The 144,179-nt window shown below is 40.5% G+C and overlaps 2 protein-coding genes and 1 long non-coding RNA gene across 6 annotated transcripts; 1 reads left to right on the forward strand and 2 right to left on the reverse strand.

Annotated features, from left to right (window-relative positions):
• Nucleotides 1–16,214: 16,214 nt before the first annotated feature.
• On the reverse strand, nt 16,215–25,278 carry PLEKHO1 (pleckstrin homology domain containing O1). Of its 2 annotated transcripts, none has more exons than XM_082685987.1 (6): nt 25,144–25,278; nt 23,941–24,087; nt 19,374–19,514; nt 18,601–18,705; nt 18,127–18,228; nt 16,215–17,036 (listed from the first exon to the last, which is right to left on the reverse strand). In XM_082685987.1, the coding sequence occupies exons 5-6, from the start codon at nt 18,133–18,135 to the stop codon at nt 16,335–16,337; spliced, it is 711 nt and encodes a 236-aa protein (XP_082542113.1). In that variant the 5' UTR covers nt 18,136–18,228; nt 18,601–18,705; nt 19,374–19,514; nt 23,941–24,087; nt 25,144–25,278; the 3' UTR covers nt 16,215–16,334. The 2 variants fall into 2 exon arrangements, with proteins under 2 accessions (XP_082542113.1, XP_082542112.1); XM_082685986.1 differs by lacking the exon at nt 25,144–25,278 and adding an exon at nt 24,661–24,783.
• Nucleotides 25,279–25,489: 211 nt separating this feature from the next.
• On the forward strand, nt 25,490–41,386 carry LOC309842116. Its single transcript, XR_014299498.1, has 3 exons — nt 25,490–25,605; nt 27,629–27,765; nt 33,852–41,386. It is a non-coding gene; the product is annotated as an uncharacterized lncRNA (long non-coding RNA).
• Nucleotides 30,970–102,690, reverse strand: VPS45 (vacuolar protein sorting 45 homolog). 3 transcript variants are annotated; one of them, XM_082685956.1, is made up of 15 exons: nt 101,212–102,690; nt 100,438–100,572; nt 97,290–97,350; nt 93,421–93,500; nt 92,258–92,326; nt 91,999–92,136; nt 90,582–90,692; nt 87,153–87,287; nt 86,590–86,703; nt 86,018–86,185; nt 76,824–76,982; nt 76,326–76,433; nt 75,414–75,535; nt 62,279–62,410; nt 30,970–31,627 (listed from the first exon to the last, which is right to left on the reverse strand). In XM_082685956.1, the coding sequence occupies exons 1-15, from the start codon at nt 101,302–101,304 to the stop codon at nt 31,510–31,512; spliced, it is 1,743 nt and encodes a 580-aa protein (XP_082542082.1). In that variant the 5' UTR covers nt 101,305–102,690; the 3' UTR covers nt 30,970–31,509. The 3 variants fall into 3 exon arrangements, with proteins under 3 accessions (XP_082542082.1, XP_082542080.1, XP_082542081.1); XM_082685954.1 differs by having other exon boundaries at nt 30,970–31,605; nt 101,212–102,689; XM_082685955.1 differs by lacking the exon at nt 76,326–76,433 and having other exon boundaries at nt 30,970–31,605.
• Between the last annotated feature and the right edge of the window lie 41,489 nt (nt 102,691–144,179).

Here is a 144,179-nt window from a genome sequence, read left to right on the forward strand (position 1 = left end):
ATAAGAGCAGACACCTGAATTAATGAAGGAAGAATTCTAGGTAGTGAAAAGGGGTTTACACGTGAACAGGGAACCCTAGCATTTTTGTGACCGAGGAATGTTCTTGACTTGCCTAAGCCTGAAGGTGACATATTTACGAAGGCAGAGGTGGGAGTGCAGTGGGTGTTTCTACAGACCTTTGGGCCCATGTGTAGAATCAGAATGTGACATAAGAGCTGGGCATTTCTAACAGACAGTACCCACTCCATCAGCAATTAGAGCTCTTTTCAGGGGAGGATGTGTGAACACTGACCACCTTCCCCTCCTGTAGGAATGTCTTCTTGCCCCTCCAAAGCTGTCACCCTATTGCATCTAAATCTGCTTGCTATCATAGTTGTTCCTCTGGGCACCCTCGCCGGAGTGAGAAACATGAAGGATTTGAAAAAGACAGAAGATAGGTTTAATGGCTTGAATAGAAAGTTATATCAGGGAAGAATGAGAAATGGACCATCTGTGTGAGGCCACGTCTTTTTTTTTTGTCTTTTTTTTTTTTTTGAGAATCCACAATTTTATTTTTATTTTTTTTAATTTAAATTTTTTATTTTTTATAAACATATATTTTTATCCCCAGGGGTACAGGTCTGTGAATCACCAGGTTTACACACTTCACAGCACTCACCAAAGCACATACCCTCCCCAATGTCCATAATCCCACCCCCTTCGTCTTTTATCTAACCATCTAACCACCTGTGTCTTCTCCCATTGCTGTTGGAAGAGTTCATCCTAGATGTACCCATTTACCAGTTGCATGATTCTGGAAAAATCTCCAGCCTCAGTTCCCCTCTCAGTAAAATGGGCATAATAAGTCTTGGTTGGCACAAGTACTGGGAAGGTTGAATAAGCCAATGGATGTGAAAGGACCTATTTTACTTTTCTAAGGGCTTCACAGAATGGAATTTGTATAAGGCAATGTGTGATCCAGTCCAAGACAGTGAAGCCTAGTCTGTTTTTTCCTGGGTTGTGCTGGCCAGTGGCCAGAGTAAGCCTCTCATACCCTCAGCCTGTGCACTTTATTTAAACGATTCCTGAAAGTTCATCACCTTTAGGAAAATATTACCAAATTTCTTACCTATTACCTTTAGGAAAATGCTACCAAATTGTATATCACTCTGTGGCTGGCAAAGAGACCTTAGCAACAGGGATCTCATATAAGCCTCCCAGCAAACCATCCAGGGTGAGAAGGCCTATTTTATTTCTAGGTAGTGGATGGTGTAACAGGCTCAGAGAGATTGATATAAAGCAACCAAGACTCAGAGAATACACAGGAATAATAAATAGCAGAGAGCAGGAATAGGTCTCCTCTAGACTACTTACAGAATTGATGAGGTGTGAGAGAACTGCCCAGCTCTTAGTCTGCCTCGACTTGCAATTCTTGAGTCTGTTTTCCCCAATAATAACTTGCATCCTAGTGAAATGCACGTCACTTTTTAAAAATTTTTATTTTTTTAATTTTTATTTTATTTTATTTTTTTAAAGATTTTATTTATTTATCAGAGAGAGAGGGGGAGAGAGCAAGCACAGGCAGACAGAATGGCAGGCAGAGGCAGAGGGAGAAGCAGGCTCCCTGCTGAGCAAGGAGCCCGATGTGGGACTCGATCCCAGGACGCTGGGATCATGACCCGAGCCGAAGGCAGCTGCTTAACCAACTGAGCCACCCAGGCGTCCCATAAAAATTTTTATTTTTTTAAAGATTTTATTTATTTGTTTGATAGAGATCACAAGTAGTCAGAGAAGCAGGCAGAGAGAGGAGAAAGCAGGCTCCCCGCTGAGCAGAGAGCCTGATGCATGGCTCGATCCCAGGACCCTGGGATCATGACCTGAGCCGAAGGCAGAGGCTTTAACCCACTGAGCCATCCAGGTGCCCCCCTTATTTTTATTTCTTAAAAAGATTTTATTCATTTATTTGACAGAGATAGAGAGCACAAGCAGGCAGAGCAGCAGCCAGAGGGAGAGGGAGAAGCAGGCTCTCTGCTGAACAGGGAGCTGGATGCAGGGCTTGATCCCAGGACCTTGGGATCAAGACCTGAGCCGAAGGCAGATGCTTAACTGACTGAGCCACCCAGGCGCCCCTAAAAAACATTTTTTTTAAAGATTTTATTTATTTGTCAGAGAGAAAGCATGAGCAGAAAGGGGCAGGAGGAAAGTGAGAAGCAGGCTCCCAACTGAATAAGGAGCCTGATGCAAGGCTTAATCCTAGGACCCTGGGATTGTGACCTGAGCTGAAGGCAGATACTTAAGTGACTGAGCCACCCAGGAACCCCTAAAACAACTTTTCATTGAAAAAAATAAATACCATTGGCAAGATATTTTACAGTTTGCAAAACACGTTATAATCCATTGGCTCATTTGATTCTTATGCTAACCCTCTGAGGTTAGCAGAGCAAATGGGAGAAATTCCACTTTGCAGATGAGGAAATAGATTTAGGAATTGAGTCCCACCCAAGGTTAAATACTCAGTAAGGGGCAGAGCCAGAATGGGGAACCTGGCTCTTTGGTTAACAACTTCAATGCCTTTTTTATACTTTCATTATTGTTATTAGGCTTTTGTTCTTTTATTGTGCATTTGTAACTATCTTTTTCTAAAATTCAAATTAGATAACCCTGTGTAGACATTCATTACGAAATGTTTATTGAGTACCTTTGTAAGCTGGCCAGCATCTAGTTGAAAGAAAAGTGAATAAACAGTTACAATCAAAGATTAAAACATACTTTGCCATTTGAAGATTTAACAAATTGTTTTTATTGACAGCTTGGTGACAACTTTTACTCAAAAGGTAATAATCACAATTGCCTTTTGTAAAAAGCGGGAGAAAGAAGCCACATACACACATACCCATATGTGTAATGCATACCCCCCCATCAATGAAAATCCTCGGAACTGGCATTTTCTTGGCGCATTGATCTGGAGGGGATTACAGGCCAGCAGACAAGGCCAAGTGGATTGGTTCTGTTACTTTGATGTCACTGCCCGGCATTGTTTTGGTCTTTTCCTTGCTAATGGAAACCACAACATCATGTGAAAAAGAATTTGTAATAGTTTCCTTCGTAAACAGCGTATTTCTTGCTTGATAATGAAGACTTTGCTTACAGAAGTCCTCTTGCTATCTTGGGGCCATAATTTGTTGTTGGTCTGCTCATCCTTCTTAGTTCTTCAGGGCAAATGTGACCCGGAGCAGATTCTAAGAGAGGAGGGATGGGGCAACGTCTCAGAGATCAAAGATTAGACAGAAGAGTGTTTTCAGAGCTCTAGATTTGGAATTTTAAAAAACAAAACAAAACAGAAAAACACCAAAAAACAGCAGAACCCCTCTACTAGTGAAGAATTAACTTTACCCAAAGTAAAGGGAGGAATTAAAGCAGAACTATGGCTTTTGCCCTCTGCTCCCGGGAGGGGATTGCTAGGCATCTAGAAAGTCCTCCTTCATAAGGGTGTCTTTGCTCTGGGGGTGGGGTTGGCCACTGGACAGTGTGACAGGGTGATTTGTGACGGCTTTGGAACAAGCTGTATCTGTTCCAACCTCCAGAGGAGCTGAGGACTCTGGGTCAGCAGTGTGGGTGGTGTGTGATTAAGCCCCAGTAAAAGCTCTGGATACCAAAGACTTGGAGAAGTGTGCCTGCTTGGCAACACTCAAGGGTTGTCACACATCGTTGCCAGGAGGAGGACGCCATGGGAGATGACCAGAAGCTTTGTGTTTGGGCCCCTCCCAGATTTCATCCCATTAGTCTATTCTGTTGGCTGGTTTTGATTTGTAGCCTTTTGTTATAACATAACTTTAACTGTGGGGCACCTGGGTGGCTCAGTCTGGTAAGTGTCTCACTTTGGCTCAGGTCAGGATCTCAGGGTCCTGGGATCGAGCCCCTCATCGGGCTCCCCGCTCAGTGGGGCTCCACTGCTGCTGCTTCTCCTTCTCCCTCTGACCTTCCTCCCACTCATGCTCTCTCAAATAAATAAATACATAAAATCTTTTTTAAAAAAAGCAAACAACCCTTTACTTGTTAAGTACAGTGCTTCCCTGGGTTCTGTGAGTGGTTCTAGAAAATTATTTTGAGGAGGTAGTGGGACCCTTGAATTTGTGACTGGTGACTGAAGTGAGGGCAACCTTGTGAGGACTGTGCCTTTAACCTGTGAACTTTGGTCTACCTGCGGTCACTGGGGTCAGACATCATTGCATTTCCCAAAACCTGATTTTAGATTTAGATTTTGGCGCTTTCTAGCTTGGTTATTTCTGTCAGCTTCAGGGTTTTTTGGTTTTGTTTTGTTTTGTTTTTTTTACTTAATTTGGGGGTCATCCCTGTTCTATTTTCCACACAGGGCTAGTTCTTACTGTGTGTAAAAGAATGTGCTATTTTAAAACTGTGATGGGGCCATCAAGATATATCAATATTACCACAATGGAAGTAAATGGTAGGATCAATGTAGCAGAGGTATGGGTGGGATGGGTAAGACTTTATTTCATCATTGATTCTGCAAATAATTCTCGTGTTCTATATTGTGTGCAAAGTGCTAGGGGTATAACAGTGAACGAGTCCTGCCCCTGTAGGGCCCATATTATACTCAAGGAGAGAGAGAATGAAAAGGCCAAAGTGGCAAATGATTAGGCTGTGGTCATTGTTGGAAGGAACTGAAGGAAGCAAATAGTGAAATGGCAGGGAGCAATTCCACTGGAAAGAGTGCTTCCATTGGAAGAGATGAGCGACTAGTAAAGAGCTCTCAGAAGAGCTGACATTTGAATAAAGATTTTAAGGAAGAGAACTAGGGGGTTTTTTAGGCAGAGGAATAGCAAGGGCAAAGGGCCTGAGTTGGGAAGGAGGTTGGTGTGTTTGAAGAATAGAAAGTAGGTCTGTGTGGCTGGATTGGGATAACATAATGTGGGAGATGTGCATGGGTCAGATAATAAAAGGTTTTATTTTCCAGGAAAAGGAATTTGGATTTTTATTGTAAGAGTGATATGAAACTTAGATGATTTTAAGTAGGCAAATTACATGAATTGCTTTAAGAAGACATTCCAGATGCTGAGTGGGGAAGAGTTGAAGCAAAGAGAGAGAGAGAGAGAAGCCATGCTGTTATTCACGTGAGGGCCTGGCAGAGGACAGATAGAGAAATGGTCAGATACCAGCTATGCTTTTAAGGTAGAGCCAAACACCTTGCAGTTGAATTAGCCAGTGGCACTGGGGAGGGCAAGAGGAAGGAAGGTGTGTTGGTTGCATCCTCTGGGAAGTAGATGCTGTGGAGTGGGGAGTGTAAGAGGTATCAGAGGTGGTGTATGTCTAGGAAAGAAAAGGGGAAAGGAAGCAGGATTGGTCAGGGAGAGCCTCAGTCTGAAATGCAGATAATATCTTGGGCAACCATTGGGGAACTCCAGGGCCAAGGTGTCTTGTGAGAGGGGGTCCCACTGGGCAGAAATGTCTGGGCCTTCGTGACCCCTCACGTTGCTCTTAGTCACTGGTGGGGGGCTGCCTGGGAGGAGTGTGCCCTGGCTTGAAAACCGAGACAGATCCTGAACTTTCTACCAGCCAGAGGCTGACAGCTGAGCGCTCTTGTCCTGAAGACAGATCTAAGCAGGGCTTCCCCATGGCTATGACAGTCCTTCCCTTGTACCGTGTGGGTCTGTTCTCTGGACACGTGCAGGGGGTGGGGGTGGCCTTTCTGGGGTCCTAGTGAGCTCTCTTCCTAAAGGGACCTAGAAAAGGATGGTCTGTGGGTTAACCACAGGCTATTGCCATAGCTGATCTTGGGGCTGTGACTGATAACTCCCTGCTCCATTATCCACTCCAAATTCCCCTCTCATCTCTGCTGGTCTTGATGGCTTGCCTTATTCTCCAGGCAGTCTGAGCCCCCGATGACCTCACCCTTCACTGGCTGAGCTGCGCTTGCCGTTCCTAACACAGTTAGGCAACAGAGTGCCAAGAGGTGCCCACGGAGATAACCGGAGTTCCACACATATGCCTGCTCCATGTGTTTAGCAGCATTCCACCCCCGTTTGCTGGGCAGGCTCAGTATCCCTGTCTCAGTCCCCACTCAAAGCCCCCACCTTGCATATCACCCAGGATAGGGGCTAGAGCCGTGTTTCTAGGTAGTGAACATAGTGTCTCCAGAACAAAGAGGTCCACGAAGTGTTGTTTCCTAGTGGATGTGACATGCAGCCCAATTTGTCTTTTCTTTAAGGAGATGTCCTAGCATGCCTCTGACTCCTGGATCCCCCAAACTACTGCCAGGGGAGGTCCCTACAATCTTCACAGAGTTTATACAGCATTCTCTTGCATGACTGTGTCTTACCAAGCCTTCCAGGGGCTAGCCCCCTCTTGCTCATGCTCTCCCATCAGCATAATATCATTGATGTGGTGGATCAGTGTGGCGTTCTCTGGGATGTCCACATGGTCTAGAGCTTTTCTGAATATACCATGACATAGATTGGGAGAGTTGGTATATCCTGGGGACAAAGCTAAATGAATGTTGTTCAGTCCCTGTGAATGCTGTTTCTGGTCCTTTTCCTGATTGGGTTACAGAAGAATGCATATGTCACATTCATGCCACATGTCATGTACCTGAAGCCGTATTTGTCTGCTTTAGCAAGGAGACCACGTCCAGTGTGGCAGCTGCAATCAGGGCTTGAGCTGAGCTGGCTGTAGTCATGGTCATTCTCCAGGACGCATCTGTTTTCTGCATGAACCAGACTGGCGAATTAAACAGGTATAATAGAGACTGTTGTCCCTTGCAATCCTTAAGGGTGGCGCTGATTTCTGTCTTCTCTCCAAAATGGGAGATAAGTAAATTTTATATATATAATTAATAATAACGCATGATTATATAATATATAATATAATAATATATAATAATCATTAATAATATATAATATATAATTATAATATATATTACTTATATAAAATTTACTTATCTCCCATACTTATATATAAGTAATATATATATATAATTTATTTATCTCCCATTATATATATATAATATGTATATATAATATATATTTTAAAATTAATTTTCCCCCTTTTAAAAATAGATTATTTATTGATTTGTCAGACAGAGAAAACACAAGTAGGGGGAGCAGCAGAGGGAGATCGAGAAGCCGGTTTCATGTGGGGCAGGGAACCTGACATGGGGCTTGATCCCAACCCTGAGATCATGACCTGAGCCAAAGGCAGGAGCTTAACTGACTGAGCCACCCAGGCATCCCAATTATTTTCCCCTTTCAATTCCTTTAATTTCAACAGTCTGTCAAAAAGAATCAATAAACAAACATTGAATTACATTTTGTTGGTTTTTTTCAAATGTACAAACATTTGTGCAACTCTCACCCTGACCGCCCCGCCACTTTTCTGTATGCCACACGCCACCTGTGGACACAAAGCCCCAGGGCAAAGCCGGCATGGTCTACTTGGAGCCAGTAGACAGGAGAGTGATGAGGCCTGATGAAACTCTTATGGACAAAACAGAGTTCACATGGGGTTGAGGTTCATCAATATAAAGAAGGAAGCAATGATGACCAAGAGTAGGAATAGGGTGTTGTTACAGAAGATGGAAAATGTTGTAGCTTCATAATCAGCACCTTCATTCTTCCACGAGATTCTTTCATCTTTTTCCTTTCGGGACATCTTTCTGATACAAGCTTCAGAATGTTTCAAGTCAGTTCTCTGGAAACAGTAGCCTCCCTCTTCTGTGCTACTAGATGGGGATGGTGGACACAATGAAGGCTTTCCTGAGGAAAAACATGGAGGGCTTGGCTGAGAGCCAAAATCCTGGAGGAGCAGATTCTCCTCAGACTGCTGCTTGGAGCCACCTTTGGGAGCTAGGGTGGAGCCCATATTTATTTATTTAAAAAAGATTTTATTTAGGGCGCCTGGGTGGCTCAGTGGGTTAAAGCCTCTGCTTTCGGCTCAGGTCATGATCCCAGGGTTCTGGGATCGAGCCCCACATCGGGCTCTCTGCTCATCAGGGAGCCTGCTTCCCTTCCTCTCTCTCTGCCTGCCTCTCTGCCTACTTATGATCTCTGTCTGTAAAATAAATAAATAAAATCTTAAAAAATAATTCTATTTATTTGAGAGAGAGAGAGAGAAAGCATGAGAGGGGAGAGGGTCAGAGGGAGAAGCAGACTCCCCGCAGAGCTAGGAGTTAGTGGGACTCAATCCCAGGACTCCAGGATTATGACCTGAGCCAAAGGCAGCCGCCTAACCAACTGAGCCACCCAGGCGCCCATATTTTAAACTGAAGTAGCATTGACACAATGTTACATGAGTTTCAATATACCACAATGTGATTCCACAACTCTTGATGTCTGCTATGCTCACCACAAGCGTAGCTACCGTCTGTCACCATACACCACCACTATTACAGTACCACTGACTGTATTCTCTATGCTGTCCCTTTCATCCCCATGACTTATTCTGTAATTGGAAGCCTAGACCATCCCCTGCCCGTCACCCTTCTTGCCCTCCCTCCAACTATCCTCCTCTCTGCCATCCACCAGTTTGTCCTGTGGTATTGTTTTTTATTTACCATCTTGCCTTAGAGGTGTGAGAGTGGGGAGAGAGGCGCAACTTCCGAAGCTTCCCCACTGTGATAGCTCTTACCACACAAAGACAACAGACCCAATGTAGGGGCTTTCCGAATAGCCAAAATCAGTTCCAGTTACACCTTCAGGAATGGGGCCACGACCACCAGGTGGGGCCATGGACCCGTGGAGCTTCTTAGGATGGACTCCAGCCAGGACTCCATTTTGATGGCCCAGGAGCCCATCAGTCCAGTCCACAAAGTAGTCCATGTCCACAGTGACATTTCAGGTCTCTGAATATCAGGCTTATTTCAGACTTTATGTCCTGCTGGATACTCCCCCTCCCCTAGTTCCAGTTGCCCTAGTAAATGGCTGTTAAAGCCCTTTGGGAGAAAGGCTGGTGGAATTATTACAACATGTACTTGCCGTAGGGTCCTTCCTCCTAGGGACTCATCCACATTTTCATTCAACAGATTTCAGGTCTGCAAACAATTTTAGGTGTAGGAACTGGGCAGGGGATCATGATATTTTTTTTTTTTTTTAAGATTTTATTTATTTATTTGACAGAGATCACAAGTAGGCAGAGAGCCAGGCAGAGAGGGGGGGGGGGAAGCAGGCTCCCCGCCGAGCAGAGAGCCTGATGCGGGGCTCTATCCCAGGATCCTGAGACCATGACCTGAGCTGAAGGCAGAGGCCTAACCCTCTGTGCCACCCAGGCGCCCCTCATCTCATCCATTTTGAAATGTGCAATTCAGTAATATTAAGCATATCCACAAAGTTGTGCAGCCCAGCTCTGGAGCTTTCTCGTCTTGCCATACAGAAACTTCGTACCCATTAAACAACAACTCCCCATTTCCCTCTTCCCCCAGTCCTTGGGAACTGATGAGGGAGCAGGAGGCTGGCTGAGGACAAAGCAAAAGCTGGTGCCTTGCACCCCCCCTTCATCCGCTCCCCTCCATATGTGTAGCATTCCTCAGGCACCCCTGACTGCCTTAAAATGATAAATAGTTAACTTGCTGAGATCCTTCACCCCACCGAACCTGACAGGTTCTGGGACTTCATCAGGAACCACCATTCTACTTTCTGTTTCTGTGAGTCTGACTACTTTAGATACCTCATATAAGTGGAATCATATAGTATTTGTTTTTTTGTGTCTGGCTTGGTTGACTTAGCATAATGTCTTCAAGTTTCCTGTGTTGGGCTCCACACCAGGTGTAATGCCTACTTAGAAAAAAAAAAAACAAAATAAAAAATAAAATATCCTCAAGGTTCATTCATGTTGTAGTATATGACAGATTTCCTTCCTTTTAAAGGCTGAATACTGTTTCATTATATGTATATAGCACATTTGGTTTATTCATTCATCCTTTGATGGACACTTGAGTTACTTCCATCTCTGGCCTATTGTGAACAATCCTGCTGTAGACATGGGTGATCTCTTCAAGGTCTTGCTTTCAATTCTTTTGGGTCTATGCAAGGAGTGGGGTTGCTGGATCATGTGGTCATTCTCTTTTTATTTTTTGGAGGAACTACCGTATTGTTTTCCATAGTGGTTGCATGATTTTACATTCTCATCAACAGTGCCCAGAGATTTCAGTTTCTCCAGTTTCTTCTGGTTGGAAACAGTTCTCTTTATTATTTCTCCCTCCATTTTTGCTTGCAAACTGATTCCTTTTTTAGTTCCTTTCTCTTTCAATACCTTATCATTTACAGTGAAGAAAAACATACTGGTATTGTTAGCATTCTTCTTGGAAACCCTCTTAGCCACCTCCAACAAGTTTATTGGGTTCATTTTCTATTTTCCAAGTACCACAGGTGAGTTTCATAAATGATTCCACTGCTATCTCTCACGGATGACCCTTCCTTTAAGCATCCAATAACAATTTTCTCCCTGCCTATCAAGACTAATAGTCTTCTTGCTGCCTGCCCTGCTCGCCTCTGTCTGCTCCCTGGGCCCAGTGCTAATGCCACGTGTTTTAGTTATGTTTAATTATGGTAGTATCCGACTTCCGAGTACCAATTTCTGTTTCAGTATCTACTGCTGAATGACAAACTTAGTGGCTTAACACAACACAACAATTTTTTCATTTCTCACAATCCCATGGGTTGACGAGACAGTGGATCTTGGGGTCTTGCTTGGTGTGCTACATTTAACCAGTGCGTGTGTGGAGGCTTGGAGGTTGGGATGATTCCATGTGGTTTCAGGGCCCCTTTGCCCAGGTGGCCTCACATCCTCAAGAATGCTCGCTCAAGCTCCACATATGCAACTGAATTTTAAGAAGCCCAGGCTTCTTCCATGCAGTGAGGGGGCTGCAAGCCTTTTAGGGTCCAAACTCTGGGACCTACACAATGGCACCTTCTGTTGGCCAAAGCAAGTTACAAGGCAAACCCAGATTCAAATGGTGGTTGGAGAAACAACAATGCCTCTCCAGCAGAGGAACAGTAAACTCACACTCCAAGAGAGCACGGAAGGAGGGTGATTCAGCAAGGACCATTACGTAAGGATTTCCCACATTTATTTAAGTTAGAGCCGTCTGTTAGACACTGAAGTAGAGACCTCAGATGGGCACGTGGCTGTAAGTGCCTTGATCTCAGAGGCGGGTTGGGGTCTGGAAAGTGAATTTGGGAGGCGTCTACAGAGACATGAGGAATTGTCCTGCCCACCTGGTTCTTGGTCACCATGTCCCCATGTCCATTTGGACTGTGGATTGGGGCAGGGTGGGAGTAGAGTGCCGCCCACCACAGCCTGAGCTGGGGGAAGGTTGGGGGAAGGGAAACCTTCTGTTCCCGAGGTAGGTGGCTCCAAGTCCCTCTCCCCACTTGGGCAAAGAGCACTTCGCTTGCCTTCTCCTTCCTTTCCCACCCCAACACAGCCACCACACAGCGCTAGGGATGACGTTAGGACAGCTGGTCTATTGCCTTGGTTTGCCACCCTCAGAAAGGAACCCAGCAAATGGAGGACCACACTGCCCTGCTCTATCGTCTTGCCCTTGTGTCTCTCAGTCCTGCCAGGTGGGAAAACTGCACAAGCCACCTGATTCTACCACTACTGACTGTTCCTTCTCAGCCTTCATCTCAGGGACAGTAATTGGGCGTCATTGGAGTACCTCGTTAACCCAGCCTGTTCACCGTTATGTTACACTTTTCTGTGTGTCTCTGGAAGAAAGGGCTCTTCGCTCTCATTGTTTTAATATCTGGAAGAAGGAAAAGCAAGGGCGAGGCTGAATCTAGCATTTCTGAAAGAAGGAGGTGATTTCAGAGTTATTCCAAATCAGCAGGAAAGACAGGGGAGACCACTCCAACTTGTCCAAAGCGGGAAGCAAAGAAGAAGAGGGATTAAGAGTTGGAGATGGGGGTGCAGATCAAGATTCCAGTGCTACCCTCTCTTCTAGGAGTTACTCTTCTCCAAATTGTCCTTGAGAAAAAGAAAACTGGGGGCACCTGTGTGGCTCAGTGGATTAAGCTGCTGCCTTCGGCTCAGGTCGACCTCAGGGTCCTGGGATAGAGCCCTGCATCCCCTGCATTGGGCTCTGTGCTCAGCAGGGAGCCTACTTCCCCCTCTCTCTCTGCCTGACTCTCTGGCTACTTGTGATCTCTCTCTCTGTCAAATAAATAAAATCTTAAAAAAAAAAAAAAAAGGGGCACCTGGGTGGCTCAGTGGGTTAAGTCGCTGCCTTCGGCTCAGGTCATGATCTCAGGGTCCTGGGATCGAGCCCCGCATCGGGCTGTCTGCTCAGCAGGGAGCCTGCTTCCTCCTCTCTCTCTGCCTGCCTCTCCATCTACTTGTGATTTCTCTCTGTCAAATAAATAAATAAATAAAATCTTAAAAAAAAAAAAAGAAAAAGTGATGACTCTACCCTCCTGATGACTTCGGAGGAACTGGGAATCTGTATTCTTTCCAACCTTAACGCAGTTTTCCGCACATTTGTTAACTCTCCAAGATCCTATTTTTAAACTGGTTCTGCTTATTTTTGCGTTCTCGCCCAGCCTGCTTCCAAGGCCGGGGTTGGGCTGGGGCTGGGGTGAGGCACTGGCTCTATCTCTCATTTCCTGAGCTGAGCTGGGTTGTACTAATTGACCTCAAGGGTCTCAGCTGTGCTAAGTTGGGTGTTTGTTAGATCTCGTTAGGCTTGTAATTAGTGCAGAAAATCTAGGTCAGAGGCAACTGGTTGGAGTGATGGTCTCAGGGGGGCGTGAATAAAGACGGGGAATAGCAAACAGGTTCCTGGTTCTGTGGGTGGGGTGAGCCAGGGACAGGGACCTGTGAGACGAGTGTCATACCCACAGACAGGCAGACACAGGGTCACGTGCAGAAAGGCGCTTAAACTCTTGGGTGGGTGAGTGTGCTGGCGTGTGTGTGTGTGTGTGTGTGTGTGTGTGTGTGTTGTGTTTGCTCCCGCCTTTACCCGGGTTTCTTTCCAACCTCTCCTTATATGGTGTGGCTCCAGAGCAGGCTGGGGATTGGCTGCTGTAGCTGGGAGATTGGGTGCTTGGAAGAAAGGAAGAAGAGAAACGAACAAGCAGGGGCTGGGAGTGAGAAGGGGAGGGGGCTGGAGCCGAGCTTCGAGGGAGGTGGAATAGGGCTGGGTCGGCATGCCTATGAGGTGTAGAAAAGGGAGAGATTCGGCGGGGACTGGTTTTGGGGAGAATAAGGTAGAATATACTGTTGACAGAAGGGCTGGGAGCAGGGGTCAGCGTTCCAGGCTCAGCACCGCATGCTTTCCAAAGGTGGGAGCAGGAGTTCGTGAAACTTGTGGGGTTCTCGCCTTTTCTTCTCACCCTAAACAGCCTACAGCTCTGTGAGACAGCATGCACAGGAACGCATCAGTTCTTCAGGTCAGCACCTGAGACATTATCATCCTGTTCCCCAAACCCCTACTTCACAAGTGAGTGCGGAAGAACAGACCAAGTGGAGGAAAAGGTCCCTGAACTAGGAAATGGCACTGAGTTCTTCACCTGTCTCCACTCCCTACCCTGCTTCAACTCTGTGTCCTGGATTTCCTCATCTCCCCATCCTAGAGCCTCCCAAAAGATTCTCCTTTTTCCAGTTCCTTTGTGTAAGAAAAGAATATAGCACAATTGATGGAAGAGGGCAGGGGAGGAAGGAAAACTACACATCCTGAAGCAGGTCTCCCCGTAACTGTGTGATAAGCAAGTTGGCTCACAGCCCCCTGCTCGATCTACCGTTTACTCCAGAACCCTGCAACTGGGAGGGAGTGGAGGCAATATAGGAGGTGAAGGATGGGGCTGATAGAATGCGGAGAGAGAGGTCTGGGAGAGGGGAAGCTGGGCTCCCGGTGCTCTTGTCCTTCCTTGTCCTCCCGTCGGCCCAACTTCAGGGTCCCAATGGGAAGGCTGGCTTGGTGCTCATCTCCCAGCTCTGGAAGACAGGAGAGTTGGGGCTCCCCCTCTCTATCTCCAACCTTAGAACTGTGCCTGGTCCTGTCTCTCCTTGAAGAAGGGGCATGGCTGCTGCCTGGAGGGTGGACTCAGCTGGCTCCCAGACTAGGACAAAGTGGCAGTGATCAACCCCAGGCCCTAGGTCTCCTAGTCCTTGCTGTCCCCAGCCTACCGCGTCGTTTCCCTGAGCACAGCTACCACGGGGGCCGCTGGGCATGTGGCCCATGTGGCCCGTGTTTAGTGTTAGCGGTTACTTACCGGCCAGATGGCCGGCACTTTCCTATGTCCTCTTTGCTTGCTGGTCAAGAACTCTCCATTTTGCAGATGAGAAAACTGACACTCAGACAGCTGGTGCCTTGCCTGGGACCTTATGGCAAAAAAAGCCAGACTCTGAACCCAAATCTGCTTGGTTCCAAAGCTGGGCTCGTTTTGGTCCCCTGTGACTTGGTTCTGGTGCCTGGATCTTAGTCTCTGGGAGGCCTGATCTTTCTTTTCTGCTCCCCGCACCTGTCATTCTCCTCCCTGCGCCTCCCTGTGTCCTCTACCTCCTCTGGCAGCCACAGGGAATTGACTCATGGGGCTGCACATGTCCTTCTCACTTTGGTCTTTTTCATTATGTGGGAGCAACCAGGAAGAAAAAGAAGAGGGAGGGTGCTGGTAAAATACAATTTATACAAAGATAGGGACTTCTCCAAGGAAATATTTTAACCTTGATTTTCATGATTTGTCGACGGGTGGGTCTCCTGACCGTGTGAGTATAGGAGAGAGAGGCCTGTCTGGAGGATGGCAAATCTGCAGACCCAGACTTCCTGCAACCTCAGGAGACCCTGGGGATGACATTTAGGTGGCTTTCACTCAAATTGGATACATATTCATTGGGGAAGAGGAATATGTCTAAATTTGTTTAAAGAGCCACAGCTAGATCTAGGGAAAAATCTTCAGGATTGCATGGTGCAAGAATCTCTCTTCCATAGAGACCGTTGAACTTGGGAGACCTCTCTCATCTTGCTTACTTGGGATGTGGAAGCAACATTAGAGCAGAAGAATGGGAATTGAAGGGTCTGCACTTCACCCAGAGGATTTTCCTTTTCTCCCTCCTACTGTGTCTTCCTGAACATCACATCAGGGCCGTCTCAGTGCCAGTGCCAACAGGCAGTCTGTCCCAAAGTTGTCCCCTACGTCCCCTCTTACCACAGGAGAAGAGCTAGGTCCTGGCTCTTGGAGGCAAGAGAAGATCTAGGGGAGAGGGCCAGGAGCTAGCAAGGGCTGCGTACACTTCCAAGTGGTTTCTAACCCCTTCTGCTGATTCGTGAGCCTGTTCCCTTCTTGTCAAACCCCACTCAGCTCTTGCCTTCACAACTCTTCTCTGGCCCCTGTCACTGCTGTTAACCTGATCTAAGGAACTGCAGAGGGAAGCAGCAAACTAAACAGAATGAGCGTGTGGACAAGAATGCAAGGGAGCCTGGCCAGGAGGGTGGTGGCGTGAGTGCAGAGCTGTTTTGCTGAAGTCGGGGCCTGATGAGTGTTGGGAAAGAGGTTTGAGGAAGGAGAGGGAGAGGCTACAGGAAACCCTAGCTTGGCCAAAAGAGGAACCTGGGCACACGTTTGGTTTTCCCCTCAATCCTGCCCAGCTTGCATTGCAAATCAGTTTCGTTCTTAGTGCCGTTCTTCTGTGGGGTCAGTTGCCCCTAGTTCCCCTGCACTGGGCACCCCCTCATGGAAGGACCACACCATTCCAACTGTCCAACACTGGATCTTTGAGTTGGTGTTGGGAAATGACGACACCAGGCAGACAAGATATCCAGGCTGCTTGGTCTCAGATGATATGAACAAGAAGCTGGTGTGTCTGGTGGGGGGTGGGGTGGGGTCCCACAAATCCTACTCAGGGGCTGGGACAGGTGTCACTTCTGTGTGTGCAGTTGGCAATGGCTTCCACATCCCCAGGGCTAGAGCTGGACAGCTGAAATTTCACCCTCGGATTGACAACCTGGAATGAGACACAAGAGAAAAAGCCTCCCCTGCCGAACTCAGCTTATACATGTCCTTGGGAGCAGCAGAACGTTCCCTGCTGTGTCTCAGAGGGGTGGTGTGTGTAAATGGCCAGACTATGCCTTTATTCCACCCCCTCCCTCTTCATCCAGGTAAAAGCTTCTTAATACTAATGCAGGGGTCACCTCCTCAAATCTGAGGCAACTGAGGTGTCAGAGAAAACAGCCGTGGGTAAGGAAGGAAAGGAGGGTGGCGGGAAGGTTGGGCAGCAGCAAGAGCAACGAGTTTTGTGTGTTTTTTTCCCTTTTTTTGACTGAGGTAAATAAAAAAGTTTTATCCTGCCACACTTGGAGATAAGAGTCTGTGTACCCCACGCCCCCAAGTCCTAGCCACTGACCCCTTCCTTCACATCAGGCTCTTCCGGTACTGACTGTGCTGAGGGGCGGGTCTGAGGTGGGAGTCGGGGGTCTGCAGGTCCATCTGTCTGTACAGGTCCCTCAGCTCCCTGACTTCCTGTAGCACCCGCTTCGCCTGGCTCCAGTTCGACGATGCCTCTCCCAGCAGCCGCTCTGTCTCCAGCAGCAGCTGCTCCGACTCGGAATCCGAAGACCGAGGGGGGTCCTTGGCCTTTCGCTTCCCGTCGCCCAGTCCCTGAACCTCTGCCAGCAGCTCCTGAGTCTTCTCCAGTTTCCTTGCTACCAGGTCCTGGATCCGGGACAGCTGGCCCGGGTGTGGGGGAAGGAGAGATGGGGGGTCTTCGGGCCGCAACTGGAGAGTGCGGGCTGGGGCAGGGTCCCGCTGGGACAGGATCTCCTCCAGGGAGGCACAGCGGCCTTTCTCTGTGGTGGTCAACTTCTTTGGGGCCTGTGGGGTGTATGTGGCCCCTTTGTCTGGCTTTTCCCAAGATCGGGGAAGGCCGCTGGCTCGGTCCGAGGAAGGCTGGATACGGTCTGAGTCTGCTCTCCGCCGGCCGCCTGCCAGCTGGGCCACGGACTTGTCCAGGTCCACCCGGAAGCTCTCGGCACAAGAGTTTGGCTCCTCAGGAGAGGGGTCTTCCTCCTGGATCAGGTCCAAGGTCAGCATCCCGTCTGAGGTAGAGGTGGAAGCCTAGAGAGAGAGGGAGAAGGGAGGCATGAAGGGGGTGGGACAGCCATCAGGAGGCAGTTCAGGAGGGACTGTCTGAAAGACAGAGGCAAACTGGTCCTTTTCCTCCTCAAGGTGCCTTCCCTAAATGAGAAGCACCCCATCCTGATGGAGCCCTTGGACTTTCTTACTGTTTCTTATTCCTTTGATAGTGATCGGAACTTCTCATTTTCCTGTGATTTACAGGAACTTCTGCCTGTTTCCCATATTCTTCGTTTTACTATAAACTTCCCAGAGAGCACCTTTTCCCCTCTGTCTTGCGGACTCTACAGATCAAACTGGGTTAGACACACAAAGGAGGGTCCACACACATACACTGTCCTTTTCCATCTGTGTCCTCGAACCGCCTCTGCCCTTTAAAGCTCAGCACCCCCTGCCTTCAAGTCCAACTTGTTCTAGTTCCAGAATACTATAGTAAAAAATAATGCAGGCATTATTCAGCACCTCATGTATACTGATATATGTGTTGTTTTAATCATTCATTCCTCCTAGCAGCCCCTCGGGGTAGGCACAGTGACTGCCCCCCTATCCTGCTGAAGACTGGTGGCTTCAGGGAATCACACAGAGAGAGTAAATCACAAACCTAGGTTCCCACCTGGTTCTTTCTAGTACCCCCGACTGCCTCTCTCCCTAGAGACTGAGAGCTAGGATAGTGACAGGAAGCAGCACTCTGCAAGTTCCAGGCATTCACGGTGAGCCTCGAGGTGACTACATGACCCAGTGCCGCTCCCTGTCAGGCAGGCTGCCACGGTCTCATAGCTTCTCCTCCATGGTACAGCGTTCACCTCTTCTGTGTTCACTTTCCTTGAGGTAGATCCCATTTTCCACAAAGAACGATCAGTTTATTGAGGGCAAGGGCTTTAGAACTCATAGTAGGTGCTAACTAAGTATTTTTGATTTGGAGGAATCAGGCAGGGGGACGGGGTGAAGGGACTCCCCTGGTCTTTGACCTTGGTACCATGGATGCCTCCGGTGGGCTGACAGTCTTGTCTGAGACGGACCGACACGGAGTCGGCCCTTCAACAAGTTTTTATTTTCTTACAGTCTTACGTACCACGGCCATCAGGTGTCCCCGAGTCGGGGGGCGGCGGGAATGTTGGATTTTTGCCCTGTCTCGAGTGGGGTGGGCGAGATAGCTGTCCTCCTCAACGGTGACCTGAGGAAATGCATTGTGAGTCATGGGTGCTCTTCAGAGACTGTCCTACCCCTGCAGCCCCTGTGGCCTGAACATGCCTGGACCAGGAAATGAACCCACCCCATTAACTGCTTCTGAGAAAATCCAAGGGCAAGGTCTCTACTGTATGTGTGGGGGCTCCAGGGCTGGCCCCTGGCCTCAAAAAGCACAGAAAGAGGAGTTGGCAGAGAGACTCAGAAGGTGGGAGAATGGGGTTTGCAGAGGGAGCTAAAGAAGTCTAGCCCTGGGGGCTAGCAAATTAAGAGTGGTCCACCCCAAAAGCAGACCCTTTAAGTGAGTCACGGTCATTGCCTCTGCCCTGGTGTTCCTCCCCTCCAGATGAGGCCCCCTGACCTCATCCAAGATGCGGTTCTTGGCTCGTGTGATGGCTGAGTTGAGGGCACTGATCCAGGATTCCTTCTCTTCTGGACTCACGGCCAGGAAGATCAGGTTGGGAGCCTGTGAGGAGAAGATTCTTGGTTCAGCCAGCGTTTTAGGGTTGGTGCCTCACTATGACAGTGAAGAAATCAGGAAATAGATCCAGTTCCTAGGAGAGAGATTCTGCTTCCGTTGTCATTCCTAACCTAAGGAAACCAGCCTCTATTCCTAAAATAAGCCACAGCTTAGAGGTTGTTTTAGAAATGACCAAGGAAGAGCTAGGAAGGATAATGGATATTAACATGTCATTAGAGATAATTATAAGACGTTTGATAAATAATAAAGGACAATCCTTTACTAAACTAAAGATCTTTAAATGCTTGAGTAAATAGAAAGTTACAGGAACTTCCGTGAGTCCCCTCAGACAGAGAAAGTCGATTCAGAACTTCATCTATCAGGGTACAGGGAAAACTGATTTTCTTCCAAGGGATGTCTGATGTTCATGTGCGTGTTGTGTGTGAGAGAGAGACAGAGAGACAAAGAGAGAGAGAGAGATGATTTCTTTGGTTGGACAATTCAAAGGCTGGCTTGCCTGGAGAATGTGAAACGGCCATGATATTGTCGGGTTAAGTAACAAAATCTGGCAGGAGGGCAAGCCCAGGGCCTCTGAGCCGAGAGTGGCGGGAGAGAACCTGAAGGGCTGAGGTGTTCTGCGTTCCCTCAGGGCCCAGGAGGCAGGTGCGACATACCGTGTTGCCGGGCTGTTTGGAGTGGGCAAGAGTAAACTTGCTATGGTTTTTCTTGCTCCTGCTCTTGGATTTCCGGAGCTCTTCACACTTCTCGTAGTCGCTCAGATCAAACACCTCTTGAATATTTTTCTCATCTTTTACCTGGGGGAGAGTCAGAGGGGAGGTGCTGAGGATAAAACGACCTCATGCCTTTCCTCGGACTGTTCATTTAGACCAGTCCTGGGAAGCAGGATAACCTAATTGGGGGGGGGGGCGGGGCAGGGTAGGAGAGCTGTCTGACCCAAGGCCTACACAGGTCCAACAGTGGTCACGGTCCTGGCGGAGCCCTCAAGCCCTGACTCTTCAGGTGGGTTTCCATGCAAACCCCTTAGCTCCACTTTCTTCAGCTAAGCTGTTTCCAGAGCCCCAGGATGTCTCTCTTCACTCTGTCTCCCATTATGTCCTTCAAAAGACATGGCTTACGTAGAGGCTGACAGGTTAATCCTACCATCCTGAAGAAACCAAGACCAGGATGGCTGTTGATCACTCCAAGGGAGAAGATAAAAGCAGGGTCAGCATCACGGGGTGTCTCGAGGCAAAGGCTACATCTGGTCTCCCCCATCTTATTAAACGTTTACATTGTTGCTTTTTTTTTTTTTTAAGATTTTATTATTTTTTAAAGTAATCTCTATACCCAACCTGGGGCTCAAACTCAGAACCCCAAGATCATAAGGCGCACACTCCCCTGACTGAGTCAGCCAGGTTTTATTCCCTGACCTGACTCCTTCCTCAAATACATACTATTCTAAAGAGTCATCAACCTCCTTCATTTCAGAAGCTTCAGAGCCATAGAAACAACAGACCCCTGTGTTATTTGTTCATACAAGCCAAAAAATACACCTGCAGTTTGCCCTCTGAGCTACTGAGAAAACTTGCAGGCATCAAGAGCCGTTTAAGTCATCCACCTCTCTCTGGACAAAGATGCACTCAGGTTGTCCCCGGAGGAGGAAATTTCAGACTTGTATTCTGCTCCTTCTTTCCATGGTTCCAGTTTGAGAGCCTAAGCATCTTCCTGCCAGGAAGTTCTCTGTGTCTACACGGAGCCCTCCCTGCTTATGGCGCCTCTCTGGCACCCTTCCCACCTTTAGCCAGCATTTGGCCCTTTACTCTCTCGCCCAATGTCTTCAACAGAGACCACACTTCTCTCTACATCCTCTGACCCCACCAGCCTCTGCGGAGAACCACAAAGCAAATGCCAGTAATCTTTCCGTCAACGTCTGTCTGAAATCTCTCTGTCGTTTCTCCTCTCTGCTAAGGTGTTCCCCGAAGTCCTATGTCTCTGAAGCTGTGGCTTATGGACTATTCTGGCTTGCAAGAGGAGAGGGACTTAGTCACCGTCTCAGACCAGCAGACTGGGATTGGAAAGCGCTTTCGCCCTCTGCCTTTTGAGCCTGGGAATGAGCTGTTTTTGATTTCCTGGGATGAGAGATGAAAAGCACCAGTGCTTGTCCCGCTAAGCAAACTGGGGCACCTGGGTGGCTCACTGGGTTAAGCCTTTGCCTCTGGCTCAGGTCATGATCTCAGGGTCCTGGGATCGAGCCCTGCATAGGGCTCTCTGCTCAGCAGGGAGCCTGCTCCCCCCTCTCTCTCTGCCTGCCTCTCTGCCTACTTGTGATCTCTGTCAAATAAATAAACAAAATCCTTAAAAAAAAAAAAAAGACTAAACAAACAGATAAAAGCAGTTTCATACCTCTCCTGGAAGAGACCTACCGCCCCCCACCAGCTGCGCGCAGGCAGAGGAATTTCATCTACTCTCCTAGTTCTCAGCAGCCTTGAAAGGGGGGGGAGTGATTCTCTCTTCCACTCCCCAGCCAGTCTCTGGTCTTGCCCCTGCCTGTCCTTGGGACTTGGACTTGCCATTGGGGCCAGGGGGCTGACACAGAGGAGGAGGGCTCATCCTATAGCCTCTTTGGGGTCAATGGCAGCTATACCTCGGCCTGGCGAGCTTCCTCCACGGCTTTCCCCTTTCCAGGGCTCCCCAGCTTTGGGCTGGTAAATGCCCCAGAGGCCCAGGAGGATTGTGGATGGCAGTGGAGAAGATGTCAACAAGGGGTGCCTGAGAACAATTCCCAGAAACGTGGGGCAGGGAGGGAGGATGATGCCTCAGACGTGAGATTATCAGCAGCAGCCAGAACTCTTAGAGAGGAAAGTGCTGGGTGTGTGTATGGAGCCACGGGACAGAGTTACTTGTTTTGTTTTCCTTACAGGAAGGGAAGGGAGAAGGGAAGGGAAATATTCTGCCCTGGACACAGCTGACGAGGAACCCCAGGAAGGAGACAGTGACAGAGTTAGGCCCTGATAGGGCAGCAGTAGGAGAAGGGACAAGACAAACAGCAGGACAAGGAGATTACTGTTCCCACCGAAGACGGACAACTCTGAGACCCTTGTCCTTTCCTCTACCAAACTCCCTAAGTCTCATTTACTGATCTTCCAAAGTTAACCCTTCCTTTCCCCTGGGCCCACAGAAAGGGATTTTCCCTTGCCAAAAAAGATACCCTGAACCCAGTTTCCTCTAGCAGGAGATCTCCCCAAGATCTAGTTTCTGTTCCTATACATCAACCCCATGATCATAAGATGCCCTTTGACTGAGGAAAGTGATTCATAACAACCATACAGAAGGATTTCTTTGATGGGGGTGGTAGTGGGAGACCCTGCCTTTATGAGAAGTAACAAATAAGACTGTTGAAATTTCGAGGGGACAGAGTTAGGAATATTCTTGTGTTAACACCTAAATTACAATCATTACACTTCGCATTTAAAAAGAAATCTTGAATCTTAATAGATTCTGCTCTGGAGCTTGTGGGAAGTGGACAGAATAGAGCCTAGAGTCCTCTGTCTGCTTCACCCTAAGTCCAGGCCCACCGTGTTATGGAAATGGGCTCCAAAGAAGAGGAGTAATGGTAGGCGTGTTCCCACTTCTTCTTCTTCCTCGGCAGGGGGCAATGGGCCCCATGATGGATCAGATGTTCCTGACTCACAGGACACCAAGCCTCGGAGGCTGAGGTCATTCCATCCTTCCCCTGTCTCTGTACTCCTTCCTCCACAAACAGGGAGCAAGCATGCTCTTTTGCTTCCAGACTCTGTTCTTCAGACAAACACAAACAAGAAAAGAGGTCTTGTTCCTTCTCCCCTTTCACTGTTCTCATGGTTCCCCTTTGACGTGTGGGAAGTTCTCCCTGATTGCTCACCAGAGTTTCCTGCCATTATGAAGTTCGGGGAAGACAGGAGATACACTTTGACACTTGCTCGTTATTATTTTTTAAACTGGAAAGCCAGCAAATTGTGGAAAGACCTTCTATAGGATTTGGGATGGGGTGGAAGTGGCCATTAAAAAGAAATCCTACTATCAAAGCCTTCTCTCACCGCCCTCCATCAGCAAGTTCCCAGCCTAGCCTAAACTGTCAGGTCGAAACACCCAGAAGAGGGATCGCTTGGGCCTGGGCACAGCTCAGCTTTCCCCTACTCGGCTAGGTACACGTTGTGTTCAGATGAATACTTTTTCTCTAGGAGTGCGCATGTGTCTGTTTCAATACCATAAAAGGACTTATTTACCTAAATATAGTCTACTGCAGAAAGCAGAAGAGGTTAGAAATCAGGGTGGACTTCCCAGTAAGGCCCAGGGCCGGGTGGAGTGGGTTGGGTGGGACACAGGATTGGGGGAGGAAGGGCCACCCAACCAGGGGAGCACAGCACAGTCTCCTAGTCTAATGCAGGCAGTCTCAGAAGTAGGGATGGGAATGACTTCCAACTCCTGGAGGGCAATGTCAGTTTCTCAGGTGTTACTGATCTCAAGAAATAGAGATAAAGACATGAGTGTGGATTCAGTGATCTGGGCTCAGGTTCTGAATGTGGACTATGGTTTTCATTTAAACTACCCAGGGACAGACAGGGGTTCCTGACTCCATTTGTCTGCTTTCTGATACAAATGGGAGGAACTTAGGAAGAGAGTGGAGAATGAGTTTCCTGCTGCTTTTTTTTTTTTTTAATGGAGTGGGAAGCACACTGGTTAGGAATGTTGGCTTCAACAGAAATAACTACCCCTCACAGATACTCTGCCTGAGGTCATATGAGACTGACCCAGGATTGCGCACGTGTTCTCTGTGACTGGGGCAGCTGCCCTTGTGATGTGACCTGCATATGCCTTTTCAGCAGCCAGGGCAAAGGAAAAAAAAAAAATCCCACCTTCAGCTAGCTGCTAGGAAAGGGTAGGGGGCAGCAGGGGACACTTAGAACTTTTGGGACACCTTGGGAGGGAGGTTATCGTCCTTGTCCGAAAGGTGTTTGCAAAGCAAAATCATTAAGTTAAGATGCACGCTCAACTTTCAAATTCTTACTCAGGGCTTCTGGAGAAGGGGTAACCTTTTTATGCAGATCTGACAGGGGTAGAGACCAACCGAACTGCTGAACTTGTTTCTGGAACAAAATAGGGGGCGACGCAAGGAGGAGACAGAGGTAGGGGAGTCCCCTGTCGGGGGACAAAACGGGGGAATATGAGGAAACGGGGACAGAGGAGGCAAAGGGCACCTACCTCCTTGTCAGAGACGTACAGCTGGTCCCCCTTCAGCACCACATAACGGTTTTTCCAGATCTCCCTGAAAATCCCTTTCCCGCAGAATTTCCGGACCCAGCCGACCTTCTCAGGCGGTGCGGACGGATGGTTGCCATCCTGAAGCCCCTGGCCCAGGGCAAGAGCAGAACCTTCCGGTTAGGTGGCTGTCGCCTTCTCCCCGTCTCACTCTGGCCCTCACGACACCCCTCGCTCCCCTGTCCCCGGCTTTCCCGTGACCGTCCCCCCAAACCCCCTGAGGCTGGACTCAGGGCGCCCCGCGTTCGCTCCCCACTTCTCGGAAGGTTTTCACTCTGGGCAACTCTCCCTCCCCCCCAACACGCCCCGCCGCCCTCCCGCTTCCCCCACATAAACAACTCCAAGTGCGAGAGGAGGGGGCGCCGGGGCCCGGCCTGGGCGGAGGGTGGCCTCCGGCTGGCCGCCAGGTCCCCCGCCCCCTCCCGCAGCCTCGGTCCCCGCGGCGCCGGGAAGAACGGCATTTTATTTTATTTCTCATTGTCTCGGGGCCGCAGCCGCGCGTACGCAGGCAGCGGCCGGGCCCAGGGAAGGGGGTGCGGGGGGCGGGCGCAAAGTGAGCCAAGTCCAAGCCCCCGACCCAAGTCCGCACACAAAAGCCCCCCGGCGCGGCGCCGGAGCCGCGGGGCCGGGGTCCTGGGAGCGGCGGTCGGCGGGCGCACTCACCCTCTTGGCGGAATTGTTCTTCTTCATCATTCCGGGTGGGCGCGGGCGCCGGGGGAAGGGGCCGGCTGGCGGAGCTGCCCCCCGCCGCCGCCGCCGCTGCCGCTCCTCCCTCCCTCTCCCGGACTCTCCCCTTCTTTGTAGCTCCGGTTACACTAAAGGCCGGCCTCCCTCGCACTCGCACACACGCACGCCCGCTCCCCGCCCCTCGGCGCCCTCCATCCCGGCGCCCACGCGGCCCGGGCCCCCGCGCGCCCCCGCCGCCAGCTCCCCGGCCCGCGCCCCGCGGTTCCATCCGCGGGCCCGCTGACGTTGCGAGTTCAGAATAAAGGGCGAATCGCGGAGCCGGAGATGGTGCGCTCCCCCACCCCCCTCCTTTGTTTCTGACTCGCCCAGGGTGAAGAAGACAGACCTAAACCCAGCCGAAGAGAGCGGCTCCCGGGGCGGGGATGGGGGGTGGGGAGGGCGCGGGACCCACGCTCGCACCTGCGGCCGGAGCCCGGGGTGGAGCCCGAGACAGCTACCCGCCCGACCTGCCCGGACGGCCCGCGGAGGCGGCGGGAACGGATAATGGAGAGAGATCTAGCAAAACCGAGAGAACCTAGATCGAGAAGGTCTCCCTCCCAAACAAAAACAAGAGCGGGAGGTGGGAGGGCGCTCGACTGAGGGAGAACCGGCATCTGGAATTCACACTCCCTGGGTGGTGGAGATAGTGGCCTGGGTAGGTCAGGTGTTGGGGAAAAGTTTTCTGTGCCCCGAGGAGGGGGGTATGGATGGGTAGGGGCGCGCGGGGGGAGTGGAGTTCGTATTAATCCACATTGCTACCAGTTTGCAAAGCCTCAGGCCTTCTTTGAGCCTCCTAAGTACGAAGTGGACATACGTGTGATCTCCATTGCACATGGAGAAGAGTGAGACTCGGGATGGCCCAGGGATACGCAGACACACACGGTAAGTACTGGCGGGAGTACATTTCTCCGTCTCCAAAGCCATTGTCTAGAGTACCATGTGGCTTTAAATATAAGCTCCAGGTGAGGCTAAAACTTCCTCGCTATCTCTTCCTGCTGCCCTCACCTGGAAGCACCCCATCCTAGTCCAGTGGAGGAAAGGGCTCTGTGCCCAGAGGATGCCCTGACTGGAGAGACCTCTGCTGATGCCTCCTACACCAGATCTGCCTCGGAGCTGACAGACCAACACCTTAGCTTCATTTTTTTCCAGTACATATTTAAGGGCAGGTGGGGAGTCAGGAAACCCAGGTTTGGGTACCAGTTTCATCTTCACTACTTTGTGGCCTTTGGTCAAGTCACTGAATATTTTTTTTTAATTTAAATTTTAAATTTTATTTATTTGAGAAAGAGAGAGAGAGAGGAGCAGAGGAGAGGGACAAGCAGACTACACACTGAACGCAGGGCCCCATGCGGGGCGCCATCATGCACCCCGAGATCATGACCCGAGCCGAAACCCAGAGTCAGGCATTTAACCCACTGAGCCACCCAGGCACCCCAAGTCACTGAATTTCGTCAGGACTCTCTTCCTCAACATATTAAATGGTGAGGGATGAACTGCCAATTCTATCAACAAGGAAAGTTAGTGGAATATAGGAGATGACCTGTGGAAGTCCTGTGAAAATCTGCAAGTATTGCCCTCTAGGGCTAATTATTGAATGATAATAAGCTAACAGAAACATTGCCTGGCATATGGTAGACATGCAATAACCACAAAATGAATACAAATCCCTGGCACACAAGAGCAGGGAAAATGAAGAACTTTTTCTTCTGGAGGCGTCTCAAGATAAAAGAAAATATTGACCAATTTTGTGGTTTCAGGAATGGGGCGGTCTTGCCTTTTTCTGGCATCTGTCAAATGAAGGAGGGGCTTTTCTCTTTCCCGGCACCCCCTTTCCTCCTAATCCCAATGATATTCCTCTTAACCTCTTTTCATTTACCAGAGTAATTAATTCCTCTATTTTAGACTGATACAGACATTTAGCCTTTCAAAATGCTCTTATATATCATTTCTTTAAATCTTTAGTGCCACCTTGTGAGGTATACAGAATAAATATTATTCCCACTTGGAAAATGAGGAATTGGCATGGCAGATCAATCCACTGCCCAAGTTTACGCAGCAAGTTACTAGCTAAATGGATTAGAATCCAGGTGTTCTGACTCCAGTCCACTGTTTAGGCTTTGTATACACACACACACACACACACACACACACACACACACTCCTCTCCCCTTTCACCATCTCTGTTTCTCGCTCCCTGTTGAAAAAGTGCTTTAAAGGGAATCAGAAAATCCAGGGTATCTTCATAAATGAGGAAGCAAAATGTCCCAGTGTACTGGGGAGGAAAAAGTAGGAGGCATGCTCTTTTGAGGGCTTGCTGGCCAGGCGGATGAGAGCGGTTTGGATTTATAAGTTAAATAGATTCTGGCTTATGGGAGACAAGTGATTCATGATTTGCCCCATCTTCCTCCTTTCTCCTCCTTTGAAAAGTCAACGAATATTTGAGTGTCTGCTGTATGCAAGGTACTGGGGTCCTTGTGCTAGAGTTTTGTGGAACATTAGGCAGAGGGACTGGTAAAATATCAGAACCCTCCCAAGTAATTTTCAGATCAGAACAGATGCATGGGGGTGGAGAACCTTTCCTGCCTATTTGCTCCTGATGATGTTACATAAATCTCTGGATTTTTCTCTCACTAACCTGTACTGCTTCTCTGTCTCCTCTTACTGTCCTGCCCCTACCTCCCTTCGCTTTGCCTCCCGTGGTCCTGTTACTCATACCCTCTCCCTGGGCCACACTCATCCCAGGCCTGTTCTTCAGCTGACTTCTCTCTCACCAGGTGAACCTCGTGGCACCTGAATTGGGATCTTTGACTTGGGGCTGTTTCCAAGGATCAATTCTTAAGTGAGAAATCTCAGAGTGAGAATTTACCGGTGCTTTTTTTTTTTTTTTTTTAACACATTGTCACAGCACTGTCTCCTCAGTGAGCTGGATACTATGATACACACAAGCCACAAAGACGACTCAAGCCTATTTCTGTCTTTTGGTGGAGCGAAGATACCAGGAGGATTCATGATGGGGTGACCTCCCTAACGGTATCATCGTGGGTAAGACGCAAGTCCAGCAACTTTATTCTTCACTTGACTGTTTTATAAGCCACTCCCCGTAAGGGAGGAAGAAAGGAGCTATCAGCGATAGGACTGTTGAGTTGCTGCTTGCAAGTTTACTGGGCAAAAACTTGCTGTCCAAAGGGTTAGCTAAAAACAGTGCCTTGACTTTGTAGAGTAAATGGGACATTTGACGAGGGCCTTTCAATCTACGGAAGAGAGTCATTAGAAGCACATGAGACGTCAAGGAAAATGCTATTTTTAAAGGGTAAAAATAAAGCGCCACTAATAATGTAATCGGCTCTGTAAATCTTGAAAACATAAGTCTTTGGGGCATCTGGGTGACTCAGTTGGCTAAGCACTGGACTCTTGACTGTGGCTCAGGTGATGATCTCAGGGTCAAGGAATCGTGCCCTGAGTTGGGCTCTGTGCACTGGGTATGGAGTCTGCTTGGGATGCTCTCCCCAACCCCCACAACTCACATGTGAGCATGCCGGGTTGTCTCTAAAAAGAATATTTAAAAAATATTTTAAAAATGTATGTAAGGGGTGCCTAGGTAGCTCAGTCGTTAGGTGTCTGCCTTTGGCTCAGGTCATGATCCTAGGGTCCTGGATTCAAGTCCTGTATTGGGTTCCCTGCTCAGCGGGAAGCGGGCTTCTCCCTCTCCCACTCTCCCTGCTTGTCCTCTCTCTCCTGCTGTGTCTCTGTCAAATAAATAAATAAAATATTTAAAAAAATGTATGTAAGTCTTTGATCCTTAATAAAGAAATGCCAACTTAAAAAAAAAGGGGGGTATTTATTTGACAGAGAGAGAGCACAAGTAGGGGATCAGCAGGCAGAGGGAGAGGGAGAATCAGGTTCTCCACCAAGCAGAGGGCCCAACGTGGGGCTTGATCCCAGGACCGTGGGATCATGACCTGAGCTAAAGGCAGCTGCTTAACTGACTGAGTCACCCATGTGTCCCAGAAATGCCACCTTCTGGCATCAGACATCCTGAGGGTAAGGCTCACTTTTTACACTTCTTGGTATCCTTAGTTGGGTAGGCACAATGGAAGCAGGCAAATAATAGGAGGAATGGTTTAAGAAAATTCTCTGTTCTTTTTTTTTTTTTTGGTTAAGATTTATTTTAGAGAGAGTGAGTGAGAGAGGGCGTGTGTGGGGGCAGGGGCAGATTGAGAGGCAGAGAACCTTAAGCAGACTCCCTGCCTGGGGAGCACAAGGCGGGGCTTGATGCCTTGACCCTGAGATCATGACCTGAGCTGAAATCAAGAGTTGGTTGCTTAGGGGCCCCTGGGTGGCTCAGTGGGTTAAGGCCTCTGCCTTCTGCTCAGGTCATGATCCCAGGGTCCTGGGATCGAGCCCCGAATTGGGCTCTCTGCTCAGCAGGGAGCCTGCTTCCTCCTTTCTCTCTGCCTGCCTCTCTGCCTACTTGTGATCTCTGTCAAATAAATAAATAAAATCTAAAAAAAAAAAAAAAAAGAGTTGGTTGCTTAACTGACTGAGCTACCCAGGCACCCCAGAAGTCTGTTTTTTTTTTTTTTTTAAAAGATCATGACCTGCGCTGAAGACAGAGGCTTTAACGCACTGAGCCACCCAGGCACCCCGAGAAGTCCATTCTTTTTCTCTTTTTTTTTTTTTTAAGATTTTATTTATTTGTCAGAGAGAGAGGACAAGCAGAGAGAGCAGCAGGCAGAGCAGGCAGAGGGAGGAGCAGGCTCCTCGCTGAGCAGGGAGCCAAATGTGGGACTCATCCCAGGACCCCGGGATCATGACCTGAGCCCAAGGCAGCCACCTAACCAACTGAGCCACCCAGGTGTCCTCCCAGAGAAGTGTCTGTTCTTGTTCTTCTTATTCCAAAGAGTTATCTTGCCAAGAGGAAGGGAGGCACACATAATCCTGCTTGGAAGGAAGTTTCTGTTTATTTGAAAAAACTATGTAACTCATAAAATGCTGCAATTAAAATAATAACCCCAAATGAAGGCAGTTTCATTTTAATATAAAAAAGGGAAAAAATTTTTTTAAAGGTACCTAAAGTGACCCACAAAGGAAAAAAAAGCAAAGGAATTTAGATCTTAGCTCTTAGCTATAATATGACAAAGTCTTAGGGCTTAACATGAGTGTGAGTTAAACAAACCATGGAGAAAAGGGAGAGGGAATGGGGAAAAGGGAGATGGCTAGAAAGGCCTTTATTTTTTCCCTTATTTCTTGAGCTGCTGATTAGTGCAGTGGGAGAGTTGACGGGAATCTGATCTTTCTGTATACTGATTTTGTAGCCCCAGGCTGGAGACAGGAATCAATCTTATTGTCTATTATTAGTGTTTGCAATGTTCTAAGTGCTTTATATATATTATCTAATCCTTATAGTCCTATGAGGAAGGTACTTTATTACCCTCATTTTTAAAAAGATTTATTTATTTGACAGACAGAGATCACAAGTAGGCAGAGAGGCAGGCAGAGAGAAAGGAGGAAGCAGGCTCCCTGCTGAGGGGAGAGCCCGATGCAGGGCTTGATCCCAGGACGCTGGGACCATGACCCAAGCTGAAGGCAGAGGCCTTAACCCACTTAGCCACCCAGGCGCCCCTATTAGTCTCATTTTTTAAAAAGATTTTTTGAGAGAGAGAGAGAGTGGACAAGCAGGGAGAGGCAAAGGGAGAGGGAGAGAGAGAAACAGACTCCCCAGTGAGCACGGAGCCCAACATGGGGTTCAGTTTCAAGACCCTGAGATCATGACCTGTGCTGAAATCAAGAGTCGGGTGCTTAACTGACAGCCCCTCCAGGTCTATTACCCTTATCTTACAGATGAGGACACTGAGTCACAGGGAGACTAAACAGCATTCTCAAAGCCTGACAACTTTGACAGATTTGAACTCAGGCTGTCTGTGGCTACCGAATATTTTATGTTCAACATCAGAAGAAAGTAAAAAAATATATACAGGGCTTACAGAAGACCAGTGAGGGATTGTGCTATGCTGTTTTTGCTATGATTTGAGGATGCCATAACTTCCTGGCATTAGTGACATCCCCACAACCACTGCTTTCAAGAGAATCGAAATTGACACCAGAATTTATCATTTGCTTTGACATACTTTAAATATCCTTTGGATGGAAGCAGTGCCTTCTCTATCTCTGGTGTAAAGCCAACTCATCCCTCATCTCATGAATTCCCATAAATAGTTATTAACCCCAAAGAAATAAAAACTTGTATCTTTCCACAAAATGGATTTTTATTGTAGTCATACATGGTTTCTCAGTGCCACAGAAAACTGCAATGTAGGAACAATTTTTGGATGGTTCTTTACAGAAACATGATGAGTTTTCAAAAAAATGAAGTGTGTAGGAATGTGGTTAATGAAAAGTAAAAGGGGTCAAGAGAAGAGAGGATGCATAGCGTGAACATCAAATGATTATTTTTTAAACCCCTCTGAGCTCTGATAACCCATTTCTCAAGTAAGATCCCAACAAAATTCATCAGAAACTGAAGTGATTGTGCTGTCAAATACAAGGAATACCTTTGTTTATCTGATAAGAAAACCACAAGAAAAGTGGGCTGGGGCACAGACTTATTCTCAGCTCATCACCGGGAATCTTGGTGTCTGTGTCAACTGTCCACGAATTAGCAGACTACTTGGAGTTGGGTTAGAACGACAAGCACAAAACCCAAGGCTCTTCTTCAACACCTGTGGTCAGCGGGGAAAACCTGCGGCGATGCCAGGGGGGAGTCACGCCATTCTCTTCACCTCGCTGTCACCATCTTATCTTCTGCTTGCTGACCTCGATGTCACTTGAGAGCTCTCCCTGCTTCGGCTGTGCAGTCCAGAAGCCAGAACTTCCTCTAGGAAACTGAGCAGAAGATTGGAGGTTACTCAGAGAAGGAAAAAAAGCATCTCCAAAAATAGATTATCTCGCACATGACATAGAGGTGAATGAAGGATATCACGATTAGTATTCAAGAGGTACTGGTCTGATCTGTGCGTGCAGAAGCATCAGTTGAACACTCAAACTTGTGGACTAGAAGGAACGCCCCTCAGTGCTCTTCCCCAAGATTCTCCCTGTTTTTTAGCACTAAACCTGTAAGATCTGTTAAGACTGAGATTTCCAGTTTGAAATTTCTAGTTAGGACCCCAATTTTTGAAAAATCTAAATCTATCCATTTATCTATTTTAGAGAGAGATAGAGAGAGAGAGAGAGCACAAGTGGGGAGAAGAATAGAAGGGAAGAAGAGGGAGGGGGAAAAATCTCAAGCAGACTCCACGCTAAACACAGAGCCTGATGCAGGGATGAATCTCACAACCCTGAGACCATGGCCTGAGCTGAAATCGAAAGTCAGATGCTTTGGACGCCTGGGTGGCTCAGTCGTTAATCATCTGCTTTCGGCTCAGGTCATGATCCCAGGGTCTTGGGATCAAGTCCCGCATCAGGCTCACTGCTCCGTGGGAAGCCTGCTTCTCCCTCTCCCACTCCCCCTGCTTGTATTCCCTCTTTCATTGTCTCTGTCAAATAAATAAAATCGTGAAGAAAAAAAAAAAAGTCAGACGCTTCACCAACTGAGCCCCCCAGGCACCCAGGACCCAGAATTTTTAAGGGCAAGGCTGCCGTATTAACTGAGAACCGTGTTACATCAACACCTCTTGTTTGACTCTTAAAATGGCCTCAGAACGTGGACTGTGCCTCTAGTCTCCTCCTCAGCTGGGGGACTCTGCAAAGTGGCACCACAGTTGATTTTCTAAAACACAGATGGTATCCTATTGTGTACTTTCACCTCGTCAGCTTGAAAACCTTAATTTTGCTTACAGAATACTGTACAGATTAAAATTCAAGGCCCTTTGGGGCGCCTGGGTGGCTCAGTGGGTTAAGCCGCTGCCTTCGGCTCAGGTCATGATCTCAGGGTCCTGGGATCGAGTCCCACATCGGGCTCTCTGTTCAGCGGGGAGCCTGCTTCCTCCTTTCTCTCTGCCTGCCTCTCTGCCTACTTGTGATCTCTGTCAGATAAATAAATAAAATCTTAAAAAAAAAAAAAAAGAGCAATAGTGCTTTCCTGATAAAAGGATGGTATACTTTGCTCTAGTTTTAAAATTCAAGGCCCTTCATAATGTATCCTCATAATTAACTAAGACTTGTATTTATTTTGTTCCTGATAACTGTATTAAGCCACATGTGTATGTGTATATGTATGTGTGAACAAGATGCTATTATCCTCATTTGAAAGATGATGGAACCAAGCTATAGGGGTGAAGGGACTTGCCAAGCTCAATGCAGCCAGGAAGTGGCTCAGCTGGGCTTCAAGCTCAGGCTCTGGAACCTGTACCCCGGTACCACGCACACTGCTGCTCGCTCATCTGGCTCCACTTCCCACCAGGCCACCCAGCAGCGCCCAGCCACTTGCTCTCCCCCAAACACCTCCTGAGCTTTCCCCACTGTATGTTGTGCTCTTAAGTCCTGTGTCTGAAACGACAGATGGCCCTTCTCTGTCTGATGAAATCCTTTTTATCTTTTAAGGCGAGGACTGAAAGTCACCTTTTCTGTGAAGCCTTCCCAGACTCCGTCAGGCTGGTCGGATCCCTCTCATCCCTGCAACTCTCTTTGTTGTCCCGGTATTTTAGCTCTGTGTTCTTGCTCCTCAGGTCCTCTCCCTGTTCCTGTCCACTGCACTAGACTTTGAGCTGCTTATGGTGGGTCTAGGGCTCAGCTTGGATTTCCAGGGCTTAGCACATAGGCTGATATCTAGTAGGGCTCCAATAGTGGCATCCTAAATAAATGAACTCATTAAAATAGCTACCATTAAGCATCCAACTCTTGGTTTCAGCTCAGGTTGTGACCTCGTGGTCGTGGGACTGAGCCGAGTTGGGCTCTGTGCTCAGCTTGGAGTCTGCTTCAGATTCTCTCTCCCTCCTGCTCACTCACTCTCTCTCTCTCAAATAAATAAATAAAATCTTAAATAGCTACATGTTGGCCAGAGAGCCTTCGCTTTGATACTGGAGTCTGGGGGCAGTGTAGTAAGTGTCACTCTGGGGAGACAGGTCTGTAGCAGAGGGCTGGAGGGATGACCAGGTAGGTACCTAATCATTACCACTGTTTCCCACTTTTAGATCTGGCAGATTCTGGACTTGGAGGACTTAAATTCCGAACTCCTTTGCAAAAGAAAAAAAAGATGATTAAAGTAGAGAGAAAGGAGTAGAAGTGAAATTTATTTATTTCACTAATGAAATCCAGGTACTTCTGTGTGGCCTGGTTTTTGGCCAGTTGGACTGGAGACACTTCAAGGGCAGAAAACAAGTATCAGGGAATGAGGGAGCATTGCTTTCTTGAGAGAGAACACAAGAAGTCTCTGACTGGTGACTTATAGTAAGAACAAAACAAATGGGCTGGGAAGCCCTATGGGAATTTACCAGGTGATTTCTGCTTCACTTCAGACTCTGCAACCATTGCAAAGAAAAGAAGTAACTTCACTGAAATTATACTTCAAGATCCTCCTCTGTGTATCAACAAGACCCCACATTCTTGACGGCAAAGAGAAAATACTATTTATACTTGCCAAGTCTAATTTTGTTTCCGAGGGCCATTGTGACTTTTTAAAAAGTATCTATTTGAGGACTTTGATGAGTCACTGCAGAATGCTTTAAAAATTATGGGCGAGGAACATATTGGTATCTATACCCCAAATTTAGACTATGTTTAAAAACATAACAACAGAAGAATGATTTTTGTTTTTTAGCTTTTTTGGGGGGGGGGCGCATTGAGATTTATTTATTTAATTTAAATTCAATTAGCCAACATATAGTACATCACTAGTTTTTGATGCAGTGCTCACTGATTCATTAATTGCATGTAACACCCAGTGCTCATCACATCGCATGCCCCTTCACGTCCATTATTCAGTTATCCATTCCCCCCTTCCTCCTTGCCTTCCACAACCCTCAGTTTGTTTCCCAGAGTCTAGAGTCTCTCACAGTTTGTCTCCCTCTCTGATTTCTTCCCACTCAGTTTTCCCTCCCTTCCCTGATTCCTACCTTTAAAGGACTCTTTGAGATAGATGCACAATCACAACTCAATGTGAGACAGCATATAAACAAAGATGGTACCAGGTGCTAACAGAGGGGGTTAAGCTTCTGCTTGTCTTGGTTGTGGTGTCATTGTTTCCAACTTTATGGAGAGAAGCAAGGTGGGCAGAAAAAAGCCCTGATTTTATTTTATTTTATTTTATTTATTTAGAGGTGGGGAGAAGCAGAAGGATGGGGAGAGAATCTTAAGTAGGTGCCCACCCTGGAGCCTGAGGTGGGACTCGATCTCACAACCCTGAGATCATGACCAGAGCCAAAATCAAGAGTCTGTCACTTCACCAACTGAGCCACCCAGGTGCCCCCAAAGGCCTGATTTTAAAAAGTCAACATTAAGGGGCGTCTGGGTGGCTCAGTAGGTGAAGCGACTGACTTATGATTTTGGCTCAGGTCAGGCTCTCATGGGTCACAAGACTGATCTCGGTCTGCCCTGCGCTCAGTGGGGTAGTCTGTTTGAGACTCTCTCTCCCTCCCTAGCCCCAACCCCCAACTTGCACCCATGTCCCTATACACTCTCTCAAATATATAAAAAAATCTTAAAAAAAAAAAAGTCAATCTCAAAAACTCTTGCATCATGTATTGGAAAAAGAGGTTTTTCACTTTTCAGTCTTCGGTAAGGAACTAGGGATTAACACTTAAAGGACTTTAGATTTTAATTATTAAAGTAATTGAGTTGAACAACTGTGCTCCTAAACAAAGCTATATAATAAGACAATCGATCTATCATCTATATCTTCCTCTTTTTTCACTATATTCCACAGATAGAAGTTATATCTGGGTTTCTTTTCTTTTTTATTTTTTTAAGATTTTATTTATTTGAGAGAGTGAATGAGAGAGAGAGAGAGAGAGAGAGAGCATGAGAAGGGAGAGGGTCAGAGGGAGAAACAGACTTCTGCTGCGCAGGGAGCCCGATATAGGACTCAATCCCAGGACCCGAGGATCATGACCTGAGCTGAAGGCAGTCGCTTACCCAAATGAGCCACCCAGGCGCCCTATATGTGAGTTTCTTAATAATAAAAAACCAAGGACACCAAAGGAAGCTAGAGTCAAATGTTAAGTGGTATAATGAAACAAAATTAATGGAATTTATAGGAAGCAGGAACCCAGAAAAAGACCTTCTGGAAAAGAATGAGAAAAAAAAACACCCCCAAATATTTGCCATAATGGAGTAATAATTTTCTAATTACAGCCAAACACTTAGCTGGAGATGCTGGAAGATAGGAGTGGGTGAGAGAGAAGGATACAATGGAACGTTTAATAGCCCAGAACACTGACAAATCCTCTCAATTTCCACTGCTTCCAGCCGTCAGAGCTACTACTGTGTCTCATACCTCTTTGCTTTTGCACATACTATTCCCTCCCCGGGAAGGCGGCCCCACCCCTTGGTACTTTATCTGAACTGTACATCTGTTACAACTCAACTCTCATATTAGCAATCCTCTAGGAATTCCTTTGTCTATATATCTTTTTTTCACATAAGCCTACAAGCTTTTTGAGGATGCAAGTAATACAGGAATACATTGTTCTGGCAAAAGTTTTAAATAGTACACATAAAGCTCAAGTCTCCTGGATCTTTCTTCTCCCCATTGCTCTTTCCAGAGGTAACAATTTGATTAACACATATTTATTAACTGCCTACTATGTACCAGGCCCTGTTCTAGAAGCTGTGAATACAGCAATAAGCAAAGCATAAAAAAAAAAAAAAAAATTCTTCCCTCACGGGATTTATATTCCAATGGAAGAAGGGAGAAGATAAATGAAATTAATAAGTAAAATGCAATAATATCACACCAGCAATAATAATGGTGAGCTCATATCACTGTACGTGAGGTTCTCATGAGATAAAAACTATCCCACTTTATAAAGGAAGTGAGGCTCAGAGAAGCCAAGGTCTTGTATCTTGGAAGTGACAGAGTCAAGATACAAACCGAGGTTATCTGGCTTCAGAGTTTGTTTTTCTAAGCATGACGTGGCACTGCCTCTCTATAGCACATGAGATGAAGAAAGTGCTATGCAGAAAAATACAGCCGGTTGAAAGAGAGTTGGAGGTGGTGTTGGTGGTGTGAGATTTTAAATCCTGGGGTCAAGGAAGGCCTCACTGAGAAACTGACATTTGAGCCAAGACCTGAATGGGGCAAGGGAAGCTATCTGGGGGAAGGTCAAGTGCAAAGGGACTGAGGCCTGGTGTGTTCAGGGAACAGAGAGGAGGCTAATGTGGCTGGAGTGAAGGTATTGGGTAGTAAGAGATAAGATCCGGATGTTAAGGAAGGGGATGGGGGGCGGGGGGAGCATGAAGATGAGATCACATGAGGCCTGGCAGCTTACTGTAAGGATTCTGATTTTTACTTCTGAGTAAGATGGGTAACCCCTGTAGGCTTCGGTGCAGAGATAAGACTGTAGAGTCAAGGGTGAGGCAGTTGTAACAATTCAGGTGGGAAATGGTAGTGTCCTGGACCAGGACAGCAGTGATGAGAGGGTTTCAGCTTCTAGACATATTTTGAAGGAAAGGATCTAAAGATTTTCTGATGAATCATGATGTAGGTATGAGAGAAAGAGGGGAGTCAAGAAAACACCAAGGTTTTTGGCCTAAGCAGCTAGAAGGATGGATACGCAATGAACTAAGATGCAAAGTCTGAGGAAGGATCGTATTTAGAAAGATGTATCAGAAGCCTGGTCTTGATCATGTTAAATATGGATAATTAGACATTCAAACAGAAGTGTCAAGTAGACAGCTGAATATACAAATCTGGAGTTTGGGGGAGAAGTTCAGACTAGAAACCGTGGTTCTTAATGGGGAGAGGTGCGAGAGAGATGTGATTTTATCCCCAGGGGACATCTGGCAAGGCCTGGATATATTTCTGTAGCTGTAACTGGTGGAATGCCACTGGCACCACTGCCTAGACACCAGGGACGTTGCTGAACGTCCCACAAAGCACAGCACAGTTCATTACAACAAAGACATATCTGGTCCCGAACACGAACAGTGCTGAGGCTGAAAAGCTCTGGATGAGAGAGATAAATTTAGGAGTCAGTAGCGGACAGATTTGAAAGCCATGAGCCTGGAAGAGATTGCCAAGGAAGTGGGTATAGATAGAGAAGAGAGGTGGTCTAAGGACAGAGTTCCAGGGATTCCAAAGATAGGCGAAATGAACCAAAGTGACAGAGAAGGAAGAGCCAGTGAGGCAGGAAGACCAGGAGACTACTGTTTCTGGAAACTAAGAGATAAAGGTGTTTCCAAGGGAAGAGATTGATCAAATGTGATTGACAGGTCAAGTAAAATGGGAGCTAAAAGTTGACTCTCGGTTTAGCCATGCGGAGGTCCCTGGGGGCCACAGTAAGAATATTCTGGAGAGTGATGGGGGTGAGAGCCTGAGCAGATTGAGGCTTAAAAGAATATGTGGATTCAAGAGAATATGTAAGGAGAGGAATTAGAGACAATGATTAGAAACTGTTCTTCAAGACTTTTGGCTACAAAAGAGAACACGGAAATGATACAGAACCTGGAAAGAGAAAGGAGGCTAGTAGAGGGTTTTTAAAGGCGGAGGCGGGGGCGGGGAGCGGGGGAAAGTCAGTATGTTTCTATGCTTCTATGAATGATCCACTAGCGTGGGAAAAACTGAGGAAAGAGGAGTCAGTGTAGAGTGATTATCTTAGAGTAGGTGAGGGATGAGACCTGGTGCTATGTGGGGGGGCTGAGCTAGGCTAGGAACACTGGGCCCAGTGGATGGGACAGATGGCAGAGGGGGTGGTGGAAGTGAGAGCCTGGGGAGTTCTTTTCTAATGTCTTCACTTACCAGTTAATGTACTTTTTTTTTTTTTTTTAAGATTTTATTTATTTATTTGACAGAGAGAGAGATCACAAGTAGGCGGAGAGGCAGGCAGAGAGAGAGAGAGAGACAATGAAGCAGGTTCCCCAGTGATCAGAGAGCCCAATATGGGGCTCGATCCCAGGACCCTGGGATCATGACCCGAGCCGAAGGCAGAGGCTTTAATCCACTGAGCCACCCAGGTGCCCCAAGTTAATGTACATCTTGAGTAATATCTTTCTGATCTGTGATTCCGTAATAAAAAATAGAAGCTAAATTTAGAGTTTGCTGAGTGAACACCTGAATCAGATTCATATTTCCATTTTATTTTATTTTATATATTTGAGAGAGAGAGCACATGAATGAGAGAACACAAGCAGGGGGAGCAACAGAGGGAGAGGGAGAAGCAGGCTCATATGAGGCTCACTGAGCAGGGAGCCGGAGGCGGGACATGATCCTGGGACTTCAGGATCATGACCTGAGCTAAATGCTTAAATGACTGAGCTACCCAGGTACCCCCAGGTTCCTATTTTTTTAAAAAAAGTTAAGACCTCTTCTTAAATGTCACCTGTCATGCTAAATATTTCCTAAATATCCAACAGCAATTTTATCAGGAGCAAGGAAAACCATTGGCATTCAGCACTGATGTCTGAAAGCAGGAATCTTATACACAGCTCTTCACTGTATATATGATTTACCCATAAAGAAATCCTCCTTATTCTGCAAATGTTCTGCTCCTCTTTATTATTATTTTTTTTAAGTTCCTGTCCTCAATTTTGCTGTTCCTTAGCCCTGACTTCTCTTCCTATGAAAATCCAACTTATTCTTTAAGCTCCAGCTCAAATGCTGTCTCCTCTGTGAAGTATCTCCCAATTAATTTGCCTGAATTATCTTATTTAGGACATATTTTATTTAAGTTACATGCATTAACACTTCTCAAAATAAAAAAATTATTTAAATTCAATTAATTAACATATAATATATTATTAGTTTCAGAGGTAGAGGTCAGTGATTCATCAGTTGTATATAACACCCAGGGCTCATTACATCACGTGTCTTACTTAATGCCTACCACCCAGTTACCCTAGCTCTCCATCCTCCCTCCCCTCCAGCAACCCTGTTGGTTTCCTAGAGTTGAGAGTCTCTTATGGTCTGTCTCTGATTTCATCTTGCTTTATTCTTCCCTCTCTTCCCCTATGATATCTGCTTTGTTTTTTAAATTCCACATATGAGTGAGATCTTAATTGTCTTTCTCTGACTTACTTTCCTTAGCATAAGCACCCTTAGCACCCTCTAGTTCTAACCACATCATTGTAAATGGCAAGATTTCCTTTTTTTGATGGCTGAGCAATATTCCACCGTGTGTATACCACATCTTTTTTTCTTTTTTTTTTCTTTTCTTTTTTTTTTTTTTAAAGATTTTATTAATTTATTTGACAGAGGGAGAGAGATCACAAGTAGGGAGAGCAGCACGCAGAGAGAGAGGGGGAAGCAGGCTTCCTGCTGAGCAGAGAGCCCGATGTGGGGCTCGATCCCTGGACCCTGAGATCATGACCTGGGTTGAAGGCAGAGGCTTAACCCACTGAGCCACCCAGGCGTCCAATACCACATCTTCTTTATCCATTCATCTGTTGATGGACATCTAGACTCTTTCCATATTGTGGACATTGCTGCTATAAACACTGGGGTGCAGGTGCCCCTTCGGATCACTGCATTTCTATCTTTGGGGTAAATACCCAGTAGCACTTCTCAAATTTTTGTGCCTGAAAACCCCTAACAACAGAAGAGAATGCATTTATTATTATTATTATTATTTTAAAGATTTTATTTATTTGTCAGAGAGAGGGAAAGAGAGCGAGCACAGGCAGACAGAATGTCAGGCAGAGGCAGAGGGAGAAAGAAGCAGGCTCCCTGCTGAGCAAGGAGCCTGATGCGGGACTCGATCCCAGGACGCTGGGATCATGACCCGAGCCGAAGGCAGCTGCTTAACCAACTGAGCCACCCAGGCATCCCTATTATTTTTTAATTAGGCTCCACGCCCAATGTGAGGCTTGAACTCATGATTCTGAGATCAAGAGCCACATGTTCTGCCAGCTGAGCCAGCCAGGTGCCCCTGAATTTATTAGCCTCAAGGGTACAGTCCAGGGGCGCCTGGGTGGCTCAGTGGGTCATGATCGGCTCGGGTCATGATCTCAGGGTCCTGGGATCGAGCCCGGCATCAGGCTCTTCACTCAGCGGGGAGCCTGCTTCTCTCTCTCTGCCTGCTTGTGATCTCTGTCTGTCAAATAAATAAATAAATAAATAATCTTTAAAAAAAAAAATGGGGGGTTCAGTCCAAATTGGTTTATGACCTTAACCCTTTCTTTGAGGTCTGCTATTCTGTTAAAACTCCATTCAAATTTTGTTATTTTTCATAAAAGGACCCTTTAAATTTTGATGTAAGCATATTTTAAGGTACTAATCAGTTTAATTATTTAATTCTACCTCTGACCATCTCCCCAGATTATAAGAAAATGGACTCTCCAAAAGATGCGTCATGTTTATTTTGTGCCTTTTTGTGTCCCTGAGATTAATTATGTCCTGATTTGAGAAATAAAAAATTTTTGATTGCCCTCCGCTGGACCACACAATCAAAGATAAGGACATCTTATTTTCTTTGTATTTTAGACCCTGACTTGAATAATGTCTTGTATAAAGCAGTTATTCAATAAATAATTCTCCTCTTGCTCCTAAACAATATAATCATACCTAATCTGTCAATATCCTTGGCTCACATTTCTTCTTGCTGCTCTTTGATAGAAACAGTAATAGTAAATAAGACAAGGCTAAACTAAACAAAAAGCCAACAACTCAAATGTAGATGGACAGGTGAACGGAGAAGTAAATGGTGGTATGTTTGCACAGTAAAATGTTCCATAGCACTGAAAAATGAGTCAACAAAGGTTACATGGTACAATACAGATGAATCTTAGAAGCAATGTTGAGTAAAAAGAAATATGAAAACACTTTTTTAAGTTCAAAAATAAGCAAAGCTAAATAATGCATTGTTTAGAAACATATAGAAATATTTTATTTCTATAGAAAAAAATTTTATCACTTATTTCTATAAGTGATAAAAATCTCCCACCAAAGCAAGGGAACTAAATACAAAATGTAGCATGGTGCTTGCCTGCTGTAGGGAGGTAAGGGGTATCATTGGAGAGGAATACAAGCAGATCCATGTTATTGGCAATTTCCTAGTTCTTGGGTTTGGTGAAGGATTCCAGGGTGTTCATTATATTATTATGCTTTCTAACTTGTATGTTACATATATTTATTTATAAATATAAAAAAACTATTATTAAAATACAATAAAGGGAAAAAAACGCTGAATGGGTTTCTTTACTCTGGAGTGTCTCAGAATCTTTAACATACTAATGTGAACTGTGACTTTCCAAGAAAAGGATGCAGTATTTTCTAAATTTAGTTGGCTATAGAACATTTTTTTAAGGTAATACCTATGAATACCCAGTAAATATTGAACAGTTTCTCTAGGAGAGACCCTAGGAAACACTGAATTAAGACAGAAAATATTTCCTTGATTATAACCAATTCCATGGAGGTTACTTTATTCGATGACACTGTCTTACAAACAATATTAACTGCCTGTTAAACAGTTTAGCTACTCCTTCCCAGTTCCCACCTTAGTACTGGACACCTGACTTATAAAAACAAAACGCAAAACAAAAGAATTCTTCCACTGAGAAGAAATAGGACAAAAAAGCAACCAATGGGATTCTGCATGATGTATCTGGCTTGGTATGTGTATCACTCACTGGGGTGTCGTGTGAGGAGAAAGGATTACCCTCTTAGTCCACAGGGAAAAGATGGACTCCTCAAGGACAGGACTGCCTGTAATATTACTTACAGAGAGGTCTTGAAAGGGGGTTATCATCTGAAAACAAAAAGAGCGAGAGATGTATTTTCCCACCATGTGGAACACTCAAGACCACATCAATCCATCAGAGCCACCACAGCGATAGTAGAATGGTGGCCACCATAAAAAAACACAAGAAATGAAGCCCCACAGAACCTACTGGTAGCAAGCATGGCTGCCAAAGACTCTGCGCGCCTATGAATTACAGAGGTGCTGACTACGACAGCCTCAAAGGTAACACTGGAAGTGAGCACAAATGGAACTTGAGCTACTAAAAAATATTTGTCCTCATCGACCACAAAGGTCATCCGGCAATGGGGCTACCTTCCTAGTAAATGTCATCACCACCCCAGTATATTCCTACTTGGGATAATAATGTAATTCTGCCTTTGAATAGTGTTGAAGTCAAGGTTTTCAAAACAAGTGATTTGGAGATAAAGGTCATGACAGAGGGGGTGATGATGAATCATATCTGAAGTCCCTTTTGCTTTGTGTCCCCCAAATAGAAGAATTGTAACAGTAGCAGCGTCGGCCAGTAACAGAGTGCTTACCCTGTGCCAGATTCTCTTCCAAGCATTTCCTTTTTAAAAAGATTTTATTTATTTATTTGACAGAGATGACAAGCAGGCAGAGAGGCAGGCAGAGAGAGGGGGGGAAGCAGGCTCCCTGTTGAGCAGAGAGCCCAATGTGGGGCTTGATCCCAGGATCCTGGGATCATGACCTGAGCCGAAGGCAGAGGCTTTAACCCACTGAGCCACCCAGGCGCCCCACTTCCAAGCATTTTCTATATATTCTATTATACAGTCGTCACAACAATGATATGAGAGAGCTATTATGACCTCTCTTTTATAACTGAGTAACTGAGGCGTGAAAAAGGTGAAGTAGTTTGGGTAAAGTCGTGTAAGTGGACACATGGCAAAAGTGAGATTTAAAAAAGGTAATCTGGTACTGGAACTCATGCTCTTAACTTCTATGCTATACTGCCTTTTAAAAGACCAAAGTGGGGGTGCCTGGGTGGCTCAGTGGGTTAAAGCCTCTGCCTTCGGCTCAGGTCATGATCCCAGGGTCTTGGGATCGAGCCCCGCATCTGGGCTCTCTGCTCAGCAGGGAACCTGCTTCCTCTCTGCTTCCTTCCTGCTTCCTCTCTCTGCCTGCTTCTCTGCCTACTTGTGATATCTGTCTGTCAAATAAATAAATAAAATCTTTTAAAAAAATAATAAAAAAATAAAAGACCAAATTGGGCAACACCTGGGTGGCGCAGTCCTTAAGCACCTACCTTCAGCTCAGGTCATAGTCCCAGGGTCCTGGGATCGAGCCCCACATTGGGGGGGCTCCTCTCTGAGTGGGGAGCTGCTTCTCCCTCTCCCTCTGCCTGCTGCTGCCCCTAGTTGTGCATGCTTTCTCTCTCTGTCAAACAAGTAAATGAAATCTTTAAAAAACAAAACAAAACAAGACCAAAGGGTATCATGTCATTGGCAAGTGTGAAAGTTTGACTTCTTTGCCAATACAGCAGCAATGTCCACAACAGCCAAAATACAGAAAGAGCCCAGCTGTCCTTTGACAGATGAATGGATAAAGAAGATGTAGTATAGATGCATGATGGAATATCACTCAGCCATCAAAAATGAAATCTTGCCATTTACAACAATGTGGATGGAACTAGAGGGTATTATGCTAAGTGAATTCAGTCAGTCAGAGAAAGGCAATTATCTATGATTTCACTCATATATGAAAGTTAAGAAACAAGACAGAGGATCATAGGGGAAGAAAGGAAAGAATAAAACAAGAGGAAATAAGAGAGGAAGAGAAACTATGAGACTCTTAATCATAAGAAACACACAGGATTGCTGGAGGGGCGGTGGGTGGGGTAACTGAGTGATGGACATGAAGGAGGCACGTGATATAATGAGCACTGGGTGTTACATGCAACTGATGAATCACTGAACTCTACCTCTGAAACTAATAATATATGTTAATTAAATTTAAATTTAAAAAAGATATTAAATAAATGAAAGACCAAATGGTACCAAAAGGTGATCTGTAAATCACCGGTGCTATTCAGCCCAGAGACTCTAACAATAATCCCAGTGAAAGAACAGATATCCTGACAGATGTGTCTTTCTGCTGTAGAAGGTAATACAGCTTTGGTGGGGGAATGACAACTTGGGGCTGTGCCGAGGATAACCAACTACTTTAGTACGTAATAATCCCAATGACATCGAATTGTTGACTTTAAAAAATCTGCTGAACAATTTCGTATTTTTTATTATAAAAAACATAGAAATGTAGATAATATAGGAAGAAAACAACTCACTTCTGTGTCACTCCATAGAGTTAGCAATGTTGAACTTTCCTTCCATTTCCAACTTTTTATTGTTTCACCCAACAAATCCCGAAACAAATAAGCAAGTATGTACTGGGTCTTACATACTACACAAAAAGGCATATCCTATAAACTTGTAAGAGATAAGAACATCTTCCTAAGATGCAACATTCTGGCTACAAGAGACAAACTGTTCAACCAAGTTTACGCAAAGGAGAAAGGTGTACCAGATGGCAAGGGGCTAGGGGTGAGATGGAGGGATGTGGGAAGGGGATGAGGGGTGCTCTGTGACCAGACAGTATCTACCTCTGATTCTCTTGCCTCTGTGTCTTTCTCATTTACTGGTCTCTCAGCTTCACGCTGTTTATCTGCTTCTTTCTTCTTTCCCTGTATTTGAGTTGAAATAAACTCTTTCCTTTCCTTTTCTTTTTTTTTTTTTTAACCCAACCTTCTCCATACACATTAATGATTTTTTAAAAAAGACTGTATTTATTTGAGAGAAAGAGGGAGCGAGCATGAGGCAGAGGGAGAGGGAGAAGCAGACTCCCTGCTGAGCAGGGAGCCCCATGCATCATGACCTGAGCAGAAGGCAGCCCCTTCACGGACTGAGCCACCCAGGCACCCCCACATTGTTGATTTTTAAGTTTAACTTAATTTTTAAGAATCAGGAGCAGCTGACCTCAGTGTTGCAAGGGTATGGAGTAAAGGTTCAAACTGGTAAAACCTTTCTGGCTGGCAAATTAGTAATTTAGTATCTTAAAATGTTTATGCTCTGCGACTCTTGATCTTGGGGTGGTGAGTTCAAGCTCCATGTTGGGTGAAAAGCCTACTTAAAAAAATGTTTATGCTCTCTGAGGCAGTAATTTCATCTTAACATTGCTAGCGGTGCACGAATCTAGGATCACACAAGCTTGAACTCGAATTCCAGCTTTGCACTTCCTTGTTGTGTGACCTAAGATCAATTACTTCATTTCTCCATGTTCTGGTTTCTTCATTTGAAAAACAGAATCACAATATTAATTCTTGGATCATGATTAAAAGAGAAAATATATGTAATGAAGTCACCAGAGTGTCCGGCATATATAGTATATATTCAACTATTACTATCCCAAGTGAACAACTGGGCAGGTATGTAAGGATGTACATAAAATAATGCTTATTACAGCATTATTTATAAGCATGAAAAATTATAAACAATTAATACTAAATAATTTTGTTCACTTCTGTAAATCCAGTCTTACAATAGCTCCTGGAATATAGTAGGTGCTCAATAAGTGTTGAATGAACAAAAAACAGAACTAGTTGAGGGCGCCTGGGTGGCTCAGTGGGTTAAGCCGCTGCCTTCGGCTCAGGTCATGATCCCAGGGTCCTGGGATCGAGTCCCGCATCGGGCTCTCTGCTTAGCAGGGAGCCTGCTTCCCCTTCTCTCTCTCTCTCTCTCTGCCTGTCTCTCTGTCTACTTGTAATCTCTGTCTGTCAAATAAACAAATAAAATCTTTAAAACAAACAAACAAACAAACAAACAAAAAAAACAGAACTAGTTGAATAAACTGGGGCACAATCTGACAACAGAATGTTATGCAGTCACTATACAAAATGATATATTTGAGTATTTTTATTGAAAGTATATGTATAGCATATTCCCTTTTAAAAATATATGTGTACACATTGATAAAGAAGATTTCAAAGGCTATATATGTACTTCAAAATGTTGACACTGCCCATGGTGGGATGGTGGCAGTGTGGATATCTCTATTACCTGCTTTTTGCTCAGCTGTATTAAAATTTTTTTCCTACAAGTATTATGTATTGATTTTGCAATGAAAAGTGATTTTTAATTTTACACAATTATGCACAAATAAACTGGATTTGAGAAAGGCCTAGATTTGACTCTTGGGTTAAATCCATTTTTTTTTTTAAGATTTTATTTATTTGACAGAGACAGAGAGAGCAACAGAGAGAGAGAGAGAGAGATAGCACAAGCAACGGGAGTGACAGGCAGAGGAAGTAGGCTCTTCGAGGAGCAGAGAGACTGACTTGGGGGCTTGATCCCAGGACCCTGGGATCGTGACCTGAGCTGAAGGCAGACACTTAACGACTGAGCCACCCAGGTGTCCCAAATCCAGCTTTTTTTTTTTTTTTAAAAGCATCTTATTAGAGTTATTCATTTATATATCTATTTTCCCATTAGACACTGAAATACTTGGAAATATAGAACATGCCTTCATCTTTCTAGCATCTTGCACAAAACTTTGCATATAACTGGCACTCAATAAATGCTTGTCAGTGACCTGTGATACACTCCATCATGACTCTTGCAATGGTGGCTAACACTCTAGTCCCCGAAGGAAAGTATCCCCCCTCTCCCAGCATCTCTACAGAGACAGTGAGGATTCCAACAGTTTCAAAACTGATCCTGAAATGTCCGTAAGTGAACAAGAAATGTCCTCTGGATTCCTCTTCCTTTGAAATGCAAATTCTGTTACAGGATCCTAATTTTTCTGTAAATAATTCAGAGATCGAACTAACTCGTGGTTATAGGAGAAGGTCCAAGTTTCTAGTGTTACTTGTTTAGGTAGAAATCTATAAAGTACCTGTTGATGATATGAAGCAGCTTCCTCCTACCTTGTAATTTATTTACAGAAATTCAAAATGCCAGCTGTTTTCTAAGCCCTAAACTATACTCTCTACAAAAAAACCCTGTACTCTCTATATTGTTACTGACTTACTCTGTTAGGGGTATATTATTACCAACCCTCAGGCATCATCTTAGGTAGTGGTGAACTAACAGCTGTAGCTGGTTAATCATCAAGTTAACCATTTTTATTCAAAGAGCAAGGCTGTCTTAAATCTCATTCTTAATTACATGTGAATGACAAAAATCTTAAAAAACACTAGATGATTCTTCACTTTTGTACTATTTTCCCACCTTTGGTTTACAGTATTTCTTAGCAGGCAGAAAGCTTCACATATTGTCCATTTGGTAAAAACAAACTTTGCCTACCTTAATAAGTGACATTTATAAGTAAGAGATATTTTCATAGCTAGATAAATCTTCTTAAAATATTATTTCAACTGAGTGCTTAGGTGCCTATCCTGGAAACAAACAGTTCAAGTTCAGCTTTGTCACTTATTTAGCTCCATGGCTTTGGACAAGGTTTTCACTTCCTTAAAACCTCAATCTCATCTGAAAAATGAAGTTGGTGACAGTAATAAAAATTTTTACTTTGTTAGGTCATCAGGAGACTGAAACAAAACTGAATGGGTAAGGCAATACAATCCAATAGAAATGTAAAGCAAGTTACAAATGTGAGCTTCTGTGTAATTCTAAATGTTCTAACTGTATTAGAAAGGTAAAAAACAAAGGTAAAATTAATTTTAATAGCATATTTGACTTAACCCAAAAATCCCAAACATTATTAACTTCTAAAATTTATTAATGAGCTATTTTACACTTCTTTTTTTGGTACTAAGTCTTTGCAATTTGATATATATTTTATACCTGTAGCACACCTCAAATTAGACTAGCCACATTTCAGGTGCTCAACAGCTACACATGACTTGTGGAGAGCATATTGGAGAGCACAGGTATAACATTGTCTAGCACATAGTATGTACTAAATAAATTTTAGTTCTTGGTATCATCATGACTGCCTTTTTAGGAATTGCTATGATCAGTGTTTCTCCAAGTACATGACTCATAATACTAGCTAATATCTTCTAGATATTAGTTCTAGAGCAATGGCATTAAAAAACACTGAATTACATAGTAAGAAAACTATTCCTTTTTAATTTTTAAAAAATCTTTCTGATTATATCAAGAAAAAAGTGTCAGTTTGATACTACAGTACTTTGTTTTTTAAAATTTTAATTTCTTATTGATATAAAATTTGCCAATTTTAGGGCATTGTTTAATGACTTTGACAAATTTATACAGTTGTGTAACCATTTCTTTAATCAAGATATAGAACATTTCCACCGCCTGACCCGGAGATTCTAAAAAATCAGGAAACTAGCACTGCCTCAACAAGAAGAGCCTTGCAGTTAACCTTATCTTTGAATATATAAAGTCAAATTGCTTTCCAGAAAAGTTATACCAATTTATACTTCTAGTAGTAATATTCGAGATGGCCTCACTGCACTTTTGTCTTATGGAAATAATCAGAGATGGGACAAGGGTTTATCAATATACAACATATTTGTCAACATTAGATCAAACAAAAATTATAAACAATCTAAATGTCTAACAATGGCTATAGACATTTTTTTTCTTTTTTTTTTTTTTTTTTTTTTTGAGAGAGAGAGAGAGAGAGAGCCCACACAAGAGTGTGAGCAAGTTTAGCTTTACCTTTGGGGGAGGCAGGAGAGAGAGAGAATCCAAAGCAGGGTCCATGCCCAGAGTGGAGCCCGATCTGGGGCTCAATCTCATGATCCTGAGATCGTGACCTGAGCTGAAATTAAGAGTTGAATGCTTAACCTACTGAGCCCCCCTAGGTGACCCTAAAGATACATTCTTTTTTTTTTTTTTTTAAAGATTTTATTTATTTGAAAGAGAGAAACACAGTGAGAGAGGGAACACAAGAAGAGGGAATGGGAGAAGGAGAAGTAGGCCGCCCGCCAAGCGGGCAGCCCGATGCGGGGCTCGAACCCAGGACCCTGGGATCATGACCTGAGCTGAAGGCAGATGCATAATAACTGAGACACTCAGGTGCCCCTAAAGATACATTCTTAAAAGTGAAATAGCTATATAAGCTATTAAGATTATTTTAAATAATTTTTAATAACATTGAAAAGTGTTCTCAATATACTTACAATATAAAGTGTTCTCAATATAATTACAAGTAAGAAAACAAGGAGAAAATGATATAGGCAATATGATCCTAATTATGTCACAAACCAAACAGAACTTGGAGCACCTAGGTGGCTCAGCTGATCAAGCGTCCAACTCTTGATCTCAGTTCAGATCTTGATCTCACGGTCATGAGTTCAAGCCCTGTGCTGGGCTCCACACTCAGCAAAAAAACATAAAAACCAAACCAAACCAAACCAAACCAAACACAAAAGAAAAAATTCAAAAAACTTTAGGTAAAGAAAAAACAGGAAGGAACATGCCAAAATATTGATAGTGGCTAACTTTAGTTGTACTGTTTTGAAAGATTCTTACTTTAATATTTAAAATTTTTTATTATAATGACAATGAATTACGTGGGAGGGGAAGAAAGTTCATTTTCCTTCATCTGTATTTGCTTTCAGAAAATACTGAGGGGCACCTGGGTGGCTCAGTGGGTTGAGCCTCTGCCTTTGGCTCAGGTCATGATCTCAGGGTCCTGGGATCAAGTCCCTCGTCGGGCTCTCTGCTCAGCAGGGAGCCTGCTTCCCCCCTCTCTCTCTGCCTGCCTCTCTGCCTACTTGTGATCTCTCTGTGTCAAATAAATAAATAAAATATTAAAAGGAAAAAAAAAAAGAAAATAACTGACAAATAGGACCATTAAGTATTCTGCAGGCATATAGAGAGTTTAACTGAACCCAGGAGTATTACAGAGAACCTACTATGTATAATTATTATTACTGTTTCCAAAGAGAATCTGGCAGTAAGAGGATTGTTAATCTAGGGTCACCTTCTAGTAGGTGACCTTCCTCCCTGTCAAAATTCTTAATTAAACTGGTAGCACTGGAGATTGAAGTGCTCTCTTCACCCAAGCTTAGGCAGGGTTTAGGCAATGGCAGCACTGTTGGCTAATACATTTACCAAGCTCCCCCCCCCCCCCAACTTCTATCCTGAATTCTGAGAAGACAGAGGGATTTCTTCTGGGAGAACAATTCCATCCATATGGATCTGGTTCTTGGCCTCTCAGCTCACAGAGCTAACTTAAAGTGTCAACTGCAGCCAGCAGGGACTAGAACTCTTTAATATTGATTGACTTGTGAAGTGATAAGGCAAGCCAGCTCAAATCCCTAACCGAGATGCTCTTTTATTTGCAAGGTAGGATCATGTGCATCACAAACACAACTAGAATAACAGACCAGTCTATTGTAGATGAATAAATAATTGGTACTGTTCATTTAAATACAAATTAGAATGTTCATTTTTATAGTAACACATGTTTATTTTGAACTTTAAGAGAAATAATACTTCTCTTAAGCATATTAGGTTTGATAGCCAGTGTGATCCTGATTAAAATAGGTCAGATTTCAAGATTCTGCTAAAAAATCTACAATACACACAAAAACTTATACATAATGTTTATAGCACTATTATTATGACAGCCAAGAGGTGGAAACAGCTCAAATGTCCATCACTGACAAATGGATAAACAAAATACGATAAATGCATACAATGAAATGTATTCAGCATTAAAAAGGAATGAAGTATACAGGTTACAGCATGGATGAACCTGGAGAACATTATACTAAGTAAAAGAAACCACTCACAAAAGACTGTGTTATTATATGGTTCCACTTAAATGAAAAGTTCAGAACAGGGAAATCTATAGAAACAGAAAGATTAGAGGTTGCTTAGGGCTGGCATGAGGGAAATTCTTTCTGAGGTGTTGAAAAGATTCTAAAATGGACCGTGGTAATGGTTGCACACATCTGTGAACATACCCAAACCAATGACTAGTACATTTTAAAGGGATGAATTGTATATAATGTAACAGAAATTACATTTTGATAAAACTTAAAAACCCCACACCCGCCAATGCTCTCTAACTCATAGTGTAACCCAGCCCTCGCAACAGTCGACAGGGCCCTCTATTGTGAGGCCCCAGATACCTCTCTGACTGCATTTCCCTCTCCTTTTCCTAGCCTCTCCAGTCTCTTTAGACACACTGCATGATTGTGCCTTAGGACATAGCTCTACTGAGCCTGGGATGTTCTTCCCTCCATCTGTTCAGTTTGCTTCCTCACCTCCTTTAAGTCTTTCCTCAAATCTCTTAACAAGGTCTTTCCTGACACCATATGGAGTAGTGTAACTTATCCCCACAGCCCTCATGCAATACTAATTTCCCTCTACCTTGCTCTGATATTTTCTTCCACAGTATTTATCACCTTCTGAATTACTATAAAGTTTACTTATTAAGTTTATTTTTGTCCCCTCTGCATTAAAATGTAAGCTTCACGAGGGTTAGGATTTTTGCTTTATTCATGGAGGTATTCCATGCTCAGTAAATATCTGCTGAACTGTTAACTTTATGCTGTTCTTGTGTGTTCAATATATTCTTCTTTATGTATTCTAGAACTTGTAACTCAGGCAAAATGACTTCTGACTGTTCCTCATAGATACTGGTGAAAATATCTGTTGTGCTACAGAACAACTCATGTCATATATATTATTCCTAGTTGAAATTTGATGTATTCCTCCCCCTTCCCCTGCAATTGAGGGGCAGTATGACTAACAAGACAAATGAAGAAGGAAGCTGGGGGTGGGTAATTCGATAAGAAGGGCAAGCACAGAGACAGGAGACCATGGTGTGCACACTGCAAACCTGCATGGACCCACTTAGGGCAGGCACCCGCTGCATGTGTTCAAAGCCCTGCGAAATCCACTACCCAGACCCCTTTTAGGGGCAGGTTCTCTGCCTTCAAAAAAGCATGAAAATTACACCTTTAAAGAGGTCCCTGTGATTGGTTATTATCTTTTTTTGTGTGTTTCATTACATACAAAAGGAGAGGGGAAAGCAAGGCAAAATTCATATTAAACTTCATATGGCTATAGAAAGAAGAAAATATTGACTGTCTCTCTTTATCCAGAAGGCAATTTTATTAAGAATGTTGCTAAGGAGGTAATTAGCTTCTGCAAAATTCGCTGGTGTCTTAGCAGCATATACACGCCTTCTATTTTAAATGGTGTTTAAATCCAAACAAAGATAATCATAGTTACACCTAATCAGAGCAGACCCTATAAAAACAAATCATATAGCTACAGAAGGCCTGTAGAACTTTGATTCTTTGTAACGAGCCTGAATTACTGAAAAATACTGTCACACAAAAAAAAACGGTTTTAAAGAAAGAAGATACTTATATGCCACATTAACAAAATGAATGGTAAAAATCCTATGACCAAATTGTCTCATGAGATGCAGAAAAAATATCTGACAGATTTCAACAACCATTTGGATAAAAATTCTCAATAACATGAGTACAGAGGGAATGTACTTCAACATAATAAAGGTCACTATGACAAGCCCACACCCAGCATCATCCTCAATGGTGAAAAACTAAAAGCTTTTCCTCTAAGCGCAGGAACAAGACAAGTATGTCCATTTTCACCACTTTTATTCAGCATAGTATTGGAAGTCCCATTCAGAACAATTACACAAGAAAAAAGAAAAAGCAGTCAAGTAGGAAAGTCAAAAGGAATACTATTTGCAGATGACATGATATTATATAGAGAAAATCATAAAGTCTCCACCAAAAAAATTAGAATTTAGTAAAGCTGCAGGATACAAAATCAATATACAGATATCCAATGCATATCTATACACCAACAATGAACTATCAGAGAGAGAAATTGAGAAACAGTTCCAGTTACCATTGCATCAAAAAGAATAAAATACCTTGGAATCAATTTAATGAAGGAGGTGAAAAGACCTATACACTGAAAACTGTAAGACAAGGATGAGAGAAAATGAAGACACAAATAGATGGAAAGATATTTCATGCTCATGGATTAGGAGAATTAGTATTGTTAAAATATCTCTACTACCCAAAGCAATCTATAGATTCAATGCAATCCCTATCAAAACTCCAATGGCGGGATGCCTGTGCGGCTCAATGGTTAAGCGTCTGTCTGTCTTTGGCTCACGTCACGATCCCAGGGTCCTGGGATTGAGCCCTGCATTGTGTGTGTGTGTGGGGGGGTCCCTGCTCAGCAGGGAGTCTTGCTTCTCCCTCTCCTTCTTGCCCCTTCCCCCAGTCATGCTCATGCTCTTTCTCAAAAAAACAAAACCAAAACCCAAACCAAAAAACCTCCAATGGATTTTTTCATAGAAATAGAACAAACAATCCTAAAATTTGTATATGGAACTGCAAAAGACCCTAATAACCAAAGCAACCTTAAGAAAGAAAAGAAAGGAGACATCATGCTTCCTGATTTCAAACTATATTACAAAGCTATAGTAACTGAAACAGTACAATATTAGCACAAAGACAGATCAGTGGAACAGAATAGAGATCCTGGAGATAAACTCGTGCATGTAAGGCCAATTAATTTATGACAAAGGAGGCAATAATATACAATGGGAAAGGCCAGTCTCTTCAGTAAACAGTATTAAGAAAACTGGACAGCCACAGGCGAAAGGATAAAACTAGACCATTATCTTATACACAGAAATAAACTCAAAATGGATTAAGGACTTGAATGTAACATCGGAAGCCATACAACTCCTAGAAGAAAACATAAGCAGTAAGCTTCCTGACACTGGTCTTAGTGATCATTTTTTGGATTTAATACCAAAAGGAAAGGCAACAAAAGCAAGAATAAACAAGTAGGACTACATCAAGCTAAAAAAGCTTCTGCAAAGCAAAGGAAATAATCAACAAAATGAAAAACCTACTAAATGGGAGAAAATACTTGCAAATTATGTACCCAATAAGGAGTTAATATCCAAAATACCTAAGGAACTCATACAACTTGGGACGCCTGGGTGGCTCAATTGGTTAAGCCGCTGCCTTAGGCTCAGGTCATGATCCCAGCATCCTGGAATCGAGTTCCATATCGGCCTCCTTGCTCGGCGGGGTGCCTGCTTCTCCTTTTGCCTGCTACTCTGTCTGCCTATGCTCTCTCTCTCTCTCTGACAAATAAATAAATAAAATCTTAAAAAAAAAAAAAGAACTCATACAACTCAATAGCAAAAAACAAACAAACAAACAAAACAAACAAACAAAAAAACAAACCCAAACAATTTGATTAAAAAATGGGCAGAGGATTTGGATAGACATGTTTCTAAAGAAGACATACAGGAAGCCAACAGGTAGATGAAAAGATGTTCAACATCAGTAGTCATCAGGGAAATGCAAATCAAGACCAGGATGAACTATCACCTCATACCTATTAGAATGGCTACTACCAAAAAGATAAAAAATAAGTGTTGCTAAGGATGTGGAGAAAAGGGAATTTTGTATACTGTTGAGGGAAGGTAAATTGGTATAGCCACTATAAAAAAGAGTATGGAGGCTCCTCAAAAAAATTCAAAATAGAACTACCATATAATCCAGCAACTTGACTTCTGGGTATTTATCCAAAGAAAGCAAAAAACTAGTTCAAAAAGATATAGGGACCCCCATGTTCATTGAAGAATTTTTTTTTTTTAGGTTTTATTTATTTATTTGTCAGTGAGAGACAGAGAGAGCACAAGTAGGGGGAGCAGCAGGCAGAGGGAGCAGCAGATGTGGGACTCCATCCCAGGACCCTGGGATCATGACCTGACCCAAAGGCAGATGTTTAACTGACTGAGCCACCCAGGTGTCCTGAAGAATTATTTTCAACAGCCAAGATAGGGAAACAACCTAAGGGTCCATCAACAGATGGATGGATAAAGAAAATGTGGATACACACACACACACACACACACACACACACACACACACACACACGAAATGAAATAATATCCAGTCATGAAAAAGGATGGAATCTTGCCATTTGTAAAAACACAGATGGACCTTGAGGGCATTATGTTAAGTGAAATAAATCAGACAGAGAAAGACAAACATTGTATGATCTAACTTATAAGTGGACTTTAAAACACAGCACAACAAAATAAAACAAAACCAAACTTACAGATACAGAGAACAGATTGGTACTTGCCAGAGGCAGCTGATGAAGGGGTGGGTAAAATGGGTGAAGGGAGTCAAAAGGTGCAAACTTTCACTTATAAAATAAGTCATGGAGACAAGCCTGGCAACTATAGTTAATAATACTGCATTGTATAATTCGAAAGTTGCTAAGAGAGTAAACGTTAAATGTTCTCACTAGAAGCAAAAAAAAAAATATTATTTATTTATTTATTTGACAGAGAGAGAGATCACAAGTAGGCAGAGAGGCAGGCAGAGAGAAAGAAGGAAGCAGGCTCCCTACTGAGCAGAGAGCCCGATGTGGGGCTCGATCCCAGGACCCCTGAGATCATGACCGAGCTGAAGGCAGAGGTTTAACCCACCAAGCCACCCAGGTGCTCACCAAAATTCTTTTTTAAAAAAAAGATTGTATTTATTTATTTATTTGCCAGAGAGAAAGAGAGAGTGAAAGAGCGAGAGCGAGCACGAGAAGGCAGAGTGGTAGGCAGAGGCAGGGAGAGAAGCAGGCTCCCCACTGAACAAGGAGCTCAATGTGGACTCAATCCCAGCATCCTGGGATCATGACCTGAGCCAAAGGCAGCGGCTTAACCAACTGAGCCACCAGGCGTCCCAAGAAAATAATTTTTTTTTAACTATGTGGTGATGGATGTTAACCAGACTTAGTATGGGGATCATTTTGCAATATATATAAATATCAAATTATTATGCTGCACACCTGAAACTAATATACCTCAGTTAAAAAAAAAAGAAGGTACTTAGGAAAGAGCAGCTTGAATTCAAATAACTTTCAATGGCAAGTTGAATTTCAGATTCAACTAATGTATATCTTCTTTTGAAACTGAAGTGATACCTTCAGATACCTTATGGCTTAAGATGAAGCCGACTTATATAAAGGCCCCTATCTCACCAAAAATTACATTAATTTCTGGAAATATACAAGGGAGAGAAGAAAGAATTGCTTTCTGGTCTTTATTTTTTGTCTACAACTGAGATTTTGTTTCAATACACAGTAATCTTAATGTATTTTATTTAGTAAAAAAATTTTTTTAAAATAAACTCTTTGTCTAATGAGGGGCTCAAATATACGACCCCAAGATCAAGAATTGCATGCTTTACCAATTAAGCCAACCAGGCACCCCCGATCTTGAGGTATTTTAGAAACAAAAGGTATCATAGGATGAAGGTTACTTAAATTGCAACATGAGAGGTTAGGGTACATGTAAGTTTCTAGGATGCAAGAGACCAATTTTGACCTATCTGCCATTACATTAAGTACCTTGTTCCAAATCATAAACTAGTAAGTGGTGGTGCTAGGATCTGATATGCAGAATCAAGATATGCAGAATAGACCTGCAGTGATCTCAACTTTTACTTAAGAAAAAATCAGGGAAATCAAGTATCCCAGAAATATCCTTCAACAGGCATTTCCCACTCCAGAAGGACAGTTTCTATATCAGCACATCACATTCCCAGCTATAAGACGTGATTTTTACCCCGTTTAGTGGGAAATCCAATATCCCCACTAATCCATACCCTTGTGGGACAGCCTATATCACATTTAACATGATCCCAAGGAGGACACTCATCACTCACATCTAAAAGTATACTGTTTCCTGATCACCAGTCTAGTCTCTCTCTCTTTTTTAAACCTTTTTTTTTTTTTTAAAGATTTTATTTACTTGACAGACAGAGATCAGAAGTAGGCAGAGAAGCAGGCAGAGAGAGAGGATGAAGCAGGCTCCCTGCTGAGCAGAGCAGGGCTCGATCCCAGAACCCTGGGATCATGACCTGAGCCGAAGGCAAAGGCTCCAACCCACTGAGCCACCCAGGCGCCCCAGACCATCAGTCTCTTAAAATAATACTTCTGTGCTGTAGAGCTCTTGGCGTCAATACTGTATGTCACTTACTCCTTTGTAGACTTTTCCTTAAAAAATAACCTAATATTACCTAATAACCCAATAATCTAATAACCATATTACAATGAGCCCCCTGCACAAAAATGAAACCCTAACAATTCACAGAAACAAATTATTAAACTTTTTCTCCCCCAAATCAAGGATCTTTGTTAGCTCACACTAGCCCCATTATATCCAGTTATAAAACTGATTAAAAAAAATACTAACCTTTCCGCTTACCAAGAGTCCAAGATTTCTAAATATATTAAGAATTGTGATCTTACTCAATATGCTAGTAATACCCAAGACAGACGATATTCGTCATGAAAATGGAGCCTTCCCCTTAAAAGCTGAAGCTAAGTTGCTTTTGATTACTTAAGCCTTTACAATAAATGATCTCCGAAATACAAATTCCATTATTATTTTTTTTAATTTTAATTTTTAAGAGAGAAAGAGCGAGAGAGCGCAAGCAGTGGGAGCAGCACAGGGAGAAGGAGAAGCAGGCTCCCTGTGAGCAAGGAGCCTGACACAGGGCTCTATCCCAGGACCCTGAGAGCATGTTCTGAGCCGAAGGCAAATGCTTAACCCACTAAGTCATCCAAGTGACCCTATTTTTTTCTTTTACTGATAGTGATAAATTTCATTGTTAACCTGTTAGCTATAGGTTGTATCTTTATAAATATAAATGGTAAACACATGATTTTGGATCATTTATGTACTGCAAACATTAACTAAATTTTTTCCAGGTTGGCAATTACCACAGTAACTCCCTCCTTCTTAAAAAGTATTATTGGAGGGCGCCTGGGTGGCTCAGTGGGTTAAGCCGCTGCCTTCGGCTCAGGTCATGATCTCAGGGTCCTGGGATCGAGTCCCTCTGCTCAGCAGGGAGCCTGCTTCCTCCTCTCTCTCTCTCTCTGCCTGCCTCTCTGCCTATTTGTGATCTCTCTCTGTCAGATAAATAATAAAATCTTAAAAAAAAAGAAAGTTTTATTGGATAGAGCCAGTGAACAATCCCGTTCAAGATTTTATCAAGCCTTCTATTGCTAAGGCTATTGGCTCAAACATAATTCAGTGTACTGCTTAGCATACTGTTATGTCAGACAAAGAAATACCAAAGCTGGCTAGTTGGAAGAATCTAGTCTAAAGCTTTTGCAAAGCTGTCTCACTTTCTTACCTTTACATAAAAGATTATTTAATTGTTCAAGAACTGGAAAGTATTTGGGGTTATAGAATTAATGTGATTAAAGAAAAATGAAGGATTTGAAAACATGAGGAAAGAAGAAATTAACAAAAACATCAGGCAAACTTGAAAAAGAGGCAAAACGAACTTACAGGCATAGAAATATAATCTTTGAAGTTAAAAAAAACCAAATGGACAAATTAAACCCAGATGAAGACATAATTATTGAACTGGAATACTGATCTAAAAAATTACACAGAAGGCAGCACAAAAGATATGGATGTATACACGAGAGGTTAAGAGACATGAAGAACAGATGAAGGCCTAACATATATCTCACAGGAGTTCCAAAAGAGAACAGAGGAAAAACAGAAAAGCAGCAATGTTCAAAGAAATAATGACTAGAAAATTTCCAGTAATCATGGTAAACATGGATTTTCATACCAAGTAGCATAAATAAGAAAAAATCCACATTTAGGTACCTAATACTGGAACAAGAACACCAAAGACAAAAAGATAATCTTAAAGAGAATCCGAGTAGAATACATTTCCTATAACCCAAAAACAATTTTATTGAGAGTAGACTTTTTTTTTTTTTTTTAAGATTTTATTTGTGTGAGAGAGAGAGAGAGAGAGAGAGCAGAGGGAGAAGCAGAATCCCTGCCGAGCAGGGAGACCAATGTGGGGCTCAATCCCAGGACTCCTGAGATCATGACCGAGCTAACAGAGGCTTAACTGACTGAGCCACCCAGGCGCCCCTGAGAGTAGACTTCTTAACAGCAACAATTAAAAATAATATTCCATTGTCTTCTAACTTTTAAGTGCTGAGAATAAATTATCACTCTGGATTTATAAACTTAAAACACTAAGGTATTTTTAGGGAAAAAAAAATCAAGTTGACCAGGAGCTGAAAGAGCTACTAAAGGATGTTTTTAGTGAGAAGATTGGATTAGAAAGGACCAGGGTGAAAAAGTGGGGGAAGGGGAAATGGGCAAACACATGGGTAAATCTAGACAAATAACAGGTGAAAATAATGACGATGATTAATTTGGGGATTATAAAAACAAGATGGAACCAAAATGCTGGACAATGAAATCTTGTCAGTTGGGAGGAAGGTGATTAGAGATCCTTCATAGGATCCTGCCAAGATCCTTGTATTTTTTGTGAGAAAGGCAAAAATAGATTACTTTTACCCTGTTTCTTCATTCATCCAACAAGCATTCTTTAAGGGCAAGTAAAACTAATCTACGGTGATAGAAATCATAACAGGGACTATTTTGTGGGAGTTGTGACAAGGAGGGGACGTGAGGCACTAGGGAGACTTCTGGAAGTGCAGGTAACATTCTACTACTTGGTTTGGGTGGTGGTTACATAGTTATACTCACTTTGTCATATTTTATTGAGTGGTCTACTTATCATTTGTATGCTTCTCTGTATGTAAGTATATGTAATATTTCTATAAATTAAAAAAGGAAACTACTACATAGTTTATTACAAAATAAAATTTTGATAGATTACAAAGCTATAACTTTAAATGCAAGTCCTAAAAATGATGGAAAAAATAGAGGTTAGTGTTTATATAATTTTCACTGGGAAAGAACTGTATGAAACCAAAGGCAGAAATCACTGGTAGTTCTGACTACATAAAGTAAAAAATAAAACATAATAAAATAAAACTTTTATACAACAAAATACTGTGAATAATATAAAAAAATCAAACAAGGAAAATGATAGGTAAAATAATGTAACAAATGGTCAATATGTGTAATTATATAATTAATAAATTATATTATATATAATTACATGTAACGCGCACACACACACATATGTATATATATAATATAACTAATAAGAATTACTGGGGAAAAAAGAATACCCCAATTGCAAAATGGGCAAAGAATATGAACTGGCAATTCAAAAAAGAAACACATAAATGACAAATAAGCTTTGGAAACTGACGAACAGTTTAGGTAATTTGCCTAAATTCACAAACAGTAAGAGGGAAAGTCAAGATTCAAACTCAGGTTATCTTAATTTTCAATTAATAATTTGTTTAATGAATGAATGATTATATATTAAACACCAGAAGATGTTTGTATTTACATCACACACTACAAAATTCAGGTCATAAAACAGAATGGAAGAGATCCCTTTTCTGCTGATACACTCACATAAATGTTTAAACAGGCTTAGAAAAAAAAGGTCTGAAAAGATCAAAGTGTAACAGTAGAGAGATTATGGGAGCTGTTTTCTTTCTCTTTACATTTTCTGAACTAAGAATTTCAGAATAAATGTATATTACTTCCATAATAAAGAGGAATAGTTATGTTAAAAAGCCAAATAATAACACAAAAAGGAAAAAGTACACAAAACCTCTAATGACTCCCAATATATCCATGTGTATGTGCATGGCTCAGCATGGATCTCTCAAGGTCTCTAATCATTTAAATTCAACTGTCATGCCACGCTTCTCTAGTCACTTCCTCCTGTCTTTCCTGCCCTTAATTTCCAAATTAATCTTCTTAAAATACTGTGACCCACTTGTAATTTTACTCCTTAAATAACTTTCAATGATTCTTCATTTTCTACACAAGAAAGTAAAAATTCCTCAGCCCGGAATTCAAGGCCTTTCACAATTACAGCATTCAGCCAACCTTCTCACTTACTATGCACATTCCAGTTGGTTGACTATTTGCTGTTCCTTTTCTATGCTTGTTGCCTACAGCTTCCGTAACTTGTTCATGTGGTGAACTCTGCCTAGTATATTCTCTTCCTCATGTCCATTTTCTACCCAAGGTTCAGTTTATGCACTACCTTCTCCATGAAACAGTTGCTAATTTTTCTTAGTCATTCTGATAATGCATGGCTCTTTGGTCTGTCTCTCTAGACACTTATTTTGTTATGTTTTATGTTCTATCTTTCCTAATAGACAATGATTTCCTTGAGGATCTTTATCTTATTCATCTTTGTATTCTTCTTACTAAATATTGGGTGAGTGTAATTAACCAACAAAAAGAAAAACACTCACAAAATTCAATACCATTATGTTTTAGTATTTTCAAAGTGCCAGTCCGTGGTTATAAAATTTCTCCTTTGAGGGGTGCCTGGGTGGCTCAGTGGGTTAAGCCTCTGCCTTCGGCTCAGGTCATGATGCCAGGGTCCTGGGATCAAGCCCCGCATCAAGCCCCACATCAGGCTCTCTGCTCGGCAGGGAGCCAGCTTGCCCCCTCTCTCTCTCTGCCTGCCTCTCTGCCTACTTGTGATCTCTGTCTGTTAAATAAATAAATAAAATCTTAAAAAAAAAAAAAAGATTTCTCCTTTGAATACAGGAAATATAAATTGTTAATGGTACAGGCTGGTCCTTACTCTTTAGGTCCTTGACCTAACTGGGTGATTTATGAAGCTAATGGAGTTAGATCTTTCATCTCTCATACACTATGAACTGATGCATTTTGGTCTACCAGCAATTTATTCAGTTTTATAAGTTTAAGCTTTACTCTCTAGGAAAGGGAACAGAGCTGTAGGACTGAATGTTTTCCCTTACCTTTTCGTGTTATGCACTGTGGTTCCTCCCAGAACAATCCTTACTCCAGGAGTGGTACGGTTCAGGTTATAAACTGTTAGAGCCTCTTCATAGGTGGCTCCTCCAATTATAAACACAATGATATCCTGAGGTCTGCAATAATAAAGAAAGTTAACATCACAGGATAAGAGGGGAAAAAGGCAGATTTGGTGTTACTATTATATGCACAATTTTAATTTCTAAATCTTTCATTTTTGGTGGAGGAAGCAGAATTAAAGCAGAATAGAATAAAAGGCTTAAAAAAGTTTTAATGATCTGAAATTGGCAGGAAACAGAGCAGGAAATGCTGAATAGTGATTTGCTTTCTGTTTATGAACGGATGTCTTATAATTTCTGTGCTGTGGATTTCAGAATAGCACAATAGTGTTTGCTAGAACCAAATGTAGAAATATTCTTTTATATTCAAGAGGCTGCAGAGTACTTCACTGTGCTATGATATCAATATAGCAGTAAATTGTACTTGTACTACACAGCTCCTTTCGTATATAAGCCTCTGTCAAATACTTAGTATAGTGTCATCACAATGGCCTCTGTCCAAGGACTTCAAAGTATTTTGGAAAGTACCAGTATATTAGGATGTTCCCACAAGATGCAAACTAGAAATGTTTAGTATTTTGAGTGTAAAAAGAGAATGGGACACATAACTGAATAGCACTTCTGGGACTTCACCTCTTCTTAAAATCTTTGTTCTCAAATCCTTCGATAAACCAAAAAAAAAAAAAAACCAAAAAAACAAAACAAAAAAAAACAACACCCAAAACAAACAAACAAAAACAACCCTGTGAAAAAAACAAACAAACAAAAAACTCTTGAGTAGAGTTTTGATACTGGACATACTGATACATCAGCTCAGCCACTTGCTTCATTTGGGTAGCACTGTGTAGTTTTACTGTGTTCTAATCTTTATCAAAATAGCTTCATAACAACAAAAGTAAGGGCCTCCTATTGGCCCTTCTGTAGATATCAACCAGAAGGAGACCATATCATTTCAAAACTGTTGCAGTTTGCCTTGTTTTTCTTTTCTCATGCCATCAAAAGAAGATAAAATTACTTAATCTTAGCAAGCCAGTAATTTTGTTAAATGACTTACCGGACGTTATTTAAAACTACAAGTAGAAGCATTCATTTTGGAGGTCATAGCACAAAATTAAACAGAAACCTCTTTAATCGTACAGGTTTATGTATAAATCATGGAAAACCCCTCTACATTTCCTTTCTGTTTCTCTTTTTAAAACACCGTGAAGGGATTAACTGACAGTATTTTATTCTTATGGCACTTCACAGAAACAGAATCAGATATTATGGCCGAAATTAAAAATGTGAAATTAGAGATACCCAATAAAAGTCTCCCAATGATGAAGAGGTGGTTATTTTGCAAGTAATTAGGTAGAGAATCAACCATGACATTTCTGTGTGAAATGCCTGGAACTTAAAATCATGCCTTTAAACACTAAATTTACTTTTTTTTTGAGAGAGAGAAAAAGAGAGAGAGTGTGAGCGCATGAGCAGGGCCAGGGGAGTGGGGGCGGAAGGGAGAGAGAGAATCCCAAGCAGGCTCCATCCAACATTGAGCACAATCCCACAACACTGAGATCATGAACTGAGCTGAAATCAAAAGTTAGATGCCCAACTGACCAAGCCACCAGGCACCCCACAAATTTACTTTTTAAGAAAAAACATTTAAGACTACTTACTTGAAACAATGTATTTAGTACTACAATGCTTAGGAATTACCTACTGTTATATATTCTATAATCATTTTTACTATTTTATTTTTTGAAAAATATTTTATTTATTTAAGAGTGAGTGAGTGAGAGAGAGAACACAAGCAGTGGTAGTGGAAGAGACAAAGGGAGAAGCAGGCTCCCCACTGAGTAGGGAGTCTGATGTGGGGTTTGATCCCAGGACCCCAGGATCATGTCTGGAGCTGAAAGGCGGAAGCTTAACGGACTAAAACACCCAGGCACCCTAATTATTTTAAAATATACTGTTTTTGACTAGATAAATGTTTGCATATAATATAAAATACAAAAGGGTATATACTATAAAAAAAAAGTGAGTTTCCCTCCCACCATGGTGCTCCTGCACTTCAATTTCAATGTGGAGGCAAACACTACCACTTGCCTCTTATGTGTCCTTTCAGAGATATTATATATGTGTATATGTAAGTAAATATATGTATAAATACATATTCACAAACACATATACACACCACACATATGTACATGTACATATAGCGCGCACGCGCACACACACAGATAAAAGCATTTTATGTGCATTGTTCCGCTCCTTGCCCTTATCTTGGATCTAGTATGCATTTTAAATTTTGGTGCATATCACCAAATTGCTCCACAGTTATCATTCCATCAGCAACTCAGGAAAATGCCTGTTTCTCCACATCCTTTCAGCACCATGTATTATCAAGGCTTTTGGTCCTTCTAAGCTGATTAAGTTGATCACTTTTTCTTCCTCAATATTCCTTCTTCACTTGGTTTCCAAGACGTCACATTCTTGGATTTCTCACTTCATTAGTTGCTCTTTTTCAGTGTCCCTTGATGGCTTCATCTTATCTCCCTGATATCTTAATGGTGGAGTCACTGGTCTTCCTTTCTTCTTCATCTACACTTACTCTCTAGATCTACTTTGCCCAATGTAGTTACCATTAGACACATATGGCTATTTAAAATTTAAATTAATTAAAATAAAATAAAATAATCAGTTCCTCAGTAGAACTAGCCACATTTCAAGTACTCAACAGTCACATGTGGCTAATGACTACCTTATAATATAGCACAGATAGAGCACATTTCCATCACTGTAGAAAGTTCTATTAAACTTAACTGATTATTCCTAGATGATCACACCCAAGTTGTATGGTTTTAAATACATTTCTCTGCTGGTGACACCCAAATCTCTATCTCTGTCTCTCTTGGATAGAGCACTGCCTCCTAAATGCCAGGCTTAAATATCTATCTACTAGACATTTCTACTTGGATGTTTAAGAAATTTCTCAGTTCAAATGTTCAAATTCCTTATCTCCCCCAAGCTTGTTTCACCTATAGCTTTGGTTTTAACAGGTTACTGTGATCAAATTTTTTTTTTTTTGGAGATCCACAAAGCAAAGTTTAGTGAGTGATAGTACAAAGCTCCTGAAGAGGGAAGGGGATCCAAGAGGGTTGCCTCAAATTTGCTTTTTTGAAGGACAATTTTGGCAACTGTGTGAGAATGAATTGGGGGAAACAGGTGGGAAAAGCTGGAGAACAAAAGGCCACTGTAATACTTCCAGAAAGAAATACCAGGAGTGGAGAGGAGGGACTGGATATAGGAGACCAAAAAAAAAGGGGGGGGGCAGGGGACTCTTCAATATTTGGTCAATGATTAAATGTGGAAGATCAGAATAAAGGAACAGTCTATGATAACTTTAAGTTTTCTGGTTTTGGTGACTAGGTGTAGTGGTTAAGGTTTGAAGGGAAAAAAAGCAAGATTGATTTCCTGAAAGTAAGAAAAAACATGTGTTGGAGATAACTGTGGAACATCTCAGCAGAGATGTCCACTAAACATGTATCTGGACATTGAGGACTGTTGAGGCCCAATGATTTCCCTGAATATAGGTGACAGCTGAAGCCATGGAAATAGATGAGTTTGACCTAGGGAGATCACGTACAGTGAGAAGAGAATCAAAAGACAGAGCTTTGGAGAGTGTTTAACAGCTATAGGACAAACACAATGAAGAGCCAGCAAAGGTAACTGAGAAGGAAATTGTCAGAAAGGTAGGAGGAGAACCAGAAGGGAGAGACCAAGGGACAAGTGACTTTCAAGAAGAACTGAATGGTTAATTGTGGAAATGAACAGTGGGGTAATAAATAAGGTGAGGACTGAAAGAGACACTGCACATGCTGTTGTATATGAGTTTGTAAGAGAAGTCTTGATGTATTATAGTGGAGTAAGAAGCCAGGATGCGTGGATTGACGAAGACAGTGACTTTGTCCAGGAAGCCTGACTATGAAAGAAAGGAGAAAGGTTAGAGGAATATCCAGGTTCAAGGGTCTTATACTTACTGTTTGTTTAACAGTAAGAGAAACCCAAGTACGCTTGTAGTCTGTGGGAAAGTAGTTAGATGAGAAGTTGAAAATATAGGAGGCAGGTAGAGAGAGGGAGCAAGCAAATAATCAATATAGGAAGGCTTCAGAAGAGATGGTAGGAGTCTAAAACTAGAGCACTGACAGAATGATTAGGTCTAAATAGGAAAAAAAGGATGTATTTTCTTTAGAATGGAGGAAGAACATAAAGGAAGATATATGTAAGTAAGTTTATAAATATGGGGGCTAGACACTGAGGGAGTTAATGTCTGGCAGATTCATTTTTTTTTCTCTAGGAAACACTGCTATGGGCTGGGGTGGGTTAGGTGATTTGGAGAAAATGGCAAACATTCAAAACTGATGTGGAGAGAGACAAAGAGAAAGAATTAAGGATGCATAGAAGTTTGGTATCTGGGAAGGCCCAAGTGAGTTTAGAAACAATGAATTTGTAGTGGCACTATTCTGTAATTGTGTGATTTCCTCTAGTATCATAGAGAAGTAGGTACCAACCTTAAAGCTAAATTATTAATCCAATAGTAATCTAGTGCTTTAGGCTGCAGGGAGAGAGGCTCTTTGTAGCTTATAGGAAAGCATTACCTGAATCACTGAAATACTCTACACCATCAAGGTTTTTTTTCCTTCAAGTCCTTGCCTCCAGTCACTGGCCAGCTTTCTCTTGCTGAGAAAGGTCATTTGCTTAGGAAATGTTGCATGATTATGATAGTAATATTTTTCCACTGAGTATGATGAACTCTAAATTACTCAGGTATTGAATACTCAGGCAAAGTACAGGTTCTCTTTTTTTTCTCCATCTGATGGTGTTCTTTCAGTTCTGACTAATCTTTCTATGGAAGGGGAAAGGGAGTAACAGCTAAAACCCAAATTCAGCTCTTGTCAGACTCTTCAGGGATAGACGACTTTGTAAGGGGATCAACGAAGCCACATTTGGCTATAATTTTAAATATTGACAAGAGTCTCTGCAACCTTTATCATAGTATTACCCTCATGGATAGATACAATTTCTTTTCAACACCAAATTTCAAAGAATGTCAATTTTTAATTCTTCCCATTATATTGGTTCTAGAGGTACCAATGAGCTGAGATAATATTGACATCTCAAATATAGACATAATTGGTTTAATATTCATTAAAGATGTGGAGAATGGAGAAAAAAAATCCAATGTTGCAAGAATGTGCTACCAAAAAGACCGAAGACATTCTATCAATTGTAACTATCTGGGTGTCAGCCTAGGTGGAGACAGAAAAAAAAAAAGGCAGTGGCGTTCAGGAGTAATAAAATCCTCAAAGCTGAAATGAAATTCTATTCTCAGAAAGGGAGTATTTTTTTTACTGTGAGATTCCATATGCAATACTCTTTATGTTGAGGGGCAACCCTAGGCTGACACTCATTATGCAGTTTACCTTGAGTACATACTCATGAATTGCATAGATTATTTCATTTAAGAAGAAGGGAAGGAAGTTTCTCCCTTGCAGGGACGGATGAGAGGAAGCAGACAATAACATTTTTGGGCTCCTGATCTGGGAAGTCAACGAACTTGGGAAGTCACACGAACAAGGATCATCCTGGAAAAGAGATGGGCCTTCTCTACAGCTGCCCTCTCCCCACAGTCTGTTGGAAGAGTATGTCTGTCTCTTGCGGAAAAGAAAGGCAAGCACTGGGAAGGAAGAAACTCAAGCAGGCTCCTGGAAGACCGCGAGAACTCTATCCTTTAGTCTGATAATTCAGGGTGCCAGAGTGTTTTCATATTACTGGAGAGGGAAGAAAAATGTTGCAGATGGTAACTGTGGGTGTAGGTTATATTAATGTAAGGACAAAACTTAGACACTGGGATAGACTTACAGCTTGGCTTAATTGTGTACCTAACAAAGATGACTGTGTCACGTTTGGTCATGAAAACATTAATAAATGTTTTCCTTAACCTCCTACTACTTATTCAAGCTCGCTTAAGGAAGAACATTGATGGGGAAAGTAAAAAAAAAAAAAAAAAACAAAGACAACCAACCCTAACGTTTTTCCTTTTCTTTCCTTTCCCTGGTGAATTTTAAAAGTAGATGTTCTGATGAGGCCAATGGCAAAATACACAAATCATTTTTACACAATGACTGAAACTACGTGGAATACACAAGTTCAATTCTTTGTACACATGTTCCTGTGCTCTGCAATTCATTATTGCAACCGAAAGCATTAATTAACACGGGCAGCATACATTAGATAGAAAACAGCAGCCAATTCATGCTGCATATAGATATACATGGACACCTTGAGAACTCAACCAATTTATATCTTGTTTTATTAAACAATTTTTTTTCACATATAAAAGTTTTGGAAATCATTACTTCTATAAATGAATAAACTAAGTAGAAAATATTACACTTTTAAGAGGCAATATTTTATCTACTTTGTGGACCATTACACTTATGGCTAAAATTAAAATTTTTGAGTTCTTAGAGATAATAAAGATCTAATGAGCATTTACTGTAGGAGAACAGGCTGATGGAAAAGGACTGCTGTCTTTATAGAAACAAAATGAACTGCTGCAATAAGATTCCACTACATTTGTGTAAATGTAAAAAAGTACTTCCTTTTTGAATTGACTGTGGAATGCCTGACCAGAGAGCTTCCGTTTTCTTGCCAAATGTTTGAGTTGCTTGTTTTTATGACGGACAAAGAACAATTCTGGAGTAAGAAAGAAAAATGAGCCTGCTAATAAATAGGATAGGTGGGAGTCCCATCTGCAGAATAAAGATCAAAACTCAATTTGTAGATATGGTTATACTGCCAAACAGGTTAACCACATATTTAATAGCTAAGGGCTAAAACAATTCTATAGGCGTTCCTATTTTCAAAGTTGTATTCTTGCCACATCTCCTTTGATACTTCCTCATAACAACATAAACAAGGAATTCTATCGTGATGAGACTTAAATTATTACAAAGATGACTAAAATCAATGACTATCCTCAAAGTGATGATCCAAGACAATGGCTAGAACTGAGAGTGAGGCCAAGGGGATGTAGAGCCAAAATACTATGGAGCATCACTGGCAAACTGTAAAAATCCAAATTTTCTGGTAACATCAGCCAAATTTATTCTCTTGTTTAAATTTTCCAACTGTAAACCTTGTCATAGCAATGGTTACAGATGCCTACATGAGAAACTTGACACCTATCAAACACCTGTGTTAAATATTGTGAAAAACCCAAATACTATAAAACCTAGTTCTTACTTCAAGATTATGATACTTAATACAATTATCAGTATCTAATGGGCAAAATAGGTATGTATACAACTAACTACTGCCTTAATATCCAGAGGTAGCCACTATTAACACTTCTTTGTTCTTTCCAAAATATTCACAGTATACATGAACATGTGTGTGCTTGCATATATATATATATATAACATACAATGTATATATGTACAGTTGAGCAGACTTGCTTATATACACATGTGTATTTAATAGCTTTTATGCTTAGACTGTTTTTTTTTTTTACACAAAAGGGATATTATAGCATTCTGCTTTTCTATCCAATGTATCTTAGAAAGTTTTTAGATCACCCCATGAAGAGTTCTGCATTTTTTAAGAATGCATAGCACTGTACTATAATTTAAGTTACCAGTCCTCTATTGATGGATATTTAGCTCGTTTTGGGCTTTTTTTTTTTTTTTTAACTATTACAAATAATGTTTCGGTAACTATCCTTATTTATATGTCTTTGTGTACTTGCACAATATATCTAAACAGCAAACTTATAGAAGCAGAATTGTTCAGTAGGTCTCTTCCAGGCCTCTGCGGTCTACCTGCTGTTAAGCAGGGCCAGAAGGTGGCACAGGTACCTTCTGTGTTCCCTCCTGTTGTTTCGCAACCAACTTTGCTGCCTTCTTCAATGTCTCCGTTATGTTAGCAGCTCATGATGCAGTTGTACTCTTTTCTCCTGACCTCCTTTCCTGGTCACTCTCTTATTCCCTGAAGACTTTAGCTCTGGTTTACTGTCCTCCTTGTCACTGCTGTTCCTTTCAGAATTTTCAGTGACTTTCACATTGATGTGGATTACTCATCTCACAGCCTGGTCTTCTCACCCAAGATGATCTGTTCTTCCATCCCACATAACCAACACCCGTGATTATAACATAAACTCTTTTACTATAAGCATTTGCACTGTGACATCTTGAATTCAAGATCTCTTTCTTCAATAACCACCTCCTCAACTTCTAATTCACCTAAACTAATACTTCTATTATAATATTCCTTGACCTCATCAAGACCACTAATTCACTCAACAATACTTTATCTACCATCCAATACCCTCCTTCTGTTTTCAATTCCCCAAATCCAGGTTGAGCCTAGCTACAAGCCTTATCCTCATTTAATCCAGTATAGCCAAAAGTTACTGGAGAAAACCACACAACTAGGTTCATGGGCTCTATTTTAAAGATTTTTGTTTACTTTTTTATTGATTTGGGGAGGGAGGGGCTGAGGGAGAGGGACAAGCAGACTCTGTACCAAGCGTGGAGCCCACTTGGGACTAGATCTCAAGACCCTGAGATCATGCCTTGAGCTGAAATAAACAGTCTCTCACTTAACTGACTAAGCCATCCAGGCACCCCACTATTTTAAATTTATGACCATAAAACTCAAATGGGCACTCAATTTGGCTAGAAGTCCTAACTACATTTCCTTAGTAAATTGAATTCCTGGTCTGCAAGATGACAGTTTCGCAATGTTTCCTCCCTTTTTACCCACTACCTTGCTGGTAAGTAGACAGCGTATTTTACTGAGAAAACAGAAGCAATCAGCTTAGATGGTCCCATATTCTCACCATCAAAATTGTTAAAAAGAAGAAAGTACTTCTGTATCTATCAAAGGCTCCTCTGCTTATGCTCTGGATCCCCTACAGACTTCACTTGTGCAGTTCCTATTTCTCTTCTGCATTTTCAATTTTGCTTTCTTTAGGGTAATTCTTATTACAGTCTCATCAGATATGCTCTAGAATCTCTTTCCCTTGAGCACATACTCTCTCCTAGCTACCACCCATCTCTCTGACACCTTCATGCAAAATTTCTTTAAAAGTGTTACCTACATTTGTTATCTCTATTTTTTTTTAAGAGGGGCAGGCAGAGAGAGGAGGAAGCAGGCTCCCTGCTGAGCAGAGAGCCCGATGTGGGGCTCGATCACAGGACCCTGGGATCATGACCTGAGCCGAAAGCAGGGGCTTTAACCCACTGAGCCTCCCAGGTGGCCCTGTTATCTCTATTTTATCTTATATCCTGTAACTGTAATCTGTATTATAATTATTTCCAGTCTCGTGGAAACTAGGGAATAGGTCACCAGAGACCTTCATGTTGCCATATCTGATGGATTCCTCACTGTTTGCAGCTTTACCTCAGAAGACCAGACTCAGGTTACCACTTGCTTCTTGGTCTTTATGACACTATGCTCTCCTGGTTTTCCGTTTACCTTTCTGTCTCCTCCTCAGTCTCCATTTCTGGCTCCATGTCTTCCACTCAATGCTCAGTCCTGGGCTTTCTTTTCTCTTTCTATGCTCTCTCCCTCAGTGATCTTATATATCTTATATCCCATAGCTTTAAATATCACCAAAATCTTGTTGACTCCCAATTTATTATCTAACATTTCTACTTGTTACCTACAAGTTGTATATCTACATCTACAACTTAACAACTTGATTCCTGCCCTACTCCTCCCAAATCTAAGAGTTATTCTTTTTTTTTTTTTTTTAAAGATTTTATTTATTTATTTGAGAGAGAGACAGTGAGAGAGAGCATGAAAGGCGAGAAGGTCAGAGGGAGAAGCAGACTCCCCATGGAGCTGGGAGCCTGATGCGGGACTCGATCCCGGGACTCCGGGATCATGACCTGAGCCTAAGGCAGTTGCTTAACCAACTGAGCCACCCAGGCGCCCTCTAAGAGTTATTCTTGACTTTTCTCTTACTCTATGGTAAGAGGGTAAAAGTATATAGTCTCTTTAGTGGAGTAGATGACTCTATTAAATAAGTCTATTGATTCTTTCTCTCCTAGCCTCCTTATCCAAACCTCTTTCATTCCTTACCTGGACTATTACAACTGCTTCCTAAGTAGTCTCCCTACTTCTATTTTTGCCTTCAAAAATCCATTCTAGGGGCACCTGGGTGGCTCAGTGGGTTGGGCCGCTGCCTTTGGCTCAGGTCGTGATCTCAGGGTCCTGGGATCGAGTCCCACATCGGGCTCTCTGCTCAGCGGGGAGCCTGCTTCCCTCTCTCTCTCTCTCTGCCTACTTGTGATCTTTCTCTGTCAAATAAATAAATAAAATCTTAAAAAAAAAATCCATTCTAAAACCAAAAACCAAAACCCCCCAAAAAAACCCAACTCTCTCTAGAAGGTGATCTTTAATAAGTAATTCAGTTCATGTCACCTATATGCTAAGCTCTTCAGTGGTTTACTCTGACATTTAAAATTTAAAACCCTTTTTAAGACCCTATGTAATCCAGCCCCTACTTATTTTTTCAACTTATTTCCTCCTTACTCACTATGCCCCATCCACACTGGGTTTCTTTCTATTCCATGAACTTGCCAAGTTCTATCTTTAAGGCCTTTGCTCAGATGTTCCCTCTGCTTCAGATGCTTTTTCTCTTAATTGTTCTGTGATTGGCTCTGTCTTTTAATTCAAAACTCATCTCCGCCCCCCCAAGATCTTATTTATTATTTGACAGAGAGAGACACAGTGAGAGAGGGAACACAAGCAGGGGGAGTGGGAGAGGGAGAAGCAGGCTTCCTGCTGAGTAGGAAGCCTGATGGGGGCCTCAATTCCAGGACCCTCCCTGGGATCATGATCTGAGCTAAAGGCAGATGCCCAATGACTGAGTCACCCAGGCGCCCCTCAAAGCTCATCTTAAATAGCATTTCCTCAGAGAGGTTCTCTCCATTAAAAGCAGCCCCCTGACCTCTATAAAGTTACTTTGTAGTTTATTTCTTCAATAGTACTTATTTCATTCAAATTATATTCTTTGTTTGTTTACTAGCTTATTGTCTCCTTCATGTAAGTCCCTTTAAGGGCAGGTAACCTGTCTCTCCTGTTCTATTTCCCCAGCATTTACAACAGTTGTTGACATATTGAAGACACTCAATAAATATTTGTTACATAAAAGGATGGAGGAAAAAAAAAAAAAGGACGGAGCAATTAAATTATTAACTATATTTTATTTAGGTAATAGTGACATATGCTAACAGATGCTGACAACTGATAAATGTGCATTTTGTTGGAAAAGCATCATTTTGAGCTTTATTTGGAAACAAATCACCCAAATTAGAAAGGTTTGCTGTTATGAACTAACATACACAATATACTTTTTTGGTGGGCTATGGTGTCTCTTTAGCAATACATAACTAATTTCCTGTTTGATAATTCCTAAATGAAATTCATTAAAAAGTACTATTTTTACTTTTGTCATACATTAATTAGAAGGTCAGTTAAAAGAATGATACTGTTTTTTGAAAAGCCTCTATGATAGGTAAATAGCTTTAGGCTAATTTGTGTACTTTTCACTTAGCTGGTATTTCTGAATCTTGACATCAAGGTCCTTAAACATTTTATCTGAATGAATGTACTGTCTGAATTTAACTTCAGATATTCTGCCTCTCAACCTTGGATTTTTAAAAATGTTTTTAAGATTTTATTCATTTATTTGACAGACAGAGATCACAAGCAGGCAGAGAGAGAGGAGGAAGCAGGTTCCCTGCTGAGCAGAGAGCCTGATGTGGGGCTCGATCCCAGGAAACTGGGATCAAGACCTAAGCCAAAGGCAGAGGCTTTCACCCACTGAGCCACCCAGGCGCCCCTCAACCTTGGATTTTTTAAAAGATCTTTCTTTTCTGTTCTGCTACCAAATTTGTTTTGTTTTTTGTAAAAGAACAAATTGGAAAAAAAAACCATTTTATCGTATGAAAGAGTCATCCTTTCCTTTCAGAAGTTTATTATATATATAAAACACTATTCTTCCAAGACTCTTAGGTTATGATTAGCTGAAATAATAGAAGAATTCTACCAATAGTAATAATTCACACATCAATCAATCCAATAGGATTCTATTACATATATTAGGCTTTTTGTAATATGTGGTCCCAGTTTAAAAAAAAATACATAATATAATTTGTAACAAAGTAGACTTTGAAAAAAAAAAAGTAGACTTTGTGCATATTTAAAATTTCAGGTTGGTCTAAGTAAGTTGATCTGGAGTTTTCTTTTATTAAAATTGACAGACAGGGGGACCTGGGTGGCTCAAGTGTCTCTCTTCAGCTCAGGTTATGATCCCAGGGTCCTGAGACCGAGCCCCACATCAGGATCCCTGCTTCGCGAGAAGCCTGCTTCTCCCTCTCCCACTCCCCCTGCTTGTGTTCCCTCTCTCACTGTGTCTCTCTCTGTCAAATAAATAAATACTATCTTTAAAACAAAACAAAACAAAACCAAACCTGGCAGACCACTGAATTAAAATGACAATTAATTGCTTCCTTCAGTTAATACCCCCAAAGCAAGCCATCCTTTGATTCTGTGTAACAAATGGCTTCTGTTAATTAGGTCTCAGTTGTATGCTGGCCACATTTGGCAAAGTCCAGTCCTCACCAAAAATAGTAACAACCTGCTCTGGAAGGCAACCAAGCAGCAGATCTATATTTGGCTGTTAGGTTTGAAACTCCAAATATTAAATGCCATGGAACTCAACCTTAAATGGCATAAATAAACTCATCTGATACCAAAGGACAGAAAACAAGTATTTGGGATACTTCAAAACACCTGTTTCTTTATTCCAAAAGAAAATCCTGCGGGCTTAGCAGGTGAATTTATATCTAACCCTGACACACGTAAAACCAGAAGATTCTCAAAACTGAAACAACAGTGGAAGGAGGAGTAGAGCAGCAACATCTTAGTTGTTTCTTACCATACTCCACATTTCCTATATTATTAGTATTTCTGGTTTTCATTATTGATATCTTGGTTATCTTACCTGTCTCTGAGTGTGCTGGGGCCTAGATAAGGGTACACGTTTTCCTTAAGCTTGCCTTTGATGAGATGGTCCAGGGTCTCATGTAGGAACGGCTGATGTTGAGTATACACATTTTCTACTCCCTAAGACAGGGGAAGATGATTCTTATATCATTTTCAGGAAACTTGGAATATAACAGTTAGTGATACTCATGAGAGAAGGACAGGCACTCAATAGGGATTTCACAGGATGGATTCAAATGGGAATTTTATGGTTAAATAATTTAAAATTTTCTTTTCATCAATTAGAAATGTTCTAATCTCATAAAAATACTTTGTAATTTAAGCCTAGCTATTATAAAAGAATCTCAAAAACAGAATTGCTTAAATTCTTTATCATTTTTTCAGTGATTCTTACCCTTTTGTGAAAATGTTATATGATAGGTAGAGCAAGTAGGAGGAAAAGACCACATAGAAAAGGAATCTGGAAACACTCAAGAAAATGGAAACATTTCTGGAAATGAAGGAAAGGCTTGCAGATTAAAACTATTTTTTTTTTGCCATTTTAAGAAAATAGTAATTTTAAAAGATCTACAGTTGTTTGCTTCATCTTTAATATCCTTCCAAGACGACTACCAAACAAATCTTAAATGATAAACAAATGGAGTAAAACAGCTATAACTAACAGAACTGTTTTCTACTCTGGGATATTTCCTGGAAATATTCTATTATTCCCTGTTCAGCTGTTTGGTCCAATGCTGATACTGTTCCAATATAGAAAGCGTTTGGGAGGACGTCTGCTTTAATTTCATTTAACTGACATAGTACTAAATCAGCAGCAATCCTGAAGTTACTCTGAAGATCTTATTTATTCACCCTCAGATGCAGGGGCCTCCACTGATTCACATTTAGGAGTACAGAGAACATGCCGTACCTTCAATCCTTTGAGGAACTGCTTGGTAATAGCCACAGCATCTTTGGGGCTGAAGAGGTCACTTCCTCTGACCCGTTTACCACCATATTCAACTACTGCAGACACAAGCTATTGGGAAAAAAAGGGAAATCACCTCTTACTGCTTGGGGATCAGGAAACTCACTTCATAAGAAAATGCCTTTATTAAGGAAATGAAGATATGAGAGGACAAAGTTATATATTTCTGGAAGTAAAAGCATTATGGGGGGGCGCCTGGGTCGCTCAGTGCATTAAAGCCTCTGCCTTTGACACAGGTCATGATCCCAGGGTCATCAGGGAGCCTGCTTCCCTTCCTTTCTCTCTCTCTGTCTGCCTCTCTGCCTACTTGTGATCTCTGTCAAGTAAATAAATAAAGTCTTAAAAAAAAACAAACCCAGTATGAGTTCTCATTTGTCAGAGCTAAGAATATAATATTCAAGTTGCTAGCTATTTGGTGGGGATTAATATAGAAATGGTTACCTTTCGATACTTCTCAGAAACACCTTTATTCCTGAGGTCCATCATTAGTCCTGGTAGGCTATTGCTGCTGTGTCGCTCATAATGTAGAGCATAAAGCATCACCAGACGGGCAGCATCAAACTCTGTCACTTTGGGGTTCTGCAGGAGCCTCTTTACATTCTGAAAAAAGAAAGAGCTGATATTTATCCCCCTTCACCTAAGTGATGTATAAGATCTTAGGTCTAATAATTATTGAATGGCAGTGATGCACTGGAGTTCATGACTAAGATAACTACTACGGCAATATACAGGTTATAGGTTTAGCGTTAGTTTCAACTACAAAAAATTGAATGCCTTTGCCTAAGGTAAGAATTAAACAAGGAAAAAAATTCCCATTGCAATTGCTTTAGGACAAAAATGAACTTAACTGTGGATAGTTCTTTCTTTCTTTCCTTTGATGAGACAGTCTATGGTCTCAGGTGGGAAAGCCTGCAGCTTCCTTGCTGAAACAAGGAACATATACCATTTCCACCATTTCAATCAACAAAGCACATAAAAGAACTGACCCACTGCCTTGCAAAACTACTGCTTAGCATTAGTGACTGACCAGTGAAATGGGAGACAAGTTGGTAGAGTTTTGATGGGGCTTAATCTCCAAGAACCATCAGATGTAACAATATGTCTCCTTATGGCTTTCAGAGATATGAGTATGTAGCATGTAATCTCTAAACTGAACACCTGTGATCCTAACAGGGCAGGTATTGACAGCAAAGGAAGCCAGACAAAATCATTTAGGTTTTGCCAATCCTCACATTAAGGAACTTCCCCATAGTATAATATTTATGTTTATTATGCAGCAGAACAAATTAATTCAAGCCAAGAACTACTTTGTTATTCCCTTCCAAGGATAAGGCACTATGCCAGGCACTGGAGGGGATAGAGAGGTGTTAAGACACAGTTTCTGTCCTTAGTGAGTTCACAGACAAGGAGGTATGAAACAAGAGGAATGAAACAATTACAGCCTATTCTGCTACACTTCTTGAATGCACTTTAACTGTACAAGATCATTAAATATGGGAATGGTGTCAGTTTAACACAGAAGGTATAATGGTTTATATGCAGTTTTTCCAGCATATTAGTATTAAGAAGGGAATAGGGTCAAGCTTCCTCTTTAAGAGGAAGCTTTAACTCTATGTTAAGAAAAAAGGACTTAAATCCTACACAAGAGTTTTCTGCAAGAAGTAGCTGGTTTTGTAGCTTGAAGTACTGTTGTATTTTCCACTGTATTAAGCTATCTTGGGAAAGGGCAAGTGGAAATAAAATGGACGCAAAGGTATTTCTCTGAGTTAAAAAGCAACAAAATGACAGTGAAAAACTGACTGATATTCCCATACTGTATTTTTAATTTTGGTGAAACTAGTTTGTATGAGAAGCAGAAGTTTTTCTGTCCTTACATCTTGAAGAATAAAATGTAAATCCCAGGAATAAGGAAGGCTACAAAGGATGGACAGAGTATATTTCTAGGTGCAATGCCTGTGGAGATTTAACTGCACTAAATTTTTGTTAGGATTGTCACTACTTTTATTAGGGCTTTGATTACAAAGTTATATAGATTTATTTTTTTTAGTTACATAGATTTTAAGTGACCTGCTTATAAACCTATTTTCCCATAACACTTGTTTATTTTTAGTACATAATTTTACAGAATGGGAGGAGGTTTTACAGGAAAACATATGTGATATTATAACAGAAATATATATATGCAGGGGGAAAAAAACCCCCAAGAAACAGAAAGAATCAGCACAATGCGGGGAAGGGGACACAGAGTGAAGAAAAGTACATCTGGTTCCTAAGGAGCCAAGAAAGACTTCATGAAGAAGGTGACATTTGCAAAAGACCCTAAAGAATCAGTTAAGTGTTAGAATTAGTCTGGGAGACTAAAAGAGGAGATGCTCTTAACAGGAATATGGAAATCAGAGAAAGGAATGGGTTGGGTTGAAAGACTGGCAAGAGCCTTGGAGGGCACTAGAGTCTGAGGACATACATCCAAATGGAACTTTACAACTTACGAGCTTTCACATACCTGATCTTTTTAATACTCACAACAACCAGGCCTAGTGTTTAAGAACTCTTCTGTTCACACTAAAGAGGACTATGATGACATGGGGGAACCTCCCAGGTGGCTCTCAAGTAGGAAGGTCTCTGGGTAGGATTTCTATTGTTGCTTTTCTGAGTGACTATTTCCCTAGCATTGTCTTTAAGGAATCAAAAGGGAAGACATTTCTCTTTTTTAGATTTAAACCCTACAGTCAAAAGAATTTCCTTACTTCTTTTTTCTTTTGCAGTACCCTTTCCAGAGCAATCACAGAATACAGACTATTTAGAATATCTGCTCAAATTTGCCACTTTGTGTTTCTATCATAATATGAAGAAATTTCAGAATACAAATTATTATCAAGTAAGAATACCCTATTTCTTATGTATCTCAATAAACTTAGCCTAAGTTTAAAACATCTTTTTTTTTTAATTAAACAGATTTTAACTTATTTGACAGATCACAAGTAGGCAGAACAGCAGGCAGAGCTGCAGGCAGAACGGCAGGCAGAGAGAGAGGAGGAAGCAGGCTCCCTGAGGAGCAGAGAGCCTGATGCGGGACTCGATCCCAGGACCCTGAGATCATGACCTGAGCTGAAGGCAGAGGCTTAACCCACTGAGCCACAGGCACCCAGTTTAAAACATCTTTAAACTGGGATCTCTTTCACCACTTTTTAAATAGCACAATGTTTCGGGTGCCTGGGTGGCTCAGTGGGTTAAGCCGCTGCCTTCGGCTCAGGTCATGATCTCAGGGTCCTGGGATCGAGTCCCACATCAGGCTCTCTGCTCAGCAGGGAGCCTGCTTCCTCCTCTCTCTCTCTGCCTGCCTCTCTGCCTACTAATAATCTCTCTCTGTCAAATAAATAAATAAAATCTTAAAAATAAATAAATAAATAGCACAATGTTTCAATTCCTGCCCTTGGGATCACTCTCTTTTTACCTTATATCTACTCAGTTTCTCAGATTTGCTGAAACCACACAACTGGTATAGGGACAAAGACTGCCCCAATCAGCCTGCACCCTTCTTGTTCGCTTTCTAACTACTTTCACTCGCATCTTGACTCTTGGTGTTTCCCAGTAAAGAATACACTTGTCTTCCTTGAGATCTGGTGCTTGTATTTAGAGTCCCTGGCTTGACTCTTCACTCTTTCTAGAGGACGTTGCGGGGTATGATCCAAGATTATTTTGAGTAGATTACTTTGCTTACTTTTGATCCCATAGGACCCAATCCATGACTCAGGTCAGTGTTCCAGCTAGGTTTATCTATTTACTCATGAAAGGAAACATGTAGGTACAAGCTAAGTTCTTTCTTCTCGTTCAGTTATATACGTCCTTGAAGAAGGGCATTTTTGTTTGACTGGATCCCTGACTTAATTTTAAACATTTCACTCATGGCTACTTGACTCATCAACTTGACTGCCAGTGGCATACGTTATATTGACATTCCAGGGTACTAACCGGACAAGAGGAGAAAACAATCCGAGACTTCTAATTACACAGCAGGTATTTATATGTTGGAAATATGAGTGAATTACATAATGAACTATTGGTTTCTCTTTTCTTATTAAATTTTCCATAAGCCTTGAAACTTTCAAGAGAGAAAAGTTCATTTCACAATATAGTGGCCGAGTAAAGAGTGAAAGAAAACTATTGTCCTCTTAAGAAGATAGGATTCAAACACAGAATTCACTGAGTTCTAACATTCATATATGCCTAAACAATGAAGAGAAAAATAAAAGCAAGAACTCATTCTCTGAAGGTCAATTTTCAAAAAGGAGCTAATGCTCACTCAAAAAATATCAATTAAAAAACAATTCTTTTCTGTTATTTAAAGATCTTTCCATTGTTTGGGGCTACTCTTCTGTTTTCTTCTGCCAAAACTACAGATGAAGTCACAAGAAAAAATAGTCTTTATTATTTTTTGTTTTAATTTGACCTCCAGAACAGGAACTCTATCTTGTTGTTATCTAATAGCACATAAATGTAGTAAAATCATCAATGAATAACATTATAAGCCAGCAGATTAGAATAGCAAGACAAAACTGGCAGAAGCCTTTAACATGCTGATATGATAAAAAAAATGAGTCTAACAGTTTGAGAGAACAGTGTTAGTGGAGAGCTTATCTAGGAAAAATGATAGAAATGACAGAAAGTAGGCAAGACCCAATTCTACTGCCTGGTAAATACATCTGAGTCAGTATTCTTTTCCTTAATGACTAGTCAACATAAAATTTAGCTTTATTGTAGGTCTTCTGCTGGTCAACACTGTCTGAAACACTGCAAAATGTTAGTTTAGAGAGAAAATGATCATTTTTATCTTTAACTTGGTCAAAGTAAAATTGTCATCTCAATATGTCCCAAATAATTTTCTCATGATTTTATTTTTTAAAATTTATTTATTTATTTTAAGATTTTATTTATTTATTTGACAGAGAGAACACAAGTAAGCAGAGAGACAGGCAGAGAGGGGAAGCAGGCTCGCTGCTGAGCAGAGAGCCCAATGCAGGGCTCGATCCCAGGATCCCAAGATCATGACGTGAGCCGAAGGCAGAGGCTTAACCCACTGAGCCACCCAGGCGCCCCTCTCATGATTTTAATGAGAAGCAGAAAACCCTTCTGAAATCAGGGAGAAAGAGATCTGAGGTGATGCGCAGATTAGAAAACAATGTCCTGGATGTCATAAAGAAAACAGAATGTATCATCAAATAATAATACAGATAATGTGACAGTTATTACTTATTGAATGTTGTAAGAATCAGGTGCCATATTAAGTGCTTTACACATACTAGCTCACTGCACCCTCACAGAAATCTTTAAGTACTGTAATCTTTCCCCATTTTACAGACAAAAAGACTAATAAAATTTTCAAACCCAAGCCATTAAAGTCCCAAGCTCTTAGCCACTGCTCTATACTGTTTCAAATATTAACTCTTCCTCTTCATTTTTCTAACAAGTATTTATTGAGTCTTTACTATGTATCTTTAATAAGATGATCTGAGGTCTTTTACCCAAGGTCAGGAAAGAAGGATATAAAAATAGTTCTTCATTCTAAATGAAAAGCCATGATATGATGCACAATGGGGGAAAACTGCTTAGTTTCTTAAGATGTATCTCTTCAGGGCATGAAAAAAAAATCTTCCTCACTGATCAAATGAGTCTTTTCCAAGGCTATAGATATGTTTTAATGATAGAATGTTGCAGTTTGGTTCTAGTGAAAGTTCTAAATCAAAATTTAGTTAGCCTGCAGGATAACTGGTTAGAAGTGGCAGCAATTTATAAGTTACTTTTTAGCAATATGTGAATTTTTTCCCTTCATCATGATATAGTTATTATTCAGTAAAGCAAACGTCATCTCTCCTCAAAAACCTCAATTCATTACTTCATGACGTATTATCAGCTAAGGTCAAGCCAAGGAATGCTATAACCCATCTAGGGTCAGGACCCTGGCATGTACTCATTATCAAACAAAAGCTCCCTTTATATACTATTTAAGTCATGTTGCCAAAGAAATCCTTTATGGTGGGGGAGTCCAAACCAACTGCTCACTGTAAAACCCTAGTAACATGGGCAAGAAAACCTTCAAAGGATAACTTTTTAAAATATAAAGTGGATTACAAATGGAATTCATATTTTAAAAGTATTTTTTTTCTTTTAAAGTGAATAAGAAATATGAATATTTCTTATGAGTTAGAGTTCAAGTACCCAGGCAAGGAATTATAGTAACCTTGTCTAACTGCTTTTTGTATGGTAGAGAGACACAAATAAAGATACTAAAACTGGCAGGTGGTTAAGTTTGGTTCTATTGTTTGAAAGGGAAAAATAAAAGATAAAGAAACAGAAGGAAATTTATATTTAATTGTAATTATATTTAATATGTATAATATATATTATATATAATTATAGGACAACATTTTGCTTTATTAAATAAATTAGAAAAGAAAATTTTTTTTCTTGGAAAAAATAAATAAGTTTTCATAGGGGGCACCTGGGTGGCTCAGTGGGTTAAAGCCTCTGCATTCGGCTCAGGTCATGATCCCAGCATCCTGGGGTTCAGCTCCACATCAGGCTCTCTGCTTGGCAGGGAGCCTGCTTCCCCTCTCTCTCTACCTGCCTCTCTGCCTACTTGTGAACTCTCTCTCTGTCAAATAAATAAATAAAATCTTAAAAATAAAAAAAAAGTTTTCATAGGAATACTTCTATGAGGCCCACAAAACTGCAAACTGTTATTAGTAAGTACTGTTTCAAGTAAGTTGGTCAAGTTCAACAGACTGCCATCTTTATAAAGGAATACTACTTTAGTGATTAAAAAGAATGAATGTTTGGGTTCTGATCTGGAACAGTCTCTGAGATACATGGTTAAGTGAAAAAGCAAAATACAGAACTATGTGTAAAGTATGCTGTTATTTGAATTTAAAAGAGAGGAAGATCCACTCCCCCAGATTTGCACATATACAGAATAACTAACTGTAAGGATGCAGGTGAGACCACTAACAGACTGAGGTTTTTTGTTTTTTTTTTTTACAGACTGAGTTTTTTTTTTTTTTTAAAGATTTTATTTTATTTATCAGAGAGAAGAGGGAGAGAGAGCGAGCACAGGCAGACAGAATGGCAGGCAGAGGCAGAGGGAGAAGCAGGCTCCCTGCTGAGCAAGGAGCGTGATGCGGGACTCGATCCTGGGATCATGACCCGAGCCGAAGGCAGCTGCTCAACCACCTGAGCCACCCAGGCGTCCCTACAGACTGAGTTTTTACTACATACTCTTTCACCAAGTACTTATATCATCTATCTAAGAATTAGAACTCAATACAATTTAAAAAATAATAAAATCGGCCTAAAAGTTCTTTGAAAGGATTTAAGAACACAGGGATAATATTCAAAGTGTTGACAAAAGTACTTTTCATAAAGATAAGCAAGTAGAATCTTTAAAATTTTCAAACTGATGGTGTTTTCAGAGGAAATCTTAATAAACATAAAAAAGTAACGAATTCTAAATCCCAGTAAAGACCTCACTATAACTAAAGCAACCACAGGTGGGTAGATTTCTTTATTTTAGCTACACGATATATTTAAAGCATTATGCTTAGAGGAAGGGAATCAACATTTACCAAGCACCTACAGCATGTGAAGCATTTTACAGATCTCACTGAATCCTGGTAAGAGTCTATTAGTTTGAAATCTTTATCTTTGAGGCTTGGGCAAAATAAGTAATTTTTTTTTTTTTCCAAAAACTTTGGTATGTAGAGACAGGATAAAAGCCAGGACAGTTTGGCTCCAAAGCCTGTGTTGTTTCCATTATATCAGGCTGGGTTTATTTTATAAAGTCAAATCGAATTGCAGGAGGGAAAGAAAAAGACTAAGTTGTAGAATACTGGGTCCTATTAATAAGAAAATGCACTTCTTATGGTCTTAACGATGAGTGCTTTAGAAATGGCTACCTCCCAAGGGAATCTCATTCCCAAGTGACTTATTGCGAGTGATACCACAATGTCATTTCTCAGGAACCTTGGAATTATTAGATTTGTTCTGTCTAGTTACCCTTGTATCCAATCTGTTACTAAATTGTTTTCTCCCTTTGAACTGTCTCTCAGATTTGCCCTTATGGAACATTTTTAGTACTATCACTGTGAGTCTACTATCCTAACTTCAGTTTTTTCACCTCCAAAGCATCCTTATTAAATTTCCTTACATACTGCTTTCATCATATCGACTTTCTACATATGGCCCTACAATGGATCTCTCTGCTTATCTCAGCAAGTGCAAATTCCTTTTACAAGCCTCTTCATAAACTGGTTCCTGTTTACCGATTCAATTTATCTCCTATTTCTCTTCCACACCCACTCTCCAACAGGTCACAGTTTATTATTTTCTGCATACTTCAGCCTCTTTGCTTTTGCTCTTATCCCTGAATGAAATCCTCCCCCAGATTCTATTCATTCTTGATGGTCCATCTTAATATATTACCTCTCTACGGAATTGTCCCTGATAACCTCAAATCTAATTATAGTCAGCATCACAATTTTGACTTAATTAACTATTACCTTGAAACACCTCATAAATGTTTCTCGTGTTTTTTTCCTTCAACAATGCTGTAAATTTCTTGCGGCAAGGTTCTGATTATGTTCCTTTTCTTCTAAAATGCTCTGATAGCTCTCAACATTTTAAGATTAAAGCCCAAAGTCCTTTCAATGGCCATAATCAGGCCCCAGGCTATCTTTCTGGCTTATCTAAGACCATTCCTCATCTTGTACCCTGCACTAGCTACACTGCACTGTTCTCTGTTCCCTTACTTTTCTCCCCTCACATATCCATGCTTGCATTCTCTCTGCCAAGAATTTCCCCTCTTCTCTCTGGCTGGTGCACTTTTACTCTGTTTGGTACCCTCCTCCTTATTTGTCCAGACCCAAATCTACTGTCATTTTCTTCAAGAAGCATCATCCTTAGGGGAAACAGTTTTCCTTCCTCTGTATTTCCATATTCCTTTGTAAATACCTCTAGTATCATAGCACTTACAGCATGGTAATTCCTGGTTTAAATTTCTTTCTTCCCTACTATATAGTGTGAGCTCTTTGAGGAAAAGGATGGTATCTTTTTTTCTTCATACTTCTGGATCCTTATAGCACAATGTACATGTAGCAGGCATTTACATGTTCATGGAATGAAGAGCAGGTGCACAATAATAAAAGACTTAGTGCATTTTAACATATATTGTATCTTTAAAATCCTCCTTAAAACACTGTGAGATAAGTATCATTACACCTACTTTACAGATGAAGAAACTGGCTCAGAAATTAAGCCAACAGCTCCAGGTCACAAAGCCAGAAGGTGGCAAGTGGCTAAAATCCAGATCTTCTGATTTTAGTCTAGTATTCTTCCTAATAGATTAGGATGCCCTCCTAAATACCCAGTTAACTGCCTGAAACCTTTGCTATTGCACATTATTCTTCTCCTGTGGTTCCTGTATCTATCTTAAATAAAACTAATCTGTGTTCTTGGCTCAACTCCTTGTTAGATTATAAATTCCATGTTGGTGAAGAAGGATTACTTGCCTTTGTATCTCTTGCTCTGCCTGGCACAGTGCCTTACACATAGTAGGTGCTCATCAAATTGGACTGAATAGATACCTGGAGAGCACTAGAATGGTCATTTTGACAGGCCAGTTCTTGCTCAACTTCTGAAACCTCCAGCAGATTCCGCTCACTGACCAACCGGGACAGCTCTCCAACCACTGTCACATGCTTTGACACAGTCCCAGACATCTTCTTAAACTGTGGGTAATTTTCAACAAAGGCCTGCCATGGGAAAAAGAGCAATTGGGGGTTCTGTTATTTCTTGACTGAGGACAGACTTACATGAAGGGAAAAAATAAGCAGGAATTGTTCTGCCGAGACTAAGGCATCTACGACTTTCAATCCCATGGCATTTTGTTTCTGCTTTAAGACAGAAGAACTGGTACATGTCAGTAAGACTGACCCTTTAAGTAGTCCAAATGCTAATGAAGAATGGAAAGAAGTACATGGCTTGTGATGAAGTTTCCATTATACTGTTTCCTAAAGAGAAATAGTATAGAAAATTGTCTCAAACCAAACAAAATGAATCAAGTCAGAAATCAGACTGAGAATATTCCAGAAATGTTGCTTACATGAATAGTTCCAAAGTCTTGCATGTTAGTCATCCATGAACATGTTCAATTTACCTTCATGTCTGCTATTGATTCTAGTTTTTGCTGTTCTTTTGGTTTCTTCTTCTGAAAGTCTTCCATGAGATTCTTTATATTGCTACCAATCTCAGCGAAGTTCAGGTACATATTCTGTGAAAAAAGAAGTTGGAAACACAATTCTATCAATGAGTCTGATTTTCAGGCCATTTAAAAGAAGAAGAGAAAAAGAATCCCGAAGGCAGAATCAAAGGGCAAGAAAATTCCATTATAATGACCAAATCTGGATATTGGCCAGGACACTGGTGATGAATACCATTACTATTCTCACAAAAGGCTATAGAAGGGAAGGAATTAAATAAATTGGGTTCTAATTTTTAAAAAAACAAAGCTAAATATGTGATTTCTATGAAGAAAAAAAACACTGTTAAAGGGTCGGAATCCAAGAACCGGAACGGCTTCTCTTGAGATAGTTTATCTACAGGATGCGCCTATCATCCTTCCACATAAAATCCCTTATCTGTTCTCATTCGAACAAGTCAATACTGGCCTTCTTACATAAAAACAACTAAAAACAATTAAAAAAATTTTTAACCACCTACGTTAGCATAGAATTCATCGTTTTCAGCAGATAGGACCACCTCTCTTAAGTCTTTACTGATCCCCGGCACTCTGGAAAGATCAATCCGATTGTTGTTTATGCCCAGTAGTTCATGGACCATGGCCTGATATGTCCACTAAATGAAGAATTATGACAAAAAAATTGGTAACTGACAAAACATGCAAATAGTAAATGTTCAGGAAAACAAAAATGGATAACATTCTTAGCAACTAGTCTTCCTTACACAGAGTTTCTTTATTTAGTTCAACTTTTATTAATATTTTGTGTTCTACTAAGCATTAAGACTCATAATTTAGTTAAACTAAAAGTCAAAATACTTGTAGATTTTACACTTTCGGAAGAAGGGCAACAAGATTAATATTCCCCATAGAAAGAAAACAAATTAGATCTATCATTAGCTTCAGTTTTTGCCTGTGAATTAAGAGTATATTTTTGGCTTCACAGATAGGGCTATATTGGTACTGCAGTTACAAGCTGTACCATTTCCTGTATGCTTCTGTGGTTTTCTGCAGCATGAGAAGTGTGTTCTTGCAGATCTGAGTGGTGCTATATTTATCCTGGGAACACTAATATTATCAGAAACCAACCTTGTGAGTTGATCAAAACACACATATTCGGAAGCTTCGCCTCTGAATCCATTTTATTTCATATTTTTACTTAATATGAATTGTGAAGAAAGATTGGTTTCCTTTTTACAAAATGTGAACATATTTGGTGAAAATGGAATGGGGAAACCCCAAATTTTGCCTTCTCACCATTTATGGAGAATGGGTTCTTTTTAGTCATAGGTCCATTATACAAAACTAAGTATTCTCCAGCAAATTAGCTTCTAAATCTAGAATCTAAATGCTAGAAATATTTATATACTTTTACTTCATCTTAAGCAAACTAGATTTATTAAGAAAGAACTTAAGCTTATAAGAGAAGGTGCTTCATTTCCTAAAATACTTGCCAAATGAATCCTTTAAAAGGCAAGTTTCAGGGGCGCCTGGGTGGCTCATTAGTTAAGTGTCTGACTCTTGGTTTTCGCTCAGTTCATGATCTCATGGGTTGTGAGATCAAGCCCAGAGTAGGGCCCTGGTGCTCAGCGATGTGTCTGCTTGAGATTCTCTGTCTTGACCCATCTCCCTGCTGTGCACGTGTGCACATGCACTCTCTCTCTTTCTCTCAAATAGTAAATAATATCTTCAGAAAAAAGCAATTTTGTGGGAGCACACAAAATATATGTATAACAAAATATGCTTCCACACAGCATCCTGTTCATGCTTCTACCATTAGTACTTATTCTATTATTAAAATGATCAGTTACTTCTCTCCCCATCATGAGCTCTTTGAGAATAGAGACTGCATCTTTTAATCTTTTACCTCCAATACTTTTTTTTTTTTTTTAAGTAGGCTGCACACCCAGCATGAAGCCCAGCACAGGGCTTGAGCTCATGACCCTGAGGTCAAGATCTGAGCAGAGATCATGAATCATTGAATTGACTGAGCCTCCAGGTACCCCATTACCTCCAATACTTAACACAATATCTGGCACATAATAGGTCTTCAGTGAAATTGGTTGAATAAATGGTTGTTTTTCTTTAGAAAATAGATTTATAGGCATTCGTTTAACTTTCCACTTTTTTATATTTTCAAAACTTCTTGAGTGAACATTTATTACTTTGTATTTTAGGACTATAAGGCTGTCCTATTATAGAGAAGCTGCACTCCACAGCTACAGAGTTCTCCTAGCATTAAAATGAAGATAAGCTGGGAAGAAACTGAAATATTAACTATGTCTTTCCCTACAAATTCAAAGTCACTATTAATAAAGCCTCTACTTTGTATGAAGTACTATTCTTATACTTGCGGAAGAACAAACACAGTAAGACAGAGTCTGCTGTGAAGGACTGTGTGAAAACAACCAAAGGTACAACATGGTAAATAAAGCAAAGGACATAAGAAAGATAAAGTTCTGCAGTAATTTTATGGAAAAAGAACATGTCTGACTAAAAGAATAAAAGGCTTTAAGGAGATGTTTTGAGTGGTTTTAAAGAAGAATATTGATAGGTGAAGATAGGGAGAGAAGGTATTTGAAACATTCCAGCATTTAGGCATAAGTCACAACATGAATAAAATGATGACCAGAAACCACACAACATATCTGCACAGTAGTGAGCTGTAGGTTAAGGCTGGGCTCATATTGTAAAGGCTCCTGGATGCCAAGTTCAGGAATCTGTATTTAAGCTAGTAGGCAAATGGGAACCAATGAAGATTTTTAAGCCAGGAGTAGTAAGATCAGAACTGTTCTTTAGGAAAAATGATTTAACAGCATTGTGTCTATGAAATCTATTAGAATAGAAAGAAATTAAAAGAGGGGAATCAAGGCCTGTTTCAGCCATCTTGGAGACTGTAGAGGTCTGCTGGGAACAGGACTCCTAAAATAATAAATATGCCTGGACGGCTATGATATAAGGCCATTTTTGCTGGGTATAAGCAGGATCTCCAGAACCACAGGGAGCATACAACTTTTAAAATTGAAGGTGTTCATGCTCAAGATGAAACTAAGTTCTATCTAGGCAAGAGATGTGCTTATGTGTACAAAGCAAAGAATAACACAGTGACTCCTGGTGGCAAACTGAGCAAAACCAGAGTAATCTGGAGAAGGTGACTCATAATCATGGGAACAGTGGCATGACTCACGTCAAATTCTTAAGCAACCTTCATGCTAAGGCCACTGGACACAGAATCCATACAATGCTATACCCTCAAGGATTTAAACTTATTGAAAAGTCAATAAATAAAAGTGTAGATTTGATCTTGTATAAAAAAATAAAATAAGGGGTGCCTGGGTGGCTCAGTTGGTTAAGCGTCTGCTTTCGGCTCCGGATATTATCCCAGGGTACTGGAATCAAACCCTGCATCAGGCTTTTTGCTCAGTGGGGAGCCTGCTTCTCCCTCTCCCTCTGCTTGCTGCTCCCCCTGCTTGTGCTCTCTCTGTCAAACAAACAAACAAACAAAACTTTAAAAATAAAATAAAATAAAAATTAAAAGTGAGGAATGGGTAAATGACTATTTCAGTATTCTTTTAAGAGATTAGGGTCTATACAAAGGTACTGGCAGTAAGAATGGAAAACTACAGATAAACACTGTAAAAGGAGAAGCTACAGAATCTAGAAGTTGTCTTGATTGGGGTGAAGGTGGTGGCAGAAGGAGACAGGAAAGATGAGGCAGAAGAAAGAACCAAAGATGACTGTGGCTGGAAGAATAGGGATACCAAACGACCAGGAAACACAAGGCAAAAAAACCCCACAAAACTGAAAATAAAGAGGCAAGTACATGGACCATTCTGTTTACTTCCACATCTGCATTTTGATGAATACCACTTGAAATCATGCTTCTATTATGCTAATAAAGGGTTCTGCACCTGGTTTAGCAACGGGGTGATGGCATCATCACAACGATCTAAAATAAGCAGCAATGGAGGAACCTCCGTCCGCCGGAATTCAAACAGTTCATATTCTTTAGTTATCACTTGCTGTGGATGAGAGAAAGATGGTTTTGTCAACCAATTAGTTGGTAATATAAACAGAAATCTTTTTTTTTAATTAACATATAATGTATTATTTGCCCCAGAGGTACAGGTCTGTGATTCATCAGTCTTACACAATTCACAGCACTCATCATAGCACATACTCTCCCCAATGTCCATCACCCAGCCACCCCCTCCCACCCCCCCCACTCCAGCAACCCCCAGTGTGCCTGAGATTAAGAGTCTTTTATGGTTTATCTCCCTCTCTGGTTTCATTTTGTTTCATTTTTAACTCTTTTCCCCTATGATCCTCTGCCTTATTTCTCAAATTCTACATATCAGTGAGATCATATGATAACTGTCTTTCTCTGACTAATTTCACTTAATATAATACCTTCTAGTGCCATCCATGTTATTGCAAATGGCAAGATTTCATTTTGATGGCTGCATAATACTCCATTATGTGTATGTATGTATCTTTTTTTTTTTTTAAGATTTTATTTATTTATTTGACAGACAAGAGATCACAAATAGACAGAAAGGCAGGCAGAGAGGGAGGGAGGAAGCAGGCTCCCCGCTGAGCAGAGAGCCTGATGTGGGGCTCGATCCTAGAACCTGGGATCATGACCCAAGCCGAAGGCAGAGGCTTTAACCCACTGAGCCACCTAGGTGCCCCTGTATGTATTTTATATATATATATATATAAAATATACAAATAATATACATATACCACATCTTCTTTATCCATTCATCTGTTTATGGGCAACTGGGCTCTTTCCATAGTTTGGCTTTTGTGGGCATTGCTGTTATAAACATTGGGGTGCATGTGCCCCTTTAGATCACTACATTTGTACCTTTGGGGTAAATACCCAGTAGTGCAATTGCTGGATCACAGAGTAGCTCTATTTTCAACTTTTTGAGAAAACTCCATACTGATAGACAGAAAATTAATACATAAAAAACACATTTAACAATAGTTCTTTACACCTTCCTAGACCTTCCGAAAAGGATTCAAAGGCTTAAAAAAAGTTTGGCATCATGTTGTTTAAGAGGTTAGGATTTAAAACTCTACTTTACAAATGGCTTAACTGGATCAAAGTAACTATTTAGCTTATTTAGCTTGCAAATGTTTCTTGAGTTAAGTCCAAAAATTTTAGCCCTAGTCTGTTGCTTTATTACAAAGATCTACCTCTTTGCCAGTAAACTTAACACATCACCTCCTTGGTTGTAGAAAAAATATTGCTGTAGTTTCTGAAATATAAGGAAGTGAATGGTCTTGATGCTTTGGAACTGGGGATAGGGAAAGCCATACCTTAACACATTCTGCAAGTCTCTTTGCTGCCTCTGATGAAAGTTGGTAACGAATCATGGGACATTTCTTCAGAGATAAAAGGAGAGCTGTCAGTCCTTGAGTTGTTCTGGATAGCTGGGCTGGATCCCAATTTCGACCCTTTTTGTTAAAAATGCACATTCAGAGAAAATATTTGAATTTTTTCTTACAAGTCCAATTACTTGCTGAATTAACTCCCACCTGATAAATAAACTTATTTTTTTATCCTTTTCTTCCATACCTGGCAGCAACCCAAGATATTGAGGGAAAACAAATGTGGATTCACAGCAATATAATCACCATAAAATTCCTGCAAACAAAGCACCAAGATTAGTCAGTTATTTCATATATTCCAACTGTATCATACAGCAATATTTTCATATGTGATATGATACTATGTGGTATAATCAAATTTGAGGAAATGCAGGTATAAAAGAGATTTAAAAAACTGATCAATTAGTAACTGTCTAGCAATAGTCAATGTGGGGGAATAAAATAATTATAAAAGCAGCAATAATAATAATAATAATAAATCTTCTAAAAAAAACGTTGTAGAAGTGTGTACACTACATTTCTGGAGACCTCTGTGTACACTTACCAATTAGTAAAAATAAGACACTGCTATAGGATATACAATGTTACACATAGATGAAAAAGAACTTCATTGTTCAGTCTATTCTTTTTTTTGTACAGTGTATTAACATGAGGGAAAATATGTTTTAAAATAGGCCATTCCTTTTATTATTATTATTATTATTCATTTATGACTTAGTACATCCTTTTGAAAATCCAAAACTTGTTTATTTGCTGTCCTATTCTATTCTTCTATCATTTATGAGGTGATAAATGTATTCAAGAACATTAAAGTAAAAGGTAACATGACATGTTCTGATGTGATATATTATATAGCATGCAGAATATTTAGGAGTTACCAAGTTTTAACCTAACAACAAAAGTCTACTTTTTACTTCCCAGAGCAAGATAATCACAAACAGAACTTTAACAAACCTCATTCACATCCTTTACTTCCTGTTCTTTTCCAATCAGACATAGCCCCGAAGATGAACATTCTTATAATGTGGTTCAAAAACTAGCATAGGGGGGAAAAAAGAAGCTAGCACAGAATATATCTGACTCTGTTTCCAACCCTGTGAAACTCTCTCTACCCAAATTCAGTAGGATCCAGTACCAGTCCAATCACCTTACTCCCACTGACTCCTTTAATTTTGTTCCCCCTTAATTTGATACCTCTTACAAACTTTCTGAGTATAGTTCGGTGCAATGCACATTTATAATGTCTGATCAATAATCTCCCTTCTTTTGAGACAGCACCTTTTTTATGTTAGAGTCAAATCTTTAAAAAGGGCCAATATAAGAGATGTGTTAGAGGATCAATACATTTACCTGAACCTCAGCCACAACTTCCTGTTCATCAGCTTCAGCTAATGACTTCACATCACTCTTGCTGATCACATTACTGAAATCTGAAGCAGACATATGAGTTATGTCTGACTCAAAGGAGATCACTTTTGCTCCAATTAGACATAAAAGAGCCTAATGATTAAGTGAAGTTTAGTATACATTGTGGTATATGTCACAGTCGAACACGTTTGAACTGAAATGAGTAGCACAAATATATTCAAATCCATAAATTCATAATACTTCAAAAGAAGACCACCATGGAGGCATTGGAGGATGCCAGGAAACCAAGTCATTTTACTGAAAATAGCAAATAAAGGGAAAAGAAGTGAGTTTTTATTCTTTTAAATACAAACTATACCACAGGTAACCAAATAGTAGATGAGGAGAAATTTCTCCTTATGGAAATATTCCAGCTAAAAAACAAAGAAGGAATGATCATGACAGAATTAAAACATCTTCATTTTTATCAACCACTAATGGATCAATGGATGGACCTAGGTATTGAGCATCAACTGATGCTAATATCACAATAAGAGACAATCAGTGAAAGCACACAGCACTGACTATGAAATATTCTTGCCAAGAACTAAAATCTAAATTTAATTAAGCTTCTATATCCAAGTACCAATCTACAGAACTAAAGGGCAGAGGAATATTTTATTTATTTATTTGTGTATTTATTTATAAGATTTATTTATTTAGGGAGAGCAGGAGGATGCACAGGTGGGAGGGACAGAGGGAGAAGGATAGAGAATCTGAAGCAGACTTCACACTGAGCACAAAGCCTGATATGGGGCATGGTCCCATGACCCTGAGACTGTGACCTGAGCCGAAACCAAGAGTCAATGCTTAACTAATTGCACCAACCAGGTGACCCAGGAATATTTTAAAATGCAAAGAATACGTTTAAGTACCCTATCAGGATGCAATTAGCAAAACCCAGACTGTGAGATACTATAACAGTACAATGTAGCTTCTTCAATAAATAAATTGCACTGGAGAGAGAGAGAGAGAAAGAGAGAGAGAAAACACCTATAGACGATTAAAGAAACTTAAACAACGTATCAATTAACAGCAATGTGTGGATCTTATGATCATAATTCGAATACAAAAACAGTGGGAAAAAAAAACTGTAAGAGAATCTGAAATTTGAACACTGAGTATTTGAAAATAGGAATTATTTTTCATTATTTTGATAAGTATAATAATGGATTTTATTTTTTATTAATAATGGTATTTTGTAAAATAAGTCCTTATCTTTTAGAGATGCATACTGAAATATTTAGGGATGAACTCATATGATGCCTTAGATGTCCTTCAAAATAACACTGGTAGGGGAATAGGCAGTAGTATAACAAGACAGACCATGGGCAAAGCAACTTTTCAAACTGGGTGGTGGGTACACTGGGATTTATTATACTATTTGTATATATTTGAAGACTTCCATAAGAGAGGTTTTTTTTTTTTTAAATAAAGGAAGGGAGGAACCTATTAAACAACATATTTAGTAGACACAGAAATATAAAAATGAAATTATAAAAAAGTTAGATGAGAAGGCCAATTCAGTGTTGATATAAATTGTGTTGAAAGTTTGTAATGAATGTTATCACTACATAAAAACTCATTTAGTTTATTTTAATCAAATAAAATTGTGAAATTGATTGCTTTACCCAAGTCCCAAGAGCCTGTTTTTCCTAGGCTTTAGTGCTACTTTATTTCTTCTACTTCACAGACTCACAGTGCAAATCAAACAACCTTTAGAACAAGAAGAAAAGACATCATGTTATTGGTTACTAATTTTAACTGCTGCCTCAAAGAAGGAGACTTTCATTTCATGACCTACTCAATTTTAAACTGAGAGACTCAGTACAAGAAGTGATTCCATTGTATGTCTACTTAAATTCGACAGTACAGGGAATCTCTCATATATTCATATGTGTGTGTACATACACATACACACACATCTCTAAGTAGGAGTTTCTACACTTTCCTAAGTATCTAGCTTGGGACCAACTAAAAATACTGTAATGACTACACACTTAATAGAAAGGCTAAAATAAAAAATAAGTGCAACACCAAATGCTCATAAGGATACAAAGAAACTGGATCACCTGTACATTGCTAGTGGAAAGTAAAATGGTATGGTCACTCTGGAAAACATTTAGCAGCTTCTTAAAACACTAAACATGGAACTACCACATGACCCAGCAACTGCTCTCTTGCTCTCCTGGACATTATGTACTACAAAGAAATGAAGACTCATGTTCACACAAAAACCTATACACAAATGTTTATAGAAGCTTTATCTGTAGTAGCCAAACCTGAAAACAACTCAGATATCCTCCAATGGGTAGCTAAACAAATTTTGGTATAACCACATATAACCACGGAATACCGCTCTGTTATAAAAAGGAATGAACTATTGATATATGTCACAACCTCGATGAAACTCAAGAATGCTAAGTGAAAAAAGCCAATCCCAACAGGTTATATACTATATAATTCCATTTATGTAATATTCTTGAAATGACAAAATTATAGAAATAGAGAACAGAGTAGTGGTTGCTAGGGGCTCATAATGGGGTTGGGAGGGAGGGAAGTGCATCTGGTATAAAAGGGCAATGTGAGAGATCTTTATGGAGATGGAAATGTTTTGTATCCTAACTGTATCAATGTCAATATCCTGGATGTGGTATTGTACTATAGTTATGTGAGATGCTACAGTGGGGGAAATGGGTTTAAGAATAAATGGGATCTCTGTATTATTTCTTGCAACTATATATGAATCTACAAATAGCCTCAAAATAAAAAGTTAAATTATAAAACTAAGCCTGTGACTATTAGCCAAAAGAAAAACAATAACACCACCACCAGGGTGGCAGAAAATAATTAAATTGCCAATTTTTACCTCTTGAGGTTATTGTAAGGGCTGAATGAAATAATTATATGAGAAAGTTCTTTATAAAATACTGTCTTATCACAAAGGTTAATTTTTGGAACTATTATTTAATTGTAGCATATAGTGTAGAAAGTAAGTACATTTTAGAGTATAATCTAAACCCTAAAACTCCAAAGCCTTCAAGTAAGCTTTAAAATTTTGCAATGTCCTACATACTGAGAGTTAAGGTTTATCCTTGGTTTTGGAAATGGCACCAAATAAACTAGACTTACTCATCCATGAAGATCAATAATGACATCTAGAGGAGAATGGATGTAACTTCCAAAGCAGAATGTGTTACATCGAAAAAAAAAATCATATAAAATGTACAGTAACCACAAACCTAATTTATTTCCAGGACTCTGTCTCCCCCCCTCCCCACCAAAAGTTATGTACATAAGAGATACCTACTGGATGACTTGTACTTTTAAGTATTACATAAAGTAGCAAAGAGAAGTGGTATGTTTTCATCTGGTATGATGTAAAGTAAATCTCTGCTTTTCCAACAAACTCAAGCATATCCTCCTCCACATAAAGAAATCAGCTTCTATGCCTCAGTTCATAAAAGTATAAAACAGAAATAAGTATACACTTTTTGCTTTGTTTTGTATTTGCAGAGGTGGGATGTGAAATTTGGCTACTTGTAATTTTGACTCATAAAGAATACTGATAGGCAAAGTAAAACTTAAAAAGTAATTTTTACCTAATCAGTCAATGATGAAAAAAATCCCACTTAGCTCTCTAAAACAGCATATTGGTTGGTTACAGGACTTTTAGTACTTGGAAAGGATATAAAAAAATCAGACTCATATAGTGACTGATTCAGTTACTTTATTAATGATATGAAGTGTCCAGCAGAACAAATTAGCTAGGATACAGTTACATGATGGAATAAGTGAAATAATATACTTACAAATAAAATATATACTGTATTTTGGTCTCCGGAGCTCTTGAATCAGATAACCCACATTCTCCTAGAAAGGAAACAACAAATAAACAAATAATATGTGAGAACTGTTTAACTGAAAAAATAATAAATATTGTTCATTGATTAATTTAAGTATTTACTGAGAATCTACTGAGTGTGAAGTCTAGATTTCAGTGTATGTTGCAGGGATAAGGGCTGGAAGTGAAAAAGAGTTATGTTAAATAATGATCTGGAATCATCTGTAATATTAATGAACTGCATCATCGTGGCCAAATTAAGATTTCAAAGTATTAAAAATACAAATGTTGAAGTACAACATAAAACTAATAATAATTCTGTATATTTGCCTCAGGCTGCTTATAATAAATTATAAATTATGTCTATAAATTATTCATCTAATCAAAATTCTTAGATAGAATATCAAAACGTATCTAGTTCTTTAAAAACCAGCATTCAAGAGAAAATACACTTGGGGCGCCTGGGTGGCTCAGTGGGTTAAAGCCTCTGCCTTCAGCTCAGGTTATGATCTCAGGGTTCTGGGATGGAGCCCCACGTTGGGCTCTCTGCTCAGCAGGGAGCCTTCCTCCTCCTCTCTCTTTCTGCCTGCCTCTCTGCCTACTTGTGATCTCTGTCTGTCAAATAAATAAAAAAAATATTTTAAAAAAAGAGAGAGAAAATACACTTAATTGCATTCACTTTGACTTTTAACTTACTAGGACCTAAGACTGCACAACTGTAATGTTTGTGAAATATTTTCAACAGTAGGCTAAGATTTAAAAACAAAGTGTGGGGGCACCTGGGTGGCTCATTCAGTTAAACAACTGACTTATGATTTTGGCTCAGGTCACAATCTCATGGGTCATGAGATCAAGCCTGGTGTCAGGCTCTACACTCAGCGAGGAGTCTGCCTGGGATTCTTTTTCTCCCTCTCCCTTTGCCCCTTCCCCCCAGAAAGAGTTTTTCTCTCTCTCTTGCAAATAAAATGAATATATCTTAAAAAAAAGGTAAAATATGAAATTTAGAAGTAAAAAGTTGATTTTTATATGGCCAAAACATAAGAATTCCAATTACACAAGATCATAATGCAGGTTTTATCTATTTTTGATACTATTAACACAGTTAAATTTCAACATGAATTTGGTCCCTAGTCTAAACATGATATGCAATACAGTTTTGAATATTTAAAAAATCATACATTTCCTTAAAGAACTAAAAGTAATATAAGAAATGCACATTGCCTATTAATGCCTATTAAATGGGAAAAGGTTTTGAAAACTCATTCACATTTAAAAATACATTAAAATGAACTTTACAACATAATATTAAAGAAAAGTCATTTTTATTTCTTTAGTATTTATTTATTTATTTATTTGACACAGAGAAAGAGAGCACAAACAGGGGGGCCTGCTCCTTGCTGAGCAGGGAGCCTAATGCAGGACGTGATCCCAGGACCCTGGGATCAGGACCTGAGCTAAAGGCAGCTGCTTAACCGACTGAGCCACTCAGGCACCCCAAAGAAAAGTCATTTTTAAGAACACAGTTTTAGTAGGGCACCTGGGTGGCTCAGCTGGTTAAGTGTCTACCTTTGGCTCAGGTTAGGATCCCAGGGGCCAGTGGCCTGGGATCAAGGCCCTCTGCGCCTTACCCTGCTTCTGCTTGTGTTCTCTCTCAAATAAACAAATAAAATCTTTAAAAAAAAACCTGACATTTTTATCTTCAGAGAGTGTTATCTATCTATCTATATATGTATAAAGAGGTTCTCTAATTAAAAATCTTAGGAAATGATGGACCAGATGATCTCTAAGATCCCTCTCAGCACCAAAATTTCATGAGCTACAAATATGAAACAACTGGAAATGACTATAACACAGTATTAACATATTCATTAATTTAGGAACTATTTATCAAGGTCCACCATGTAGCAGGCACTGGAGACATAATAGTGTGGAAAAAAACCCCAAACCAACCAGATACCATCTCTATTCTCATGGAGCTTACTGCTGGTAAGTGAGACCAATATTGATCAAACCATATACAATTTCAACTATGACAAGCAAAAGGGAGAAGAAGATGGTGCTGTAAAGTGCTAACAAGAGGAGGGTTTGACTTGGTCAGCAAAACCAGGGAAGATCTGCTAGAGGAAGTAAAGAAGTTCCAAGCAGAGGGAAAAGCCTGTGCAAAGGTCCTGTGGCATGATGGAATCAAGTGAACTGAAAGATTAATGTGGCCAAGAGCAAAAGGGGCAGTGGTTTGAAATGAGGCTGTAGGAATGACAGGAACCAGACCACACAGAACCATAATTAAAGAGTTTTGCCTTTACCATAAATACAAGTCATTCAAGGATTTCAAGTGGGGTTGACATGACAGGACATGGCATTTATATTTCAGAAAGTACATAATATACAAGCATGGTAAAAGAGTGCACTGGAGTTAAAGATCATGTATATAAAGGTAATATACAAAATAAGGTTGAAATACTATAGGAGTTTTATAGGAGGACTCAATCTAGATTTAGAAGATGATGGATGAAAATGGACAGAAGGCTAAAGAACCTTTATTTAGGGGAAGAGAACAAATAGAGAAGAGGAATGAGCATATAGAAGGATGATAAAAAGGCCTAGTTGGCAAGAGTGGAGGAGCAGAGATTGGACACAGGAGGCTGGATACATAAGGGCAGGCCAAACCAGCTAAAGGAGGGATCTGAGGGCTGGGCTACTAAATATTGATTTAATCATGGAAGTAAAATTGAGCCATTATATATATCTTCCTGTGCATAGACATGAATAGAATGATACAGACTCGAGATATTGGTGTAGGTACATAAGTATATAAGATTAAGTGGCAATGGTGTTCTGTGTGATGGGTATGGAGGTTAATCCAGAAATAAGTGAAGTGGGTCTCTGCTAGGCTAGTTAGTGGTCTAGGAAGTAGCTGGGAACCCAAAAGGCATCTTGGAGGAAAAACTAATTTTAAGGAGTAAACTGAGATGTGGAAAGCAGGAGAGTCAAGATTATAACTCTGATGAACCAGGTTAATTACGATGCCACAAACGATAATACAAATTTATTTTGCTTTCTTAATGCTTTCATATCAGGGTGCTCTGTGTTTGCCTGGGCAAATGACAGCTCAGTACCTTGGTAGGGCGAAGAAAACAAATTGCTTTCAGGTGTTTCATGACCTCTCGATTTTGAGAATCAATGCGTTCAAAAAGGTACACTTCCTTCTGAAGAATCTCTGATTGTGTGTATACCATACTCACTATGCCAGTCTGTAAAGAAGAAGAATTAACTAATCATTATGCTAGTCAAAATAATATAAACAAGCAGCAACACCTAAGACTTAATTTTTTTCCCATTAATAATTGGCTGGATAAGGCAAATACTAACATGTAGTAACATTTACTGAACACCCAAAACATGTAGGTAATGTACCAGAATGAAAAACATGTTCTCTCTCAACACAGACAATCCATAAATTAAAAAAAAATTTTTTTTCCCATCACCTTAGAGTGTGATTTTTTTTTTTTAAATAATTCTGTGACAACAAATAATAACCTGTCATCTCGGCTTGAGCATTAACAGCTTTATTTTAAAAACAGAACGCTGACTGGAAATAAAATTCTTCCAAGTGTCCTGTCTCACATATTATTCCTTGGCAGAGACATTTAGGAAAGGACTTCTGATTCCAATAAATTGTTCCAGGTAGATGAAGAAATCTCTGGTGGTAGTTACAGCTATTTACACTTCAAACCACCAGACAAGCTTTATTACCACCTTTTAGTTCCACACAGAACTGACCCTCGCTTCAAAACCTTTAAACACTAAATCCTACAGCGGAGTGGGAGTAGCTGTTACAAGAGAGCGAGCGAGCTCCCTCACAAACAAATACTGAGCAAAAGCAAACTCACCGTTTCTTTATCCATGAGAAGTACTTTCATACCCGGTCCGCTGTCCTCTATCATTTTGGAAACGTACTGCTTCACAGCAAAAACCACGTTCATGGCCGCGAACTGACAGGCTAACCCCTACAGCCCTTCCCGCCCCCTTTTTTCGTGCTAAATTAACACCCGGCCCTTTTGGCCGGGTCTCGGCTGCTTCCTCCCCGCCGGGCCTTGGCTTCCGGAAGTCCGGGCAGCTACTACGATGCTGGGAGTTGTAGTTCCGCTGCGCTAGGCGGTAGACGGAGCCTCCCGCCTGAATGGAAAAATCCAGCTGAGACCCCCTGGGTCGCCGCTCTCGGAAGTGATTCTCTCCCCACCTCCAGCCTGGAGCTGTTTGAGGCCTGGACCCAGACCACGGCGGGCCGTGAGTCCGGGGTGCCCCGGCTGCCCCCGGAAGTCTCTCCTGCTGGCTTGGAGAGAGGGTAACCGCTCGCGTCGTGGAGGAATTTGGCGTAAGGCCGACTTGGAGGCAAAAACCGCAGAGTGCAGCCGTGGTCACTGTTTGCTATTAAGTGAAGGATTAAGGGAGAAGAGCTGGCGCAATGCTCCCGGCTGCTTGGGAAGGTATTTGCTAAGTAATGGCCGAGATTCGTCCTCCCCGGCTTCATCGTGTCGTTAACGAGGCGAAGACGGTACTCCTGCAAACCGAGGCCCGAATTGGTTTTTTGAAGACTGAGGGGCAGGCGAATCCGAGTATTTGTTGAATGAACGAACAAAGGGAATGCCCTTAAGGATGTTTTGGGAGCGGCCTCTGATCCACCCCTACCTCCCACCCCGAGGGCCGGGAGCAGAGTCCGCTGCGGGTACTCGCGGGGCGCGCGAGGAACCCCGGGTTTGGCGCTCTGGGCTACAGGACTCTGCGGGGTCCTGCTGAGCTGGTGCGAGGGACCCGGGGCCCTGAAACTGGGGGCAGGAGCCCAGTTAAGTCGGAAATGGGTAGGGGGCACGTATCCGGTGGGGCTAAAGCAATGTAGCGCGAGGATTTTAAGGGGAAACTCACAAATTTTAAGAAACAAAAACCTGACCACAAAATGAATCTTAAAGCCATCAATGTTTAAATGTCTGCATTTGTGTTTCGTACCCCGAGGGTCTTCTCTCCATTATGCCATTTCTCGAAAAGGGGGGAAAATATTAGGGAATTGAAAAATCAGAGAAAGAGACAACTGCAGGGCATTAGCAACTGTTAATTGCTTGTAAATGTTTCCACTAAATAATGACCAGTGTTTGTTGGGGTCACTTATATCAATAGATTCAACATTACCAATCAGTCGTTCTATTATGTTTTAAGAAGTATACAGTTAAAACTAAACCGAGAGCACGTTAACATTAGTCTGGCTATCAAGATTATAAAATGTTTTATGCAGGTATCAAATCCTTTAAGGGAGCTCAGAAGCCAAATAAAATATTGTCATTTCATCACCTCTGAAATTGTGAAAAATGTTTTCAATTTTTCTACCGTGTAAATAAAACTTCCCATTGGGCTTTTAAAAAGATTTTTGAAGAGACAGTGAGAAAGGGATGCACTGGTCTTTTTTATCAATTTTTGAATTATATTTTGAAAAAGAAGTCTTATTTTGGCTTCCCAACCACACAAAAGAATGAGGCACGAACAAGTCAGCTACAAGAGAAAGGGAGCAGGGGTCCACCACCTGAACTCCTCTGCAGTCCTGTATTTATTCTATAGAAGATAAACAGCAAAGGAGCTGAAGGTTATACATTAACCTTGTCTTGTAGATAAACAAGGAATGTGTTATGTTGATTTGTCTTATAGATAAGCAAGAAAAGCAAGCTATGCCTGGTCAAACCGTATAGAAGAGAGTTGAGCAAGCAAATTTAAAGGGATTATCTTGATTAACTGCAGGCTACTTCTGAGGCTGAGGAGACAGCGAGCACAGGAAGCAGCAGGTGGCCTTCCACCTTGAGGAGGCCAGGGTTCCCCAGGGCTGCTTGGCTTCCAAGCGGTAAATCATCCTCTCCCCCAGAGGCCTGTTGCTAGTGCTTGTTTTTCTTAAGGTTATACTTAAGCATGCTTGCGTGACTGGCACAATTTCTTATATTTTAAGTTATACACTGTCCTGAGGGATAGTTACATTTCTCCTTTTTAGCTTGTGCAGAAGCGGAAGAGTCGGTTTTTCAACCTCCCGATCCATTGGTCGTAGGAAGGATTTTTGTGCACATCTGAGGACTAAACATAAAAATATTAAAGCAATAAACAGAATAATCATTCCACCTATAAGGCCAAGACCACAGTTGGTCTGATCCAAAGGGTTTAGATGAGACAGATTATCATCAATACTTTGTGCAAAACTCATGCCTGGAACTGATTGTAAAGATGAGTGAGTAATGCCTTGAATAGTATCTTGAAGCTGTTTTAAATCTAAAGTTAAATTACTGGCATAATGATGGGTAATATGACAGCAGATCTTGTTCCCCGATATTTCTGATTCGTTTTAGGCATAGGGAGAACACAGAAGGAAGAAATAAATACTCCAGTCACAGGAAAGGTGGAGCCTAAGTTTTTTTTTTTTTTTTTTAAGATTTTATTTATTTATTTGACAGACGGAGATGAGAAGCAAGCAGAGAGAGAGGAAGGGAAGCAGGCTCCCTATTGAGCAGAGAGCCTGATGCTGGGCTGGATCCCAGGACTCTGGGATCATGACCTGAGCCGAAAGCAGAGGCTTTAACCCACTGAGCCACCCAGGTGCCCTTAAGCTTTGTATTTTGAAAACCATCCCCCCGTATACATCATGGCTGATTCTAAATCAGAGATTCTTACATCTAATCCTTGATCAATGATTGTTGATTCCAAGCTTTGCTAGCATTCTCATGCCACTTTTGTACAAACTGTGTGGTTTGTACAGTCTGATGCAAGGCCATTCCTGCAGTGGTAGCCATAGCAGTAATGACTCTAATTCCTAAAATAGCTGCTATAAACAGCCCGAGATACGTTTTTGTTCTACATACCCAGGCCTTCAAAACTGTTAAAAGTACATGCCTACCTGGAGAGCTTTCCCAAACACAGTGGTTTCACTGGTAACCGGATGCTTATTCTTCTAGCTTAGAGAATAATGGAATTGTCTGTGTAAACATTCTTATTCACACAGGTGAACATTTTACATTTGGGACAGTTTATTTCTCTTTTGTTATGCTCGAAAGTAATTTTTCAATGACAAAAAACATAGGGATCTCTAACACATGCTCTCACCCATTCTTCTCACCAGAAAAAAGATGAATGCATAGCTACTGGACTGATAAATATAAGAACCGTTCCAGACTCTAAGGTGACTTAAAGTGGTGATGACCTTCCATAAATTCTTGTTTTTTATGATAATCAGCAAAAGGGGATGGCGCCAAAAGTCCTTGCCCATGCCAGACCAGAGGTGCATCCCCCCAAATTAAGGTTTGTGGTAAGATGAGGTGTTCAAAAACTTGTCATTTTAAATTCTGTTGAGCGAAATAGGGTCTGCATTTGGTGACTGCCATCCCTTTAGGGGACCAGTCCCATACAATTCCGCAGGTTATTAATAAGGACCCTGGGGTAAGAAGCTTGACAATCCTCTGGTAAAGATTCCCTCATCAGACCACATCTGTGTCAGTCTGCATTGGGTCCGGGGGAGGGGGTGGTTGCTGCTATGCTATAGCTAGGACCTTAGAATCCTTTAATGAAGAGTAAATGTAGTTAGACCACTGTTAGTAGGAGAGGTCACAACCATCTTTGATCATCAAGGATAAGGCAACTGGAATGATTGCCATACATATTGGTCTGCTCCAGTATCCCAAGGTAAGTTTAATGTTTGTGCTCTCCTCTTGGGGCAATAATGGCAAACTAGGATCCAAAATTCCAGGTACCCATTTTGAGGCATTCAAATAAATTGGTATTATATCGTCTCCCCAGCTACTGTGATGAGCCATCATAGTACATCAGATGTAGAAACAGTAGCAGTTTCTATATGCTATAAAACATACACTGTGTATAAAGCATCAGGTAACAGATTAAATGCAGAAGAAACATGAAATAATGCAGTAACTGTCATTAATTCTGACTTCTGTGCTGAAAGACCTGTAGTAAATATGATTTTTGAGGTAGGACCATAGTTAACAGGCTTTGCCTTTGACAGAGCCATCAGAAAAATAAGTAGGGGCATCAGTTATTGGATTTTTAGAAGCAGTTTTAGGAAGGAGAAAAGCATTACGTTTTAAAAAAGAAACAATAAGTAAAGAGCGATAATGAGAAGAAGTGTTTCCAGTAAAGCCACTGAGGGCAATTTGCCAATTTAAATTATTCTGGAATTCTGTTTCAATTTGTGTCTTATTTAAAGGCGGAACAATAACCTTTGGATCGTATATCCCTGTATTTGGCAAGTTCTTTTTCTTCCTAATTGAATAATGCTACCAATATGGTCTATGTAAATAGTGAATGTGTTAACAGTATTATTTAGAAGAAAAATCCATTCTATGATTAGTTCTTCCTGTATAATTAATCTGGTGGGTGTATGTGGGGTATGAAAAGTAAGATCTAAGGGTATTTTAGGTTGGACTTTATCCGTCTGCATTGACTGAATTTGGGTTTCGACAAACCGTAATTCTTTTAAGGCCTCTTTTCATAGGGTCTTAAGGCTGTTTAAATTAGGATCTCCCTTCAGAGAGGCAAACAGATGCTGCAAAGCGTTAAGTGGGAATTCCAATTTTAGGTCCAATCCAATCTCCCAATAATTTTTGCAGATCATTTCAGATTGTAATTTTATCTCTACACATTTGAACTTTTTGTGGTTAATTGAGGTCCTGTTCATAATGAACCCCAAATATGAGAAAGGTGAGGTGGTTTGTATTTCTTTCTGGAGCTATAATTAGTTTTTATTTTTCCAGTTGTAATTGAAGCATATTAAATGTGTCCTGCAATTGTACGTTATCAGAGGCTTCACATAATATATCATCCATGTAATGGGTAAGATAAAATTTGTGGAAACTGACCTCTGACCAGCGGTGTAACTTTGGCCACAGATTCCTGCTATTTAACATTCTCTGTGGTAAAATTTTCCATTGGTATCATTTGGCTGGTTCTTTTAAATTTACACTGGGAATTGTGAAAGCAAAATGGGTACAATCTTCCCTAGCAAGTGGTATAGTATAAACGCAACCCTGTAAATCTATGAGAATCACTGCCTATTTGAGTGGAACTGTATTAGGCAAAGGCAATACGGGTTTGGAGAGACCCCATGGGTTTGTAACAGCATTAACCATATGCATGTCTGTTAGAAGTCTCCATTTTCCTGGGTTCTTTTGTTTGTTTGTTTTGTTTTGTTTTGTTTTAAATAACAAAGACAGGCGAATTCCAAGGACTATGAGATACTGCAGTATGCCCCTTTCATATCACTTCCTCAACTAGGGCTTGTAAAGCAGGTAATTTCTCTTGTGTTAAGGGCCACTGCTCCACCCAAATAGGTTTGTCACTCTTAACTTAATGGGTTCAGCATCAGTGGCCCTTCGTGAAAAATCTGGGTATCCTCCTTAGGGGAAGGTCAAACCAGAGAGACTCCACAATGACTTAGTAAATCTCGCCCCCAAAGGTTAATGGGCAAGTCTGCAATATATGGCTGCAGATAGCCCTTTTGACCCTCTGGTCCTTCACATAAAAGAATATTGAAGCTGTGACATACATTGCTAGCCTGTCCTAATCCCATGATATTTACAGCAGACGAGTTATGTTAGATGGCCATTTTTTAGGCCAATGTTAGGCCAATGTAACGAGCTTGTAATAGAGACATCAGCTCTGGTATCAATTAGACCTGAAAGTTCATTTCCTTGTATTTTTTTTTTTTTTAGATTTTTATTTATTTTACTTGACAGACAGAGATCACAAGTAGGCAGAGAGAGAGAGAGAGGAGGAAGCAGGCACCCTGCTGAGCAGAGAGCCCGATGTGGGGCTCGATCCCAGGACCCTGGGATCATGACCTGAGCCGAAGGCAGAGGCTTTAACCCACTGAGCCACCCAGGCACCCCCATTTCCTTGTATTTTAAAAAACAAATTGTATTTAAAAAGACAAATCAGTGTATCTAGATAGATTTTCTCAGTTAAATATGCCCCAGTTTTTCTAGTGCTCCCAAACCTGTTGGAGTTTCTTTGCTTTTTTAAAGATTTTTTTTTTTTTTTTTTTTTTTGACAGGCAGAGATCACAAGTAGGCAGAAAGGCAGGCAGAGAGAGAGAGAGAGAGGTGGAAGCAGATTCCCTGCTGAGCAGAGAACCCGATGTGGGGGCTCGATGTGGGGTAGAGCCACCAGGCACCCTGCTTTGCTTGTTTTTTAAAATTGACCCTGGAAATAGGGTAAAGTAGCAACTGGGCAGTGTAATCTCCTTTTTTTTGAAAACTGTGTGGAGCCACAGTAGTTAACATCACTGAAATTTCACCTGTATAATCTGAATCAGTAACGCCAGTGTGAACTAGTACTCCCTTTGAAGTAAGGCTAGATTTCCCCAAAAGTAACCCAGTGGTTCCCTTTGGTAAAGGGCCAAAAATATTGGTTGGAATTTTAGTGGGAAGCTTCGCAGGCATTAAGAGATGATTTTTGGGAATAGGAATACCTAATCCAGCACTACCAGGCATAGCATGTAATAAATTTAAAATGGTACATTTATCTGGAAGCTGGGTGTTAAGGGAGAATTGGCCCCCTTTTCTTTTGAGGCTGAGGGGTTGCCCCAAAGGAAGTTTCCCAAAAGAGGGGAGCCATCCTTTTATGAAATTTGGAATGACACTGATTTGTCCAGTGTTTTTCTTTTTTACATTTAGGACAGAGACCTGGTGGTTTGTTTCTTACATTTTGTGGAGGGAATTTTCCTTTTTTGTCTACACTGAGCTTTAGTATGCCTTGTCTGCCTACAGTTGAAACATTGTCCTTTAAATTTTCCTGTGGTCAGAGCAGCCATTGCCTGAGCTAACCAATCAGCTTTATAGGTCTCTGTTCCCAACTGGCACAGCTTAATATAATCTGTCAATGTTCCCTTGCCTTTAAAGGGTGCTATCAATTTCTTACAATCAGCGTTGGCATTTTCCTATGACAACAGCTGAAGAATAGTATCAACAGCTTTGAAATTATTTACTTGTCTTTTAACAGCTTCTTGTAATCTCACAATAAAATCAGTATAGGGTTCTTTTGGACCCAGTACCACTTTTTTTTTTTTTTAAATATTTTATTTATTTATTTGACAGAGAGAGATCACAGGTAGGCAGAGAGAGAGAGGGAAGCAGGCTCCCTGCGGAGCAGAGAGCCCGATGTGGGACTCGATCCCAGGACCCCGAGATCACGACCCGAGCTGAAGGCAGGAGCTTAACCCACTGAGCCACCCAGGCGCCCCCCGGTACCACTTTTTGAAAAGAAGAGCAGTGCTCTCCCCGGGCTTCTGTTCTCTCCCAGGCTCTCAAACAACAATGCTGGAGCTGCTCAACAACTTGATCATTCATTTGTACCTGATCTTGCACCTGGGCCCATGGCCCAACACCCATGAGCTACTCAATGGAAATGGGAACATTATTAGCTGTTAGGGGCAGCCACTGTTTCTGCATGGTCTTGCCACCATGTTTTAAATTTTAAAAACTAACTTGAGGATAAGACTGTTTTTACTAGTAATGACCAATCAATCGGAATAAACTGATTGCCTTCTGTGATGTCTTGGATGATTCCCGTTTTAAATGAGGAATTAATTCCATAGTTTTGCATAACCTGTTTTAGTTCTTTCAGTAATTTGAAGGGAAATGGCTCATGTACGGCCTCATAAGATACCATTAGGGTTGTTAGGATCATGTTCTGGAGCGACATGTTCTCTAATAGCAACTGGGACATTAATATGTAAGGCATCCAGGTCTCCTGCTTGCTTTACTTCAAGGAGGCCTTTCTGAATGGCTGATAGCATGGATTTTTCATTCTTTTTACTAAATGGCACCTTCTGGCAGGATGGCAGAGCCCATGGTGGTAGCACAGCAACAACTGGTCCCTCCTTTTTTTCTGTTATTGGAAGAGGAGGGGGAAGAAATTCCTCCTTCATGATGATGTTAGTAATTTCTTTTCCCTCCAGGATGGCATGTTCAGGTTCCTTTTTCTTAGTTTCTCCTGAACATTCATTGTTGCTCTCCGAATCAGAGGATTGTAAAGGATCCAGAACGGAGCGAATGAGGGTCCAAATAGGCCATACAGTAATCAGAACTGGCTTTCCTTTTAGCATGCAAAAGTTTTAACTCATGACCTACTTTCTCCCAAGTCTATAAGCCTAAAGTCCCTAATGTCAGGAACCAGGAGCAATGTTCTTTGATTACTTTTAAAAGCTCCAAAAGTTGGCCCTTGCTGACTTTTGCTCCTCCTGCCTTTAGGAGCTGTCTCAGCAAGCGTACTTCAGGGTGATATTGGTCTGTGCTCTCTAGATTACCCATTCCCTACCACCAAGTACTCACCCACTGGTGAGTACCCCTACTCACCAGCAGGGAAAAAGGCACCGCCCGTGCAGACATCACGTTGGGGCTGCTTCTCCTGTTCGGTTTCTGGTCCCTGGTCAGGTGCCGCTTGCTGCTTCCTCACAGCACAGAGGAGAATGAGGCACAGACAACTCGGCTGCCAGAGAAAGCAAGCAGGTAACGACCACTAAAAGCACTGCCACCTAGAACAACTCCTCAGTCCCCTACTTATTAGATACAAGATAACAACCGACAAAGAAGAAGTAGGTTAGATATTAACCATATGTCTTGTAGATAAACAAGAAGGAATATGAGTTATATGCCAATTATAAGTCTTATAGATAAGCAAGAAAAGTAGGATATGCCCGGTCAAGCAGTATAGAATTTGGAGTTGAGGCAAGCACATTTAAAGGGATTATCTTGATTAACTGCAGGCTGCTTCTGAGGCGAGGGAGACAAGGAAAACATGAAGCAGGAGGCGTTCCATTCTGAGCCAGCCAGAGTTCCCAGCTGCTCGGCTTCCAATACATAAATCATCTCCCTCAGAGGCCTGTTGCTAATGCATGTTTTTCTTAAGGCTGTATTTAAGCATGCTTGTGTGACTGGTACAATTTCTTAGAAGTTATATTTTAAATAATATGTTGTTGTGAGGGACAGTTACATTATATTAAAATGTGAACGTTAAATGGATACATATGAGAAAAATCTATGTAAGATTCTATTAACTTAAAATGTTAATTTAGATATATTAAATATATTTAAAATACATTACAATTTAGAATACAGAAAACAGTGAACCGGTGAAACACCTGAAAATCCTGTAAGTTATTAATATTTGAAAATTCACTGTCACTCTCCTGTGACACTTGGTTGTTTTTTTTACCTATAATTTAGACTTCTGTATAAGATTGTTTTCCATTTTGTGCATTTTTTTAGAAAAGACGAGAGAAAATCTTGCCCATGAAATTTGTGCTTTTTTAGACAGTAATCAATCTAAATAATATGTGGCAAGAAACTGCATTCTCCTATATCTATAGTTGGACAATTATAACATTTTAGATGAGAAGGAAGGTGCCTACTTAAGGTTAGTAATTCATTCCATTGCCCTTGAAGTTCCATTGAAGTCAGTGGTAGTGATATTTTGTACATTGTTAAGATGCAGAATGTAAACATTCTGTATAAAATAGTTATATATTTATAGAATGCTGTGATAGGGGCACCTGGGTGGTTCAGTGGGTGAAGCCTCTGTCTTCGGCTCAGGTCATGATCTCAGGGTCCTGGGATCGAGCCCCACATGGGGCTCTCTGCTCAGCAGGGAGCTTGCCCCCCCGCACCCCGCACCTGCCTCTCTGCCTACTTGTGATCTTGCTCTGTGTGTCAAATAAATAAATAAAATCTTAAAAAAAAAAAAAAAAGTTGTGATAGTCCTAAAGTTTGTGAGCCTATTATGAGAATTAAATGAAATAATATGCAGAAAAATTGTGCCTGGAACATGCTAAATGCTCAGTAAATAGCAACTTTAGGGACGCCTGGGTTGCTCAGTCTGTTAAGCTGCTGCCTTTGTCTAAAGTCATGATCCCAGAATTCTGGGATGGAGTTCCACGTGGGGTTCCTTGCTCAGTGGGGAGCCTGCTTCTCCCTCTGCCTGCTCTGCCTGCCGCTCCCCCAGCTTGTGCTTTCTCTCTCTCTCTGACAAATAAATAAGTAAAATATTTTTAAAAAAATAGCAACTTTATTTATTTTTAGAGATTTTATTTATTTGAGAGAGAGCACAAATGGGAAGAGGAGCAGAGGGAGAGGAAGAAGCAGGCTCCCAGCTGAGCAGGGAGCCCAGGATGTAGGGCTCTGCCCCAGGATCCTGGGATCATGACCTTAGCCAAAGGCAGATCTTAACCAACTGAGCCACCCAGTGTCCCCAGCTTTGATTATTTAAAATTAAAAAGGTACGGAAGCCTCGGTGGCTCAGTCAGGTAAGAGTCCACCTTTGGTTTAGATCATGATCCTGGAGTCATGGGATCGAGTCCCATGTCCAGCTTGCTCAGCAGGGAACCTGCTTCTCCCTCTGCCTGCTGCTCCCCCTGCTTGTGCTTGCTTTCTCTCTCTGGCAGATAAATAAATAAAGTCTTTTTTTAAAAAAATCACAAGATATACCTTTGGCTTATTTTTTACACATGACATATTTTATTCCCCTTTGACAAGAAAATGTTAAAATATAATCAATTTCAGAATCTGTAAACTATGGTTTCTGAATATAATTTCCATAATCATTTTATCTTGCATTACTATACAATAGCAGAAGTGTCGATGGGAAGAATTGGACTGCTTCATAATTTGTAAAGCATACAATTTTCATGGAGATAAAACTGGGGAAAAATATGCTTCAAGTTCCTTCAGAGGCTTAGTGATTGCCCATCCTCAAATCAAACAATTTGTTAAGCTTTCGTCACAGATGGTGGTCTAGTACTGAACTTTATAGTAGCAAAAACAATGAATCACTTTAAATCATTAAGTAAGGGGGCCTGGGTGGCTCAGTGGGTTAAGCTTCTGCCTTCGGCTCGGGGCATGATCCCAGGGTCCTGGGATCGAGCCCCGCATCAAGCCCCGCATAGAGCCCACATCAGGCTCTCTGCTCAGCAGGGAGCCTGGTTCCCTTCCTCTCTCTCTGCCTGCCTCTCTGCCTAATTGTGATCTCTGCCTGTCAAATAAATAAGTAAAATCTTTTAAAAAAATAAAAATTTATTTGCATGAAGGGCTCGGTCTGCACATTCACTAGTTTGGGTGATTTCATCTTTCTCATGATGATATCAACTTCAATCACTTCGTTAGGTGGTGTCTGCTGGGTTTCTCCACTAAAACTATCTTTCTCCTTGTAATTAATATATGAAAATAGATAAAGGGGATTAAGAGGTAAAAACTTCCAGTTATAAAATAAACAAGTCATGGAGATGAAAAGTACAGCATAAAGAATATAGTCAACAATATTGTAATAATGTTGTATGGTGACAGATGGTGACTCCTGCCATTATGAGCACTGAGGAATGTATAGACTTGAATCAATATGTTGTACATCTGGAACTAATGTAATGTGGTATGTTAATTATACTTCAATTAAAAAATATATACCTAAAGAAAAAATCAATAAAAATGTACGGAGAGGTTCCAGAGGACAGGAATGAAAATGGTGGCCTCCCAGTCTCCGGCCCGAGGAGCCGAGGGCTCGGGGCCCCGCTCCTCAGTGTGCCCTCAGAGAATAGTGCCCAATCACTCCCGTCTCCCTGGCCTCCGGCCAAGCTCCGAGCTCACCCAGCCTGCAACCTAGGAGGATGCCACTGTCCTATACATGGACCACACAGTTCTCCTCTTGCCTGGCTGCAGAGACGCTGGAAAATCTAGCATGCTGAAAGGCACTGCCAGGCTTCCCACCTGAGTCAAACATTTATTATACAAAGGGGGACTCTTTGAAGATTTGCTATTAAATTTGCTACTAAATACTTCAAATTTCAAAAAAAAAAAATGTACGGAGAGATTCCTTGACGTGTTGCGGATATCCTATTCATCATAATTTTAACTGGAATTCATTAATGGTTCTTGCCTGCAACCATTGATATTTATCTGATGGTAATTATTTTCTTCATTTCTTCTGCAGTTATTGTTTGGAACTCCTCTGTAAAAAAGAGCTATACTCCCCCCCCCCCATTTTTAAAAATTTATTCAATGATTTATTTGTTAGATTCAGGGATATTTAAGAAAACGACTTTTAACGAATCAGAAAGATATGTAGAGGTTAAGAGTGCAGGCTCTGGAATCAGGCAGACTGGACTGGATTCTACTGAATCCCAGCTATGGGACTTTGGCAAGTTACATAACCACTCCTTGCCTCAGTTTTCTCATTTGTAGATGGAGAAAATAACACCTACCTCAGGCTGAGGAGGAGCATTAAGTGAGATAATACAGTTGTTAGCCTAGATTTGGTTACTTTTTCTTCGCAAGTATTTTTTTTTTAAGATTTTATTTATTTATTTGACAGACAGATCACAAGTAGGCAGAGAGGCAGGCAGAGAGAGAGGAAGAGAAGCAGGCTCCCCGCTGAGCAGAAAGCCCCATGCGGGGCTTGATCTCAGGACCCTGGAACTATGACCTGAGCTGAAAGCAGAGGATTTAACCCACTGAGCCACCCACACCCCTCTTCACAAGTATTTTGAATGGTGTTAAGTTTTACTGTTTACAACTTCCCCACCTACAAACTGAATATAAAAATACTTGACACATGAGAGCTGTGCTTGTGGTGATCATAGCATAAGGTATAGACATGTTAAGTCACTATGTTACACACCTGAAACCAATGGAACATGTGTCAGCGATACTTCAATTAAAAAAAGAAAAAAAAGGGGGGGTGCCTGGGTGGCTCAGTTGGTTAAGCATCTGCCTTTGGCTCAGGTCATGACCTCAGCGGCCTGACATCAAGCCCCACATCAGGCTCCTTGCTCAACTGGGAGCCACCCTCTCCCTTACCCTCTCTCTGCTACTCCCCCTGCTTGTGCTCTCTCTCTGTCAAATAAATAAATAAAATCTTAAAAAAATAAAAAAATTTTAAAAAGGAAGAACATTAGAGAGGGAGGTAATGAAGGTAAAATAGCAATAAACAGACACATTTTCAGGAGCTTGCCTCCCTGAGAAATTATTAAAATTCACAAAGTGAGCTTAGAAGTGTAGTGTTAATGAGATGCGTAGTAAAGTCTTATTTCAAAAAAAAAAGATTGAACTAGAATTTTGCTAAGATCTCCTTTATGATCATAATTCTGTTCTTGAGTTTCTCTCTGTGTTAGAAACATAAATGACTGTGAAATGTGATGAAATTATTTTTTAAGATTTTAGATGTTTCAAGCCATGTGAAGTAAGTACCAGAAAATACATGTTCTCATAAATCATTAAATTTCATTAGTGGTAAAGGAATTTTAATTATATTTTTATATTGAAATAATTCCTTCAGCAATGGCTCATTATTGACTTGATCAAGCATTTGATCAGGATTACTTGTTTTTCTGCACTAGAAAGAATATTTAGTGTTGAAAAATAAGACACAAAATACTTTGTTTAAAAATCTGTTTGAGGGTGCCTCGGTGGCTCAGTGGGTTAAAGCCTCTGCCTTCGGCTCAAGTCATGATCCCAGGGTCGTGGGATCGAGCTCAGCATAGGGCTCTCTGCTCAGCAGGGAGCCTGCTTCCTCCTCTCTCTCTCTGCCTGCCTCTCTGCCTACTTGTAATCTCTGTCAAATAAATAAATAAAATCTTAAAAACAAAAATCTGTTTGAAACAAATTTAATGTAGAGGTTATTCAGGATTTCCTTTAATATATTTTTAAAAATTTTGTTTATTTATTTGACAGTGAGAGACTGAGAGAGACAGAGGGACAATCTGACTTCATGCTAAGCCCAGAGCCCAAATCGGGGCCCTGTCCTAGCACCCTGAGATCATGACCTGAGCCAAAATCAAGAGCCCAGTGCTCAACTGAGCCACCCAGGCACCCTATCTCATAGTAATATTAATAAATAAAAGCATTCATCTTTTACTGAGCTTTTACTATGTGCCGAGGCCTTTACAAATATCTCAGCTCTTGCAACTTTCCTTTGAGGTATTGTCTCCATGTTGCAGAGAAACAGGTTCAGAGAAGTTGAGTTGAGTAACTTCTCTAAGGTGACATAGGAGCAAGTTGAAAGAAACTTACCTTTTTTTTTTCTTTTTTCTTTCTTTCTTCTTCTCTCTCTCTCTCTCTCTCTTTTTTTAAAGATTTATTTATTTATTTGACAGAGAGAGAAATCACAAGTAGGCAGATAACTCAGCCCAGTGCAGGGCTTGATCCAGGACCCTGAGATCATGCCTGAGCTGAAGGCAGAGGCTTAACCCACTGAACCACCCAGGTGCTCCCCCCTTTTTTCTTTTAAGTTTTTTAATTCAGGTAATCTCTACATCCCATGTGGGGCTCGAATGCAAGACCCTGAGATTAAGCGTCACATGCTATTCTGACTGAGCCAGTCTGAAACCTCTACAAAGGCATATCTTTTTCAGAGGGCATTTTACCACGTTTCTTTGTACATATCCTTTCTGTACACCCTGTTTTAGAAAATGGATTGTCATTTCTTTGAGGATAGATTTTTTTCTATCCTTTTTTATCCAGTACAATTCTGTACACAGAAGATACCCACTGAATATTTAATGTTGGTGATACTCATTACTGGGCTAACTTTTACAGAGGCATGTTAAGTAAAGTGTAGAAAGTTTTACATGAACAGTACAAAGAGATCAAAATACAGATCCAGATAATGTACACCAATAATTTTTATTGAATGATACGGGATAAATTCTGGGAAAAGTATCATGGGTTTTCTTTCCAAATTCCTAAGTAAATTACAGGGACGTAGACTTTACTGATCTGGTGCTTTCGTAACAAATGACATGACTTTTGTTTTTTTTTTTATGCGCTAGCTGTGATTAGAGAGAATTAGAGTCGTAAAATTGTTGGTTAATTATTTACTGGAGGAAAGCATTAGCTTTCAAACAGCATGTAATTTAGCTTTGAATGTCTTCAGTATCCGACAGAGGGCGCCCTTGGACCACAATGAAGGTATCAATAACCACAGAGGCTTTTCAACATTTGATGCTGGCCCACTGAGTAATGGTTACCTGATTGAGGAAAAATGTATTGTTTTGGTCAGAATAGATTAGAAGATGCTGTAATGTTGAGTTTAATCTGGTTTTGGCTTTAAATCTTATTAAATTGTTGCATAAACTGCTTTCCAGTTTTTTCATTTCTTAAGGCAAGACAAAAGCTGTAAGTTTCAAATCAAAAAGCATTCAATTTGGGAGATTTGTTTGATAAATATATCACATTGAAAATTCAAAGGGTGGAATATGATTATAACTTCTATTCATGTCTGATTGCCATTGACAATAGGTCTGTCAATGTGAATATATATGTGTTAGGCTATGTACTGAGTACTTTCTGTGCCTTATTCCTACAAACAACTCAATGATGTAAGTAGTGCTGTTACCCTCTTTTTAAAAAAGGTGAAGATTGAAGTCTAGGGAGATTAAGAAGATTTCCACTAATAAGTGTTAAAACTGGGATTTGAATCTGGAGGTGTGAACACCAGAATCCATACTTCTAGCAGGAATACTAGACTACAAATGAGAGTTTCCTCTATTTATGGCACAAAATATACAATTAACGGTGAAATTGGTTTTTTCCCCTCTTAAATTTCCAATTATCATTGAAGGAATACAGCAACATTGGGAAATTAAGCTCTTTATTTCCTGGTAATGTAGTAATTTAAATTCAGATGCTATAGACTGCTTCAACTCCCAGTCAGAGGAGCACTCAAATTTGCCATGATAGAGTGAAAAGAACACTGAATTGAGAGCCAGATAATCTGATTTATAGTATATTTTACTACTAATATCTGAGTGAGCTTCAGAAATGATTTAAGCTCACGAGACCTCTGTCTTTCAAATGAAGGGAATGGACTACAAAACTTAGTTGGTAAATCTGTGAGTTTTAGATTTTGCATATGGAAATCATTTTCTTCATTTTGTATCTGCATACTGTACATGTCTTGTTCAATTTCTGGGAGCAGTATATTCATATAAATCTAATAATGTCATACATCTACTTTAGCACTGGTATGAAGTCCCCCCACCCCACCTGCCATAGGTGCATCAGTGGAAGCACCTAGTTCTCAACACTCATTACTAGAGGATTTGTGGAGGATATTTGTTCTTTCAACCAGCATATACTGAACACCTACTATGTGCTAGCTGTGGAAATAGAGCAGTGAACAAAACGGACAAAAAAGCTCATGAAGTTTACAATTTAGGATAATCAGACAAAGAAAATAACTAAAATTTATGGTGGTTAGATGATGATACATTCTACAGAGAAAAACAAAACAGGTTTTAAAAAGGGACATGGTGGGATAGGGATGAATAAGATTTGCAGTTATAAATAGGATGTCTAGGGAATTATTCACTGAACAGTAGTCATTGAGCAAAAACCTGAAGGAGATGAAAGGAATAACCTAAGTGCTCTCTAAGTAAAGAACCTCCCAATTAAAAGGAAGAACAATTGCAAAACCCGAGGTGGGAGTGGCCTGTTCCTGGAAGCAGAAAGTGGTCAGTATAGCTGGACTTGCGAGCGTGAGGGGCAAAGATAGATAATGGGGAACTGTGTGTAGACCCTGTTGTCAGTGCATTGACTTAAAAATTTTGAATGAAATGGAAGAGCTTTGAGGACAGGATCAATTTGGCCATTGGGTTGAGACTAAAGTGCAGAGGGCAAAGGTATAAAGCAGGGAGACTAGTTAGGAGCATTTACAATAATCCAGGTGAGCCATGGGAGGTCTTAGCCAGGGAGATGGAGGTAGTGAGGGAGGATGGATCCCCGGGGACTGGGACTGTTTTTTAGCTGATGGTTTAGATAAAGGATATGTGAGAGAGGAGTCCCAGCAAGATGGCAGGTTTTTAGCCTGAATAGAAGGACGAAGCTGCCATGAACTGAGGAAAAGCAGCCTTTGCCCCTTCACTTCCTCTGCTACCACATCACACATGAGCCGCTAACCTAAAACACTGCAATAGCTTCTTTTAGCTTCTTTCTTTTCCAATGCATCCTGTGTGCTATAGGAATTAAGACCAGGCTGTTCAGGCTGGGGAAAAGTGAAGGCCAGATCAATATTCAAAAGGTAAACATACTTTACATTTATTGTTTTTCCATAATAGGGATTTGCCTTTGTATTGGATTGTTTTTGAAGTTGTTTTTAATGGTTCAATGAACTCAGAGTAGAACTACAAGCAATATAATTATTGCCTCTGCTTTATTAGAAATGCTTTTGTAATCATGTCAATTATACTACCTTATATCTCTTTGTAATTGATTTTTATACCTTCTGTAAGATAACTATAAAGCCTTTTTGTTCACATTTTTATATTCTTAAGGACTTGCTGTAGGATTGCAGGAAGTTTAAAAATTGGCACTGGAGTGGATTTATATTATTAGTCTGATCTTAATGTTGCAACATACTGATTATGCAAGATATATAATTAGTTTGCTTTTGTTATTGAACATATGGAGGGCTGTAACAACACAAACTGGAGATGATATAAGATACAAGAAGAAAGTACTTAAATTACTATCTGATTAAATCTATGTCTTCAAAGGCAAAGGAAACAAAGGCAAAAATGAACTATTGGGACTTTATCAAGAGAAAGAGCTTTTGCACAGGAAAGGAAACAGTCCACAAAACCAAAAGACAACTGACAGAATGGGAGAAGATATTTGCAAATGTCTTATTAGATAGAGGGCTAGGATCCAAAAATCTATAAAGAACATAATCAACTCAACCCCTAAAGAACAAATATTCCAATCAAGAAAAGGGCAGAAGACATGAACAGACATTTCTGCAAAGAAGACATACAAATGGCCAACAGACACATGAAAAAATGTTCAAAATCACTTGGCATCAGGAAATACAAATAAAAATCACTGTGAGATACCACCTTACACCAGTCAGAATGGCTAAAATTAACAAGTCGGGAAATGACAGATGTTGGCGAGGATGTGGAGAAAAGGGAACCATCCTACACTGTTGATGGGGATGCAAGCTGGTGCAGTCATTCTGAAAAGCAGTATGGAGATTCCTCAAAAAGTTGAAAATAGAGCTACCCTATGACCCAGATGTTCATCAACAGATGAATGGATAAAGAAGATGTGGTATATATACACAATGGCATACTATTCAGCCATCAAAAAAAAAAAAAAAAGAAAGAAAGAAAGAAATCTTGCCACTTGCAATGACGTAGATGGAGCTAGAGAGTATTATGCTATGTGAAATAAGTCAATCAGAAAGACAGTTATATGATCTCACTCATAAATGGAATTTAAGAAACAAAACAGGATCACAGGGGAAGAGAGGAAAAATATAAAGACAAAATCAGAGAGGGAGGGAAACCATAAGAGACTCTTAATCATAGGAAACAAACAGGGTTGCTGGAGGGGAGGGTGATGGGCATTAAGGAGGGCACATGATGTAAAGAGTACTGGGTATTATATAGGACTTACCTCTACTTCTGAAATCAGTAATACATTATATGTTAGTTAATTGAATAAAAAGTTTTAATTCTAATATTAGCAGAATTCTTTAGAAAATTACAATGCTTTTCTGTCTCCTTTTCCCAAAAATTTCTCTCAACTTTGGTATGTGTCTGTTGAATAATATTTCTAATTTTGAGAAGTTAGTTTAAAAAACAAGTAATAGCTTTTTTTTTTTCAATGAGAATTTAAAATCTGAATCTAAAAATCCTTGATGTTATTACTGATCTCTCTTGGCAATGCTGGATAATTTTCAGTTTAGGAATCTTGACTACAACCACTACATATATATAGTGATATATAATTTATCTATGTTGATACTGAGTTTCTTTCTTTCTTTAAATCAAGTTAAAGGCACCCAATAGAAGAACCATTTTCACAGGTTAAAACATCTTGTCTCTGCTTCAGAATTTATTTATTTAAAATTTTATTTATGTGGGACATGTGAGTGGCTCAGTCATTAAGTGTCTGCCTTCTGCTCAGGTCATGATCCCAGGGTCCTAGGACCAAGCCCCACACTGGGTTTCCTGCTCAGCGGGGAGCCTGCTTCTCTCCCTCCCATTCCCCCTGCTTGTGTTCCCTCTCTTGCTGTCTCTCTATGTGTCAAATAAATAAGTAAATAAAATATTTTAAAAATAGATATACATAAACTTTTATTTATGTAACCTCTACACCCAACATGGGGCTCAAACTTGCCACTCCGTTATTAAGAGTAGAAAGTTCTTCTGACTGAGTCAGTCAGGTGCCTGGTCTGCTTCAGATTTTTTAAAATCGCATTTTTTCACCTTTATGATGATGGATGGAGTAGATGAGTTATCTTGTAGACAGATTGTAATATTGGGTTGTTATAAGTAGTTTTCTTTGCCACATATCCTTGACTTTCAGGTAAGCAATGAATGAGTTTTATTTGGTCACTGCACACCTGATTTTGATAAATTTTGTGTTTTTAACTCTTAGAATTAGCCATTGCATATAGGTGCAGAAATATGATCCAAATTAAACCTTTAACAACTCTCAAATTTGATAAAATATAATTGTGGGAAACTAATGTTTTTAGACCAATTTTTGTATATGTTGTATTAAATCACCAAGTACATCTGGATCCTTCCCTATGAAGAAATAGACCTCCTGTATTATCTGGAAATGTTATAATGATTGTAACTATTACTGAGCTCATGAACCTAAAATTAGAGAATCTGATGAATCCTAAGAGGTGGAAGAGAATGTAGAAATCAGACTCTGGTCTGATGTAAGAGTCTCTCTTAATCTCTGGCACAAAGTCATTTATTATCTTAGATAATCAAATAGGAGTGAACTCACTAATCCATAAGAAGGCTATGCCATTTTTGAGGAGTTCAAATTGTTAAAAATCTATTCTTTATTTTATTTTAAAGATTTTATTTACTTATTTGTCAGAGAGAGAGAGGAGCGAGAGTGAGCACAAGCCGACAGAGAGGTAGGCAGAGGCAGAGGGAGAAGCAGGCTCCCAGCTGAGCAAGGAGCCCGATGCGGGACTTGATCCCAGACGCTGGGATCATGACCTGAGCTGAAGGCAGCCGCTTAACCAGCTTAGCCACCCAGGTGTCCCCTGTTCTTTATTTTAGAGCCAAGAACTGTTTCCATCTAATTTTTACCGTTGGACTTACCCTTTGAAAGCTATATGGAGGGGTGCCTCAGTCAGTTAAGTGGCCACTGGTGGATTCTTGATTTCAGCTTGGGTCATGATCTCAGGGGATGGAGCCCCTCGACGGGCTCTATGCTCAGTGTGGGGGAGCCTTCTTGAGGATTCTGTCTCTCCCACCCTCTCTGCCTCTTCCCCCTACTCTCTCTCTAAAATAAATAAATCTTTAAAAAAAAAAAAAGCTATATGAAATACATTTAAAGTATCTTTCATAGGAGTGGCATCTCTTGTGTTCTTCCCACCAGGTCTTTTTTCTAGCTTTAAACATCCTAGGCTTGTTCGATATTCTTTGTATGACATGGTTCTGAACTTACTGAACGTTGAGCGACATGCTCTGAACTTACTAAAGCTTACCAGGGTATCATGTAGACCAATCGTTGTTCAGCTTTACTGTGCTAGAATAGATGTACTTGAGATGCTTGTTAGAAATGGAGATTCTGACTTCATAGATCTGAGATGGGCTTTGGAAACTATACTTTTAATTAGTATCTCAAGGTAATTTTGATGCAAAAGGTCTCTGGACCTCCCGTTGAGAAATATTGTTTCAAAATGTAGTACTAACAGATCTCTGGATTCCTTCCCCACAGACCTTAGCTGGTGAGAAAGACAAATGTGTAAATTGACTCTTAGAAGACAGAGCAGGGTGAAAATGAATGTGACATCCACGGGCTGGAGAGGACATGCTGATCTTTAGGCCAACAGATGGGGCAGGTCTTGGGAGTAGTTTGCCCCAAAGTTGGGGGATGGTTCTCTGGGTGGAAATGAGTATGAGGGGTGGAAGGAGGTATATATATATATATATATATATATATATATATATATATCTCCAAAAAGAAGTAGCTAAAAAAACCTCACAATATTATCTGCTTGTAAGATAAACAGAACTCTTATGATAAATAACTTTTGGGGTAAATAAAAATTGAAATTAAAGACAACACGCAGAATATTACATAGCAAAGCCTACAGCATACGGAAAGTAGTATTAAAAAGAAAACATACAGTTTTAGAAATGCACTTAGAAAACATGAAATATCAATGTTAATCAATGAACCAAATATTGAACTCAATAAACAAAGAACATCAACAACAAACCTAAAAAAGCAGAGTGATGGAATGAAAAGAGATAATGAAGTCGAAAGCAATTAAGCGTATACTTGATTTGAGTATCCAAACTGATTCTTGGAAAGACCAAGAGAATAGACAAACCTTGGGCAAGTCTGATGAAAAGAGAAAAACAGATGAAGAAGGAGAGAAAAATTAAAAAAAAAAAAAGCATTGGTGATGAAAAGGGGACATAGTCATGGAAATAGTAAAGACTTAAAAAGCATAAGAATTTATTGTGTACTGTTTTAGAGCAATACATTTAAAATCTAAGTGAAAAAGGAATTTCTAGGGAAATACAAGCCAAAAGTAACCCCCAAAAGAGGTAGAGAATCTAATAAACCAATAATCATAGAAGCAATTAGGAACTAAAAGAAATGTATTTAAAATAGGAATGGTGAAAGGAATAGTAAAATAATGCACTTAAAATTGGAATAGAAATGTATGAAAGGAAAAGGACACAATTGATGTGAATATACTTTATCGAACTGTATGCTTAAAGATGGTTTAAGATAGTAAATTTTATTTATGTATTTTTTACCGCAAATGAAAAAAAAATTTTAAGGGAGAAGAAAAGACCCCAGGTCTCAGTGATTTTATGGGCAAGTTATAGAAAAGCTTTAAGAAAGAGGGTAATTCAGGGGTGCCTGGGTGGCTCAGAGGTTAAGCCTCTGCCTTCAGCTCAGGTCATGATCATGGTCATGGTCATGGTGTCAGGGTCCTGGGATCCATCCTACTTCCAGCCCTACTTCTGGCTCTGTGCTCAGCAGGGAGCCTGCTCCCCCCGCCCCCACTCTCTGCCTGCCTCTCTGCCTACTTGTACTCGCTCTCTCTGTGTCAAATAAATAAATAAAATCTTTAAAAAAAGAGAGAGTAATTCATTTGTTACTTATACATCCCTCTAGCATAGAAAATAAGGAAACACTTGCAGTATATTTCTATAAGGTTAACTTAACCAAGACAAGGAAAGGAAAAAGCACAGCACAAAAAAGAAAAACTCACATCAGTCTCATTTATTAATATAAATATAAAAACATTAAATCAAATATTAGCAATTTAAATTCAGCAGTGGATTAAAAGGAAAATAGATCATAGACATCTGCTAGACCATAAGCTCAATGAGAAATCATTGCCGGTTCCCTAAAACATGCCAAGTGCTTGGGCATATATTAGGTACATAACATTTTTGTCGAATTGAATGAGTCGAATTAACCAAATAGGTTTAATTCCAGGGGGGCAATGTAGAATGTGTGGTTGACATTAGGGAATATGTTCATTATGTTGGAAGAATAAAGAATAAAAAGATGATTTTCTAAGATGCTCAAAATTTTTTTGATAAATTTCAACTTCCATTCCTGATAAAAGTTGTTCTAACCTAGGGAAAGAAAATTGACTCAACTGAGAGCCATCTGTTAAAAAATTTAGTTAAGGGCCGCCTTGGTGGCTCATTTGGTTAAGTGGCTTCCTTTGTCTTAGGTCATGATTGCAGAGTCCTGGGATCGAGTCCCACATCCGGCTCTCCTTACTCCTTGGAGAGTCTGCTTCTCTCTCTCCTGCTCCCCCCAGCCAATGTAAACAAAAATAAATAAGTACTAGAACAGAGGAGACAAAAATCATTATATGCAGGCAACATGATTGTCTATTTAGATAATGTAAGGCAACAAATGAAACATTAACTAGAATTAACAAGAGAGTGCAACAAAATGGCTCTATATAAGGTAAACAAATCAACATCTTTCCAGCAATAACTAATGAAAAAATGTAGTGGGGAAAAATTCCATTGATAAGAATAACAAGAGTATAAACCCAACAAGAAATACATGACTTACATTAAAAATACTGTAAATATTTCATGAAAGACAATTTAAGACATTTTGAATAAATGAAGGGATGATATAATCTTGGATGGGAAAATTCAATATTATAACGATGTCACTCTCTCCTATTAATCTCTAAATTTGATGTGATCACAATCAAACTTGATGGGACCTTTTGGGAGGGTAAGGACTTGACATATGAAGAGAGAATGTAGACAAGAAGAGACAATAAAGAACGGGTTTTTGTTGTTGTTTAAGAGAACAGTGGGTAGCAGATAAAGCTGCAAGGACTTGCTGTCTCAAATATTAGACTGTGAAGGGTAATTAAGATACTTTCGTGATGACAAAGAAAGACAAATAGATTGGAACAGAGTAGAATGTACAGAAAGAGACCCATGTATAAATGGAAATGTGCTCTATGATAAAAGTTATATTTTAAATCAATGGGGGGAAACGGACAGTATAAGAGGTGTTGAGACCATTAGCTATCCATTTGGAAAATAAAGGTAGAGTCCCTACTTGAAACCCTATATAGAAAAAACTATAGATGAATTAACAATCAAAATGTATAAAAATCATTAAAGTACTACAAGGAAATAAAGAATATTTTTATTCTTGTACTGGTAATAACCTCCCTAAGCAAAACTTAAAAATCAAAACCCATAAAGCATCATGATTTTAGACTTTGTCAGTTAAGTAAGCATGAGGAGGGGCCCTGGGTGGTTCAGTGGGTTAAAGCCTCTGCCTTTGGCTCAGGTCATGATCCCAGGGTCCTGGGATCAAGCCCAGCATGGAGCCCCAAATCCAGCCCCACATCCAGCCCCATATGGGGCTCTCTGCTTAGCAGGGAGCCTGCCTCCCCCCCACACCCTGCCTGCCTCTCTGCCTACTTATGATTTCTGTCTAATAAATAAATAAAATCTTTTTTAAAAGTATGCATGAAAAATTATTAAGTATAACAACTTTCAAAAATGGAAATAGAATGTATAGTTTAGAAACTAAGCCAGGAGAAAGAAGAAATAAGGAAAACCCATTCAATACAATAGAGAATAGGAAGTGAGGGGAAAATGATATGGAAAAAAGTCTAAAGAGCAAAAATATAAGGTGGTGGAAAATAACCAAAATATATCAATGATCACAAAAATCAAAATAAATAAATTAAGCTCCTATGTTTAAAAACATATTATCTTTAAAAAAAAAGATTTAATTTATTTATTTGTTAGAGAGAAAGAAAACACAAGAAGGGAGAGGGGCAGAAGCAGAGGGAGAAGCAGCTTCCTCGCCAAGCAAGGAGCCCCATGCAGGACTCGATCCCAGGACCCTGGGATTGTGAACTGAACCAAGGGCAGACACTTAACAGGCATACCTAAGAACATATTATTTTCATATTATATTTATATTATAAAAAATGTTTAAAAATAATAACATTAGATTTTTTAAAAGAGCTATATGATATTTACAATACATGTAAAATATAAAGATTTTATTTTAAAAAATAACAAAGAATGTTTCAAACTAAAACTATAGGAAAAGCTAGAGCAGGCAAACACTAACCAAATTAAAAGCTATACAACACATGTTAAGGCAAAAAGAATTAAGACATCAATGTGAAAAATAAGAAGTAAAACTTAAAATTTTGAGTTCAAGACGAGGAAGCTCTATTCTTAAACCAAAGATGTGTTCTTAAGCCAAACACCAAAAGCACAAACTTTAAAGAAAAAGAAAGATGAATTTTACTACATTAAGGTAAAACCTCATCTCCAACAAAAGCCTCATAAACAGAGGAAAAACGGCCACATACTAGAAGACACTTGCAAAGGGTGTGTTTGGGGGTTGTGTGTATGAGTTTACATCTGAAAGGGTTAGTATCCAGGATACCTAAAACACCTTGTAAAACAGGTAAAATTGAAAATGGATGAATGTGTAGAATCCTGTTTCGTTTATTTGGTTCAGGATGGGGAAATATCCGATTTATGAGCAATACTTAGGTAAAGACCATGGGCTTAACTACGAGGCAATAATTTGATCTGGTTTACAAAAGAGAAGCAGATGCCAACTTCAATCATAGTGTGAGAAGAACATGGTCTAGAACTCTATTCTGTCCTGATTATACCCAGCATACTGAGTTTTTCATAATTAGGGAATAGTCATGTAATTTTTTAACTAAAAAAATGAAAATGTTTGATGAGGTTTGAAACTGGTGTATTAAGGTGTCAAGTCTGCTAAAATAGATATTTATTATCCAACCTTCAAATTTTAGTTGCTATTATCTTTTCTCCCATTCTATTTGTTCTTGTAGGTATATATCTTTATTGTTCCTTTAGTGGCATTTACACAAGGTTAACTCTTGTGTTCAATCCACAATCCATAAACAGTCCTTTTCTTCAGATTAAGGAATGAGCAATAAGATAAACAACTTTTATTAAAAAAAAAAAAAAAAACAACCAAGGGAATGACATTTTGCGCTACTTCTTGAATATTTTGAGATCAATCAGGGACAGCTAGCCTGCTTTCTTGGGAACTGATCGGCAGTATTATTTTCATTACATAAAATGTTGAGCTGAGGGTGCCTGGGTGGCTCAGTCAGTTAAGTGGCTGCCTTAGGCTCAGGTCATGATCCCAGGGTCCTGGGATCTGGTCCATATCGGGCTCCCTGCTCAATGGAGAGCCTGTTTCTCCCTCTCCCTCTGCCTGCTGCTCTGCCTACTTGTGCTCTCTCTCTGTCAAATAAATAAATAAAATCTAAAAATAAATAAATAAATAAATAAAATATTGAGCTGAATGGGCCGTATCTGATGTAATTTTTGCTAGCCCTTATTTTCTCATATATGCTTGAAAATAGCCATAAGTAAAGAAAATCTTTTATTTAAAAATTACTGTAGGGCGCCTGGGTGGCTCAGTGGGTTAAGCCGCTGCCTTCGGCTCAGGTCATGATCCCAGGGTCCTGGGATTGAGTCCCACATCCGGCTCTCTGCTCAGCAGGGAGCCTGCTTCCCTCTCCCTCTCTCTGCCTGCCTTTCTGTCTACTTGTAATCTCTGTCTGTCAAATAAACAAATAAAAAATATTTAAAAAAAATTACTGTATTTTGTGTCTATAGGATGTCTATGAACAATAGAAAAGTGGTTTGCTCTTATTTTTAAAGGCCCGGACAGCAGTGTTTATGTTTCTTCCATTAAAACCTGATGAATAATTCAACTCTAGGAAGGAATTAAAGACATCCGAGCTCAAATTCTTCAGTTTTGTGGGTATTGTTAAATTGTTGTGGGACAAATGTTTGTTAAGTTAGATGAGTTAATGACTTTAATCCATATGAAAATCACCAAAGCTTATCTTAATTTCATTACTTTTTCTTTCTGGATTCATTCCCTTGTGAATCATTCCATTAAAACAATTTTTCTCATATTCACCACAGCTTTATTTATGATCAACACAAAAGTGATTGATTACATAATGATGACTTTATCCCTCTGAATATTGAACAGTCACAAAAGTTATAGTGATGAACATAGTTAAATGGTGAAGTCTCGAAAGAGAACAATGGATGAGCAATATCAGGCAAAGATATTTCATGAGGGAGGCAGTGTGATGTCACAGAAAGACACCAACGTTGAATCCAAAGCAGCTGAGGTCTCAATCTTGGGTTTACAACTACACCAATTGTGTCTCTTGACCCCCAAGACTTCAGTGACCCCATCTGTCCAATGGGTATATTGTTAGTTGCTCTGCAAGTTTGTTGTGAAGATGTGACTTGAACCTCTTGGCACACAGTGGTAATATTAATAGAGTACCTACCACAAACCAGACTTAAGCCTTAAAGGAAGACAGTAAAAATATACATATATATACAACAGCTCCAGTGCTAAGGGTATAGTTGGCATGCTGTTTTTTTTCTCTTTTCTGGGAACTGCAGCCCTGGCAGCTGAGTGATCTGTGTTAGAGGATAATAGATATTCTAAATGTCACTGTATTTTGCAAGTGAGTGTGCCCATGTCACTCACACTTAAACCTCATGCTCTTCTCTCTGAGGCTCAGGCTTCAGAGAGATGGGCTGCCTTTTTCTCCCCAGATGCTACACGCTTGGGCTCAATCCCTCCTGAGTCTAGCTCTGGACTGGAATACTGTGCCCCTCCCATGGCTCACTCCTCCCAGGCCTTTTTCATTTTAAGGATGCTATTATAAACCACTTTGGGGACTTACCAGAAAGAAGAACTGAGAAATTACAAAGCACACGAAGGTTTTACAGGACCTTTGGGCACTGGTGCGTGCCTCCTTTTGACATGGTAACTCAGAGGTGAAGCTTCCCGTTATAAGCAGAGGAACACTCAACTCCCAAAAGAGGTCGTATTAGGATTTGAATCCTTAGAACCTGTGAATATGTCCTGTTCGAGATGAAGTTTGCAGGTGAAATTAAGGCTGTTAATCAGCTGACTCTCAATATAAAAGAGTACCTGAGGCTGTAGTTAATAATACCGTATTATATATTTGAAAGTTCCTAAGAGAGTAGATCTTTAACGTTCTTATTTCGAGAAAGAAAAATGTAACTATGTGAGGTGATGAATGTTAACTAAACTTATTAGTTGACTTATATTGTGTAATCATTTTACAATGTATATGTATATCTAATCATTGTTTTTTACACCTTAAAACTAATACATTGTTATATGTCAACCATATCTCAATAAAATAGGAAAAAGTAAAAATAAAATTTTTATAGTTAAAAAGAGATAGCAAGAATACTATCTAGGGGGCACCTGGGTGGCTCAGTGGGTTAAGCCTCTGCCTTCGACTCAGGTCATGATTTCAGGGTCCTCGGATCAAGCCCCGCATAGGGCTCTCTGCTCATCAGGGAGCCTGCTTCCTCCTCTCTCTGTCACTGCCTGCCTCTATGCCTACTTGTGATCTCTGTCTGTCAAATAAATAAATAAATAAATAAATCTTTAAAAAAAAAAGAATACTATCTATCTAGGTGGGCCCAATGTAATTACAAGGGTCCTTAAAGGTAGATGAAGGAAGGGGCACCTGGGTGGCTCAGTGGGTTAAGCCGCTCAGGTCATGATCTCAGGGTCCTGGGATCGAGTCCCGCATCGGGCTTTCTGCTCAGCAGGGAGCCTGCTTCCCTCTCTCTCTCTGCCTGCCTCTCTGTCTACTGTGATCTCTGTCAAATAAACTAATAAAATCTTTAAAAAAAAAAAAAAGGTAGATAAAGGAAGTAGAAGAGAGGATCAGAGAATGATAGGACAATGTAAGTAGCACCAGAGAGTTGCCGAAAACAATATTCTGGTATTTTTTAAAAAGTGGCTTTTTAAAGAAAAGTTTTCAGTAATTGGAAAAGATTGTAGGAATGATTCTGATGGAATATTTCTGATGAAATAACCAAATAGTTAGTATGTGCTGAGTTAGTGTGTAATTTCTTAAGCAAAACACTTTTGAACTAAGCAATAAATAGAGTGATGGTCCCTGAGACCCTTAAAGGGGAGTTGCAAGGTGAAAAATTATTTTCAAAAAATTTTTAGACATGCTAGGTCTCCCCGGCAACTCCTGTTGATATTACTTGATGATGCAATAGCAATGGTAGGTAAAACTGCTAGTCCTTTAACACAAATTAACAGTGGCCCCAAACTATACGACTCATTGTACTCTTTAGTGCTAGGAAGGAGGGAAAGAAAGAAGAAAAGAGGAGAAAGGAGAAGAGAAAGAAAGAAGGGAAGAAGGAAGGAAGGAAGGAAGGGAAGAAAGGAAGAAGAATAAAAAACCGAAAGACAAGTTTCACTTGAGACTGATCTTGATGAAGCAGAAGAAATTATTTTATTAAATGTTGATCCCTGAGTAGGTTTATTTTTGATATTTTGGGGGATGAAATAAGAACACATAAACATTTCTGCTGTATACCAAAGTGCGATGGTTGTCTTGTGGAAAAACACTTGTGCAGTTGCTTGAATTGTGGGCTGAACTAGCTACTTTTTTGGCCATGGATGCCATTTTTACTTGAAAGAATGACTGATGAGTCTATGGTTGAGACAAGTATATGGTGGACAGTTTCTTGAAAATTAACAAACTGAGCCTGCCACTTCAAGGTAAACAACTGACCAAATCTGTTGTCAATGATAAAATCTGGGCTTTTGAACAAATGTAGCAATTTTAGAAAAATTATGCTGTCATTGTGAACTTAATAGGTTCCTAATACTTACAGATTTTCTAATCAGATCATTTTCATAAACATAATATCTTGATGTTGTACAATGAAATGTGTTAACATTTATTTGGAAGAGCTGCATAATTCAATGACCCAATATTTTTGAAAAGATCAATGCATGATGTTACAAAATAAGCATGAGTAAAAGATCTATACAAAGAACAAAGTGGGCTAATTTTTTTTTTTTAAGATTTGTTTATTTGAAAGAGAGTCTGAGAAAGAGAGAGAAATCAGGGGGAGGAACAGAGGGAAAGGGGGAGAATCCTTGATCTGACTTTCTGATAAGCAGGAAGCCCAAGACAGGGCTTGATCCCAGGACCCTGAGATCATCACTGGAGCTGAAATCAAGAGTTGTACGCTTAACTAACTGAGCCACCCAGGTGCCCCTGGACTAACAGGTTTTAATGTAACAGTATGAAAAGTTCACTGATATGCTTTCAGATTCCACATTGCAACTAACATTTTACTTTTTATTTATTTTTTTATACCATAACTTTATTTTTTTCTCTCTTTTATTATTATGTTCAATTAGCCAACATATAGTACATAATTAGTTTTTGATGTAGTGTTCAGCGATTCATTAGTTGCATATAACACCCAGTGCTCATCACAACACACACCCTCCTTAATGTCCATCAACTGGTTACCCCATATTCCCACCGCCCCGCTCTTCTGTAAACCTCAGTTTGTTTCCCGGAGTCCACTACCACTTGTTGGGACACCTGGGTGGCTCAGTTGGTTAAGTGTCTGCCTTCAAATCAGCTAATTATCCCAGAGTCCTGGGATCAGGCTCCCTACTCAGTGGAGAGCCTGCTTCTCCATCATCCCCCTTAAGCTTTCTCTCTCAAGTAAACAAACAAAATATTAAAAACAAAAACAAAAAAACCCCTACTACTTGTTAAGTTTTGGGGTAGTATCAAAGAAGAATATCCACAATTATTTGAAAAGGCCATTAAAATATTCCTCCTCTTTCTGACTACATATCTTTGTGAGGCTAGATCTTCTTCAAATATTTCAGTCTTTTCAAACAACATATCGTATCATAACAAATTGATTGTAGAAGCAGATAGGAGAGAGAATCCAGATATCTTCTGTTAAGCCATATATTAAAGAGATTTGCAAAAATGTAAAATAATTAAAAATATATAAAATAATACCATCCTCTTATAAACTTTTTATTTTGTAAATATAATTATTTTTCTTAAAATGTATCTATGTTAACATATAATGAATTTATTTTTAAATGAATTAATATATAGTTTTTAAAATATCTCAGTTTCGGGGTGCTCAGTGGGGAGTTTGCTTAAGAATTCTCTTTCTCTCCATTTGCCGCTCTGCCCGCTCACACTTGTGCTCTCTCTCGAGTAAATAAATAAATCTTTAAAAAAAAGTCCCAGTTTTAATTTTTAACATGGTAAATATCAATAGGTATAACCTCCAAAATAAAAAACTCCTTGGGGTTTTCAATGTAAAGGGGTCCTGAGACCAAAAAGATTGAGAGCTACCAGAACAGAGGCTTTTTTTGAAAAAAATTTTATTTTATTTTTTTAGAAGACTATTTGTCAGAGAGAGAGAGTGAGCGAGCGCACAAGCAGGGGTAACAGCAGGCAGAGGCTGAGGGAGCAGCAGGCTGAGCAGGGAGCCCCATGCGGGACTCGATCCCAGGATCCTGTGGTCATTACCTGAGTTGAGGCAGACATTTAACTGACTGAGCCACTCAGGCATCCTAGAACAGAGGCTTTTACTGCAGTTGATCTTATGGTGAAAGTTGCTAAAATAAATTATGCTACGAATCTTACATATACTTTAAATCAGGTTGACATTTTTAAAAGGTAGTTAAGTAAATATAAAACACTAAAACTGCAATATTTAATATATATTATTTCTGATAGGTCAAAGCCTACATTCATGCTTATATTTTTGGCCTGATCTAATGCCATAACAACCCCATAAAACTTACATACTGACTCAAGAACTTGCATTCAAGCATTAGAAAACAGATTTCTAGGGGTGCCTGGGTGGCTCAGTGGGTTAAAGCCTCTGCCTTCAGCTCCGGTCATGATCCCAGAGTCCTGGGATTGAGCCCCACAGGCTCTCTGCTCAGCAGGGAGCCTGCTTCCTCCTCACTCTGACTGCCTCTCTGCCTACTTGTAATCTCTGTCAAACAAATAAATAAAATCTTAAAAAAAAAAAAAAGAAAACAGATTTCTAGAAGATTCTGACAGAGGCCAATTATGCTAAAAGCTAGAGGGATGAGCCACTTCAAATGTTTGCAGAAATGATTTCTTTTTTTAAAGTAGCTCTGTCAGCTGGAGAACAGAAAAAGAACAAACTCGCTGAACAAGGATGGGTTGGAGTAGACCAGAACTCCCATCTTAATTCTGTAAGTGGCATTCCGGCTGCAGCTAGGAGAAGCCTAAGTGTGTGGGAGATCTATAGTGCTGTCATCTACATCAAACTAGAAGTGCTTACGTGAGTACTTTTTAAGTTCTAACTGCAGGTATGGTATGCGTTATGACTTTAATGGACAGCAAGGGACCTGGAAGATTTTGTGTTTATTATTATACTTCAATGCACTGTTTCAGTTACTTAATCAATGAATTTATCATGATTCCTCTTCATCAAATTCCACAGACACATCATCGTCAGCACCAAATAATGTATATGAAAGCCTTTTGAGAAAAGAAAAGTGTTAAATGAAGGATTTATTATTAATGATAATAATATGCTTAAAGACATTTTAGTATTATGGTTTTTGGACTTAAGACTAGTCAAACCTTAAATTCTGGCTTTGCTGCTGCTGATCGTGCAACTTGAAACAAGTTTCTTTAACCTATGTGACCCTCAGTTTTGTCCATTATAATACTTGTAATACTACTTATTTCATCGGTTACTGTGAGGATTAATGAAGTGCTTATTACGTAGTAATCGTGCCTAACTGTAATAAAGTGTGCAGCGATGATAGCTCCTGCAGTTATCATCACCTACAATAATAATTACACTAATGTTAGTTTTATGCCTTAGTCATAGCGGTTAGCAGAGGCTGAAGCTGTCTCGTATCTTAGCCTGTTATTTACAACGAGCAAGTTCTTTGAGGCATAGAGTCACTTGCGTAATATTGGATATCATTTGAGGACATAGCTCAGATTCCTATCTTCCCCCAACTATTTCGCTTACTTGGCCAGACAGCAGGGAAAAGAATGAAGTTTGATGGCCAGAGGAAAAAATATTTCGTCCTCAAAAAGGCCATATTTGAAAGATGCATATTATTGATTAGTAGACCTTTTCTGGGCAAAAGGTGATAATACCAATATCCATAACTGGACAAGGAAATGAGCTGGTGGAAATGTAAAGTAGTACAATATTTTGTCAGACAACTCAATAATATGTATTGAATCTCTTAAACAGATTCAAACTTTGACCCAGCATGTCTATGTTTGGGAAATTTTTCTAAGAAAAAGAGACCAAGATGTATAAGAAAGATTTGTATTTGGGGATATTCTTCACAGCATTATTTATGATAGTGAGATAGAAACAAGAAGTCAGGGGCACCTGGGTGGCTCATTCATTAAGTGGCTGCCTCCAACTCAGGTCATGATACCAAGGTCCTGGGACTGAATCCCACACTGAGCTCCCAGCTCAGTGGGGAACCTGCTTCTCCCCCTGCCTGCTGCTCCCTCTGCTTGTGCGTGCGCTCTCTCTCTCTCTCTCTCTCTCAGACAAATAAATAAATAAATAAATAAAATCTTAAAAAACAACAACAAGGTAAATGTGTAATAATAGAGATTGCTTAAGTAAAGTATAGCCTAGTCATAGAATGAAAGAATATGTAACTACTAAAAGTCATCTTGGGGGGTAAAATCTCAAATGTCTTCTTCAAGTGCTTAGCCAGCAGACCAAATATGCGATGTACCTGAGCGTAAAACGCTAGTGAATGGTCTGTGTTAAACTGGAGTGTTCGTGTTCCGCTTGAAGGCACTAACATTCAAATTATAAAATAATGCTATTCTGGTTGACAAAAGGCAAAGTCTGAATTCTGCCCACAGGTTTAAAAGCTTGAAACAGCTACTGACGGAGAATATTAAAATGTAGGAAAATATACATGGCATCCTTTTTACCTTTAATCAATCAATCTATCTATCTATCTATTTTTTATTAAGTAGTCTCCATGCTCAGCATGGAGCCCAGTGCAGTGCTTGAACTCACAACCCTGAGATCAAGACCTGAGCTGAGATCAAAAGTAGGACACTTAACCAACTCAGCCACCCAGGTGCCCATACATGCTATCCTTTTAAGTGACAAAAACAAATAAGAAAAGTACAGGTAAAAGATGATTTCAGTATTTTTTTTTTTTAACATATGTGTGTTTATACAAATACCCCTTTCCTGTCTGTTGGTTGGTCTGTCTGATCTGTCTGGGAGTATATTTGTCAAAACAATAGTAGTAAGTGTTTACTATGTAAACACTATGTAAGTGTTTGCTTACATAGACTTTACTATGTGCCAGTGATTGTTTTAAGCACTTACACATGTTGACTCATTTATTTTTAAATTTTAAATTTTTATTTTTTAAAAAGATTTTATTTATCTGACAGAGAGAGACCGAGTGAGAGAAGGAACACAAGCAGGAGAGTGGGAGAGGGAGAAGCAGGCCTCCTGCTGAGTGCGGAGCCTGATTGGAGCTCCATCCCAGGACCCTGGGATCAAGCCAAAGGCAGACACTTAACCATCTGAGCCACCCAGGTGCCCCCACATGTTGACTCATTTAATCCTCAGAGCAATAATCGATACTATCACTACCCCCATTTTGCAGATGCTAAAGCTGAGGCACAGAGAAGTGAAGTAATCTGTCCAAGGTTGCACAGCTCAAACGTAGCCGAAGTGGGATTCAAACTGAGGCAGTCGAGTCATGGTATATTAAAACCAAAAAGATTTGACTTGTATGAGGTTTTTGTGGCGTAATTTTTATTTTCTTTATTTTTTCGTGGTTAAAATTTTTCTGTAAGGTGCATGTATTTTATAATCAGAAAAAGTACCATGTTTTATGAAAAGTGCACATTTATTGCCTAGGCTTGTGCTCCCTTTGGCTTCTCCAATTACTGTTCTCAATTAATGAAAATTAGTTTGTCTGATTTGTTACCTGAAACCTTAGGCCCTGAGGAAATAAAAAATAGGACAGATACATTTTATGAAGGTGGAAGGAAGAGTATGTCAATAATAGGCTCTGTGGGACAGCCAAGAGCATTGAGCCAGAAACGGTAAGACTAGGTTAATGAGTGCAATGCGGGTGGCTGTTACCACTGACAAGTATTATTTGGAACTGACCCTATACCTCATTTAAAATATGATAATATTATTTAATATATCACTTTCATGTCACGTAGATTTTTAAAAAATTTATTAACAAATATTCATTAGATTCCTCCTTGCTAGGCACAAATGTGCAATGAAAAGTCATATAAGGAACCTGTAACTTGGGGCACCTGGGTGGCTCAGTGGGTTAAGCCTCTGCCTTCGGTTCGGGTCATGGCCTCAGGGTCCTGGGATCGAGCCCCGCATAGGACTCTGCTCAGTGGATAGCCTGCTTCCCCGTCTCTCTCTGCCTGACTCTCTGCCTGACTCTCTGCCTGCACGTGATCTCTGTCAAATTAATTAATTAATTAATTAATTAAATCTTAAAAGAAAAAAAAGGAACCTGTAACTTAGTAACGGAGATATGGGACTACTAGAGTATGATCATTACCACTAAAAAGATTCTGTGTACTTTGAGAAGTCAAAGTGGGGAGAACTTAATAATTTTTTCCAGCTTTATTGAGCTATAATTGATATATAACATTGTGCAAGTTTAAAGTGTATGAGGTGATGATTTGGTATATATTTATGTTGCAAAATGTTTACCACAATAAGGTTAGTTAACAGTTCCCTCATCTCACACAATCAACATGTGTGCATATGGTAAGAACATTGAATCCTGATGACTTTCAACTATATGATACAGTATTTTTTTTTTTAAGATTTTATTTATTTATTTGAGAAAGAGAGACACACACACAGAGCAGGGATTGGGGGAGTGGAGCAGTGGTCAGAGGGAGAAGCAGACTCCCTGCTGAGCAGGGAAGCCCAATTGTGGGGCTCCATCCTGGGACTCCAGGAGAATGACCTGAGTCAAAGGTAGATGCTTAACCTACTGAGCCAGCCAGGTGTCCCAATATAATACAGTATTGTTGACTAGAGTCACCATGGTACACCTTAGATTCCCAGGGGGAGCTTCATTTATCCCAAAAGTCTTTGACCTTCTGCCACTATTCTAGGTACTGGGAAGAGAGGAAATGGTGAGATAAACATGGTCCCTGCCCTCAGAGCATTTACAATCCAACACTGAAGATAGAGAAGTAATTATAATGTAGCCTCGAGTAAAGGCACAGAAAAAGAAAGAAAATGCCCCAGTTCACATTATACCCTGGCGAAGCCAGGATACAAAAAACCTATTAGGGACTCCTGGGTGGCTCAGTCAATTGAGTGTCTGCCTTCACCTTAGGTCATGATTGCAGGGTCCCCCAGATCAAGTCCCACATCAGGGACTGTTCAGCAGGGAGCCTGCTTCTCCTTCTCCCTCTGCCTCTGCTTGTATGCGCTCTCCCTCTCTCATTCTGACAAATAAATAAATAAAATCTTAAAAACACCCATACTAATTAGCCCCATAAAAGAACATTATAGGTCATTCTTAACTTATGAACATATGTGTGAAATCGGAAATATTAGCAAATAAAATCAGTAGTTTTCAAAGGCTAATCCATCATGACCAATGAGATTTATTCTAGGTTTATAAAATGGTTCGATATTAGAAAGTCTATACTTAGAATTCAATAGATTAACATATTAAAGAGGGTAAGATCATTTTAAGAGATGGATAAAAAGGATTTGATAAAACACAATGTTGTTCTTGAATAAATAATAAAAATCCTTAGCAAAAAAAGGAACAGAGAGAAAATTTCTTAACTCGATAAAGAGTTCTTAATGTAGAAGCAGACATTATACTTAATGGTACATCTTTAGAAGAATTTCCAGACAGGGGAGTTCATCACCACTATTTAACATTTATTAGAAGTTAAACCGATGCAGTAATGTGAGAACTATAAGAGATATATCGACTAGAAAAAGAGAATTGTCTTTATCTGAAGATAACATGATGATCCACACAGAAAAGAAAACAAGCAGGCAAACTATTGAAACCCATCAGAGCAGACTGACAAGATCAATGTACAAAAATAATGTTTCTCTACACCAGTAATAATCACTTTGAAAACAGAATAGTAAAAAAAATTCCTTTCCCACCAGACATAAAAAAGCATAATAGAATAATCTAATCTAGTAGTCTAAATCTATATAATTTAATAATTAAATAGCAGTAACGATGATGTTCAGTAAAAAAAAAAAAAGCTATATAAATTAACAATAGCAAGAATTACAAGGGTGACGGTTACAGATGCTGCAAATATTGGTGGCCTTTTGCTAGAGCAGTTCCCATGACTGGGTGGGAACAGAAGCCAAATTTAAGTGGGTTGCAGGATGAATGGAAGCTGAGGAAGTGGAGACAAGAGATGGGGTGTACACTTTGAGAGTCTTGGCTGTGAAGGACAGGCAGGGTCCAATGAATATTTTGTGAGGCTGGTTTTGGTGGTGTTTGCTTTTAGATGAGGGTGAGATGGGCTGCATGGAAGGACCCGGGAAAGACAGAGAAATGAAAAGTATAGAAGACAGAAGTGAAACGGAATACTAATAGTGAGAGTTCCCTGAGGAGTCAGCAGGGGATGGAAATTTGTACAAAATAGGGCCAGGGATTAGGGGGATTAAGCTTGAATAGAAGGGGCATTTCCCCTAAACCCAGAGGGAAAGGCTTTTAACCAGAAACTTATGGAGGATGAAGATGGATGCATTCAGCTGTACGTAGGTTTGTAGTTTTGTAGGTTTGTAAGTGCAGAGCCTGGAGGTTAGGGCTTCCACTCCCACCAAGGCCTCAGCTCTCTCTGTGAAGTGGGCTCTTCGGTCATCTGAGAAGGAACAAGGTGATGGTTTTAAAGGGAAGATGGTGATGAGTGTTGGGCATAGTGACTGAAGGAATCAGAGAAGCTTTATAACTTTAAGCTGATTATTAAATTTTTATGTTGGTGTTGATCCACAGGTGTAATTTTTACCCACTGTGGTTAGAATGTAGTAGCAGGGAAACTAACTTTTAGGTATTATATACAAAGTAAGGGTAAGAAGGAGACAGTGCACCAATAGTTTCATTATGGGACCCAGGCTCCCTGGAAAGAAAGTGTTGCCAAGAAAGGTCAGATGGACTCAGAGGAAACAAAGACGTGTAGAACATGAGATGGTTCTGATGGCCAAGGACATGTATGGAGAGTACAGGGGTGAGACAGCTGGAGGGGTAGGAGAATGCTACAGGGTGTGGATTACTAGACTTTAAGACTTCAGAGATGACCATGTAAAAGGAGCATTGGCTTTGGAGAACCCATTGTGGTGTCCTATATGATTGAGGTTAAGTTACTTAAATCTCTCTGATCCTCTGTTTCATTATATGAAAAATGGGAAGTCAGGAGAATGCTACCACCAAATTGTTTATCCCCAGAGACTATGGAGCCTGAAAGAATGAAAAGGTTCTGTTTCAGGCAGCTACAAATAAATATGTTCCTAGATTTGCTGTGGGTTCAACTACCGAAGCTTCTGGAATCTTCAGTAAGTTCATTTTTTTTTTTTTAAGTATTTTATTTACTTATTTGACACACAGAGAGAAATCACAAGTAGGCAGAGAGGCAGGCAGAGAGATGGGGGAAAGGAGGCTCTCTGCACAACAGAGAGCCCCATGCGGGACTCGATCCCAGGAACCTGAGATCATGACCTGAGCCGAAGGCAGATGCTTAACCCACTGAGCCACCCAGGCGCCCCCAGTAAGTTCATTTTTAAGCTATTGGTAGTACAAATCTAAAGTAACCTTGAGGGGGTGCCTGGGTGGCTCAGTCAGTTAAGCGTTTGCCTGTGGCTCAGGTCATGATTCCGGGGTCCTGGGATGAGGCCCATGTTGGGCTCCCTGCTCAGTGGAAAGTCTGTTTCTCCCTTGCCCTCTGCCCCACCCCCCCGAATGTGCATGCACATTCTCTTTCTCAAATAAATAAATCTTTATTGTTGCTTTATTTAAAAATTTTTTTTTAAATAAAGCAACCTTGAGTTATAGGATTGTATCTGTAGTCATTTGTCGCATGACATGTAGTCATTTGTTACTTATCTGCTGGAAATAAGTCTTGAGAATATTGAGAATAATCTCACTTGAGTCACAATGCAAATATAGATATAATTGTTAGCACTCCAGAGCCTGCCAGTGTCAACTCTGGGCAATGGGTTTAATCAGTCAACATTTTGTGAGTGGATGGTCACCCACTGAGTATGCCCTAGAATTTGTTTTATCAAGGAAAACTTCTTGTTACAATTTTGATAAAAATGAATGATTTAATGATATGCGTGAACGAACACAGTCCTTCATATCTTTACGAGCCTGGGGAAGCAAGTTGAGTTTCCTTACTCATCCTTATTTATTCACTGAATAAAACTGATACTAAAGATTATTAATATATAATTTTAATTCACAAAACAGTACAGTCCTTAATTTTTCTTTTACCTGGTCTTTTCTCCTGATTTGGTTTTGCCCAGGTTCTCCTGGGAATCACAAGATCTTATATTAGACTAAATGATCTTGATAGAATTTAATCTGGTGGTTACTACAGTCTAAGCAGAGCTCTATACAGCTTGGTTCCTGCTGTATGCCTGCTTGGTTCCATGTGCTTTGCTTTATGGTGTCTGTTGTATTAAGGATACCATTGACAACAGCATCCTAGAGCCTTCCCAAATCTGTTTGACTTAAAACAATTAACTCAGGGAACCTGGGTAGCTCAGTTGGTTAAACATTTGCCTTCGGCTCAGGTCATGATCCCAGGGTCCTAGGTCAAGCCCCACATAGGGCTTCCTGCTCAGCAGGGAGTCTGCTTCTCCCTCTGCCTGCCCTTGCCCCTGCTTGGGTGCTCTTTTTCTGCTGGATGAATAAATAAAATATTTATTTATTTATTTATTTATTTATTTATTTATTTGACAGAGATCACAAGTAGGCAGGGTGGGGGGGAAGCAGACTCCCTGCTGAGCAGAGAGCCCGATGCGGAGCTCGATCCCAGGACCTTGGGATCATGACCTGAGCTGAAGACAGAGGCTTTAACCTGCTGAGCCACCCAGGCACCCCTAAATAAAATCTTAAAAAAAAAAATTAACTCGTTGGGGCAAAATGGTTATATATAGCTGATTTAGTGAAAACATGAATATTATTGAATATTACCTGCTATCTAGTAAATTAATAGATTTTCCTATCTTAAGGAATTCAATATCAAGCTATGGTTTTGTCTTTTGGGTATTGACTATCATTTTGGCTACTTCAGAAAGCATTTCTTTCTTTCTTTTTTTTTTTTTTAAAGATTTTATTTATTTGTCAGAGAGAGAGAGCACAAACAGAAGGAGCAGCGGGCAGAAGGAGAAGCAGGTTCCCCACTGAGCTGGAAGCTCAGTGCGGGTCTCCATCCCAGGACCCTGGGATCATGACCTGAACTGAAGGCAGACGCTTAACCAACTGAGCCACCCAGGGACCCTGCCTTTTTCTTTCCATACAGGAGATTGTATGGAAACATGTCTGAGAAATTCTTTTGGTTTTAGTTAATTAAACATTTTAGTTTGAACTCATCAAAATAGTTGAAGAAGTTTTTTTACTTTTACACTTGAAACTTTCTATGATAGAACAGAATAGCATAGAACTAATATATTTCATAAGGAAGTAATAAAGAAGGGAAGTATTTCCAATTAGGAATTTTTAAAAAAATATTTTATTTATTCTTTTTAGAGAGAGAGAGTGAGCACACAAGCAGGGGGAGAGGTAGAAGAAAAGGGAAACACAGACTCCCCACTGAGCTGAGAGCCTGATGTGGGGCTCGATCGCAGGACCTGGAGATCATGACCTGAGCCGAAGGCAGACACTTAACCATCTAAGCCACCCAGGTGCTCCTCCAATTTGGGATTTTAAGAGAATGCACATTTTCTTGGCACTTATCATTTTAACACTAAAGGATATAGTAGAGTAGCCAATTAAATATTATAAGGAATCTTCTGTGGTAGTTGAGCTGATCACTTTACTTTCGTGTCATAGCTTACCTATTACATGTATCTATTGTAATTATTTATTTCCACTCTACCTACCCTTCAAAGGATGAGCACCTTAAAGTTAGAGATAATGACCTAATCTTGTTCCCCCAGAATCTAGCTAATGGGGTGCATGCAATACGATAGGCACTCAATACAAAGGCACTCAATACGATACAATACATTCAATTTACAACACAGTATATTTGGTTTGCTTATCTGAAGCCTGGAAGTTAAAGATTATTTAAAGCAGGAGAACATCACATGATTAAATGACATAAACTGGTTATGCACCTAGAGTAGCTTTGTCTAGAAATTTTAAAAAATTAATATCTTAACTTTAAATTTCAAATATTAATATACTTTTGATTACAAATTACATAAATCCCAATGGAATGAACTTAAGCAAAAAAGGGGGAGGTATTGGCTCTTAGTGTCAAACTCCAGAAAGGGTGGGAGTAGAGTGTTCTCATAGATGACCTGTTCCAAGAGCTTTGGTATCATCTGGAATCTCCTCATTTCTTTCTTGTCACATCTCACCTCTGCTTCTCTCTCTGTGTTGGCTTTAATCTTTTAAGTTGCTGTCAACATATTTCAACCATAGTCTTCAGTAGCCCTGAGCTTATGCCCTCAGGACCTCATAACCTGAGAAAAATCCAGTTAAAAAATCCCAGGGAGGAGCTCTGATGGGTCAAATTTGGGTTATGTGTCATCTTTGCACTAATCACTGAGGTCAAGGTGGATGAGATGTTATGTTTGAAACCATCTGGGTCAGGAGCTCATCTCTGTGACCAGGGAAGTGGAATACTGTTAGTGGCATGTCCCTCCAAAATCACAGGGTTGCAGTAGGAAAGAGAAATGTCTCCAAAGAAAACAAATACTGTTGTAGTCAGACAAAATGATAAATATTCATTGCATGGCCAATAATCCATATCACTCGTTTCTTTCTACTATTCCTTCTGCCCTCTTCCTTAGTAAAATAATCTCTCATTTTAATTTGTCAAATGGTCACCCAGAATAAATCATACATTTATAAGCTTTCTTTGCAGCTGGATGTGGTCATGCTACCAAATTCTGACCAATGATGAAAAACAGAAATGTTGGGGCGCCCGGGTTGCTCAGTGGTTTGGGCTGCTGCCTTCGGCTCGGGTCATGATCTCAGGGTCCTGGGATCGAGCCCCGCATCAGGCTCCCTGCTCCGCAGGAAGCCTGCTTCCCTCTCTCTCTCTCTCTCTCTCTCTCTGCCTGCCTCTCTGCCTACTTGTGATCTCTGTCTGTCAAATAAATAAATAAAATCTTAAAAAAAAAAAAAAAAAGAAAAACAGAAATGTTGTGTGCAACTTCAAGGAGATGTTCTAAAAGGAGGGAACATGTACTTCTTCATTCCCTCCACCTCCCTTTGAAGAACACTGGAAGCAGTAGCTGTTCTCATTCAAAGCCACTCTTGCCTCAGAGGGTTCTCCAGATCCCTTTGCAACCCTATAAATAGACTCTCCCAGCTTTGCATCCCCTATACTGTTTTGCCCCAAATATGAACACAAGCTCTTGACCACATATCCTTCTCCAACCATATAATTTTTTTTTTTTTTTGAGAGAGAGAGAGAGAGAGAAAGAGCATGAATGCTCAAGGGCAAGGGCACAAGTGGTGGGGGAGGGACAGAAGGAGAGGAGAGAAGATCTTAAACTGGTATAGAGCCCAACTTGGGGCTCGATCTCAGGACACCGAGACCATGACCTGAGCCGAAATTAAGAGTTGAACACTTAACTGACTGATACCCAGGCGCCCTGTCCAACCACATAATTTTTACAGAGGCTTCCATGTTCTTGTATAACTCTATTTCTCTGACAACAGTTGTTGGTCTAGGGCTAGACCCCTGACCTAAACATAATAATTCTCTGTTCCCCATACTAGACATAATTCATTGGTCTGGCAATGGTCATTGACCCAGTATGGTCCAATCAGAGCTCTTCCTCCAGATTTTTAACTTGGACCTGGAAAGCTGGTCTCAGGTGCTCTCTGGTGAAGAGCACTGTGAGATGTGAGGCTCCGGAGTTGTTACTACTTCTTGTGTGAAAGAAGCCAGTTTGTATTGGGTGAGAATAAAGCTTAAATGTAGGAAGAAGTCATGATGAAGCCTGGAGAGAATTCTGGAAATATTTCAGTCCTTGGTTTCAGTCAGTTGCTTCTTCCTGAGGTCACTCATATGTAGAGATTTCCCACAATTACAGAAATTTGTTCTCAAATATCTATATTTATGTTTTTACAATTCTTGTCATATAATGTCATTCAGGCTAACTCCTAAAAAGTCACGAATAATTTTTCTAGCTTTT

Source organism: Mustela nivalis, assembly GCF_964662115.1.
Source record: "Mustela nivalis genome assembly, chromosome: 10".
NCBI lineage: Eukaryota > Metazoa > Chordata > Mammalia > Carnivora > Mustelidae > Mustela > Mustela nivalis.

Excerpts from the sequence above, each read along its gene's own strand:
- PLEKHO1 (XM_082685986.1), bottom strand. The coding sequence starts at position 24,690 with ATGATGAAGAAGAACAATTCCGCCAAGAGG. Across the intron at positions 19,515-23,940 it reads TGTACGTCTCTGACAAGGAG|GTAAAAGATGAGAAAAATAT; the intron begins GTAGGTGCCCTT and ends ACTCTCCCCCAG. Across the intron at positions 18,229-18,600 it reads AGAACCGCATCTTGGATGAG|GTCACCGTTGAGGAGGACAG; the intron begins GTCAGGGGGCCT and ends GCATTTCCTCAG.
- VPS45 (XM_082685956.1), bottom strand. The coding sequence starts at position 101,304 with ATGAACGTGGTTTTTGCTGTGAAGCAGTACGTTTCCAAAATGATAGAG. Across the intron at positions 100,573-101,211 it reads TTCTCATGGATAAAGAAACG|ACTGGCATAGTGAGTATGGT; the intron begins GTGAGTTTGCTT and ends TCTTCTTTACAG. Across the intron at positions 62,411-75,413 it reads CCCAGCACACTCAGAGACAG|ACCTCAGGATATCATTGTGT; the intron begins GTAAGATAACCA and ends TTATTATTGCAG.